Raw genomic sequence first — 118,698 nt, 5'->3', positions numbered from 1 at the left:
CCCTCTCCTCGCCTCGTTGCCCCCTTCCCCGGGGGCACCTGGCTCTCCTTGCCCAGCCCCTACACCCCCTGGGCATGCAATGCCACGACCCCCCCACCCCACCAGCCTCCCTCAGCCACCAGTGGAGGCTGTGACCTCCTCCCCGCAGCCCCTGCTGTGGGGTTGGAATTGGTGCGGGGGTCCCAGGCGATGGGGGAGCTTGGCCCACCCCCTTGTGCCATCCTGCGCCGAGCCCCACAGCACTGGGACATCAGGAGGGGGACATGGGGGGGTGTAGGGGGGCTGCAACACCGCACTGCCGGGCTGGCTGCTGGGTGCAGAGGGTGCAGGAGCTGCTGCAGGGCCGGGAGCTGGGTGCACGGGGTGCACGGGGTGCACGGCGCGTCCGCAGGGTGCAGGGTGGGTGCACGGCGCAGGGGCTGGTGCAGAGCAGCTGCGGGTGCAGGGTGGGTGCAGCGTGCACGGCGGGGTGGGTGCTGGGACGGCGGGGAAGGGGAAAGGGGTGGGGGGGGGGATGTAGCAAAAAAGGGGGGGGGAAGCAGCAACCCTGGGCGCGGGGCGCTGGCGTGTGGGCGCTTGGCGTGACTGCGCCCGGGAGGTGAGCGCAGGGGGAAACCGCAGGGAGGCCCCGGCATGGTTCAGCGCCGCGCTTCTCAGAAGCCTTCCTGGCTCCCACCGCGCTTCCCGGCGGGTGCAGGATGGTGCAGGGATGCACGCGGGGTGGGGGCACGCAGGGCAGCCCCCTCCCCAAAATCCCCCAACCACCAGCAGCCCCCTGGGGCTGGCAGCAGCCTCAGCACCGGGCACCGGGCACCAGGTCCTGGCCCGTGCCACGCACGTGGCCCCCCCCGGGTCCGGATGGTTCCTGGCACTCTGGGGACAGGATGGAGGGGGAAATGTGCTTTTTTTTTTTTTTTTTTTTTTTTTTTTCATGATTTCCCCCCCCCTCTGTCACACACACACACACACACACACATCTCGCTCAAGTTAATGACAAAGCGGCCGTGGGGACAACGGCCCCCCCGTGGTTATGGCAACGGCGCAGCACCTGCGGGACGTGCAGGGGTGACATCAAAGCCGGCGACAGAGACGCAGCCTCCCCCTGCTGCGGTTTCTGCAGATTTGACTAACTTTCTCCGCTCCGGGGGGCAGGGACGGGGGGGGCTGCATTTGGCCCCAGGGAGCAGCGAGGGGGGGCCCCCGGGTGCAGCTCAGCAGCACAGAGCCGCAGGGAATGGGGCAGAGGGAGGTCAGGACCCAAGGGATGCCCCTGGCCCCGAGGAAGCAGCAATGGGGCAGATCCCAAGGAGGGGGGTGCAGGATCGGCCCCAAAGCCCCTCGTAGCAGAGCTGGGGGTGTCCACAAGCCTTGCACCCCCCCCAAGGTCATACCCAGTCTCACTTCCAGCTGATGTGGGAAGGGGGGGACAGAGCAGCAGGAGGGCAAATCTGGAGCTGGTGTGAGCTGGCTCCGGGGCACCAACAGGAGCCAAGGAGCCAGGGCCCGGCCACGGAGCATCGTCCCCATCCCACCCCAGCCACCACGGGCGCAGGGTGGGGGCTCAGCCCCGGGGAGGGAAGCAGGCTCTGCTATAAACAATCGTCTGCCGGGACTTTCCTTTCCCCGCGTGTGACGACTGCCAGCTGCCCCCTGCACTCTCGCTCCCCCGAGGATTTCGCCGGCCGCCCAGGTGCGCCGGCTCGCTGCGATGCAAATGCGGCGCCAGATATAACCCCGGCAAGGGGACGGCGCGGCACGAGGCTCCCGGGGGGCACCGCTTCCCTCCCGGGGTACCGAGGGGGGGGCATCAGGCGTGACGTGAACCCGCTGCCCCCGCCGCACCGGTCGCAGCCACTGCCTCAGGCCCCTCGGTGGTGCCGGTGCCGGGCACGTGGCCGGGTGCGGGGAGCACCCAGAGGTGTCCCCTCTCCATCCGCCCCAGGGGAGAGGCACGGAGGTGGCCCTCCCCGTGCACCCTGCAGCTTTTGGGGGACACCTCGAACCCTGGGGAGGTGCCGGATGGGATGGTGTGGAGCAGCCTGACCTGGAATTGGGACAAAAAGGAGGTGGGGGTGGCAGGGACACCACTTGCCCTCGCCTCCTGGAGCTCCCCAGGGGAGCCGGAGCGTGGCTGGGATGCTGGGGATGCAGCTCAGCACCAGGCAGGGCTTGCCAGGATTTCTCATGCGTTACGCAGCGTGTTTCGACACGACGGGGCAAACAAGTTCCTCTCTGCCCTATCATAATTACGGCATATCAGACGATAAGGATCTCGCTGTCATAACACCAACTGAACTCTTGTATAAGCCTGGTGCTTCAGAGGGGGTTTGGGTCTGGGCACTGAGTATTTTTTAGGGTCAAAACAGCCCTCATTCAGGGAAAAGCCAAGCCAGGGATGCTCCAGGCTGTAGGATTCAAGGCCACAGGTTGCTGCTTCTGAGCCCGGTGGCTGGCACGGGGCTGTTGGTGCTGGAAAGATTTCACCCCATCCTTCACAACAGCGAGGGGCAAACACCTCCAGCTGCTTGCGTCTCACCAAGGCTAGGGAGGAAGTGAAGGTCGAAGACAGGATGGATCCTCCGGCTGCCTTTTTTTCCTTTCCCTTTGTTTCAAATGTGCCCAACTTGTGGTAGGTGTCAGGAGAGCACAAGCTAAGTGTGACCACCACCAACCTGCTAGGGAAGGGGTAAGGAAGGGCTGCAGGAGGCTGGTGGGAGCCCCCGGAGTGTTTCTGTCTGTCTGGTGCCCCCTGGAAAGCCCGAGCCCACCGGCAGCTGGAGCAGCCACACGTCCCAGGGCAGATCCAGCCACCCCGGGCTTGAGTGTTGCCTTCCCTCCATTATTCACAGGGGCATCCCCCTGCATTTTACAGGGCAAACCATCAATTCCCAGAGGAATCACCCAAGCAGGATGGACCCGAGGGGCGCGTGCCCCTTCTCCACACCGCCGGGAGGATCCATGTGCCTGCAGCACCCCTGGGCACACCGGGCATCACCTGCAGACGCTCAGGATCCCAGGCACAAACCCAGCCCCGAGTATTTTCCACGGCTGCAGCTCAGCCCCCAGCTGCTGCAGGGCTCCTCGCACCGTGCCGGAGCCCGGTTTCGCTATTGCTGCGCTCAGCAGCGGGGTGAGGAGGGTGCCGCTTCCTCCACGCGGTGCGGAGCGAGTCCCGAGGTCTGAGCCTGCTGCCACGGGCACGCTCACGCAGCTCCTGGGGAATCCTGCAGGAACGGACCCCCCTCTAGCTGGGCAAGCTGGAATTGTCCCCCCCACACCCCCCGGATACTTGTCCTGCGCTGGCTGGGGACCTGAGGAGTGCACGCCGTGTTGGGGAAGAGCAGCTTTCCTTGGCCCGTGTCAGTCCCCACTAACCAGCAGAGCCACGCTGCCCACTCTCAGCAGCTGGAGGAGCAGACCGCGTTATCTCTGCACCTCGGAGCGTTTCAGCTCCGCTGCAAAGCCAGCTGGCGCTCTGCTAACCACAGCCGCCGCGGTCAGCCTGGCAGCTCCACACAGAGGCACCACAGCTATGCGCCGGGCGCAGGTTTCATTCAGCTCTTTGATCTGCAGATCCACAGGGTGACAGACTCCCCATGGCACGCCGGGACTGCTCCTCTGGACCATTCCCATTAATTTAGCAGAATTTGCCATTTATGATCTAGATCTGAGCACTGCTATTACCTCTGCTTTCGCGGCTGTAAGGAACGAGCTTTGGCCAGGGGAGAGCACTGAAGCGTGGTGCAGCAGCTCAGGTCCCTTTAACTATTAGGTGCACGAGAGAATTTATCTAAGTTCAAAATATTTCCCTAAGTTTTGAAGCACCAAAGACTCAGTTCTTCTGACTAAAAGCCAGTTTCCTGAGCCTCCTCCCTGCTGCCTGGTGGTTAGGAATAAGCTGTCAGCAAATTAAGAAACGAAGAGCGACGGAAGAAACAGCTGCTGGAGCATGCTGCGAGAGACTGGTCCAAACAGAACTTGGTTTCACACCAAAATAACCAAACGAGGGGGGGAATTAATCAAGCTCACAACACGACAAAAAGTGTTGTTTTTTGTTTTTGTTTTTGTTTTTTGTTTTTCCTGTTCTTGTGTGTCAGGTGATTTGCAAAGCCCTTCCTCTGTGCTCAGGGACCGAGTCGGGGCCGGGCTGTGGAAGGGGGCTCCTTGCTGCCGGTGCCTGGCACAGGGTGGGCTTCGGCCCCGCTGCGGGGAGCCGCAGGGACACGCTTGGGAAGCACTTAGCGAGCAACACACAGCAGATAAATGCATAGAAATACTTATTTTTTAATAGGTGACTGGGTTGAAATTCCACAATATGCCATTGTTCAACAGCAAAGCTGTACCGAGGTTACCGCTCGTTAACTCCAGAGCGCACAGGCTGATCCCAAACAAGTTCCCTCTCCTTAACACGATGCTGCCCGAGTAGTGGTGGGAGAGTGGCGCCTGCTGGGCCTGCTGCTGCCACAAGCTCCCTCCATCCCTTCAGACAACCCAGCATCACTAATGCCGAGCTTCTCGGAGGCTCCGTGGTCGATTGCTCACCTTGTCGGGGAGCAGGGGGAGGTGGCAGAAGCCCTGCCCAGCGGTAACTGAAGAGCAGGAGTAATCTGAAGAGTGTTTTCAAGGATTCGGCAGCGACGTGAGACAGAAACCGGCGGTGCTGCATGACATACATTCAGCAATCAGGGGAGCTTCCTGTGCAAACGACGAATTACATTCTGCTATGTGTGACATTATTCATTTCTGCTGAACCGTGAGGAGCATTTTCACCAGCCACGGCGTATGTGCAGCAGTCGCCTCCCCCGTGAAATGGCAGCACGAGGGATGGAGTTATGGAACGATTCACGCTGAAGTTGGACGTTGGCCTAAGCCTTCCCAAGCCCCGGCTGCTGCCCAAACGCCGTCCTCGGGTGATCGGGGTTAAGCCCTTTGAGAAACTGCAGCCTCGCTCGGTCTCCAGGATTGTCGTGCTGTGACAAGGGGTGCTTGCTGGGGGAAGAACCAAAGTCCAGCGCTCACTGGTCCGGGCTTTCCAATGGTTATTGGAAATGATCCTAAACCTATTTTATGGCCACGCACATAGCGTCAAACAGGGTAGCAAAATCACTCTCCTTCCTTACCCCCAAAGATGAGCAGGGTCTAGCACTCCTACAGTAATTTAGGTACCCACGCACTCCGCAGGCAAACTAGTTTATACTTCTTCAGACACAGCCTTACTGGGAAAAATGAACGTAATTTCCATTTTTGTACCTTAAGAATTAGGGAAAGTCCTTGAGCTAAGGTGAAAGAGCGAGCCTAGGTCAGAGGCAGGAAGGAAATTCAGCATTTCTTGACCCTTCGCACCCACCCAGGTCTCTGTGCCCCAGCCTTCCCACATGGAAAGGGATGGATTGCCACAGATATTGGCTGGCACAGCAACATCAGAAAAAGTACAAAAGCAACGTTAGTATCAAAACGTATGATGGCTGCAAAGAGTCCATCAGAACACACCTAACCCTACATTATACAAAAATACTTTGCAAGGAATAAACACGCACTCAGCAAAACGGTTATCAAACTCATATCTCCAGCACAGTGACTAATAATACAGCTGCAGAGCAATGATTAGATTAAAAGAACTATTTTAAAAACCAGCTTCAAAGTAATTGTAAATACTCATTTTGCAAAACAGCACATTTCGCGCCGAGGGATATCCCCACGTAAAACCAGACACTGCAATTGAGCTGTCAGCTCCCACACGTTCGTGTATGCAGATTCTCACGGTAGCTGCTGTCGGGGCCGGGTGACTCCGGCCCCGAGCCCGGTGCCTTCCAGCAGCCAGGGCTGGCCGGGGCCGGCAGCACGGCCACGACTTTGGGCACCGGAGCCAGGCAGGAGCAAGGCGGGGGCAGAAGCCACAGTGTGGTTTCGTCCTCGTTCTTGGCACCCATCAGACGGGAGGACTTTCCACCAGTGAAAATCGGGATTTCCCCCAGACCGTGCGGAGGAGCCAGCCGATGATCTCACTGGGTATCCCAAAAAATGCGTATTAAAAAAAAAAAAAAAAAAAAAAAACAGCCCCAAATAGGTCTTGTTTCTTATTTTGCTATCGGTGAGTAAGATGCGTGTGGGGAGTGACTTCAAAGAAAGTGAACAGAAGGGTAAGAAAAATGCAAGTGTGATGGGACCATGTGCTCTTAAGATTTGGGGGGAAAAACCTTCAAAAATGAATTAACAACCCCTCCCAGATGCATGTTTTCCAGGTTACAGGGATGAGTTATTTGAAGACCGTTGGGATTGTAACAGCAAGAAAAAGCTGCTCCTATATGCTTCTACCTATACATCTGACCAAGCAGAGAAACTGGCAGTAGGGAATAAAAACCTTTCGCACTGTTAAAAGCATACAATATAAAAACAAATGCACATTACAAAATAAAAACACCTTAAAACTGCTCTTAATTTTCACAAAAATAAAGTTCATATAAAAATCGGTCTCTGCTCCTGGTATTTATACAGTACCACTCACCACAGCAGCTAGACATAGATGCTACAGAACACTGAGTAATTTGTAAAAAATAAAAAAAAAATAAGAAAAATAAAGGTGTCTCCTCACTCTGACACTCATTTAAAAACTGGCATAGAAAAATATTCAAGACGCTTCTTTATACTAATTAAAAACCAACCAAATGAGCCTCCCCTGAGATCTAGAAGAAAACCTGTGACCCTGGAAAATCAGTCCTTTTATTTGAGTACTACCCTGTGCTCTCCTCGTGCTATATGCGAGGAGAATTCGTATCGGTCGTGGCTCCTGTACCCGCAGACGTTGCACTCGAAGGGGTCGCGGAAGCCGTGGCAGCCCATGTGGATGGTGAACATCACATAGTCCAGAAAGAGGACGCGGCAGTGGTCGCAGCGGTAGACCCCGATGGCTTCCCCTTCCTTGTTGATGACCTTAAAAGCGTCGCGCGGGCATATGGCAGGGGGCTTGATTATGTCGTAGGGCCTGGGGAAATCCTTCAGGGACTGCAGGCCGTTGCGGGCCTGGGCAGGGAGCTGGCTTTGATGGAAGGTGGGGTTCTGCCGCTCCTCGTGGTTGCTGTCAGTGTCTGTGGAGTCTTGGCCGCTGTTGTTCGGGGAAAGGCCTCTGTCGGAAGACAGGCTTTTGTCCCTGAGGTGGCCATGGCTCTTCTCGGCGTCCTGCGGGGTGCCGTTGGGCACGTCGGCGCGGGTCAGCGGTATGGGATACAGGCTGCTGATGACGGGGACCATCTCAGAAGTGGGGGCCGGCGGCGTCTGCACGAGCGGGCGCAGGGCTTCGGCCCCGAGGTAGGTGATGGCGTTGTTTATAGCCTGGTCCATCATGCGTCCCTGCATTATGTCGCTTTCCTTGTCATACATGAAACTTGAGTTGTAATTGACATCAAAGCTGTGTCGCTTCTCACCTGCAAGAGAGGAGATGCGTTACCAGGGAGGTCAAAGCAGCGCTTGAGCTCTGGGAAGCTCTTCCAAATGGCAGGAGTCTCTGGACAGCAAAGAGGAATGAAATATTGTCTGCAGAAAAGAGATATTCATATACAAAAGCAGGTTTTTGTTGCCTTTTTTTTTTTTTTTTTTTTTTAAAGACCAGGCTTGGAAGCAAAAATCTAATAAAGGAGGTGGAGAAGATGGTTACTGAACGAATCATCAACAAATTTTTAAAATTATTCTGGGATTTAAGGGAAAGAAGAGCATAAAGAAAAGTTTCCAGAGATTAATTACTCCCATCTTTTTCTAGAAAAAACGGTAAGTAATCATTAATGAAAATACTCGCGAAAGAGCTAACTGATAATGAACCGAAGTACTCCATTTTTGGTACCAAGACTGCAACCTCTCCTTCCTGGCTTTGTCCTGAGAAGCACACTCTTCTCCGATAGAAACGGTGAAGACAAACACTGGCTGAGATTTGGTGAGGTTTTCATTACTTTATCCCCACCTGATAGAGTCTTTTACGTATCCTTGTACCCTGCAATCAATTCCCCCCGCTATCTCATGGCAATTACAGCTTCCTTTGCACCAGTTTTCTTTGAACTCTGTACAGGTCTTCAGACAGTCTAACAAGGGCAGCTCTACGTGTGTGTACAGAACTGCACATTTAGGGTCATTTATATGGGGCCAGCAAAGGAGGAGCAAAACAAAACCCTGTCTGGGTGTGCTGGTGCTTTGCAAGCTCTCAATTAGACGGTGTGGGAGGAGAGCTACGAGCACATGTCTGAATTTCTGCCCATGTCTTCCCAAAATAGGGGTAAGGCACGGGAGGGTGGTGTGGGCAGCACACTGGCACTAGTTTTCTCCATGCCAGGTGCAAGGAGGAAATAAAACTGCACCCCAAAAGAGCCAGAGTCACTTTTTCATGAATAGCTAGAAGTAACTGAATTCTGTGGTTACATAAAACAAAATCGTTCATAGCTTTTAAGAAAAAGGACCAGACCAAATGTTTCATGTGCAAGTGACTTGCAACCATCAGATCCACTAAATCTTTTAGTTACGGTAACTGGAGTAGTGCAGATGTTTATCAGTCACCTGTCAACACCATGACTCAATGTATATGAAACTCTTCAGGTTTCACTGCAGAGGCAGAAAACCAGGAGCTCACGTTTCTCGTATAAAACACTCAAAAAGGTTAGCGAACCACAAGAGTGTAACTGCTTCCAACCCTCAACAAAACTTGTGATCCATCTTTACACAGAAGGAAACAAAATGATATAGCACATCGGTGTGACTCATACAACCAGCTCCAAGCAAGTGAGAACTGTGAACAAATTTGAAATTAAAAAAGTAACAAAAGCAAAAATATACAGGACTCCCTGTAAATCTGGGGCTAGGAGTCACTGACTTAAGATAAAAAAAAAAAAAAAAAAAAAGGCAAGGTATGATCCCTGAGGCTCTCACTCTTTTGTTATTCCACTGTTCTCGTAGCATTTTAAAATCCCCCACATAGCCTATTTGGGCTGTATAAATTCCCAGTTATATCAAACGGAGCACAAATACCCAGATGCTCTTTTGGCAGACAGTCACATCACGTTGCTGTACACTTTCTGAAGGCCTCTACATGGCACGTGAGAAGGGGGCTCCCTGTCTCAGCAGGCACCCCATGGCAAGCACACTGCTGCCTTCAGTGCCTCAAGAAGATGCCAATATTTAGGTAGGACAAATCTGCATGAAAGTGCCACAGAAAACACCAAACATTTGTTCAGAATAATCCAAAGCACGGCAGGGATTTGCAAGCCCACAGATGGGGGGGACCACTCTCGATTCGCCACCACCACCTCCCCTCCGTCGAATACAGCAAACCTGCCAGGGAATGGGACAAAAAGCAGGAGCAGTGCTGCCGTCAGACACAACAGCTTTCAGGCCAGAGAAAGCTGGGGTCAAAGATTCAGAAAAAGGGAAAGGAGCATGTGGCAACTGGGGGATGAGCAAGACAGACTCTGCCTACAGCCGTTGATGTTTTATTTTTGTAGCTGGCAGGACAATTTAATAATTATTCTGAGCGAAGTTGCTATCTGTACCACAAAATTACTGCAAAATACTAAATTAAAAATTAAATTTATGGGGTTCTCTATTGTTCACTTACAAAGCAGCCACCAGTTAACTGAATGTCTTTCCTCTTTTTTTTTTTCTTGTCTCAGTGCAATGCAAAAAGCTTTCCCCTTCAAAATTCACACATGAGCCATAGCGTATGACACGTTCTCATGTGCTGCTCAGTGATGCTTCACTTGCTCTAAAATGTGCATCAATTTTTATTTTTGCAGCCTGATGAGGTGTGGACACTGGAAACAGGGAGTGAACCTGTTTCCTGTCGCTGTGCTAACCAAAGCAGACAATTTCTCATTAGACTTTGCACACCGGGGGATACTGGTGTTTGCTAATGTGTCAGAACAGCACTTTTAGCACTATGAGAAATTTATTTTTACTACTGGTCTCAGGGAAAACTTGTTTCTAAAAAGGGCAGAATAGAAGTCCACAGGCCGGATGCTCAGCTGGTGAAAACCAGCAGAAATGCACTGACTGCACCAGTTACTTTGACTTGGATGAACTTCAGATACACCCCCACGAGTGTTTGATACAGCACAGATATCTGTTCTGCTGGACTTTTTTTTTTTTTTTTTAATTTTTTTTTAGTATCTGTTCATTAATCAAACCAGGAAGTACAAAAAGCCAGGCTTTGTACATTTAGTCCACACACATGCAAAACAGAAAACCACAGCAAAATAAGAAATGCAAAATGATAAACTTCCTTTCCCATCCTTGTTCCCTAATAATTCATGGAAAGGCTGAGGACAAAATCTTTGCAGAAGCCTTTGAAGAAGGGCCTGGTGCAGAAGTTAAGAATCAAGTGCATGGTCTGCTGATCTGTGTCCTTCTTTGAGACTTATACTTGTGCACAAGGTAGCTACCAGAGATGAAAAAATAAAACTAAATGAATAAATAGAGCGGACAAGACTCCTCCTGCTTGTATGAATCTCTACAGAGACCTCAAATAATAACAAAGTTGGTTTTTACCCACTCAATAGCCTTCATTCACAGAAATGAGCCAAACAAAGATGCCTTGTTAGTATACATCTCTATCCCTTCTTCCTGACAAAATGAAAAATCAGCACCCGTTCCGAGAACGCCGTTTCCCAAGAAATCACAAAGCTGTCCTGGCAGATTCGCACTCCTACACATGCAGTTCAGAAAGTCACAGAAGTCAAATCAAGGTCGGACAGGCTGCTCTTGCAAACACCCTTCCCAGGGATAAAAGGGACCGGGTGAGTCATTTTTTCACACATTACCTAACAAGAACATGCCAATCATAGAGGTTGTAGAAAAACAGTAAGTTCCCGAAATCGGTTATCTGCAGACTGCACTGCTGAGGACAATCCCAAATCAGAAAAGAATCCGTTCCATATGAGTATGGTGAAACAAATCAGACACCGTGCTTGTGCTCGACTCTGAGCACAGGCTGAGTGGTTGTGTCCTGCACAAGACGTGTTCAATAAAACACACAAAGATCAAACTGATAGCCATTGTAAAACATGACAGCGTGAAGCTCAACTCAGTACAAAAAAAAAAAAAAAAGGAAGCTGAAGATTTTCAAAAACACTTGCATTAGTATTACTTTTTGAATCACAACATACATGCAAGGTCCAAGTTACAGAGTCGACAGTTTCAGTATTAGGTACCCAAAGGTACTCAGCTGGAGTGGCAGCATCACTCACTCCTCTATTAGAAGGTGACCTTTTAAAACCTTCTTTTTTTTTTTAAAAAAAAAAAAAGATGTCTAAATAAACGTTACCAGTTTTAGCAGATGGAGAAAGCCCAGCGCTACCCACCAAATCCAGCAAGGATTACCGCTAAAGTTACCTGCAGGAATTGCTTGCACGTACACACGAGTTTAGCAGCACAGCTTTCCCTAGGCTGGGACCTCAGCCCCGGACACCCGAGACATCCTCAGACCCTCTGATCGTGGGTCCCCCCAGGCAAGGGTTGATCCCTTCCTGCACGCTCAAGCCCTGCGCCCCCCCTCTCTGCTCACGTGCGCCAGCATCAGCCACGGGGCCCTGCTCGCAGGGGGAATTTTAGGGTGCGAGAAAAACATTGAGCACTGGGTGCACCCGTACAGGCTGCTACAAACCAGACCTTATTAGCAGCTGTATAGCATGAGCACCAAGTCAGGTCTCCACTCGGGACACGAGAATTGCATTTTACTTTGTTAAAAGGCGAGCTGATGGAACGAGACCAGCCAAGAGGATCAGGCGCTCACGGCGACACAGAACCTGCCAAACTCGTACTCCACATCCCCAGTATGCAAAATTCTGATCATATACAATTAAATGCAAAGAAAATGCTCTGGAAACATCTTGCAGCTTAAGTTACCACAAGAAAGGATCTGATATTTTTTTTAAATAATATTCAAATTCAGCAGATGACTAACAGCAATCCAATACTTTTCTGTCTTTAGGCCTTATTCCACACATGCATCCTGCAAGTAGCTTCAGTTCCTGCTTACTAGAACAGGAATTCAGCTCTCAACAGCATTACATGCTCCTGTTCTCCTGTAAAGAACCCAGCAAATGCATAGGTACAGAAAACAACACACGGAATCTCATAAGAAATATTTATAAATTGACTACAAAATAGATACAAAGCACAGTAGCAGATTAAATCCCGTTCTCAAGCATCTCTTAGAACACAATCCTTTAATCAAAACTCTACAAGTAACTAAAACACATCAGAAAATCGAAGTTACTGTATTCATATTCTCTTGAATTAGATTGCAAGCTTGAAAAGGACATTTAAAATAAGCAGAGGCATTGTACTATAAACTACCAACTTTTGCAGATTTAACTGTTGCACATGAAAAGGTTTTTTGTTCTTACCAATAAATTTCTGAGGCATTGAGCTTTTTCGCTTTGCCACGTTGCTTGCTAGCCTGTCCAGCACAAGGGCTCTTTCACTCCCCATCTCTGCCTTGATGTGCCTTGCCTCCACGTTTGCTAGTTTGGAAATGTGAAAAGAAAAAAAGAAAAAAAAAGTAGGTGAAAAGGAAAAAAAAATCAGAAAAAAAAGAAAAAGGAAGAAATGAATGGTCTAATCTCCGGAGTTTGCCACACTAACTGGAAGGAAACAGTTTGGAGATCTGATGTAAACTTGTTTTGTTGCTTTTTCTGTCGTTCTTGCTCTCTGCGTCTTGGGCATCAGCTGCGGTCAGTGGAAGCAAGCACAGAAACAGACACCGATCTTGCAGTCCTGAGCGCACGCAGGGAGATCACAAACCATACAAAACCAATACCTTCATTAGCAAAAGGAAGTGCAAAACAAACAGGCTGGACGGGTTGGTTACAAAATGTAGAAGGAGACAGAACCTTTGTTAGCCTTTCTTTTTGATTCTGAGTAATAAGAACCGTGACACCTGCAGAGCGTCCTGTCCTAGTGCTCCAAAACGTCAGTACAGGACCTCCCGGCCCCTGGCTGCACTGCTTTAGATATCAGTCACACCGAGATGTCTTCTCAACTAAAAACTTGTATAAAATACTTCAGTGCTCCAATAAAATAACATAACTTTTTAATATTCACTTATAACTTTTTTTTTTTTTCTTCAAATATCAGCATCACTTAATCTTTTTTCTAACAGCTAGAGCTAATTGAGAACCTTTGCTCTTTGGCACCCTTATAAGCATTAGTTATTTTAAAGTCCATTCAAACCTGCAGAGTCACCATCCCTGGAAGTCTTCAAAAGACGCTTAGATGTAGAGCTTAGGGATATGGTTTAGTGGAGGGCTGTTAGCGTTAGGTTGGAGGTTGGACTCGATGACCTTGAGGTCTCTTCCAACCTAGAAAATTCTGTGATTCTGTGTGAATTTCTAATTTTAGGAAAAGTGCACGTGCCCTAGGATCACTCCCTCGAGACTGGACCACTGTTTTAAGGATTTTACTGTTTCCCAGAGCCTTCCTCTAGCTGTGGTAGCCAGTGCCCAGCATTTCACGGAAATAACTGCTTGCTCTCGACCTCATGGAGGCTGCACGGGTTTTGAGCTGGATCAGCCACGCCGAGGAGGACTGCCACCTCATATCACTACTGCCAGACTAATAATGAATATAGCTGCCGTGGCTTCCCCCCACAAGCCCTGCACTCGCCTCAAGAACAAGTATCGGTAGTGGTACTTCATATTAAAGCTGCACTAAGAGGTGCAACGATGGGGACGGCTGGGGTGACAACCAGACACCTTTTAAGGGACTGCCCATGCCTTTGAGAGTTTGATATCTAAATAGAGGCAAGTGAGGATGAGGAAGGGTCACTGATTTTGTCAAGGTAATATGAAAGGTCAGGTCTCACGGTGGAAGAATCCTGGCTGTTGTTATGGTACTAGTGCACCTAGATGCCTTAAATAAATAAATAAATAGATAGATAAATAGATAAATATGTAGCATAATCTACATAAGAGACAAGCAATGCCAGAGGAAAATGATCCAAATGCTTTGGTGTCACTTCAGTCCTGCTAAGTGCAGTTATATTGAGTATTGGACTTAAAATACAGTTTTCTAAGTACAAGTGATAAAACTGCAATATCATCCTTCCACAGCTCAGTGTGCAGCGTTTCCCTATAAATTTTAAAGTCACTCCTTACTTGTTTATTGTGACTGTTATTGATATCAGATGAGTTTCAGTCAGCACAAACCATGACTCACCAAACCTCAGCAGAACTATTTGTTAATGTTTGTACAGCACTTTGCAAATGTAAAGTGCTTCATAAATACTCCATGCCACACGAACTAACTACAAATATGACTCAGGATGGTTGGGATAATAGGGCTCAACGCAGCACTATGTTAAGCCTGTTTCACCAGGCTGTAACCCTATTATATACATGATGGCCAGACTCAGACAGCACGCATACAAAATGCCTTAAAGATAGTAACATGTTGTTTTTCTCGTCTGATTTTTATTCCAAATTACTCTAATGTGTTTAGAAACTTACATAAATACATAAAGGAGGCAGTCTCAAAGTTCATTTTAGGCTAAAATGCAACTGCTCCCAGCCTGAAGCACCGAGCCACTACCTACCCGTGTACACAGAACTACACAAAACATCAAATTAAGTTGAAACTGTAAGGGAAAGTTAGGCAGACCATAGTCATCCGCTTTGGATTTTGGCCAGAAACCCGAGTAAACTTTTAAGAATAATGTCACGGTATTTTTAATTTCAGGACTCATGTTCCAAAAACTGGAATATCCCTTCTGAACACTTCAGATTATCTTCAGATAACTGCACTTCAAGGGTTGAACTATCCCCAACCCACTAAGATTACAAGTAGTTAATAGGTTGTGATTTTTTTTTAAAAAGAAATTCCACAACTACTTTGAGCAAGATAATGATAACGCCATATATTTAAAACCTTATATTGTAAACAAAAAAGAAAAATATGAAAAATGCACTATTCATCATGCCTTAACAGCAGCTCCCTAGTCCTTGCCATTTCTTCATTTGTTTTGCTTATTTTCTTCTAGTTCTTCTCTTTCCTCAATCTTTAGCTTTGTGAGTTTTTGCACTGTCAAAGCTCAAATTTCACATTTTCAGACATTTTCAGAATCTGTTTTTCTGTCTCTTCTGACAGAACTCAAAGAGCAAAGTTTCTGGGAGCCCCCCCAGCCAGGGAACACACTGGAAGCTACACGTTATCAGTGCCTGCTTGTCTTTTCAATGTTATTTATGCGCCATCAAGGGAACTTCATTAAATTAGTGTCAAAAGGGCAGACAAGCAGCTTCCTGCAGAGGTAACAATAGTCTTTACTCAGACGAGATTGCTGAAGAGACACTAACTATTGACCTACATAATATGTTCTGGGACATCTGTAAGCATCAATCTTCCAGCCTGACGCCTGTCTGCCATTTCATTTTAAAGCTGAGAGTTTTCCTTTCACCGTAAGATTTTCTACTCCTCGCCAATGGCCATTTTTTTTCCTAAAGAACTAAATAACCTCTTTTTATGGGCCATAAAAGGCCTTGACAATGTGTCCATAATACAGCCCTGGGGGAAACAGACTCTGCTCCCATTGAGGCATAGGTAGCTCCATAGGTTCTCTCCCTTCTTAAAGGCTGATTTAATGATCTCACCCCTCTCTTTCTCCTGGGTCACTTACTAAACAATCCAAGAATAATATTTAGCATTTAGGAAACATTTTATCTCTCTCAAAATTCTCCAAAGTCTGCTCGAAGAAAGAGAGAAATAATCACGCCCTGTTTCCCTCCTCAATTACCTTACCCACTGGATGATTCCACTGTGCACTGTGACATTAATTTAACGAACTAATTATCCAACTATAACATGTATCTAAAAATAAATTTCAGGCTGGACTGACAGAAACGATCAAGCACTTTGCTCAAAGACTAAGAGCTGGATAGTCATGAAGCAAATCCACACTTCCAAAGCACTTGGCCCGTTTCAGCCTGTGATCCTGAGATGCCCTGCAAGCTAAATAATTCTGATGGTTCACCAGAACAGCCAGAAAACAACAAAAAGGCTAAGTGTGCTGAAAGAAATCCTGCAGACTGATGAAATCCCCACTCCAGATGCAGTGCAGCATCTCCTGCTTCCCAACAGCTTCCCAACCTCTGCTCAACCCCCTGAGCTCTCAGCACTGTTCGAGAGCTGCTGCCCGCCACTTTCGTAAGATTTTTTTGGGGGTGAAAAATGTAACTTATTCACTACAGAGGAGTGCTTGTGTTTTGCTGTAATCGCCAGCAGACAAGCCAGCTCCCCAGCCAGCAGCACTGCTTGCCCTAACGCCCCGCTGTGTATGTGCAGGGTGCAGGCACTTCTCTTCCAGCCCAGAACACGAATGCACCATCACTCAGCCTGAGCTGAATTGTTTCCATAGTGTGGTTTCTCTCACACCGTAAATGTGAGCATAATTTTTAGAACATGCGGGCATTGTTAACAAAACCCTAAAGTACAAAGCGGAGCTCAAATTAGAGGCATTGCTTCCTGTAGCATCTCTATGTGGTCACTAAATAATGGAGAGTGGAACAGAGGTGGGTTATTGTGCAATGAGAACAACGCGACCAGAGATCGCTATCAGGGACTGAGCAACACTCGAACAATATTGTTACATAAAACTTTTCTTTCTCAAATATTTCCACACTGCTAGGTTTGGAACGTGCAAACCTCACTTTAAAAAGCAACTAGCAGGGTAACTACAGTCCTGATGCTGTTTAATGCTTTAATTAATGGCGTGGATGATGGCACACTGAGCACGCTTGCACTTAACGATGGCTCCATGTGAGAAGGTTGCAAGGACTTCAGAACAGAGGGCCAAAATGCAAAATGATGCAGGGAAGTAGGAAAATAAATAGGCAGAAATCCTAAAACAATGTTCACTAAAAACAAAAGCAAAGTAATACACTTCAGAAAAAAAAAAAAAAAAAAAAGGCACTAAATGACCTCCCAAGGTCCTTTCCAGCCTTCCCTCCCTCTGATTCTGTGATCTAATATACTGCTGATACCAGAAAATTGAATGGAAATGCCTCAGCAAGATTGGAGTTCCTGTTTTTCATAAAACTTACTACACTACTAAAAACACCACAATATTTTTTAAGGCGTGAAGGTCTTAAAGGCATCGAGTACAGCCATATCATGTCATACTGGAAATTTACATTTCCTCTGTGGCCAATTTAAAGCGCACTGTACTGCTTTAGAGTACTACACTGCAGATTCTGGATAACTGAAACGTTGCTATTCTGAAACGAATATAAACAAAGAATTATTTAAGATCAGGAATCCACAGTAGGTATCATGTTTTCCATTTTCACATGGTGGACATAAAGTGATTGCCATCATGAGAGCATGTACTGTAACATAAAACCACAGTTACAATATGTATGGGTTCTCATGAAAATCAAAACTTGCTGACACTCACACAACCATTTACTTTTACTAATGCTCTAAAAAAACATGTCACTTGCTGAAAAGAAGATACTCCATGAAACACTACGAAATCATTGTTTCTTTTTGACTTTTTTTTTTTTTTTTCAGGGGGGCGGCATGTGTCACTGCCTGACTGCCAGCCTACTCTGCCCAGGGTGAAGATTCTCATGCACACAAAGTTATCACCACATATCAATGGGTATTCACACCCGGTTTGGGGCCTAGCTTGTGATGATGCCAGCACAGTTTTTGCTTGATAATCACATCACCAAACACAATTTTTTAATTCTTATTAAATGGTCTTTGTTAATGTTGTCATCTCTCTAAATCCAATTTTACACTTTATTTTTCTTCTCTGAAAACTCAGCTTCATGTTTTCCCTGAAAATAAAATGCTATTTGAAAGTCACAACCCAAACTAGGGAGCCTGATGCTTTAAAGGTTGGTTGTTTTTTTGGGGGGTGGTTGGTTTGGGTGGTTTTTTTTGTTTGTTTTGTTTTGTTTTAAGGCTGGATATCAAAAAAAAATGGGAACCTGAATTCTGAAACTGTAGCCTTAACTCTGCTGTGAATTGGCTGTACAATCTTTTGGGAGATCACAACCATTCCTCGCCTCTCTGACTGAGGAAAGTAATTCTTTCCTGACATACTGGTGTATTGTGAAACTTAAAATCGCACAAGTTCATTTTCGGATTGGAAATATTCAGGTGAATAAGGCTCAAAGATTACGGCAGTTATTTTTCATCAAAATATTTTCAGAACTGCAGCACTGAAACTGTGAAAAGGGAAATTTAAAAAAAAAAAAAAGAAAAAGAAAAAAAGTGTTTGATACATTTCACCTTCATCCTTTTTCAAAGACAGCCCTATACTTAAGGAAGTCCTTTACCCCTCGCTACTTTGCAGGCCGATCTGTCAGCGACCTGCAGGACGTCACCCCATTTCCATGCCCTGGGATCTTGCCACTAATGCTTCTGCAAATTCTAACTAATTCTGACCAACAGCCCTTCATTTTCTTTAGAACAAGGATCAAAGAGAGCCACGTGAACAACTGCTGTCAACAACTACAGGCGTCAACTCATCCAGCACAATAAGCAACTTAATGGCATTAATGTAGGAATAATTTAACATACTGTGAGTGTCACCTACAGAAATGCTGCGTAGAAGGTACTTCAGATGTTTTATTCAAAGTAACTGTGAAATAAAAAAGTGATTAAAATAAAAGCATTCTTTAACTAGCTGCCTGAGGGATGCATTAAACCAGACCCTTTTATAAGATGTTACAGCCCCTCAGGTTACTGAAAATGATTGTAGTAAAAACTATTCTCAGGCTGTGAATTAACAGCTTACCAGATGCCCTTTTTAAGCACTGTAATGTACAAAAAAAAAAAAAAAAAAGAAAGAAAGGGGAGGCACTGTAATGTGATAAACTCACCAGCCTCACACATGCCAGCGTTCTGCAGGTAGGTACGGCACCGCTCCTTGTGCTCCTCCAGCGAGCTCCTCTGCTTGTAGCTCCTGCCGCAGAACTCACACTTGTACGGCTTCTCCACTAGAAAAATCAGAGAGCAGCATGAAATAACCACAGGGGACCACTGAAACACGCTCCCCCTGACATTCCAGCGTATGGTTACTGGTAACATAAATGGAGAATGCTTTAAATTTCTGCTAAGTTGATGGGCGTTGTAATTATTACAAAATCAGGGTTATATGAGGGTGAAGCCCACCAGACTCGCACAGCCCTCCTTGCCCCCCTAGCTCAGTGCCAGAAAAGAGGCCTCGCAGTCAGACACAGCCCTTGGGAGCCCAGAGCCCTATGCCCTTGGCACAGCTTCCCTCGGGAAGCCCAAAAGTGCCACGACTGGGACCACAACTGTTCTAACTGCCCCATTTTGGTCCCAGCTGCACTGATGTTTTTAAGGATCTCACGAATTTCAAGTTAAGCCAAACCCATTTGTGAGGCTTACTTCATTTCCAGAGGCATTTATTGTACAGCAAATTATGCTCCTAATTCATTTAAGCAAAAACAAGCCTGTTTGAAACTCAAGATAACCACGCAGCCTTTCCCAGTGCGTCATATAAGACTGGAGGCACGCCCTGAATTATTTCATTACTGCTTCACCAACAGACATTCCCTAACACACTTGGGCACAACGTCATCGCGAATGCAAGCAGCCTTGCATCATGTACTGTGCAAAAAGACCATACTCCCTAATGGTAATGCTACTGTTCGCTCATTCGTGTGATTCACTTAAGGAGATTTCCCTTATGCTGCTTAATAAGCCAGCTCTTAAAAGCTTCAGTCACAATAAGCCCCCGATGTGTCTGAAGCGTGATGTGTTGGGGGGGGACGGTCATGACCACTGTGCTGGGTCCTTGATCAAATCAGAATCTCATTTCCTCGTGTAAGGTAATCCCATTTTTAACTTTGATTCTTTGTGAGGTTTATTTTATTCCTGTTAAATGCAGTGCAGAGATAACATACATAATTTAGAGCACCCCGATATGACACAGGATATACACAAATCAAAGAGCAACCATGACCTGGCTCCTAAAGAACGGCAGGAATTAAGGTTAATCAGTTTATACCTGACTTGTTATTCAAGTCACCTCAGCCCTGTGCCTCCATTTCTCCCATCTGTGAAGTGGATGCAATACCCTACCAGTGTTGAGAAATACCGCTGGCATTTGTTCAGCATGTTAAGACATTCAGATGAAAGGCACTACACAACAGCGAGGTGTTAACTGGCAGTAACCTTCTCTTTGATTACGCTCCAAGTTATTCCAATGGCTCAGGATGGGAATGGAAGAAAACCCCAGCAAAACATTTTCTCACTGCTCCTCAGGTTCCGAGCTTGTGAAAACAGCAGGGAGGCACTTTGCTCGGAGGCTGCTCTCTCCTCACTGCAAGCAGCTGTGACGGTGGGATTTCCCTGCTCTGTCCCCACCTGATGATGCTGAGCCCGTTCCCCAGAGGGCTCCACCAGCACAGCCGAGGGGTCTCTGCCCTTTGGCGATGCTTCAGAGCTAAGCAGGCTGAGCAGACCTCGCTGCCTGCTCTGCTTTCCACGCCTCGTGTCCCACTGACACACATCTGAAACACGTGAAGTGCCTTTGAAGTCACTTACCAGAATGTGTCCTTAAGTGACCTGTTAGCGCATCCCTCCTTTGGCAGGCATAACTGCAAAGATGACATTTAAAAGGTTTTTCCCCTGTATGTAGTTTAATGTGGCGGAGGAGGTTTCCCTTCTGAGTAAAGGAAGCTCCGCACTGATTACACTGGAATGGCCGTTCACCTTAAAATGACATACAAAAAAGGACATTTAATGGTTATGTGGGTATCACGCTATCCTCATACCCTTTCCTTTTTGGAAGAGGAAAGAATGAGATACTCGATCACTTTTTGCCTACAGAAACACACACAGCCCTTCCATTGACTTCAGTGGGAGTTACATGCAGCTCTGGGGTCAGAGCTTTGTGCAATATATGCATGACTATGGAAAACAACGTACAGACTTTCCCATGGAAATAAGTGTTCTGGAGAAGGCTGATTCCAACAAGCTAGCAGTTTTTAGAAAAAGAAGTCTTATCTCACTGCAGGTCAAAATCTACGATGCTCGTTGGTTTGTTGCCAAAGTAAAGCACAAAGAGAAATACAGCACACAGACTGGAAATGGCAGCACAAAACCAATCTACCTTGTGTTTTGTGGCTGACACAATTAAACAACATAGTGCCTTTCATCCAAAATTCTTAAAATGCCTCACAAATTTGCGTTTACTAATACCGAATCCCAATAGGAAGAAAGGTGGGTGAAGTGAGGCACAGAAAAGTGAGTAACTTGCCAGAGATCACACGCGGAGTCAGGGACAGAACAAGGAAATCCCAATTTTGGTAACCTTTTCTAAAAATAGTCTACATTACAAATTGTTATCCTGTCAGTATTGAGCTCTTGCAAGAATAATATAGGGATATTTACCAGTGTGGCTACGCTTATGAACCATCAAGACATTGAGGCTAATGCAGGCTAATCCACAGATATCACAATTCATTTTTCCACTAGCTGGCCTGATGTTGTCATATGAACCAGAATGTCTTTCCAGTTTAATGCTTTCATATTCGTTATATTCTCTGGGATAGGTGTAAGGTATTTCAGATTCTTCTGGGTTTTCCATAGGCTCTGAATTTAAAGCACTCTCCTCTCTGTCACTGTATTCACCTTTCACTTTAACATCATCTGCAGGTAAAACAAAGCACACAAATCAAGAAAATGATCATTTCAGATACCATGAAGTCTCTTTAAAAAATTACCAAAAATTACATAAAATTACATCAATAATTTCCTTACAGTTTTACGGAAACTCACAGAGATAAAAAAAAATGCAGTTAAGACGTGAATCTTCATAGGTCATATACGCATAGTGATACTCACAATGAGATAACCTTTAAAAATATTGACCTATTTATTATTACCTTTGATGGATAACTTCCTTCTGCAGATTACAAAAGCATAGTACAGGACAAACTTCTGTTCTTGCAATTACAGGGTACTATTCAGAATATAAAATAAAGTACTTGTTTCTACATCTGGCCATTAGCCTACAGAAATGAGTGCCACAAGATTTTCCTATGAATTGGAAATACAGAAAGACATGTTAAAAGGGATACTTGTAACTTCCTGTGGAACTTTCAAGCATGCCTAAAAAAAGTCTGATCCAGTAAGACCCTGAGTTTCCCATGGTAAAGATTCTCATCAATTAATCCCAATCAGTAATCTGAATCTTCACTTGCAATTGCAATTTTTATCGAAAGATCTCAAATGTTTCGAGAAGCATTCGATAATCCTGATACCCGTATTGAAGACTGCTGTATGAGTAAAACCAGTAAAGGTAGTAAAGATTGCCTGATAAATAAATATAATGCAGAAATGTTACAAGATTCGTCCAAAGTCACATTGCAAGCACACAGCAAAGACCACGAAGACTCCTGAAGACCAACATCCACGGCCCTGAGTAGGTTCCTGAACCTGCTGCTGTGTCCAGAGAAAACTCTGGAATCAAAGGCATCGCCTCATATTAATGCAACTTCACGACAAGAGAAGAATGGAACAAGTAGCTAATAATTTACTAACAATAATGTTCCCATGAAAAAATATCAGCAAATGGCTCGCACTACATAAACTGCTAATGATTCCTAACTATTGCTGAATTTCTTTTCTGCTATTAACTCCAGCATTACCAGCACGCTCATTAAAATCCTTACTAATTGATGGGGCAGCCTTTTTTTCTGCTTGAAGTGGACTTCTCTATCTAGATAGGAGCTGGGTTATGGCTGAAACTTGAGTTATGCCTCAAGCTACTAAGTGAAGAAAAGCATTAAGAGATAAAATACATTGTTTCCTGTTTGAAAGTATTGTTCTCATGGGCACCTGCTCCTCTCTCAGACTGAGGGTTAGACAGTTAAATATGGCATTTAATCACTTGTCCTTTCTCCAAAGTACAGAACATGGACTGCTGAATATGTATTAGCTCCGGTTCTGAGTAATAAACCACATCAAATGCTGAGAACAAACAATGGGTGACAGCAAAAATGAGGTGGCAACATAAAAGCAAGCACTGAAAAATAAAAATCTGGCAGCCAATACTTTCACGCAATCAAAATTTTCAACAATATTTTGGTGATAACATCGCTCCTCTAGCCTTGATGCTTGCACTGAGCCCAGCCGATCTATCTTACTCTGGGCTAAAGTGAATGGAAGGGGGGGGGGAAACAGGTGGGTGATCATTGCTTCATCCCATGCAAGAACCCACACAAGGGTAGAAAACTCCAGGAGATTCCTTTTAGTGCCCTCCCCAGACGGTGACACCCACAGGAGGATTTTTTCCCCCATATCATGTGTTTTTATCCCCTTGTCCTAGACGTTTTTTGAAGTTCTGCGTTGGGACTGACTGCCCCAGCCCCAGGAGGGCTCACACAGGTTTGGGGGTTTGTTCTGAGGCTCCCATGGAGGCTTCACCTCCCAATGTGCCATGTCCAACCGCATCTGCTGCCCTGTTTCACGTCCCAAGTCCCCCTTCCACTGGAATGGGGCTTCCTCTGCTGCCAGATTCACACCTGAGGTTGGAAGATCCCACTCTCTCAGAATTAGTTTAAGCATCAACTTCCATCACTCCAAGGAAAATCTATTGCTGGTTGCTGAAAGCAGCTTTCAACAGAGACGCTTTTCCAAAAAAAATGAGTTGTTCACCCCCATCTCCGCCCCCCAGCAGGAGACAGCTCCAAAATAATTTGCTACATCCTGCGCAGAATGGTAAAAGGAAGCGCACGCTGCAGCTGCACCTTGGTGGTGCTTTCAGACACAATTTCAATTCCCACTTTCTATTTAACGTCTCACCTTTCGTCTGCATTAAATGTGATGGCTTAGCAGTGGAGGACTAGCCGTAACCTCCTATTGAGCAGACTTCTCTACCGTTTTCTACCGTTTCTCACCACAAGTTCACAGCTCACAACTTTTCACTCTTGTACCGAGTTACGTTCCTGCTCACGACGCACGAGCGCTGCGATCCCCATGGCAAGCACTTGCTGACTGCCACACGCTGGGCATCCTATGGTTCCGCTGCGGAAAATAATTGCCTCTGCATTTTCCATGCTGCATGTTGGCTGCTTGCAATGCATTTGTTTTCTTACAGTAACAGGGAAGGGTGCACCTGAGCCCTTACCAAGGCTTTTCCACCACTGCCTCCCCCTGCAAGCAGCGGTGTCTCTCCAGCTGTCAGCGATATCCCACCAAAGCTCGAGCGCGTTTCAGTTTGCATGTAGGCGTTTAAAGAACCTCAACGGAAAAATTCACCTTCTGGTGACTGAGAGCAGACAGCAGAAGCCACTAAGGAAGAGGGTTTTTTTAAAAAAAAAATCAAGCAAGGGTTAAGAAGTGTTGGAATTTTTCTATCCTAAGACACTCGTTAGCGGTCAGAGGCTTCCCTGCCAGGCTGGGAGCAGCCAGCCATGCAGAAGAAAACTGGTGCAAAGCAGCCCAGGGAAAAGATGGGTGAGTTTGGGTCTGCCCAAAATTAACCAAGTGGTTGCCGTGGTCTGAAGCAAGCAAATTCTTTTTTCAGCCCTGGCTGTTGCTCTGCGTGCTGGCAGGCAGAGGCAATTGTGTGAGATAGGAGACTGGCAGAAGTGTGAAAAGGTTTGGGTCTGTCACTTAAAGATCGTATCAACAGATTTGAATGAAATGAGGGAGTTTCCAGGCTGGTCCTCCTTAAGCAAGAGGAATGCAACTGTAACATCAAGCAGAAAAGGGATAATGAAGTGTGGAAAAACAGGAGTATCCTTAACAATCCTTAACAAACTTCCCCAGGTTGAAAAAAGCACTGATATTATCTCTTCTATGCTTGGGAAAGTAAAGAAGTTGTAAGAGGAAAAACTATTCATGGTGTCCAACACAGGTAACTATTTTTCTTGAGGCAGTTCATGAAGGTAATACATACTGCAGGAAAAAAAAAAAAAAAAGAAAAAAAAAAGAAGTTGTAGATTTTACACAACAAAGTACCAGGGTGATGTGTTAAGGCTGATGCACATGGTTTCATTTCCTGGGGAGATGATTACAAGATGAAAGACATACTCCAGAGTAATATTTTTGTTTCACCTGAAACACTGTAAAAACAATGGGTTCTGGAAAAAATCCAAAATAAAGCTGTGGTGGCAACTTCAGACTGAGTCACCGCATGAGCAGTGCTTGTATACGTTCTATAAAACGCAAGAATAAAAAAAAAGTCAATAACTGCAAACAATTAAGACAAGCTAGAGCGCTATCTTAGCTGTTCTGTCTAAGAGGGAGTCTCTGAAGGACATCCCCCTCCTCACCAATGCCCCCCCCCATATTTAATCCAAGACTTTGGCATCAAATATTGGGAAAAAAAAAAATAAAAAATGTGAGTTTTGTACTGTTGTTAAGCAAAGTTTGCCAGAAGTGTTATGAAAACCACAAAGAATAAAAACCAGAAGCTATTAAAGACAACAGCACAAAAGGGTGATGTTGCTCAAGTGTTTTACAAGGAGTGGGGTCATAATCATGAAATCCTCAGCACATGCAAAAAGTCAACTGGATAACAAAGAAACTTAATCATCTTAATGTGGCATTTTAATGATGCTGCTGATTTGCTATGCCAATTCAGAGATAATGAGCCCCTAATGCTACAGATGTTCAGCCAGACTAAAGAAAAAAATGAAAAAAAGAAAAGCTTTTCTTGTATGCCATTTCCTAACTATCCAATTAAACAAATTGTGAAAGCATATAAATAGTTTACCAGGTTTTGACAGCTGTTAATAGGATTCAGATGCTGAAGAACAAGAAGGGCGTCTATATGTGCATGTACTGAAGGATTCTTGTGACTACCTGGATTTGACAGGTATTAACCAATGATTCATCACTGTTATCTCCACAAATCGTCCCCAGAAATAGCAGTACGAAACCCAAACGTACACATACTAGAGTCTGTCCCCTCCCAGAACGTGAGATTCCTTTACCTAAAGCAGCTTGAAGCACAACAGCCATACACTGTGAAACTGAAAAGGTCAGTGGAGTTTCCAAAGTCAAGTCAGAATCCTGCAAATTTACGAAAAACACCTCTACAATGGAATTAATGCAACGTGGGGGAAGATGTGTTATCAAGAAAAAGAAAAAAACATATTCCTGAATGAATATAAAGAGAGGTTTGCAGTACTTCCAACGAATTATAAACTGAACATCAATGTTATACCTAAGTACCTAAGTGTTTTTTTTGTCCTTAAATTATACATTACATACACATTGAAAATGTGGGGACTGTGAGCAATGGAGAGTTATAAAACATAACAGGAACATCAGACCATTAGTTTTTTTTTTTTTTTTTTACTAGAGGCAACACAGTCAGAGGCTAAGCAACTTTCCTACATGTTTTTCTGATACCATTGCAGACATCAGTTCTAGGGACCAGAAAGGAGCTCAAGGCGTTGGGGCCTGACCTGGCTCTGCTGCCAGGGCACCCTTCTGCCACTACTGGCCAAGGCTCTAAAATCCCAGGTACTGCGCCCACTGCTTCTACAGCACACTGGAAATCCATAGGATTCACTTCCTCGACTCACCAAAAATTATTCCTTGGACACAGTGGCTTTGATTTGATCTCTGTCTCCTCCAGCATTTTCTTGGTGCTGCTGTTCTGCGTCCGTTTTGAATAAAAAGCAAGCACCTATTTTGTTGAGATATACAGCATACTTGAGGGGGTAATTCCTAAATGAACCCGTGCAGAATGCACCTGGTGGAAATCTCACTTCTAAAAATAGGAGAGAAACTTTCATAATTCCCCTTTGTGGAGAGCACGCGCTATGGTAATGAGTTTCCTTGTTTTTATTGTGACTTGCAACAAAAATAGAAACAAATCAAATTGAAATGCAGCACTGAGAATTGGGAAAAAAAATAAATAAATCAGGCATTGTTTCCCAAGCATTTGGATATGTATTTTCTACTTCATTAATACCAATGTCTTTCTATTGTCAAAACACAATATAATTTATGTAGTTACATAATTAATTACGATTATTTTTTTTAAATGCACATCTCCAAACTCATGTGAGCCAGGACACTTGAATTAAATAATTGCTTCTTCAAGCACCTTATTCAAACATATACTAGTATTTTTCCTATGAATCTATCTTCCTATACAAGTCTATAATATCTATAACCTCATAATTGATATTTCCCATCTATTACCAACTTTTTGCCCAATAATAATCTAGTGTTTCTTTAGGGGTTTTGTTGAAAAGACCACTGAAATATGTTAAAATTAGACTAACAAAAATACTGATAAAGGAAAAATCCAAAACCGAGTTCTTCCAAACCTGGAGATAAACAGGACAACAGCCCAGCAGCACCACACAGCACTAGGCCAGGGTTTAAGGAAGGAAGTGAAAAATAATGCATTTAACTGACACTACAAAGAGAATTTGGGGAAGCAGAATGTTATTACCTGAGGCAACATGGCTGGGGGATAGGAAACTATGCTAAAACTAGCATGAATTTTATTCATTTATTTTTTAAATTAACGTAAGTGTCAGTAGCTTGCTGTTTTCCTCAATTGCCTGTACCCACAGTGCTGCCCAGGAGCACAGAGCACTGAATCAGAGGGAACAGCATCCCACATTCCAGGGTCTACCAGTGCCCAGATTTTCCAGTCTCTCTCAGATGAATTTTGTTTCGCTTATGACACCTGTTAAACATTATCCTTCCAAACCTTAGGGTATTTAAAGCCTCCCTCTGAAAAAGAAAAAAAAAAAAAAACCACAGAAGATGAAACTGAGTTCTTCTCTTACAGTTAGATAAGATCACTCATAGAAAACATTTCTAAAATTACAATTCCTAAAGTCCAGAAACCCAGATACAATCACAACCGTTAAATCAGACTTCAATTAGACAGTTAATCAGAGAACATCTGGACCTAACAGTCAGACTGAAAAAGGCCACATGTTAAATTCAGATAATCGCCTTCATTAGTTATATCAAGGGACCTATTACTAATATGACCACTCAGGCATGATCACCTCTGGTCAACTGCTTTTTCAAATGAACTTCAAATCTGAACTTCAAATCTTTAAACCATATTTTTATTTAGCTTTTTGAATTCATCTCCCAGAAGTCTTCGTTACAATGTGGCGCTGTCTTACATTTGATACTAGAAAAAAATGATATCATACAACAATTTGAAAACCAGGGAAATCTGTGATAAATATCAGCAGAGCTTTTACACCTACAAACTGAAGACAGGAGCTTGTTTCAGATGTTGCTCAAAAACCTCAAACAACACAACTGTCACAAAACCAATTGTAATGGTTTGATTCAACTACAAAAAAAAAAAAAAAATCTAGCAGTAAAGAGCCTGGATTCTAAGACTTGAGCTTTAGACCATAAATACTCTCTCTCCAAATCAATATTTCTATAGGTAAATGCTAAGATTTCACTTTTAGCCTCATCTTCTGCAGAACCTTGTGCACCCCTGTGCTCCCTCAGGAAGATTCAAAATCAATCCTGTTTGGCAGAGGGGAAAGTTTCACAGAATTATGGAGTTTTGGCAGTTGGCCCTGTTGGTCGCAGGGGCCAGGAGCAGGAGCAGGCGCAGCTCAGAGCCCTGCAGAAGCGAGCGGTGTGGACACACTCAGCAGGAACGCCTGGAACCAAGCTTGGAATGAAAAAAAGTTCGTAACAGCTCCTGCAGGTCAGCAGCAGAAACCAAAACAGGAACAAGAGCTGAAGCCCATAAACACGGTGTGAGGGGAGATGGTGTTGACAACACGGAAAAGCTAGCTTGAGGTACCAGAAGTAAAATATGGTGTTGAGCACACGGTGCAGACTCTGCAAAAATCGGCTGAAAGCCAGCCAGCAGCAAGACACAAACCCAGTGGAAACAGAGCTTCATCAATTCCGACGCTCATGGAACTGCTCGCTGCATTTTAGCCAAGTTTTGATTCTTGTGGATTTATTTTTGTCCGATACTTTTCCAGCAGCACAAATAGTAGTAAACCTGCCCATTAAACTCCCACTTTTTGTGCCAAATGAGCAGCCTAGTCTGGGGGCAAAACATGAGTCATCTTAATTAATTAATTTCCTTTCCACCAGACCATATTTCTAAAAATAGATGATTTTCTGCAATGACATTTGAGTTCCTAGGGCCGTTTGCCTTGCCCTCGCTTATTTACTGATACACATGGAGGCGGCGGGGGGAGCCACAACTCACCTACCCTGGACTAGATTTTGGTTTAATGCTGAAAGAGTTAAGTATTTCTCTCTCCTTTAATTTCAAATAATTATTTGGTGTGAAATGGAGATGCACATTGTACAAGAAATGAAGAAAGATACACTTTAAAGAGCTAGGGAAAGGAGTCCATAACCTACTGAATAACGCTGTGTGTCCATTCTCCTTCCGGACTGCCTCATCTGAGAGCTCACACTGCTCACCAAGATATCTCAAAATCGAATTCTACTTTCTGCTAACTGTAACGGGTTAATAACAATAAGAAATAGCTGCACTTTTCCAACGACTTGGCAGCCATCGGAATACCGGAGTTCGCCTCCCTCTGTCCCAGCTCTCCAGGTGCAGGGCGGCGTGAGCCGACGTCAGTCACCTGCAGGCTGCGGTGACACCGAGCTGATGTCACCAAACGTGCCCAGCAGCATCCCCGCTGCTGCTCGTACAGTACCACGGGGCTGCGACAAAAGTCGAGAGGATCTTTTGTCGATAACGCCGAGCCGCGGCTTTCAGTTCAGGCAGAGCCACGGCAGCAGAGCCCTGACACAGTTAAGCGGCACAGCCTCCTTGCCGGGTTTTAACACTTACAGAAATCCCCTGTTAAGTGAACTTCTGCAGCAGAGCACCGCTGATGTTGTGAGATAACCCTTGAGTCCCATGAGCGGCAGGGCTCGATCTAGGCTTGGGAGATGTAATATTCTGATAAAAAACGGCACTTCCTTTTCAGGCAGATAAGTGCGTGTGCTCGCAGCACCGCTGGAACCTCAGTGCGCGCCGAGGCGAGGGTTTGTCATCCTCTCCTGTCTCACTCCAGCCTTTTAACCGCCCCCCTTCGCACACCTAAATGCAGCAGCAATTAGCATCCATAAACCACAAGTGTGGCTTCTATTTCTTTTCATTTCACAACCATGAAAGCTAGCTAACATTTGTAATGCCGAAAAGTTGCCTGCCTCAGAGGAGGGAATCAAGACATAATTAAACACTTGTGCCTGACTGTGCCTCCCAGAGGCAGGAATGCACCTTTTAAAGTGAATTTTTCAACTGAGGACTCTTCAACTTTGGCCACTGAAGGTAGTGGTGACGGGGCGCATAAAGGAACAAGGGAAATTAATGCTTCCCCCATGTATCTGCCTCGCTGCTTGTCTCTTTTCTGACTAGATACAGGAAGCACCATGGGAACGGGGTATTTTTATGGTTGCGGGCAAGCATGCACCATGTGCACCACAGCATGCAGCTTCAATTCCCTTGAGGCAAAAAAAAAAAAAAAAAAAAAAAAAGGTTTTTTCTTTCCTTTTTTTTTTCTTTCTTTTTGTTCTCCATCAAGCTTTTAATTAACATACTACTGTAGCCTTCTGCCTGCTTGCCCTGTATTTAGCAGGCATGGCAGCTGAAGGCCTTTTAGAAAGGGTGTATCGCAGGACAAGTCGCGTTGTGTTCAGTGAATGGCCCTCACTGTGGCAGCATTGACACACGACCATGTCAGCCAGCCTGTTTGCATGTGCTCAGAGAAGTACGAACATGGAACTACTTGCTGCAAAAGCGGATTTTCTTACACCAAAAAGAGCACCAGTCGTGCTGACATTTCAGCCCTACACACAAGTTTACTTACTGCATTCAGGAAATTTCTGTAGCCTTTTTAAAGGATCACAGTATCACTTTCTGTGGACCTAACATAAAAGGCACCACCAAATTAGAGACAGACAACATCTAGATTTGACCAGTCTCCATCTCCTGTTTGAAGTCTCAGAGTAAGTCCCCACAATGTATTTAAAGACTGTCATCCATTAATAACACAGGCTTCACAGAAAAACTGTGCAGTCTAAGAAACTGGATGATTACCACTTACTACGAATGCTTACCGAAAGAAAAAAATGCTTAATGAACAAAAAAACAAGCATTATAGCCAAATATTAAGGTGGTGAGAAGCAGACTTCTGAAAAAAAATTTAAAAAAAAAATGAAAAAAAGAGTTTTCTGTGTTGTGGGCCATCATCAATGGTGAACTGTGAAAGACTGAAGTGGAACTGCTCACTCACAAAAGGAAGGGATCATGGACACCGTGATTAACATTTATGAGAACCACACATTGTGTGTTATTTCTCTTCAAATCTGATATGTAATGAGAGCGTTAGTGTTTGCACCAGGCAACGTGCCAAACGGCAGAGGTGTTTTTTAGGCAGGGCATAATCTATTTCCCAAAAGCCACCACGGATACTGACAATATTTCTGTTCTGTGATTCTGGAGAATACTATATATTCACTTTTAGCAGGGTTAGTGATCCCCGAAAGATAATACTCCCACCAGGGCAGTACTGTCAGAGTGCGGTTTCACTTATCTGGAACTCAGACAGATACTTACTGACCCACAAGGACTGCTCAGTGACTAACATAGCTGTTACTGTCAAACTGCAACAGCAAGACATGGAAGCCAAGATTATTCGTGAACTTCAGCATCCAGCAGCAACCGGACTGGCACTGGGCTTTAGGAGAAATTTAACTGCACCTACTGATGTTTGCACTGCCCACAGCACTAGTGCAGCACGCTTAAATATTTAAGATTTATTGTGCTTTCAGTATCAGAATGATTGTAGAGAAACGCATGTGAATCAATGAAGTAAACATTAGAAGTGTTTAGTTTTGTGCCATTTTACACTGATATACTGTAGCTTTTTTTTGTTTGTTTGTTTTTGACATTTAAAGGAGTTTTCTCCCAGCAATTATCTCCTCATTCCTGTACTGAGAATTGCAGAATGGAGCACAGAGGTACCAAGTGGATTCATACTTACTGTATAATGTGAATAAACACTAAAGGTGAAGGAGTATCAAAGAATGAACTGATGCTCTATTGACATTTATAACCTTGTCTTTGAGAGGATGGACAGGCACTGGAACAGGCTCCCCAGGGCAGAGGTCATGGCATCAAGCTGCTGGATTTTGGATTGTCCAAAGAACATTTGGACAATGATCTTGGACATAGGGGCTGGGTTTTGGGTGGTCCTGTGCAGATCCAGGAGCTGGACCCGATATTCCTTGTGGGTCCTTTCCCACTTGGGATATTCTGTGATCTATGAAATCACGTAAAGGATAGACAAATATGTGGACTATGGCTGTGATCATTTCATCAGCTAGGGGATCTGAAAGAGATGTCAGATGCCCTGGATGTAGAAAAGGCTCAAGCCTTCCACGTTCTGTGGCTAAAAACATTAAACTTCTCTTTTTAGGGTAAGCAGAGCAGAACTCACCTGCCCAAGCTAGATTCTACAATGCAGGCATCTATATACTAAGCTTTTGCTGGCTCTAAGTGGAGTCCTGACAAGCAGCAGCTGCTCTGGGGACACCAGGCACTTCATCCTAAGGCAGGCAGACAGATTTGGTCAGAAACCTGCATGCTCCTTCCATTGACTGTCAAGAAAAGCCAGATACTGGTCCACTTCAACACCAGTGCTGTCTGTACACACCTAAGTGAGATTAATTTCACCCTCTGCACAGCCACTTCTGCTAGTGCAGTACTCCCTTGAGTGCTTTATGTTGTTTGGTACTTGCTATTTTGTAAATAAATGTTTAATCTTTAATAACGTGGAAGCCTGAAACCTGAACATTTCACTGCAGTCCAAAACAAAGTCATCACATTTATGTTACAGGGAACAACCAGGTTACTTGGGCAACCAAAACAGAGGCAATCCTTTAGTGATTTACTTGATTTATGTGATACGTGAACCCTACCTCAAAACTACTAACCAAAGCCACAAACATAATTCGTCTTGACACTGCTGTGGTGCCATGGACATGCTGTACTTGAAAGGCAGCATGAAACTGGCAAAACAATGCATGTCTTTTCCTCAGTGTATGTACACCACATCCTCTACCAGGCAACATTTTTCACTGTTTGTGGTTGAGACCTGGCATAAATGAACATGCTCAGCTCACTGGCAGGAATGTTTATTAATGCTGTGATTTTATGAGCTGCTTGATCAAGGAGGAAATTCAAGGTCTCTCACTCTATCTGTACGTAATATACAAAAACACACAAATTCCAAGAGCCTGTAAGATTGCCTTAAGTCCAGGAGCTGTTTATCTTATATCTAGTAAGAGAAGAGGCCCTACTAGTTTTTAAAGATACACAGAAGTATGCCTTTATGCAGGACCTCTTAGATTAGAAATAGCACGCATTGTTTTAGTATTTTACTCATACCTGTGTCTTGGTTCAGAGTTGTATAGGAAGTATTTACTGCTTGACCTAAATGATTAACTTGGTAAACTGACCAACCTTCTCTTCACCCCTGGTTTTAAGCAGGAGATTACTTCTAGTTTTAAATTCTACAGGGCTGAGTTTTCCTATGAACTTGAAATAACATGTCCTTTCTTTCAAAAAAAAGAAAAAAAGCTGTCATGTAGCTTAACAATATTTATTAAAAGCACTAGCCTAATGCACACATTTGTCATATGCAAACTACTTTTAAGAGTTCACGTGCTAAAACACACACTAAACGAGGTCACCATATGCACAAGCTTTTTTTTTTTTCCTTGCTATCCATATTTCATAGATGCTGTATAAGTGGCCTTTCTAAAATGCATGTAAGGTTCCCTGATGGTTGTTCCTCCTTTAGAGCACGTTAAAATGCTCTGAACTAATTGTACCATTATTTCATTTACAGACATGCAGGCAAAACAGAGCTATCATACAGAATAAACTTTGTAATTACTCTCACAGCATAATCAGATGAATAAAAAGAAACCATAACTATTATTATTCATAATTCAGTCCCCACTTTACCTCCTGCTTCTTCATTAGACTGATTGAGTTCCTTCATATCTTCTACGTTTTCCATACTTTCCATTTCCTGGGATTTGTTCAGATTACAGTCTGTCAAAACTTCCTGTCCTTCTGAAACAAGCAAATTGTTAAAAACAGTAACTATCAACGCTCCATTATTTCCAAGTTATTGCCTCTCAGTATCTGCAAACTCCCAATATTGGTTCCAGTACTCACAATGCTCTTCTTACAGATGCGCTTGCTGCAATTTCACTGAGCGGATTTGTTGCTGGAAATCATACACAAACTCTCACACAGAGTATGCACCTTTAAGTCCTGAACTTTTTCTCCAATTTAACTATTCCAGACATTGTCCCAAATAAGAACAAAACAGCAATGACTTTGCAGATAACTCAATATATTCTATTCTACTAACTGCTGCTAACAGGTAAGCAAGCAAGTTCTTCAGAGCATGCAAGAGGAATTACAGCTCTACTTTGTTCATCAAGGGCAAAATATTATTCACTCTGGCCCCAGTCCAGGAAACTGCCACTTCAAATCCAACTGCACTTCTCAGCTTATTGCACATATCTTTTGAAATATCAACATTATCAGAAAGTTTTCTGATGATTGCTGTGGCAGCAGTACGTGCCAGTACTGCAAGCCTCTTTTCTCTGGAAGAAAGTCAGATTTTTAACTATAGCAAAATTTATTTGGGTGATTTTTTTTTTTTTTTCAAATAAAGCCTCTTTCATAAAATACATGATACAGACCAGTTTAATGGTAGGTATATTTATTTAAATTTCAGATATATAACTTTAAAAAAAAAAAAACCTGACATTTTCTGTGAACAATCCTGTGAATTTTTAATAAATCAAGCAATTTAAACGGTTACTATCCAACTGTTTAAGTTCATAGCAAAATAAACAATGCTTCTCAAGCTAAATATTACATTGGATCAGATAGAGTTTTATATTTTGATTAGCAAGAAAGTAAAACACTTGTCTAACTCGCACAAAAGGTTTGTTTTCATATTTTCAGAAATGCAGTCAACCAAAAGAATCAAATCATTCTTGCTTCCCTAATCAAAACTTACAACTATACAGTGTTTGTTTTTTTCTTTAGTATCATTTTCCAATATTATACTGAACTTGAAGTTTTATTCCGATGCTAGAATTTACTTTTCCCCTTTAATACCTGTTATGTAGTGTCCTGGGAATATAAACAAGCTGCAAATCTTACAGTTTTCTCCATTTAAAATGAAAGTTTTCAAGAGAGAGTAAAACAATTGAACTTGAACAGTGTAGTACCTGCAGCCATGGGCTGTTCCTGAGTATTACTTAGGTCCATACCAGCCTGTGAATCTGCAAGAGACACAGAAAAGCAATCTGAGTTGCTTAATATTTGTAGAGCCATTCACGACATAGCTAGTAATCTTACAAGTTCCTGGTTTCTTGACTAGAAGCAAAATTGAAAAAGCAAAATTCTCAAAGAAATTACTACTAAATAATTACGTTCCATTGTACACCTTCTTTACATCTTGAGCACTGACTATCACGTGTCCAAAAGTTGGGTTATCTTCTAACTTCAAATACGTATATATATAATGAAAATTATTTACATGTTCAGTTTAGCTTCTCATTTTGCACCCTGTGAGCACAGCATAGTGGTGGTAACTCTACACGAGGTTCTATAAAGCATGAACTACCAGATATTTCCAAATTCCTTTTTCAATAAAAAAGGAAAGACCCTATAATCTTCATAGAATCTAGTTGGTCTAATTCCCACTTGGAAATTCTGGTAGGGATCATGCAACAGGAATGTAAAAAACCTTAAGAGGACTCCAGATGTGGCCTGGTTTCCAGAAGTGCTGAGCACTCAGCAGACCTCTCAGAAGACAACGCAAGCTGCAGATCCGCCCCCCTCCAGTGCCCCCCTCCAGGGTGGCGACTCCAGCTGGGGGCACAGCTCTGACCTGGCCGGATAAGTCTTTACTCAATGCCTTGCTCTCTTGAGATTTCACTGATACCAGAGCTCATTTTCTTAACAGTGGCAAAGCTACCTGCTTCCTTCCCCCTTTCTTTCCTCTCTCTCTTTTTCCTCTTTTTTGCAGATCTGAAAATCGTTTACCATCTTTGTACATAAAAAAGTAATAGCTGCAGGACTCGTAAAATTCATTCCTGACAGTTACATAAGAGAAATGCATATACAGTGGCCGTGAGGTGTTAACCACTAGTGACATTTACCCCATAATTATCTATCTTTACCACCACTACATATGGAACATTTTTGTGGTCTCCACAACGTCAAAGTATAAAGCCCTGTTAACTATGCAGGAAAGAAATCTAGCATCAAATGGGGTTATCCAAAACCTGCATGAACTGAGCATGGACTGAATTGTCCAACAAAATAAAGGCAAGCTCAGAGAAAAAAACAAACAGATCTATCCAACAAAGTTTTTGTTTTATTTTTAACGTTTGGTTTTGTCATCTCCTAAACACAAACATTCAGCTCCCATTTTTTAAGAATGAGTCTAAGAGTTATTGCTCTTATCAAAGAACAGAAACAAAAGGAAAAAAAATTTGAAAAAAAAAAAAAGCCTGTAAGGATGGACCTAGCAATGACCCAAACCATCCAGCAGTAGCCTGAGATCTTCAGGGCACAACTCCTGCCTGAAAACAAGCTGTTAAGCTATTAGCACTTAGGAAATGTGTCCTAAAATTAAATCAGGGCTCCTGCCCTTTCATGCAGATGTAGCATGAATGGAAGCTTTTCATTAAGTTTCTTTCATTAGTGAGAACGTTGTCTTAACTTGTGTCATAAGCAAGGTCATGGAATTAAATAACAAGAAGTTCAAATATTTACTAAGTCTGAATTTAAAAGCTTTAACTATGGGGTTATGAGGTATTTTTATTTGTCTTTGTTTCATTTTATCATACCAGGAAGAGTGAAGTACAAAGAAGCAAATGGACCGATTTATATTGTGAATACTGATGGGGAAACATCAGTAAATACACGGTACACAAACAAAATTCTCCCTGAATTGGTTTTAACCTTACATCAAAATAATACAGATACTTTAATTAAACAAATCCTTGCAACTGTGCAAATAATAGATCTTTAGGCAAGACAATCAAATCCTCAATATTCGGTAACACTTGAACTTGATTTTAATTTCATTCAGAAATCATCTGCAGGAGCCCCGTTTGGCTGGTTAAGCACCGAACTGGCCCAAGCCCTGGGAGTAAGCAAAAAGAGCGCACCCTGCACGGGTGGGGTGGGGGCGTGCTTCAAGATTTGGCAGCAATTCTGCCTTCCAGGGGCTGGCAGAGGGTCTTGAAACCAAAACCTAGAGCCCCGCTGAGGCCGTTTTACTTCAGAGAAACCCGCATCTGTTCCTGTATCAGCAAATTGTTCCAAAAACCACCGCATTCACCAGGATGCCTCCCCAACACGCAGCCTCTCCACTAGGGATGCATCCATGTCTGCAGCCTGCCGGGTGAATTGCACCAGCAGAAGCCTGTGCACGTGGGGCTCGGTGCTACACCCCTAGCAGCCAGCCCCCAGCTGCCCCCAGAGGGTAACGGGCCAGCAAATGGCACTGCCTGAGCCCCACGAGGAGCCCCTGGAAGGGCTCAATGCAGCCAGGACTCAGACACCCACCAGCTTTGTGCAGACATTGTGTATTTATTTACATTTTAAACTGTATAAATTCCTGTCCGTGATGGGCTGCTGGGCAGTACGATCCTTCCAAAGAGAGCAGCCACATACCATACAACATTTCTTGTCCACGGAGAAACATCCCAGTCTTTGTATCACTTTTAAGCCTCAAGAGCCACTCATCTGACCCTGGCTGCTTTATACCAGTCCTAAGACACTTCTCACAGTCTTAGTGGACTCTCAATGGTTAACCTCAGGTCTCTTTCCTGAGTAAAATATTTTCAGCCAGATCCTTCACTGTGTCCCATACGTGTGCTAGAAGGAAAAGGTCTAGGTTACTTCCATCCCTGGTTCTGTACAAAGACCACATTTCTACCGAATGCTCAGAAAAGCACAACATGGGAAATCACTTACACAACACGTTAGTCTTCCCAAGCTTCAAAGAGATCCACTGACTAGGGTGCATGGAAAGGAGATGCTTGTCCCGTGTGTGTTGCAGCTGACGCACAATGTTCATGTACAAAGCAGAAGTAAAATTCATGTGCTTTTGAAACCAATCCTTAGTCATCCTGTGTTCTGCGCCAATAGCCAGAGTGAGCACAAATATTCAAATAGCTTGGTAGAGAAGCATTATGGCATTTCAATAAATAACTGTATTAATGATTTATCCTGGTACTTGACCAATTTATAGAAGTAACGGAACGATCTACCTGTGTTTTAGCCAAACAAAAAGAACTGTAGGCAGCAGAACTGGAGGTATTTCTTGATTTATTATAGCCCTACCTGCGTGCCTGCAAAGTGAAAACTGGGCCATTGCCTTTTTACTGCCAGCTGCATTTTTCAACCCAATAGCAGTGCAAAGGGGACATCTTTTTAAATCCCGTATACTATTAGCCCTTCTACCACAGCATATAGAGCAAACACAGCTATGTTTCCTCCCCTTTTCAGTTTTAAGAGGCAGAAGCAAGCCAAAACAAAACTGTACCAGTCTTGGCCACTGCCTCAAGATCCTCACAGCCCAATCCCTCACAGCTGGCAGCAGAGCCAATGCCTTTGCTGGGGACAGCAGCAAGCCTCTGCCACCCCAGTGCGTTCTTCACCTTCAGCCTACGTTATACTACTAAAGAGAGGAAACCCATCTACTCCTGCCACTGAATGGCCTTCTTCAGCATTTACAGTCTCAACAGCTTTCTGTAAAAAGTATCTGAGCCAAATAAACACTTTACACCTTCAATACTAGGGCCTCTCATACTTCTCTGCACTCAAGCACTATGCACTGTTTGAAATGACAGAGGTAGGTTACATGCACGCATTATTTTGGGAAGAAAACATGATCAGCAGTGTGCAAGTGAGGGTAATATTTTGCCTGAACTGTAGCAATAACCTTCCAAAACCAGCACAGCATCTTCTAGTAATTCAACACACTTATCCCAGCACAACAAATGGAAACGACAGCGAGGGGTCAGTTCTTGTTATCTTTGAGAAAATGAACCAATCATGAAGAGATGTACCCAAGGAAAGAGAGCAGATCTTGGTTTACAGGACCCAGGTCTCAAACACTGACTCTTGCAAGCACCTGTTAGCCAGTCAGCGACCCTACTGAGCATCCTCGCATTGAACGCAGACAGCCAAGGAAAGAAACGTTGCCCCTTTTTCTCAGCGACAAATTTCCCACTGACTTCAGTGCAGCCAAGATTTTACCCAAGACCCACAAAACCAGGGATACGTAGCAGTTATTGTGTCCAGAGGTAGTACAGTATAACGCCATCTTTTACATTAACTACGTCCCTGAATGTAACAACCGTAGACATTAACTGCTCCTCGATCCCCACACGCAGCACCAAAAAACAAAGGATTACTTACACATTCACTCATAAGCGTACCAAAATCAGGGAGATGGAAAGCGACTTCTTAAATTATCACAGTTGCAGTGGCAGAAACAAGCCCGTTTTCTAATCAGACTAAAATTACTGGCACACCTGAAGAGCTTTCCTCTTCCACAGCCATACACAGAGGTCCCAACTCGACCAAGAAAGACACTGAAGCTGCGTTGAGAAGTGCCGAACAGCCAGCAGCCCCTTTCTTTCAGAGTATTAGCTGCTGCTCTCCAGCAGCGTTAACCTCAATGAAGTCAGATTCTACAGAAAGCACTTAAATACAGACAAGCATTTTAAAATCCTTCAGCAAAGAAGAATATGTTTGTAAATAGACAACTGCAACTAATTTCAAATAACCCCAATCCTCAAGTTACTGAGAGCCAGCGGACTCTAAACTCAAGCCTTTAAAACGAGGAGTTGGATTAGTACAGTAAGAACATCCACTTGTGGGGTAGGAAATCGAGCGATATTTTGCAAAGCTTTTTTTTTGCCCGTTAAAAATAACAATAATAATTTTGCTTTTCTTCAAAAGCGAGCCACACTGCAGCCCAAGATTAACTCACAAATCGCTTTTTGCCGGTCCTGAAAGTTACGCGCGTGCTTTACGAGGGAAAAGAAACCAACGCGCCGTTTGATGCGCTAGAAGCTCCAACACCACGAGCCGATAAAGCTCGAAAAGCCAGCTTTAGCATCACGCTCGCTGCTGAAATTTGCTGAAATTAAGGGAAGAGGGGGGAAAGGAAGAAGCCAAAAAAATATAAAAAATAAAACAAAAAGCCTCGTTCGCTTCCTGCGCGATCGCACGGCGCGGGGAGACCTCAGCCCCGGGAGGCACCGCGGGGCCGCTCCTCACCTTCCATGCTCCGGTCGCCGCCGCTCCCGGCTCCCGGTGTGATGGGGCGGGGGGGGGGAGAGGCAGCCCCGGCGGCCTCGCCCCCTGCCGCCGCCCGCGGGCACCGCCACATCCGCCCCGGGGCTCGGCGGACCGAGAGCGGCGCCGGGCGGCGGGGAGCGGAGCCGCCGCGCATCCCCCCCCCCCCCCAGCCCCGGTCCCATGGGGTTGGGTCCTCGGGTGCGGGGATCCCCCTGGTTTTGGGGGATCTGGGGGTGGTTGGGGGCACCGCGATGCTCTGCTGTGCAGGGATGCGTCCCTCTGCCCTTCGGGAAGGGATGTGCTTTGCTTCACCGTTGGAGGTGGTTCCACTGGTGATGGAGCCGTGGCAGGAGCATAGTGCCAGGATGGGGGCCAAGGAGAAAGATGCCAACCTAAAAAGGGTGACATTTCTCAGGCGTGTGCCTGTGATCGCAGCCAGAGGCTCCCACAGCTCCCCAGCCACCCATCCCATCTCAAGCTACCCAACATCTGCCTCCAACTCGCATCCCCATCTGCAAATCACTCAAACAAGGCCACGCTGCTTCCTCCTGCTACAGGGGAAGCCATTTGACATCCCCTCCTGCTGAAACGCCACCAGAGAGATCAGCAGAGCTGTCACCTGCTGTGGAAAGCCCTCAAAAGCACTGCCTAGGAGCTTAGCATTATACGGAGCTTTGTCTTCACGGTCTGCAGCAAGCACCAACACCCAAAACACTGCAGGAAAACTGCTTGTGATTACTTGGTCTAGGTCATCCAAAGGACAATAGTTATTCATATGTAGAGTTTAATAGGGTGACATGGAGCTACTTCACGTTGGCAGACTTCTGACTCATTTCACAGAGCAGGGCAAAGCAGTCTGAGACTTTATTAGAACTGGTGTGGCAACTGCATGCTACGTGATGCCCACACACATGAAAGAGTAACTTCTCCATGTAATTTCCTTTGTGTGTAACTTGGCCTGTTTCTGTTTACACACTGTGTAAGCATGGCAATGAGCTCTCAAAACTGTTAAACAAATGCTGCTTTCTTTACATTACTTGTTAATGGATTGAACTCTTCGGACTATATATTAAAGCTAGCTCACAAGAGAAGATTAATGATTTTGCAACTTGATTGGCTTTTAAACAGCAGTGCTATTGCATCAAGAAAAAACAGGTAACAAAAAATTTGTTTTAGTAAACTAAAGCAAAGATGGATTCCCCTCAAAGTACCCAGGGGATTGTTAAGTTATCATTCTTGCACACCTAATACCGAAGTCTGAAAGGAGGTTCACTCCGCACAAGGAAGTTTGAGGTGTGCCAGGCCAATGCAGCGTTCACTTCATGTGCAAGCTAAGCAGTAGTCATGGCATTTTGATTCAGCAAAAGCCCGGGGTTATTACCAAGAAAAGGCCTCGAGATAATAGCTGGCCTAGATAGCAACTCAGAACAGAACATCAGTGCAAGGTAGTTAGTACCTGGCATGCTTTGGCATCAACACAGTTTGTGTTTGCAGCTTCAAACTCTGAGCCAAAGAGACAGCAGAGAGTGAAAAAGGAAAATAAAAAACTCAAAATACTGCAGATAGCAGGCTCGCTGATGGCTTTCAGTATGACTAAGGCAGGTGTACTTCTGGATCCTTGGAGTTATTGCTGCATCTGTTTACTACAGTTTTCTACTTACTTTGTCACCATTGTGCTTTTTGTAAAAAGAAAAAGAAAAAAACACCATCTCAGCTGTATTTTGAAACTGAGAAATGAGTGTTTGGGGATAAGAAAACTGATGAAGGCTTAGTGTATTTTATTCCCTTACTACATATGTTTTCCACAAAGGGGTCCAGAAATCAGAAATAATACTAATGCAACTGGAGGATTTAGATGTTAATGAAGTGGCAAGTGAGATGGTGAACCAGCCTGATTGCTTGGAAGATACAGAAACCAAGTGTGAATGCAAATTACCATAGCTCTGGTGTGTGATAATTAGGCAGAGACAAGATTCTCTCACTTTGCATTGCAGCAAGGACTGCTTCTTAAATTGGTGCTCCTCCAACACTTCTAAAAAACGTCTGGAAAAGCAACGATAAAAAAGTCATCTGGAATAACCAAGCCCTGTTCTCTACTATTGCAGACAACCCTGTATTCCCCTTCCAGAAGTAGCCATGCCTGTTTAAGGTTTCTTGCTCCCTTAAGTTGCATGCAGGCCCTGGAATCTACTGCTTTGATGATCAGGAGCCTGGTCTTCCACCTTAAAGATTAGAGACAAAATTTGTGATCTGTTTCTCAGAAAAACATCTCTTCAGAGCTCCACACAGGTCTTCCAGATGACCCTGTACTCCTAGAAATCTCTCTACATGCTTCCTGGGATAAAGTATTTGCCTTTTTAATGAGCAAATACCTATCCTCACCATGAATAAGTTTACAATAAATATTTTCCCCCTTTTCTAACATTATCTTCCCCCTAGGCAGGGGGGAAGCAACTATTAGCACAAATACCAGGTAACAAATACATGGACTTCACATTCAGTCCTATCGAATCTGTCTCTACCGTTACCATGTCCTTCAAGCTAACTTTGTTTTGTTTTTCCTGAGGTTTACAAACCTGTAATGGCAATTTATCAGTCTGACTTAGAAATATCAGACCCCGAAAGGAATGACTCATTTGACTAAAGATTCAGACCAGGAGCCTGAGTTTATAAAGATTGAAGAATGCAGAAAATTCTTCATAGTAAAGATAATCCTTTATAGTTAACAATAGTTAACAAGCCAGGTAGTGAAGGGCTGTGTAGGACAGTTACATGTCAGTAGGGTAAAAACATCCTTAGGAAGAGAGGATGTTCAGACGAAAATAGGACTAGCTCATAGCAGACACGTTAAAAACTGAATCATTATGCTTATACAGCACAAGCATGAAATGTTAACTTTGAGTAAAACTGAAAACATTCAACACACGGGAACGTTGGATCTTTTGAGGTGGTCCTAGCTATAAACTGTTCAGCAGCTCAAGGAAATTAAGAATGAAAACCCTGACATAGTTATTATACCTTAAAGAACCAGCTGAGAGTTCATGTGTCGGTCTAATGAAGAGCAAAGCACAGTCACTCCCCTTCAAAGAGAGAAATGAAATGGTGAAGCAGGGCATGCATTTGGTAGGGCAAGAAGCCTTGCTAGACATGAAGTGAAGGGGACGCTATTTTCAAGTAACACCAGGCTTGAGAAAAAGTATTTTCCATTAATAATTTGAGATTTTTTTTTCCCACATTTTCATGTTTTAATAAATGAAATTTGTAACTTAAATGCTTTTCTACACAAAAGCATTAAATCAAACTTTTACAGCTATCTATAAAAATAGCTATAATTCCTGTGTTGGCTGGTTCCTTATTTGTTAGGCAAATACTGTTACATCATTTTCAGACACTGGCATGATCAGGGGCTGCACCACAAGTGTAATTTAGCTAATTACCAAAGGCTTGGCCACAGTTCCTGATCTTAAGCATCTCACGCTGTGCAGTGAGGTCTAATGCAGGCACCCTCCTCACCCTAGCAGCAGGGCTATTCCCCAAATATTTTTACATGCATTCAAGAAACTCAGCATTTCTACTTCTAGTTCAGAAGTCATAAGCAAGCCTTACAAAACACGTAACTGACTCTGAAAACCACCACGTACTTCAATAATATGCCATCCGGCTGTTTTCGAGCCAACAGGATATGCCCAGCTCTTATTTTCAGTCTTTCTCACAGCGACTGGCAGGAATATTTTTTGCTTTTAAGCTGAAAGCAGACGTCCCACAATGACTCGCTCCAGAAACCAGCAGGTGAAGGCGGCCCTGGCATGCAAGCCGTGCCGTTAGCTCCTCGGAGCTGGCAGCGCTGGAACCGCACGTGGAGCAGGAGATGGCAGCCAGGGCGCCCCTGCGGTTACGGGGCCGACCACAGCCAGGCCTGAACCTGTTCCCCCCACATAGTTTCCTATCGTAGCCCACACAGCTGGAAACACCACCTTGAGTCAAAAATAAATTTTGCTGCATGCAGTGGAAGGGCGACGCGGTGGCTTCTCCCAGGAGGGGGGCGGCTGGCACCCAGGGAGCAGCGCTATCCTTTGCCTCCGAGCACCCCACAGGCTTTAGGGGCGCCTGTGAAGCGAACAGAAAAAAAGGCAACAAAACAACCCAAAAAGCGCAGGGTGTGGGTGGGGAAGGAAAGAGGCAGCTGCGTGTGGGGCTGGGGACCCCACCTTCCTGTCAGGAGGCTCTGCAGAAGCGAGCGGCGGCCCCGAGGAGAGGAAAGGGCGGGGGGCAGGCGGGAAGGGGCCGTTGGCACCCCCCGGCCGTTGGCCTCACGGGGCGGCCGTTGGTGCGGGGGCGGCATGGCGGGGGACGGCGGGAGGCCGTGCTCCCCCCCACGAGGCCTCCTGGGGATGGCGGTGGTGGTGGTGGTGGCGGCGGCAGCAGCAGGCTGGGGTGCCCTGGTTGGAGGTACCAAAAGGCCCGCAGTGGCGGGCCCACGCCAGGCATGGTTCTCCTCAGGGGGCTGCTGCGGGGTCCGGTGGTACCGAGGGATGGGGGCAGCGCTGTTGGGTGAGCGGGCTGTGCTGGCCTGCAGGACCGACCTTCGGCACTTGATAAAAGCCATGAGGTGGTGGTGGGGGTAGCAACGCCATTTCAACCCCTCAGCCTGACTCCAGGCAGGCGGTGGTCAAGCAGGGCTGTCCTGGTCTGCCACCGCAGCCCGAAAGAGCCTCAGCAGCCAGGATGAGTGCTAGGAATACTGCCATAGCGGGCTGGGGGCGTCTCACACACAACCCCTCATGCTCAGGCATCCAGCTGCTGTTTCCCAAAAGGCAGAAGCTCACAGATGCTTGAAAACCCAAACACCCACCCACAGTCACCATGTTGCACCCCTCCTGCTTCCCAAGGCTCTCACGGGGCTGTTGCAAAGAGCCTTAGCTTTCTGGTTGGATTTTTATAGCTTGTTGTTGTTGTTGAAGTGAAAGGCTCAGCTAGCCCAGAACACTGTATTAAAACAGATTCACAGCCTGGGCACTAAAGCAACAGAAAGTGGCAAGCCAGCAACAAGTGGGAGTCATGTTTTGGAAGGGGAAAGAATGGAAGCAGCAGGAACTTGCTAGGACAAAATGAATGGCTAAGAATCATGCATTTAGATTTCTCCGTATAATATTCTAAGTTCTTTTCCCCACAGCAAGTGCTGTACCTGAAGAAGAGCTACGTTCTGTTGGCTTAATTCAAAATAATTACATTTATGCTGACATCAAACGTGAAGGTAAATTTGTCAGATTATAAAATACATTTAAGTCTTACTAGACCTTTGAAATGCCATTTAAGTACAGTGATCATTATGTAAACAATGCTATGCATGGAAGTGGTGCAACCAGGCTTAGCTAAGCATACTGCTGGAGGCTCCGGAATATGGTTCTGACAGCATACATCAGCAAGATGGTGCAGGCTGAGAAATACACCTGGCCTGTGGTGCACTCGTGGAAGATGTCGTGTCTAAACAAGAGTTGCCTGCTCAGCTCCTCAAACCCAAGCTCAAAACCTGGTGCTGGGACCCTGCAGCTCGGTCTGGTGGTTTCTGCTACCTGCAGTCAGCACCCACTGCCCCGTGGACAGTTCCAGCTGTTAATAGCAGCAAGCAGAGACACGACCAGCCTCCTTCTCATTAGTCCCAACGGGAAAAATTAGCTTAACATTACATTAAGTATAGCTTTGAAGTACTTTGTCATTTCATTCCATGTCTTTTACCTTATTCTCTTGTGTTGCAGTTAATGTGTATGTTAAAGTATTTACAAATAGCCCACTTCTGGTATGCATGGATTTGGCTCTTTCTCGAGAAGAAATAATAGATCCCAAGTATTTGTGGATTGGTCCAGATGGAAAAAATTTAGAAGGTTAGTTACTTTTTTTTCTGACTACAAAGAATTTCCACTCTTCCTGCCTTCACCATTTTTTCCAAGTCACTGATAGAATAGGCTTTTTACAGCACTTCTACTCAAACTTACAAACAGCCCCTGCCTCTTGGGGGTGGGGTCAGAAATCAGGAAAATATGCTGAGATAGAAAACTAATTTTTCTATTTACAAGGGGAAAAGTTGACCTCAAATAGCTAAATAAGTTACCGCACATGAAATCACGTATTTTCCTCGTTTCTGTTGATGCTACCGTGCAGTAGTGTGGTGGGTCCAAACAGTCACATGGCCCTTTATCAGATTTTTCCACAAACTCCGACAGACTGCATTTCCTTTCTCCCTCTAAAACTATAAAATGCTCGAGATAAAAGCAAACTTGCAGCAAGTCTAAGAGGTCAAATTTTAGACTGTTTCAGACTAACACAAATCAGTGTGTCATTAAGCACTAAAAGCCTCATCTTTCAGTGTTTTAAATGAGCAGAGCATCAGAAACCAAGTATTTCCAGTGATCAACTATTTCCTGTTTCTATTCTAGGGCAAATATATGCGAATCTTACAGAAACTGGAAAGTTGATGCTGATGGGTTTTAAGGAGTCCATGTCTGGAGCTTACACTTGCACTCTTTCTCACAGAATCATAGAAACTATGACACAAGAAGAAGTAGACGTGTTTGAGACATATAAGTTTATGTTATACGGTAAGATTACTTGCTTACTAGTAAGCTAATGCACGTAGCCTTTGCAGTTTGGTGTGTTTGTAACAGGCATGTTTATTTCAAGGCTTGATAGAGATTGTTAATCTATGCCAGAAGAGAAATGTGTATATAGATAGTCAAATATCCTTCCAGTTTGGGAAAAAGTTTAAATGACTGCTATCAAGAACATATGACAACTCAAAGAATAAAATAACCCCTACCTTCAACAAGAAACAAGTGGACTATGGTAATTCCAGTGTTACCCAAGATCTGAAAAGAAAGCTCAGGTCTGAGTGCAGTCTCCTACAAGAGAGATTACCATACTGAGCCTAATGCCAATGCAGAATGAGCTTGAGCAGTACACTCAAGCCTTCCTCCACCCTTTGTAACCACTGTTCACCAACATCACCTCTCCACCCACAAAATAACGTCTCCGAAATGCTCAAAACACTAACCTTTTTCAATCATTTTTAAAACATTCCCTCCCACACCTTAGCTGCATAGTGTTTTTGCATCAACCCAATCCGTTTCAGTAACACGGCTTCATAGTAAAATAAATACAGAACTAGCGTATCTATTTGCTCCTTTTTTGTTTCAATGTGTAGGAGCAGAGCCTCATAACACAAGCACGGATTCCTGTATATTTCAGACTAAAATGTCTCTTACTCTTTGAGTCAGCTACAACAAGGATAAGTTTGTTCTGATTTGGTTAATGAGTGAACTATTTACTTGTTTACTTTTGAATAAGTGCCTGCATTTCTGATACAAAGTACACTGATATAGAAGATAAGGCACTGTACAAGATTGAGTGATTACACTGCTGAACTCATACACAAACTATTTTCTTAAAAGCATACAGGGAAGCTGACCATGCATACCAGATATCTGTTCGCTTTACTACAAAGGGATGTGAGCTAGCAGCCAATGCCCAGTTCTTTGAGGAACTGAAGAAAATCTTAGACAACTTAATTTCTGATCTGACATGCCACATCATAGAGTCATCGTACAAATGCCATTCCATCAAGATACCAAACCAAGGCCTCCTGCATGAGCTCTTTGTTACTTTTCAAGGTAACATATTTCAGTGTTTGTTTGGGAGTGATCATTTCTATTCATAAATAACCTGGATGTCCTATAAACATCTGAAAAATATTAAAATCAAGCATACCTGCAGAAGTCACTGCCCTTTATTTGTGATCCCTGTATTTTTTCCTACCAACCCACAGATGGAGCTAAAATGCAGTTCATATGCTGAATGCATAGTACTGTACTTACAGCCTTAGCAAGAAACAATCCTTTTCAAGGAGTTTGGTTTGAAACAGTTATCAAAAGGAGACAATTGAAGAGATACAATTTTTCACTAATATAATTGTAAAAGGAAAATGGCCTATTGTTTTTCATTATTTGATTTTTAATAAGCCTGTGACTTATGTGGTTTTGCTTGATTCTAGGAAACTGCACAGAAGTAAAAAAGCCAGAGCTTCACAGTTCCCTTATGGTAATACTGATGTGGCTGTATTGCCTTGCAAAAGAGGTTAAATCAGCCCTGATGGCTGCCCTAACTTAGATGTTTTTGTCACCAAGTAAAGGAAATTATTCAGTAATGCTTTGACCATATTTTCTCCCATATCTGTTCTCATCATGTGCCAGGCAGAACCACCCAACAAGTTATGGAACAGTTTGGTGGCCGTTTTCCCCTTGGCGAAGTCCAGGGGTGCTCAGAACGAAGCAGGGACCCAAAGCTTTGAAGTTTTCCTGCGATTTCAGTCCTCTCTATACTGAGTGAGGGTGCTATGTGAGAGTTTAGTTCCTTTCTCCTCACATCTCAGCACGTTCCCCCCCCTGTTATTTTATTGGTTGACTTCTGACTCTTACTGGAAGAGCACAATTTAAGTAACTGGTAGAAACCACCAGGACCATCCCCCTCTGTTTTGTCAGTGACTCATTTTTCAGAATTCAAGTACACCAAGTAAAAAACTTTTTTGAAACACTATCTTGACTGGTGATTATTTTTGTCACCATCTCTATTCTCCACAAATTAGAGAGGATGAAACATAAAATGCTGAAGCATTCAGTGAAGAAATTTGTTGTGTTGTTTTTGTTTTTTTTTTCCTCCCCAAAATGAACCTGAAGATAGCTGCTGTAAATTCACTAATACATCCTTAAATACAGATGTGAACGTGTATCTCTTTTCCCCACCAATAGTTAATCCTTTTGCACCCGGATGGGAAGAAGTTTGCCAACAGGTTCCTTATGACTGTGAAGATGCAACAAACATGAAAGTCCAAGAGGTTCTGTGTCAGCCACCCTTGTCTTCTTCGCATGTTTAACACAAATTCCTGCCTTAGCATCTACAGATTTGACTGGTAGTAATCCAGCTTCCCCCAGATTTTATGGGATTAATATCACTGTAAGAGATGATTCATAGAGCTCAGATAATTAAATTCAGAATGGAAAATTGTTTTAAAGGTCAAATTTATAAAAAAAAAAAAAAAGCCAGACCTACTGTTCCCATTATACTACCTCAAAAATAAGGAATCAAATATAAACATTTATGTTAGTACACTAAAATTCCAGAGCTTTAAATTAAATCTTTGAGTTATGACTCAGTAAAGGGAATATAATTTAAAATAAACCTACTGTAGCCAGTTTCTGAAATATGTTATCTCTGGCTTCTTAATGCTAGTATATACTATTGTATCCTGCACTGCTCTGATCCCAGGCCCTCTGAAGCCAAAGGAAAATTCCCAGTCAAGGTGACAGCCTGGGGGGAGAGGGGAAACGACGATACCATGAGGTATTTACTGACACTTAATCAAAATCATGACTATTTTCTTTATTCTTCCAATGTTTCTGAATTCCAGGCAAGAAATCGGATCGGAGAGTTTTTCAGTAGGCAGACATACGCTTTGAAGCACGAGTTTCGGACTGCCCCTACAATCCACTACGTGGACAACAGCTTCTCAGTTACCCACGTTGACAGCTGTCGACCAGGTTTTGGGAAAAATGATATCACCCACCAGAACTGTGCTGGCTGCTGTGGTAAATAAAAACACTTTATTTATACATTGCGTGGTAGTCCTGATCACAGCCCTCTGTAAAGTATTTGGTAAACATCAGTGTCAGAAGTCAGGATATTTCCATTCGCCTTTTGGGAAGGCATCCCTTCCCATCAGATTTTTTAGAAGTACCACGTGGAAGAGCGAGCTGGCAGTGTTTGCAATGGTTGTTAGCACGTCGGTAGATAAAACTATTTCCAAACAGAGTAAATGGAAGCAGTGAAGTGTTCCTTCTTCCAGGCCAGTGGTCAGTGACAACACTCAGGATATTGGGCAAATAAAAAACAATTACCTTAACGGTAGCAGGGCTATAAAACCCCCAGCTGCACCACTGCTGGTCCTGGGGGCACAGGGAGCTGGGAAAGGGTTGGCTCTGCCTGCAGCACCAGCAGGCTGCTCCTGACGGGCTGGTCCTAGCTGAGGCAGAGGGGAGCTGACAAACTCTGTTCTCTTTGCAGTGGTTTGTGAGCCTGGAACATACAGTCCTAACAACGAAGTCATCTGCCACATATGTACCAGGCCTCACATCAAGAAGTATGGAGCAAAGTTTTGCTAATAAATATACAGCATGAACTGGAAAACTGAAGAGAAGCTATGAAAGCACTTTTTTTTTTTTGTGATGTACTTTTCATTTTTAGCTACCAGTTCTGGAATCCTACATTATTTTTTGAATGATAGCCAAACTTCCTCATCCACGCACCCCAACATTTTGTATATTCAGGGAACACTTATAAAAGTGATGCATAAAATGAAGCACTCATGCAACATAAAGTAACTTTGTTTTAAAAAGGCGGTGGTTTGTCACATGGCTGTGGGTGCAAGGGGTCCATTTCTTGGTGGTGACACCAAACAAGCCTCAGCTTTTCACTGCAGTTTACCCAGAGATCATTAAGGAGCTACAACCAACTCAGGGAGAGGTGGCAGAGCTGCAGTGGAGTTACGAGCCATAGTGACACGTGCCAGAATCTGTGTTAATAATACCTGGGAGAAATTACTCGGAAGTACTAAGTATTTGATCCGTGATTTAAAAACATAAATGCTCTTTTATTCTATATTTTGTTGTTTCTTTCTTTGTGTCCAAAATGCTGTAGCTTGCCCAGCACAGAACCAGTTGATGTGCTGGGAGCAGCCACGGCTCCACTCAGGGCTTTCCGTGCTGCAGCCGCCAGTGGGAGCTCTGCTAACGAGCAGACACCAGGAGCACAGAGTGAAATCGTGTCCCTCAAACCATGGGGTTACCACCAAGTCCTGCAACATCCTTGCATCTGGCCAGGCTGCTTTTGAGGCTCGCCTTGCCCACATCCCAGGGAGGGAAGTGGGGAGGCTGCTGAGCCTTCTCTGCCTGTTTGCTGCTGCATCCTCTCTTCCATTGAGCAAACACGAGTGGAACAGCTCTGCTGGCCCCAGGAGCGTGTTGGACAGGATTATCCACCCCCTTACTGCAGCTGTAAGCTCCCAAGTTCACTAGGTCAGTAACAAGTCGAGATACAAATTGCCAAACACTGACATAACAGGAAAGCTCTCTTCCCAGAACAGACTTACTCTGATCTGCTCCTGAAGGTTAGCTGCCGTAGCTGCAGCAGTCAATCACTTTGCTCACAAAGCAGCATCACCAAAAATTCAGTTTCGCTGCTTTCAAGAGCATCATGAGTAACGCTGCCACCTTACTCATCCCTTCTGAGCCACGGCGGAGTTACAAGAACAGGTTTTTACAACTCGTCTTTAAGCTTTGTAAGATGCTCCCTGCCGGAGCTGATGCCTTCCAGACTCCTTGGTCACTCTGTCAAGGGGCACAAGAGAACTCCCCCTCCTTCACCTCTCACTCCAGGGGCAGCCAAACAACCAGCACAGTCCCATTTGAGGCCGCCTGTGCACAGGGTTTGCAGCCCCCCAGGACCAGACTGAAGGGGACCCTGCACCCCACTGCCTGTGCATGCACACACCCAGCCCTGGAAAGCCCTGTCCGGCTTCCCACGGAGCAATTCCTCTCCTTTTTGCACTGCGTAGTAGCAAGTCAAGCAAAAGAACACCTCCCGCTATGTAACAGCAACTTCTTATGGCATCTAGAAATTCCTTGGTGGGTACTCATCCAAAAATCGACCAGATTCAACCCAGTTAAAATTATCCGTTTTGACAGCAACACAGCAGGAGACGGCATGGGCACAGACCACGCTCCGAGCTTTTCAGAATCATTACTTATTAAATACTGACGAATAAAATGTACTGTAACGAGCATTTAAACTGCCTGTAGGCTGATTATCTCAGCCGCCAACTGGACACTGTGTGCACCGCTCAGGCTTATACAGATTAAGCAGAAGGGCTCTGCGACTGTTCCCTGTGTTCCTTGGCCTATTTCACAACAGAGCATCTCACAGAGGAATGCCACATACATAAATTATTACGGGGAAAAAAAAAAGCAGTAAGTAGGCAGGCACTGAGCGTAATGGCTAGTGAGTCACAAATGAACACTTGCTGCCTCCTCCCTCTCTTAAAAAATGCAGTTACAGAAAGCTCTTGTAGTGCTTCGGGTTTTCAGTGGGCTTTTAAAATGTGGAAAAATAGGTCAAACATTTCCATATTACATCGCAGAGGGGTTTGTCATTAATCCCATGCAGACTTTCAAGAAAGAGGAGGATGCAAAGCAGCTTCTCTCCGGCCTGTCGTGGACACGAGCTCCCCCCATCCAGTGAAACTCCCCCCATTGCTGCCTGAGACAACCCAAAAGGCAGCTGCTGCTTTTATTTTTGGCACAGCATTGCTTGGAGCTCCAGCCCTTTCCCTTTCCCAAGCTGAAGGATCACCATCCCACTTCAAACTTTACAAATCACTGTAACCAGCTCTCACTCAGCCTCCCCTTTACTTTTTACAGTCCCCAGCCACAACAGCCCATGAGGAGCATTACAGCCACGGTCACCACTAAGTCTTCCTTTCACCTTGCTCCTTTTTTTGTACACCTTCCTCTCCTCCTCCTCAGACACCCCCAAGCAAGCGGCTGTCCCAGGCACTTCAATGTGACCCTCAGCCTCCCCGAAGCACGAGGCTTTCCGTAAAGGATGAGGCTTTCCGTGAAGGACGACAGAACACGTCAAGTGTGGCGATGAATTCTCGCAAATAAATAGAATTGAAAACTTCCTGCCCCCTTTCTCAGCACAGCCCTCCAACAACTCAGCCTCGCACCCAGGCGGCCGCCAGCAGCGCGGGAGCGCTTTGAAGCCTCTGAATGACAAAACCCAACCCGCTGCCTGCAAGCCGCAGCCCCTCGTTCCGCTGTCAGAGCTGCATTTTCCCAGCCTGGAACAAACCACTTGAGAAGCACTTCGCAAGCACACGTTCGAGCACTCACTGCAGAGCCGCTGCGCCAGCTAGTGGGTTGTAGCACGGAGCTGGGACCGCGTCTGCCGGGGTGACAACGGCATCGCCACATCAGTGCAAAGGTCTCCTGCCTCCCATGGCACGTCTGTTAACCCATACGTGAGCTGGAAGAGGGGCAGGAGAGGCTGCAGCTGCCCAAGGCTCCCAGCACACCCCCATGCAGCAAGAAAGCAGCAGCCCCTGCTCACCTGGTTATAAGGAGAGAACAAAAAAGCTCCTCCTGGGGCAGGAGGGCACGGGGATGGGGCTGATCCGGGGCACCCGGTGCTGATCCAGGGCACCCGGTGCTGATCCAGGGCACCCGGTGCTGCAACCCATCCCATCTGGGAGGGAGTTTTTTGGGGGGCAAACAGTGGGGACAGTGTCTGGAGGGGGCAAAAGGGCTCCTGCCACGAGCTGCTTCACTGTGAAGTGGCTTGGAAAAGCACCAGGGTGTCCCTTCTGTCCCCAGTAACCCCAGCTGGTCCTGTGGGTGCGCCGGGCTCAGCGCACAGGGACAGCCCCGGCTGCAGCTTCAGGGCTCCGAGAGGACACACACTGGGGGTGTGAAGCCCCCCTGCAGCCGTGGTCCCCGGGGGGAGCAGGGGGGGCAGCGCACAAGTGGGGCTGTTTGATTTGCTGAGTCAAAGCCAGCGGCCGGGAGCTGGTGCGAAATGCAAAGTGTGTTTAGGTACGGCAGCCCCGTTAAGTTCCTCGGTGGGACCAATCATTTATAGAAAATTAAGCATATTTTCAAGTGCTCTGCTGAACTGGAACCGGAGAAAGGAAAAAAAGAAAAAAAAAGAAAAAAAAAAAAAAGGAGCCAGTGCTGCTTTCTGGCACCTAAACCCTGGCCTGGAGCGAGGCTGGGGGAAGGATGGCAGGAGCCCCGTGGGTGGGACAGACAAACGGACACGAGCAGCAGCCCCAGCCCATGGGCACAGGCATCCACGTGTCCCACCGGGGAGAAGCGAGCCTGGGAAGGTGACGGGGATGGCTCTGCAGAGCTCCAGGCTGCCCATCGCTGCCATCCGCAGGCACAACTTCCCCCAAAGCTCCCCCAAACCTCCCCCAAACCCCCCAAAACCTCCCCAAAACCACAGTGATCAGAGCCTGGTGCCGGCCCCTGCCTGGCAGCATGTGAGGGATGGGGAAAATTCATCAGCAAGTCCAGGGGGGCAAAACGCTGAGGCTGCAACGACCTGCACGGACGGGCAGAGCTGTCCTGATCCTTAGCTCTGCTTCGCTTTCCCATCCCCTGAAATTAAATTTCCTCTCGCAGAAGTCCAGTGACCACATTTTCTGCACAGCACCAGTCCTGTAACAAGCAGCATCACAGGATTAATGAGTCCTTTGCAGGCAGTGAATAAGTATGATTCATTATTGGCAGCAGTGCCACTGTAAATGGATTTTTTGTGGTGAAAATAAATAAATAAGCCTATGTAACTGAAGGGCCGTTGATGAAGTGTAGGCCAGTTTTAATCACAGTGTAATTGCTGCCATCAGTTCTAATTATTTATAAATATTTTTATAATTGTGGAAATTAAACAATTAGACATCCTTCCTTCCCTCTTCAAAATCTAATCATTTAAAAGTTCAGGATGCGGTCTGGGGCCGGGAGCACCGAACGTACCTCGTGCACAGACCAAAACGGAATTGTTTTACTGTTCTCCAAAAACATCTGTCCTGCAAAACCAAACGGGCACGGATCCTCCTCCACCCGTGGGAGCAGAAAAGCCCCCGGCAGCCCCGAGAGAGGCCGAGGTGCCCCGGGAGTTCGTAACAAAGATTTAAGTGCGCGATGGAACGGCGCAGAAGGAGGTCGTGCTGCTAATTCGCTCGTTACTGATCCCAGCAGATAAATCTCCGGCGTGTCAGGGAAGAAATTACCCAGAAATGCGGCATGAAAATGGATGGGTTTAGTGCCTCGATAAAAAACACACATTTCCTAGAGCGCTGGGGAGGAAGGGCCCAGACCTCGTCCTTGCCCTTCCCGACCCGTCCCAGCCCCGCTCGGCCACGGGCACCTCCTGGCTCCCCCCCTGATCCCAGTTTCTCTTCTCTCCCCTTTCCTTGCAACACCCGAGCGAATGCCCAGCACTACCAGGGGCATAAATTCCGTGCCGTTCAGTCCGTCCTAGGAGAAGTTCTCTTCTTGAAGCTTATTGCAGATTTTTATGAGGTTTCTTATGTGTTTTTCTCCCTGTCCACCCGCGCAGCCCAGCAGCTGCTCCATTGATTTCCTGCTCCCGCACCCCAGCCTCCTTCCCCGCATGCTGGGGGCTGAGCAGGTTACAAACAGCAAAACGAAATCCTTTCATTCACTCCCTGGCAGCTTCACACCTCCTCGCCCCCTGCCCCTCCTGGAAATTTCCTCCCTGGTGGTGCAGCGCTGGCCTCCGTGCAGCAGAGCTCCTGGGCTGCCCGTGCTGGAGACGCTCCTCGTGCGCTCACAGCTCCTCGCACCATGAGCAGGGAGGAATCAGCCTCGCAGCCCCCCAGATTCCCCCCGTACCCCAATGCCCAGCAGCTGGGGAGAGAAGCAGGAGCCCCTATTCCTGGTGGCCCCCCAGGACCGAAGGGCGAGCTCCATGCTGAGCCCCAAACACCCCAAAGGCAGCGCTTGGACCTGGTCCCCATCCTTGGAGCTGGCTGCAGGTGACATTTCCAGGCTCTCTGCTGCAGGGATGAGGGATGCTGCCTTCCCTCCCCTGGTTGTGCAGGGGACGCTGCTCCTGCAGCCTCCCAAAAGCGCATTTAATGAAGCTTTAAAATCGATAGCACGGGTGCGGGAGGCATTTCCCACCGGTGGAGGATTGCCGGTGCTGTGCTGCCACCGGGATCCACCTCCTTCCCCCTCTGCTCGTTAGTGTCAGCTGTAACGAGCCTGGCATTTCCCATCCTAACAGCACCTCGGGCAGGAACGAGCCTGGGAGATGCGACGGGGCTGGGGTGCACACGCTGCAGTGCCGTGGTCCCCTCCTGGCTGACACAAGGCACGGTGTGGCTCAGGGACACCACCGGGGACTCGGTGCTACCCAGACCCAGCAGGACCGCGGGGAGCCGCAGCCCCCTGCCCAGCTGCTCGTGGGGCACAGGAGGGGGCTCCCCGGAGAGCGGGGGCTGCCATCTGCTCGGGATTGCAGGCTCTGCGGGCTGTCACGGCTGTGCCACGTCTGGAGGCAGCCAAGTGACAGCCAAGGTCACCGTCCCACGAGTGGGAGCTGTCGCTCCGCATTAGGGCCCGGATTTCACCCTCCGTGGCACCAATTCTTGGCGTGAGCCGTGCAGGGAGAGCTGCCGGTGAGCAGGCACGGGGACCTGGTGGCTGCGGGCATGGGGAAGGGCTCGGGTGTCCCCTAACCACCGCGGTCTCTGTCCCTTGTGCCGCACGATGGCCCCGGTGTGGTAGGGACAGGAGGGCAGGGAGCAGAGCAGGGCCTGGTGGCTGCAGCCTGGGGACGGGCACAGCTCGGGGCACGTGGTGGTGACCTGAGCCGCAGAAACCAAGCAACTCCTTCATTAATTCAAGGCGTAGGTTGGGTTACCGGGGGCCCCGCGGTGTCCGGTTTCTGCAAGCACCAGCCCCGAGCACTGGCAGAGCCCAGACACCGGGTGCCGTGGGTGTCCGTGGCCCTTCCTTGTGGCAGGGGTGTCACCGGGGGGACCCCGGCACGAGGCGCTGCGGAAGCACCCACGCGATGCACAACCACCACGCGGCAGCCACGGGCTCCCAAAGTAAAAGCCAATTTATTGTATAAAGTAAGAACAGGAAAGGTCCCTTACACAAAACACACATTGGGTCAGACGGTCCCGGGGGTGCCCCCACCCAGGCGTGCAAGCAGCCACCCGGGGGTGCCCCCCGGGGGCTCGGTCCGGTTCCCCCCAGCCCCTTTCCTCCGCCGTGGGGAGGGGGCAGTGGCCGCACGGGCTGGGGTTGGGCCGGGGGCGTTTGTGCGTCACGGGGCTGCGCTGGGGATGTAGGCACTTGTGGGAGGGTGCGGGCACCGCTCCCTCCGCCAGCCCCGGCTGCGGGAGGGATGGGAACGGAGCGGGGACCCCGAACCCTGCCTGCCCCCAGCCAGGGCCAGGATCCAGCAATAAAAAGCCCCCGCTGCTCCGGGGCGGGTGCTGCCAGAGGATGTTGAAGCAGCTTTGGTTGGTGCTCTTGGTGAGTTAAGGCAGTTTAGCTTCAGTTGGTTTAAAAAAGGGCAAAACCAGCAAAAAAAAACAGCTCTCAGGGGCCAGAAGGGTCCGGGTCTGGTCTGGCTTTGCTCCGAGGCTCCGCTTGGACCCTGCACGCCCCGAGGTGGGAGCGGAGCCGATCGCAGCCGGGCGCACGCGGGGGGCAGCCCCGGCGGCGCGGTGCTTCTGGCCCATCTCTACCTACCGAAACCAGGAACCTGCAGCCCAATCCGGGAAGTGTCAAAAAAGGGACGTTGGGGCTTTTTAGGGCGAGGGGAGGTTCAGGCTCCTGCCAGCGGCACGGGAAGCGGGGAGCAGGCGGACGAGCGGCCGCCTCGTCCCCGTCCCAGCGCCGTCACAGTGACCGGTCGCAGCCGTGTGAGTCCTTGAGTAAGAGGTGGGAGCCGCGGTGGTGGCGGTGCCACTGGGCTGGCAGCCCCGACCCGCGTGGTCCCCGGGGAGCACCGAGGGGGAACCCGCTCCCCCCCATGCCCTCAGCCCCCTCCATCAGCACCCACCTCCCTCGGCACGGGGCTCAGCCCAGGGCGAGCTCGTTTCCCATTTGCATCTCGCAGAAACGCAGGCTCAGAGCGGGAGGTCCTGGTTTGACCCCCCCAGCACCCATCTCCGAGCGGGGGGCCCCCTGTGTGGGACCCCGCGCCCCTCACTCCACCCAGAAAGGGCCGGGGAGCAGCGAGGGCGGAGAGGGGAGATGGGGCCGCAGCGCCCAGCGCGAGGGACGGGAGCTGGGGCAAACCCACGCCCGCCCCTCGCCTTTCCCCACCGCTGCATCCCCCTGTCCCCTGTCCGTCGGTCCTGCCGGGCTGCAGCTCTGAGCCCAGCCCGCGTCCCCCCGGGCGGGCAGCCAGGAGCCCTGTGCCGCCGGGAACATCCCTCGGGCGGCGGAGGGTAAGCCGGAGGGATTAAAACACTGATTTCGTTAATGCCCCAGGGGATCTCTGCAAAGGAAATAAAAAAAGTTTGGAATGAAGTCCCAATGTCCAGGGCAGTCGGAGCGATGACCGCGCGGTGGGGGCGCGCTGGGGGTCTCCCCGCTCGCCCCGTGCTTGTTGCCCGTAGCTGCAGCCACTCGCTGTGTACCCGACCCCGGTGCTCGCATTGCTGCGGGTGGCCACAGCTGCCCCAGAACAAACCAAAACACGGCGATTTCTGCGCGGTGACAGCAGCCGGGAACAGCCCCGGCCGGCCCCGGGGGTCCCTCACACCACGGTGCTGATGGTGGACGACTCCTCCGAGCGCCGCTGCTTGCTGGGCAAGGACTTGAGATACTCGAGGTGCCGCCGGGCGTCCTCCTGGTTCTGCCGCACGTAGTAGACCAGGTAGGAGATCACCATGGCGAACCAGCCGAACATGGTGACCAGCATGGCGATGTCCGTGGTCTTTTTGTACATGTTGCAGAAGTCCGTGTCGGCGATCACCTGCAGGAAGGCTTTGCCCACGTGCTCCTCCTGCACGGAGGAGTCGCAGACGATGCCGCCCGAGGAGCCGGCCACCAGCTCCACCGTGCGGATCAGCTCCTGCAGCCGGCAGTCACACAGCCAAGGGTTGTTGGAGAGGTTGACCTTGGCCTTCAGGTTGCTGAAGGCGTCCTTGCTGACCGACACCAGCCTGTTGGAAGACAAGTCCAGGGAGTGCAGGTGGTCGCCCAGACCCCGGAAAGCCCCGCTCTCGACGCCGGCGATGGCGTTGTGGGACAGGTCCAGCTCCAGCAGCAGCGGCAGGTCCCGAAAGGCGTCGCGGGGCAGGAAGGGGATGCGGTTGGAGTCCAGGTAGAGCTTGTTGGTGTCGTTGGGGATGTCTTTGGGGACCTCGGTCAGCCGAGCGTTGCTGCAGCGGAAGGTCTTCAGCCCCTCCTCCTCCGAGGGGTAGCAGCCCTTGGGGAAAGCGGCGGCCGAGCGGAGGCAGGAGGCCAGGAGGAGGACGCTCTGCAGGAGCAGCCACATGGTCGTGGAGCGCAGGAGGAACGGCTCCACCGGAGGCATGGCACCGCGCCGGCTTGCTCACACGGCCACCGGCCCCTCGGCTCTTGCCCGCGGTGATTCGGGCTGGAGTCGGTGCATCTGGGACGGAGACAGCAAGGGCACAGCATCAGGCAGAGGCACCAAGGGGCAGAAGAGCCGCTGTGCCGGCGGGGAGCATCGCGCCCGCCCCGGCTCACCCAGCTGTGGGATGGGGACGGGGACGGGGACAGCTGGCACGGCTCACTCGTCCCCCTGCCATCAGCGGCTGCGCTCGGTGTTCCAGCGCAGCAGGATTAGGCCCCGTGGGGCCGAGCGACCACACGTCTCCTGCGTGCAGCAGCTGGGCTGTAACAAACGGACACGGCGCGGGCTGAGCCAGAGGCGGGGGTGAGATCCCCGCCAAGGTCACCGGCAGTGCGATCGCTGCCTGAAGGCCAACGCATCCTGCAGAGGCGGCCGGCAAGCCCTGGCTCCAGCCGAGCAGCCTCTGCAGGCAGGGCCCCTGGGGAGCGTGATGGAAGCAAGGCGCGGGCAGGAGCAGCGCAGGTTCCCCGAGCGCTGCGGGGCTGGCAGGCAGGCAGGGATCTTGCTCACCAGCTCTGCTTCCAGCGCTGCCCGCCCCGGGGACGCAGGCACGCACCACGCTTTCTGTGGGGTGTTTGCTTTGGAGGGGACTGGAGCGGGCGGGTGGCCGGGCTGAGCTGTCCCCTGCCCGGTGCCACGCCAACCCCAGAGCCGGGCTGCCCACACCACCCTGTAACCATGGTCCCCATCCAGCCCTTTATTCCGGAGGGGAAAAACGTCAGCAGGAAAGAAACAAAAACAGAAAAAGGAAATTCACAGGAGCTGAGCGTTCAGCAAGTTCCCAGGGTGGTGGCAGCAGATAAGGCCACGTCCGAGAGCGGCGAGCGCGCTGCCCCGCATTCCCAGCCACAGGTCCCGTCTCAGCGAGGGGCTGCAGCGGCGGCACGACCAGAGCAGGATGCAGGAGCTCTCCTCTCCCAGCATCCCGTGACTGAAGACACCAGCATGAAAGGGCTCCCCGTGGCACAGGTTGAGCAGAGCTGTGCTGTGGAGACCCCCACGCTGTGCTGCCCCGGGCATGTCCTGGTTATCCTGCCCGCAGCCTTGGGGCTGTCCCCTGCAGCCCCCACAGCACCCTGGGGTGCAGGGGTCCCACGTTCTCCTCCCCACCTGCGGATGAGGGGCTGCAGCTCCTTGGGGCTGGGTTTCCCCAGGGGGCAGTGATGCTGCTCCCCACTGTTGGGGGGCTCAAGCTGCCCCCAGAGCCAATTTGGGGCTGCTGGGGCTATAGGGGGAGGCTGCCAGGCCTGGGATGGGGCAAGGACGGGGCTTTCTGCGCTCGCTGCTCAGCACCGTAACTCAGCTCGACTGCACCGAAACACCCCAAGGTCGCGCCAGTGCAGAGCTGGCCCCGAGAACCCCACTCCTGGCACCCTCCAAGCAGGGAGCGGGGCTCCGAGCAGCTGAAGGGCACCGGGAACCCCAGCCCCACACCGGCACCTCCGCCTGGCCGGGGCACCAGCCCCCCAAATCTGCCAGAAGTAACCCGGAGGGGAGAGCCCAGGGCTGGGCACCGCTGCAAACGGACCCGAACGAGCCAGGACCGGGGACCCAGGAAAGGGGGAGCCTCGTCCGCGGCACCCGGGGGCTGGGGGACCCCCCCTCGGGTAGGATGCGGCTCTCCAGGGCCCCACGGGGGGCTCGGATGGCTGCGGCCACGGGGCTCCGGACCGGGCACGGCACCGAGCGCGGGCGCAACCGGCCCGGTGCAGCACCCTGCCAGGGCGAGGGGTCCCCACCCGACCCTCGGGGGTCGCCGCCAGCCGTGGGGACGCCCCCGAGGTGCCGGTGGGCGACCGAGGCTGGCGACGGTGGATCCGTGCGGGCACCAGGACCCTCGGTGCGCCCGGAGAAGCCGGGGATGCCCGGGGTTCCCCCCAGCCCCGCTCCAGCGCCGGCTCCGCTCGGCACCGGGGGGGCGCGTTGCGGGCGAGGGAAGCCCCGGTAATTCCCCGGGGGACCACCCCCGCCCCCCGCACCCCCGCCCCTCCGCCCGCCGCCTCTCGCCTTGCCCCTCCCGGAGCCGGGGAACACCGGGGAGCACCGGGGAGCACCGGGGAGCACCGGAGAGGGGGGGTCCCGGGCCGGACTCACCTGCCGTGCGCCCCCCGCGGCGGCGGAGCGGCCCCGCGCCCCGGGCCGGAGCGGCCGCGCCCCGCGCAGCGCGGCGGGCCCGGAGCCGGCGGCGGCGGCGGCGGGGCCGGTGGGCGGGATCCACCGCCCGGGCCTCCCCGGGGCTCCCCGCCCCCGGCCCGCCCCGCCGGGGGGGCTGCACGGAGCCGGGCACCCCCGCCTAGCTCCCGGCTTCTCTCCCCGGCCGGTCCCGGGAGAGGCTGCGCCTCGGGACCCCTGCCCCGGGGGTGGGATGGGGAGGCGGGGGACGCACCGGGGGCACCCCCGAGCCCCCAGCCCGGGGCATCCGCAGCGAACGGAGCCGCCGGGGAGCGCCGAGCCCCCCCGGGTCCCTGCGTGGGAACGGCGCTGCCCCCCCGGAGGGTGATGCCCGGAGCTGGGCTGTGCCCCCCGCCGCTGCCCCCGCCCCGGGGCTGCCCCCGGCCCAGCCCCGGGGACACCGGGAATCCCCCCAAGCCCCCCCCCCATCCGGTGCCGTTCCTCCTCCCCCGCCACGGAGCGCGACCCCTCCCGGCCGCCGCCTCCCGCGGGCACCGGCATCGCTTACCCGGGGAAACCCGAGCCGAGGCGGGCAGCGAGGCGACCGCAGCCCGGGGGGGGGGACCCGGAGCAGGCCCCCAGCCCAGCCCCGAGCTGCCCGGACCGGGGCTCTCCGGGCTGCGCTCAGGACCATGGAGAGCGGCCGCCGTTACCGGGCCCGGCCCGTTCCCGGTGCCCCCCGTTCCCGGCTGGGGCCGCTCCACGCGGCCGGCAGCACCGGGGCTCTCCCTGCCTGCCCCCACGGGACACCGGGCACCGGGGACGAGGAGAGGAGACCTTGAGAGCAAGGATTCCGGTGACCCCCCCCCGGTTCTCCTTGGAGAGGCCGCTGCTCCGGTGGATAACCGGTTTACGAGGCGCGTGGCCTGCGTCTGGCTGCATTAGGACAACCGAAGCTGACGGGAGGGCTGGAGCCAGGCGCTCCCCGGGGACCCCCACGTTCCCCCCCGAGAGCTGCCCCGGGGCTGCCAGGCCCTGGCGGGGCCCAGGCTCCCGCCGCCGTCTCCATCTCTGGGGTTGGGATCGCAGCCAAGCCTGCGCTGGGGCATCCTCAAAGGCTGCAGGGCAGCAGGCAGGGAGAGCCTCCACCTGCCCTCAGGCTCCTCGGCTCGCTTCTCCCCACGGTTGGCCATGGAGCGGAGCAGCCCCGAGCTCCCCAGTACCGATCCCGGTGCTGCTGGGTGCTGTGCCCGGAGCTGGAGCTGCGGCAGCACCCAGCGAGGCAGCCACCAGCTGCAGGAGCGGGGCTGGAGGGAACCACGGACGCATCCAGACCGATGCTGGGGCTGCCGGAGCTTTTGGCGAGCCCCAGCTGATGGTGGCCACGGGCTCAGCCCGAGCTTAGCCCAGGGGTTGGGGGGCTCCGGCCCTTTCCCACCCCATGGAGCCTGAAAACGCAGAGCCTGCAGTGCAGCGCGACCCCGCGCGGACCCTTCCCTGCCGCAGCCAGCACCGGTGGCTAAAAATAGGCAGCACCAGCTCCCCGCTGCCAATGTGCTGCTAAATATAGCTGGTACCGAGCCGGCAGCGGGACCGTGGCTGGCCAAACGGGAGGGGAGTGTGGCCCCCAACACGGGGGTGGATGGGGAAACCACGCGGGAGCAGCCCCCCTGCACGCAGGGAGCTGCCAGCCCGGGCTGTGGGTTTGGGGATGGATCCTCCTCCCCTGGGACCCTTTGCCCCCAAATTCTGGGGTTCCCTGGGTGGGTGAATCCAGGTTGGGGAGCCCGAGGAGCGGGTGCCCTCACTGCGCTCCCACCGGCAGCGAGAGAGAGGCTGCTGCTGCTGCTGCATCACCGAGAGGGATTAATATTTATGGGCGTTTAAAAATAGCCGTCGCATTGTGCTTCCCCCTCACGTGCGGAGTCAGCGGGGTGCGGGGAAGCTGCTAAATTAGATGTCACCGCGCAGAGGGAGCTGCTCAGTCAGGCAGGAGCGGGGATAAAAATAGAGCCTGCCGTGCGTGCGTGGCTCCCCTGCAAAGCAGGGCCGGCTCCCGCGGGATCCCCCGCCTCCGCTCACGGCATCCCCGCACCTCGCCGCGCTGCCGCGGGCACCCCCGGGCGCCTGGGCAGGGACTGGGTTTTCCTGGCCCTGCGGGTGCCCACAGCCCTCCGGCAGCAGCTGCCAGGGGAAGCTCCGGCTGCAGGAAGCCACCCGGTGCCTGCCAGCGGCACGATGCCAGCGTGTGGTGCTCCGGTCCCCACGGCCCTGCTGTGCCCAGCTGGCGCACGACTGCGGGGCTGGAGATGGATCCTGAGCTGGCACCCACTGGCTGCACCGTGACTAGGTGGGTGCACAGGGGGCCAGGTGGGTCTGCGGGACCCCTGCCCGCATCCATTCCCTGCAGACGGGCGCGCGGCCACCTTCAAGCCCACAAGGACGCTGGCACCGGGTGCCCAGCCGTGGGCAGAGCAGGAGAAGCCTCGATGCCTTCAGCACAAAGCAACACCGCAAACACCTCCGTGCCGGAAATGAGACCCCAAAAATTGGCTTCTCCATGTGGCCAGGGAGGGCTGGCAGCGACCATGCCGAGCTGGGGGGGCTCCGAGCGATCCTGGTGGAGCCGCCTGTGCCGGGCATGGGGACGGAGAGGGCACCCCGGGGGTGCCACGCTGATGGGCTCCGGGGCTGGCTGCGCCCCGGCGGGGTCCCAGGAGAGCGAGGAGCAGAGCAGCTCGGGGCAGGGGCTGGCAGCACAAAGCAGCCTCACTGCTCGGCGCCACGCTGCACCCTCTGCCTCTCCCCGGCAGGAGAGCTCGGCGCGGCGGCGCGCACAAAGGCTGCACAGATGGCCGCGCGCACCGAGGGGCCGCGGCAGCGCCGCGCTGCTGGCTTTGATGGCTGTGCAAACAAAGGCATGGCCAGATGGTCGCCCCGCACTCCAGCGCAGGAATCCTGCCTCCGCTCCCAGGCCCTGACCTTGGCCACGCGCCCCGGCGGTGCCCGCTGGCACCGATAACGTGCCCGATGCCTCGGCTGAGGGTTCGCAGCGGGGACACCCCCACATCACCCTGGGTTTGGTGCTGCTGAGCACGGCATGGGGTGCTCTGTGCCTTTAGGGCCACAGCTCGGGGGTGCTGTGGGCAGAGCAGATGTGATGTGAAGCAGGGGGCGAGCGCTGCTCTCATCCCCTTCCCAGCACCGCGGCCCCCAAAGGAGCCGCCTCGGGAGGTGGCGGAGACCCCGTCCCCTGCCCGGGGAGGCGGTGGACTCACCGTCCCTGGGGGTGGTTAAGGGAAGTTGGACGTGGTGCCTGGGGATGTGGTCTAGGGGGAGATGGTGGTGGTAGGGGGGCAGTTGGGCCGGATGGTTTTGGGGGCGTTCCAACCCTAATGTATTCGGTGATGGTGGTGGTAGGGGGACGGTTGAACTGCACGATCTTGGGGTCTTCCCCAGCCCTAACGCTTCTGTGATTTGGGGCACAGACCCTGACCCAGGAGGGCTGCCTTGGGGCTCCCGCATCAGAAGGTGGCACAGTAGGAGTCAGAGGTTGGTCCAGATGATCTTATAGGTTGTTTCCAACCCAAACGATTCTACGATTCCCTGGAATCTTGTCGCTCATTAGAAACTCCTGGGTGAATTTTTGGGTAGACCTGTGTGGGGCCAGGAGTTGGACTCGATGGTCCTTGTGGGTCCCTTCCAGCTCAGGATATTCCGTGATTCTGGGATTCCAGGATTCTGGGATTCCGAGATTCTGGGATTTTGTGATTCTGGGATTCTGGGATTTCGTGATTCTGGGATTCCACGATTCAGTGAGTCTGTGATTCTGTGATTCCCGGATTCTGGGATTCTGAGATTCCATGATTCTGGGATTCTGGGATTTCATGATTCTGTGACTCTGTGATTCTGTGAGTTGGTGATTCTGGGATTCCATAATTCTGGGATTACAGGATTCCATGATTCCATGATTCTGGGACTATATGATCCTGGGATTCCATGATTCTAGGATTCTGGGATTCCATGATTTTGTGATTCTGGGATTATAGGATTCCGTGATTCCACGATTCTGTAATTCTGGGATTATATGATCCTGGGATTCTGGGATTCTGGGATTCTGGGATTCTGAGATTCTGTGATTTTGTGATTGATTCTGTGATTCCGTGGTTCTAGGATTCTGTGATGTTGTGACTCCATGATTCTAGGATTCTGCTTTTTTTGCGTGTGATTCTGTGATCCTGGGATCCTGTGACTCCGTGATTCTGGGATTCTGGGATTTTGTGATTCTGTGACTCCGCGGTTCTGTGACCCTGTGGTGTTGTGCCTCCGTGCCCCCTGGATTCTGCTGTTTTGTGCCTCCACAGCCCCTTTCCCCGCTGCCTCCCGGCCCCGTTGCCCGCCCCCGGCCTACAACTCCCGGCGTGCCGCGGGGCCGGGGCGGGCCGCGCCGTGGGGCCGGCCGGGAGCGCGGCGGAGAGCCCGGGCCGGGCCGGGCCGAGCCGAGCCGGGGCCGAGCCGAACCGGGCCGGGACCGGGACCGGGACCGGGACCGGGACCGGGGCCGCAGCGGTGAGTGAGGGCCGGGCCTGGAGGTGGGGGGGGGTCCCGCGGTGAGGCCGAGCCCCCCCCGGTGTGCAGCGGGGGTTGGGGGGCGGTGGCCGGTGCCGGGGCGCTGCCGGCTCCGGGAAACCGGGAGAAAGCGGGGGGCTGGGGGTGGGGGCTGGGGGGGTGGGGGAGGCCCCCGGGGTCCCGCTGCTGGGCAGCGAACGGGGCTTGGTTGGGAGCTGGGCGGGGGGAGGCACCCCCGGGGGGCGGCCCCGAGTTGTAGCTGGCCCGTGGCCCCCGGAACGGGGGGGGGGTGGGCAGGGGTTGGGGAGGGGGCAGAGATCCCAAGGGGGGAGTAGATCCCAAGGGGGGGCACAGATCCCATAAGGGGGGGGCACAGATCCCACTGGGGGGCTCAGATCCCACGGGGGGGGCACAGATCCCACTGGATAGGGCACAGATCCCACGGGGGGAGCAGGGATCCAGAGGGGGGGAGGCACAGATCCCACAGCAAGGAACAGATCCCACGGGGGGGGGGGGCACAGATCCCACAGGATAGGGCACAGATCCCACAAGGGGGGGGGCAGAGATCCAGAGGGGGGCACAGATCCCACAAGGGAGCACAGATCCCGGAGCAGGAGGGGCACAGATCCCAAAAGGGGGCACAGATCCCACGGGGGGGGGCACAGATCCCATGGGGGGGGGGGCACAGATCCAGCTGCAGCCGTGCCCACCCGCTCGCTCACGCTTCTGCTGCCAGCATCAGCCGGGGCCTCCTCCTGATCCTTGTCCCGCTGCTGCTGCCCCGGGTCCTGGGTTCAGGGCCTGGCAGAGCCCCCAGCGGCCCAGCTCGGGGCCACGGAGCAGTGCTGGGCAGCCCGAAGTGCCAGCACCTTCCCCTATCAGCCACCTTTACACGCAGCCAACATCGTCGAGGCACTCGATCCTCCGGTTCGGGCAAAGAAGGGTTTCAAATATTTATTTGCTGGGGAGACGGGGAGCTGCTGTTGCTGCCAGAGATAGGGATCGCGGCCCTGCCGCGGCTCCCCCGGCTCACAATGGCTTGCGTGCTGGGAGCGCTCAGGAAGATCGCCCGAGATAAGCACCCGCTGCCTTCCTCACCTCTGCGGTCCCCAGATAAAGCTCCCACCCACACGGAGCAGGGGAACGGCTGCGGGAAGAGCCGTGCCCTGCCCGGTGTCCTGGGTCCGGGGCAGGAGGTGTTTGGGCTCCCCCGGCAGCAAAAGAAGAGGTGGGGAAGGAGCTGAGCCTCGGGGTGCTGGTGGCACGGCTTTAGGGGTGATCCTCCAGCAGCTGCTGCTGTGGGGTTGTTCCCACTTCTTGTCGAAGCAGGGAAGTGCTGGCAGCCCCAAAGCGCCCTGCTGGGAGCCCCAGGACAGGTCTGGTTCTCCCAACAAAACCCTGGGCAGCCGGGAGCTCACAGGAGTGACGGGTGAGCAGGCACAGAAAGGCCTGGGCAGGGAGGAAGGGCTCAGCTCCTCCATCGTGAGTGCTGGTCGTGTCCCACCGTGACTTTTTCCCTCCTTGGATGGCCACCGGCCAACGTCAGCTCGGCCCTGACCTTCACACCCGGTCTGTCGAAACATCCCAACTTTGCTGTCCTGAACCGGGGCTGCACGGCTGGGAAAGGCAGCTCGGCTGCCAGCTGCTGCAGGGGCGGAGCTGGAGTTCCTCCCGCTTTTGTGTCTCGCCTCCGTTTGGTTTTTTTTTGTTTGTTTTGTTTTGTTTCGTTTTCTGCAGGTGAGCAAATCCCTGGTGTAAAATCAGACAGCAAACAACACGAGACCGGGGATGGGGGTAGGGATGGGAGCTTCGGCGGCGCGCTCCGCCAGCCAGGCTTGTGCAATAACGTGCGACGCTCCGTGTGCAATCTGAAGTCAGCAAAGGGCTTGGGCAAGGGCTGCGAACACGAGGCCAGAAATGGGAAAGGTTCACAAGTGAAATCTCTTGAAGCTGGGGAAGGCAGAGTTAGAGAAGTATGCAAAATTGTCCTAATAATAGGACCTCACGCTTGCCATCGCCACAGCTGTCTCGCAAGGCTGAGTTAACCTCCCGGGCTGTTTGCGCTCGCGTTTCACCACTCCAATCGTTTTTACAAGCGAGGAAACTGAGGCAAAGGGAGGAGGACTGCTCCACGTACAGCTTCTGAGCTTGGCCCTTTGCCACCCAGCCTCAGCTCTGCAACTGCCCTCGTTTGCAGCTGGCGCCGGGTAGAAGTTGCTCCTTGGTTTTTGACCGTCAGACTCACAGATGTCCCCACATGGAAACTGCACTCGATTCCTGAACATCCAGGCTGCTCCTCCGGCTGTCGGGGAGGTGGGAAGGCCCTCGGATAACAGCATCACCTCGAGAACAGAGCCGGAGGGCCTGGAAGAGGTCCCCACCCCGGTTCCAAAGAGGAAACAATCTTCTCTTTCTCGGTGCTAATTAAACTGGATTTTAAAGCATCCAATGAGGCCGGTCAGCATCAGGCTTCCTGCACTGCCGCGTTGCTCTGAACCTCGGCCGTGCAGCTCACACCCCTGCACGGTTTGTCTCCATTCTCTTTGCTGCCATCTTCTAAGTACTCGAGGGCCATTCATCACATCTTTCTTGAGTGTTCTCTAGACTAAACAAACCCATTTCCTTCAAGCTGTCCTTGCAGGTCATGTTTTTCCTACACCTCTGCTCATTCTCACAGCTCTCCCCTGGCCTCCCTCCAGCACTGGACAGTTTTCTAGCTGAGGCCTTACCAATATCTAGGAGAATTATTTCCTTTGTCTGGCAAGCAGCACTCCTGTTTATGCATTCCACAGCGGTGGTTGCTTTTTCTTTCTCTTTTTCCCAGTAGTATGACATTTTGGACTCGTGTTGTGCCTCGCCGCAGCCCCCAGATTTCCTTTAGGAGCTGCAGCAGATTAGGGACGGAGCTGCTCTCCCAGCCAGGCCTGGAGCGCTGAACTCCAGCTCCGAGTCCTGCTTCCAGACCAAGTTTCCTCATCTGGAGTGCCCAGGAGCTGCCAGGAGACGTGCCAAGAGGCTGAGCGACCCGCAGATCTGCAGGTTTTTATTCTGCAAGGGGAACAAAAGCCTTCTCCAGATGTGAACCACCTGGGCAGCAGAAGCAGGTGAGCATCCGTCAGCTCACCTGGCAGCCTCTGGTGCTGAGCCAGCGCCGGCTGAAAGTGGCAGCGAGCGTCCCAGGAGCTGCAGAGCCGAGCACGAGGCGTGTGTGAGAGCCCTGGGCAGGAGCAGGAGAGCACAGCAGCTTCTGAAACAAGCCAGGCCCAGCACTCCGTCAGGGAACTCGCAACAGCTGGTAGCGACATCCAGCGCGTAATGTTAGATCTGGCTCGGGCTCGCCTCCTGAGACTGCGAGAGCTGGAGAGAACAGCGACTTGTTCTTCAGCAGCAACAACACGAGGCCAGACAGCAGGAAAAAGCCCTTGCTTTGGGGTCCTCTGCAAGGAGGGACGGGCTGTAGGACCTAACAAAACCACATTTCCTTGGGACACGGACAGTGAGGATTTCATGCAAGACATGTCAAGACAGTCTACTTTACAGTGGTTCTAATTTGTCTCTCTGCTGTAATCCCTGAAAACCAGTATAGCAGCCCTTGTCTGCCCAGTAAGCCTGAAACATAACCAGTACCTGCTGCTGGTAGCTACCGGCGCAGCCGTCCAAAAAGCCACAGCGTTGTCCATAAGGCAGCGGTGCAAAGACTGCTGGTGTTACCCACTGGCAATCTGAAAGGATAACCCTGTTCTGCTTCCTCATCTCCCTGGGATTGCTTAGAAAAGCCTGAGCTCCGAGTCTCCTTCCCTACAGGGGAATTCTGTTACCACTGCCCCCATCCCGCAAAGCCTTAAATTGGAAGGGAAAACTTACAAACCAGACCAGGAGACCAGCGAGCCTGCAGAGCATGCAGAACCCTCCTGAATTACGCAAACTAACTGGGTGATCTGTCAATAAAGAGCTGCTTTGCCTTCACTCGTCAAATACTAGTGTTTGCTTTCTTAGTTTAAAGTATGTTGAACCCAGAAACATGTAAGAAACTTCACGAGCCAAGTGCTTCCATTATTAATACCGTGATGATGGCTTAAAAAGCACTTAAAGTATTCATCTGAGTGTTGTGAGTCTTGTCAGGGAAGGTTCGCATTGAACACTGACATCTTGGTTCCAGGAAAACGCTTCAGCAGATCACACGTAGCTTCTGTCACAGGCAGGCTCCCCACACGCTGTTCCCAAACGTGAGCTGCTCCCAGATTCAGCCTCTCCCCTCAGAAACATCAGCGACGAGGTGCAGAGAAGTGACCCAACGCGGGATTTTTATAGCTGACAAAAATCTCAGCTTGCTTAACAGCAAGTCCCTCCACCCCCGCCGTGCTTAGCTGAGAAATTCGGACGGAGGGGTAGAGCAGCCCGAGTCCTAACCTGATCTGCTTTAGTTTCAGGGGTGCCCAGCTGACAGGAGAGCCAACATGAACGTGGGAACGGCACACAGCGAGGTGAACCCCAACACCCGCGTCATGAACAGCCGCGGCATCTGGCTGTCCTACGTCCTTGGAATCGGCCTGCTGCACGTTGTGCTCCTCAGCATCCCCTTCTTCAGCGTCCCCGTGGTTTGGACTCTGACGAACATCATCCACAACATGGTAAGGGAGCAGCGTGGTTGGTTTGGCTCCTGGGGCACGGGGAGGTAATCTCTCTGCACCAGCTGTTCTTCTGAGAGAGATCTAATCCGGCTCTTGTTGACACAGTTCCTTTCTCTCTTTCCAAAGACATGGGGTAAGTTACTCAACCTGCAGCCCTCAGACTGCACCTTCTCCTCTAGGTCATGTATTTAAATCCAGCCTAGGTACTGATAAGACTCCCAGCATCTGGTAAGGTTGCCCAGAGGGGACACAACTGATTTGCCTGCAGAGCAAGTCCCTTTGCTGTGTCCACCTTAGCAGAGGAATAGCTGTACCAGGCCACAGAAGCTGGCATGGCAGCTTTCACTTGGGTTGATATAATCAGACTGGATTGGCCTCGTTAGGGTTAGGAAGCAAGATTAACCTTCAGCTCCTTCTGCTTAAAGTAAAAGATTTCATGCAGTGCAGTCCTGTGCTGTGCTGCAGCCACGCAGTGACAACTTCCCCAGTGAGCAGAAGAAAACTGTGCTCTGTTTAACTGCTCACTTCCCTGCCTCTGCCATCCCATTGTTCAAATCCTAGCACGTTTGGGTCCTAGGGCTTGAGCAGACCTCTCCACAGCCATGTGCCCTCAGGCGAAAGAGGCAAAATACTTCAGAGGCGCAGCAATTAATTTTGTGTCATTTATTTTAAGTAGCATCTCGGCCCAAGAATATCCCAGAGACAAAATACACCCTTATCGGGGACCCTCATGCTCATATTATTCACATCTCTAGTGAAAGGAAAACACCACACCAGCTAGAGGTGCTAGGGGCTGAGTTCAGCGCGTGCTACCTGCATTTCATCCAGCTCCTTCCCCTGCTCTCCTCTGCCAGCTTAAACGCTTGGGTCCTGGGAGCAGAAAGGAGTTAAAGCCAGCAATGGCTGTGCTTGAAAGACGTGTCTGACTGAGCCGGACGCTTGCTGCTTATCTCTAAGTTGTGTTCCACTTCGAGGTTAACTTGTAATCGGAATAGTAGCAGACCCTTACTGCCTGCAGGCCTAGCAGCACTTTTTTTAGACAGCATTTAGCATTGCTGCTGCACGGCAGAGCGACTCCATGCTAATCTCCCGATCCAAGCGCTGCAATCCTGCAACTCCCTTCTTGCCTCATGTGCAAGAGCCGAGTGAGAGGCCCCAGATGCAGCAGCCAAGCCTGGGAGAGCCCCAGCTAGTGGCCTTCGCCCTAACTCACTGCTTCAGTAGCCGCTGTTGGAGTTTCCCAGCAATGGCAATGCGTCCCTCTAGCGGGACGGCGTGCTGCTGCAAGCTGCCTGCCCAAAACCTCTCAGCGCCGTGCTGTTGGTGCTGAAGCTGTGCCGTCCACTGTGTTGATTCCCGCTGCACGTGTGTTTGCTGCAGAGCATGTACATCTTCCTACACACCGTGAAAGGAACTCCTTTCGAGACGCCGGATCAGGGGAAGGCTCGGCTGCTGACGCACTGGGAGCAGATGGACTACGGCGTGCAGTTCACAGCGTCCCGCAAGTTCCTGACCATCATGCCCATCGTACTGTGAGTACCGCAGGGCAGCTGAGCTGCCTCGGGTCCTGTGCTGGCCGGCGCTCCTGCTGCCCGTGCTGTCTGGGGAAACAGAAAGCACGAAGCGGCGTTAATTCCTCGTTTTGTTCCCTGCCTTTCCAGGTATTTTCTAACCAGCTTTTACACAAAGTATGACCGGATACACTTCGTAATCAACACCATCTCCCTAATGAGCGTCCTGATCCCCAAGCTGCCTCAGTTTCACGGAGTCCGGATCTTTGGGATCAACAAGTACTGAACTGCGTAGACGGAGCGCGTGGAAGAGGAGCAGAGGCGAGGGGAAGTTCCTTCTCTCTTGCTCTGTTTCTTCACCCCCGTGCCCACTGGGATCTGATTTCACAGCGGCTGTTTAAATGCAGTACCCAATAGACATATACCGCATGCTGGATCCTCATGCCCAATAAATCTAAACAAGCTCCAGAGTAGAGTTTAGCGCGGAGCAGGATACGTGACGCTGGATTTCTTTTATTCCAGCGTCATAAATAGATGGAGATACACTGAGACTTCGAGGTACAAAGAGGATGAGTTATGGGAAGATCATCGTCTGTCCCAGACATTGAACGGCGAGAACAGGGATGAGGGGAAAAGCTTTTAGTGCTGGTACTATTGCTGTGGTAAATGCACTTTAACATACATTTCCCTTTCTGAAGCTAGGTGCTTTAAGCGATATGTGGGGAAGTTCAAAGGGAGACAGCCAGACTTCCCCAATAGTTGATTGTTTGGGGGTTTGAGTCCCATTTTGGGGCGGGGGGGGAACAGAACGACAGATTTGTATTTTGAAATCTTTTACGCCACTGAGAAAGGAAGTTCTTTTACTAAAAACAGTACAGGAAAGAATCACCTGCAGTTTGACAAAGCTTTCAGTTTTCTGTGGTACCATTCGCGTGGTTCAGGGAAAAGATTTACCAGCTCCTAAGCTACAGCTGAAAGTAACAACTTGTACCAGAATTTCTCTGGGTAACTTTGCTCCCAAGCCCAAACCACTAAAATTTTAAAGCACGCTGAGCACTCGGGCAGTGCAGCGCTTGGATTAAAGACCAGGTTGCAGCTCATTTTAATGATTAAATACAAATGCCACTGAGGCACTTGGTACATGGAGATCGCATGAGCATGGGAGAAGCTGCCCATAGGTACAGGCCAAGTGAGAGATGGACGGCTGCCTGGCATAAAAAGTGGCAATAATTGGGATTTTTCACTTCCATCAGTCTCCTTGGTCTCTTAAGTCTGCGTGCACGTTACTGAGATCTGCCAGTCCTAACCGTGGACTTCACATGCGAGCCTCCATGTGGCCAACAAGCGATGCCCAACTGCCTGGCACTCAGCGCCACGCACAAATCCTGCAGCAGCAGCCCCTGGGCCCAGGGTGACTCTGCCAAGGGTGAGGGAGCTGCAGGAGGGCGATGCTAACGAGCGGCACACTGAAGTGACCAAGAGAATGGTGTTACGGGGCACTGAGGACAACAGATGATTTAGTATAGGAACAAAAATAAGCCTTTTCCCCCATGAAACTACCACCTGAATGAAAAAAAGGTCTGCAGGTTTAGACTTCCTGGCTGAGATGCCTTTCTGCTGTTCAAGGCAATCGGTTTTTCTTTTGGGTTGCGTGCCCGATGAAATGTTTTTCCTCATGCTTCCCCTGTAAACTTAGGAAAGCCTGTATTTTTTGTTGTCTTAGTGCTTATATTGTCTCACACTGACAATGGTAGAAACTTTTAAAATGTGCTGGTTTTGTTCCTGCATTAGCTAAGCCTAGCTTGAGAAGTCACAGTGGATATTGAGTTGTTTGATGGTCTGAGCACAGGACAGAGGAACTCCAAGTTCACACTTAGGATCCAGTACTACGCCATGTGTAATTTTAGGCAAGCTGCTTTACCTCTCTGTCTCAGATTAACTACCAGACTGCTGCAGAGAAGGGAGAAAACATTTAGCATACCTCAGAGGGATGCTGGAATGCATAGAGAATCATTACCTAATATGTTTGAAAAACAGAAATATTTTAAGTGAAAACGAAGCTTTCAAGAAAGTAGAAAGAAGATTTCAAGAAGGTGGAAAGAGAAGAGCCTGGCTTGATACTTGAGTGCTGTTCTCCAGAGAGAGTTTGGCAGATGTGTAGTGTACATGACTGGGGAGGGGGTTTAAACCTTTTAACCACCACGACATAGGGACTGCTGCTTTAGTTAAGGTACTATATTCCCTAAAGCTAATGTACTCTTTAAGCTACTAGACAATGACTTTTTTTGGGGAAAAAAAAAGTGGTTTTGGAATAGAACCGTTTTGTCAATCAGCTGAGAACTTTTGAAATTAGTAAGAAATCAACAGCACCAATGCCTGGAATGCTTACGGGAAGACTGCTGCCCTCAGAGGTGCAGCACCTGTTCTTAACAGGGTGGCTAAGGCTGCATCTGCAAGGCAGACCGTGCTGCTCGGCAGATCTGAATTCCTGATAGCACACCCAACAGCCATGCCAAGGGTAAATCTCCAGAAGGAAGAACACTATTCATTTAGGTAGAATACGAGGGGGGGAACATCAACTTTTTTGCAACAAAAACAGTGGCTATACCACAGGTGCTTTTGCTTGAAGTATTAATTCCCTAGATACAGACATACACTGATTATTTCTAAGTATATGTGCTTCACACAAAGCCAGAGCAGTTTGGATATTTTTAGCACAAGCACAAATTGAAGGTAGAGGATCAGCTTTCTTCAAAGTACAGCGCTGTAGTTGCATCAAGCACCTTGGCATTGTAACAGCTGAGGATCTGGGTATATATTATTTCTGCTGTTAACTGACACTATGGACATTTGATTGCATTTTGTTAAATTAAAGGTCATCGGTAAAACAACATAGGATGGAATTCCAAACTTCTGAAAAAGGCTGTTTTTAAAGCCCGGAGTCTAAAATGTTGGGCAAAGCCTTAATTATAATAGTAAGCTTTTCTGATATACTTTATTGACACTGAAATTATTAAAATAGCCATTACACAAGTGTCCATATTTGGGATTACATGGCAAATGACGTTCTTTCCAAGGCAGGTACAGCATTTTTTGCCACAAAATATCTGAACTTAACTTGGACTCATACAGTTAATCCAATCAAGTGAAATATAAATGAAAACTGGAGAAATATGGGCAAAACTGAGAGCAAGAGTTGAAGAAAGAGTTCATGTTAATAATACTTTGTATTGAGTAGCTTCATTAGATTTATAGTTACTTGAACAATTATTGATCTGGTATCCTCCTTAAGATCCCATCTTAAGGGTAGGTAGAAGAATTAATCAAAAATAGAAAAGGAACCATTAAAAAAAAAAAAAAAAAAGCTTTGGGTACTGCTGGTCAAGCCACCTTCATGTGAGTTCTGTGGCTGGTTCCTTCCTGCCAGCGTGATGGGAGCGAGTCATACCTGACCAAATTTCTAGTTAAGTTTCTTTGTTGCAGTGGTGTGAAAGGAATGAATACAGTTCTGGGTGTCCTGGAACTCCGTATGGAAACCACTTCTGGGATATTTATTTGCTAAATTCATCTGGAAGTGAGTTCAGTGCTTGAAGGCTAATCTTGCGCACACGAAGTTAATGAACTTCGTCAAAACACTAAAAATCTCATGGGGTGAGTCATTTCTGAGAAAAGGGACATCGGAACAGCACGGACAGGAGGAGGGGTTTTTAGACATGTATTTGCAGCTGGCATAGCGATAATCCAAGGACAAAGCCTACCTTGTGTGCTGAGAGTCAGAATGGGAGCCCAAAGCCTGTCTGCTCCTTCTTTTAGGCTGTAGAATTTTCTCCAGTACCTCTGTGAAGGAGATAATTGAGCGTTATTGATTTTAAACAGGATTTTGATTGCATTGCACTTGACAGATTTCCCCCTTGACCTTACACTGTACATAGTAACTAGGACAAACTTCAGCTGGAGAACCAAGGTGGACTCCTTGTGTGACTGAGAAACAAAGGCTGGACAAGTAGGTACTTAAAATGCTTTTCTTTTTTTTTTGTTCTGCGATGAATGCAGGAGAAAAGCTTCAGAAACCCACCACTCCAGCAGTTTACAGGCACTGGCAAGCAGCCATCCCTCCACCTGATCTTGTGGGCAAGGCCTCCTCTAAGCCATCATTAAGACAATGCACCAATTAACGCCATGTGGAAGCCGCTGCAGCAGGGAAACAATCAAGTGCTACCAGTTGGTGAATTAGGGAATCCTGTCTTGTAATTCCTTTAACAGAGCTAACGGATGTTACAAAGTCCAACCCTTTGCAGGAAAAAAAGCCTTTAAAATAAAAACAAAAGCCTGAGGTCTAGGGCTACTTAATTCTTGAGTACTTTTTTTTTTTTTTTTAATTCATTGTTTATTTTTTTTTTGTTTGTTTTAATAGAAGGTTGGTACTGGCCCTTGAAAAGGGAACAGCAGTTGGGTTACCATTGTTAACGCATTAATATTTCTTATTGTGACTTACATTGCTTTATCATTGCGCATAATGTATTTTAAGCATGCAGGAGTTTGCGTTTATGTATCCTCCTTGGATGAATTTAAGTGAGCTAAATTAGTTTTGTTTTTTTTTTAATGGAACATTCTGACATTGTACATAGTTTTAGGGTTGTTTTGTTTTTTCTCCCCGTAGCCCTTCTTTTTGCTGTGGATACCGAAGTCTCATGTAGAGAACTTTCTAAAATAAAAGTGTGAATATTTTTATTACTCCTTTGTACAGCATTCTAAAAGAAACTAATAAAGTACGTATTCATGTAAAAGCTTGTACTACATTCCTTGAATTCCACGTGGGCCAGTTTTGCTTTTAAACATACCGTTGGAAGCCCACCAAGCCAGGGGCTGCAGTGAAGTGAAGAGTTGGCCAAGGAGACCGGTCAATAAAAGCTGCTGAAGGCACCCCACGCCTCGCAGCCTGGCGTTGTCACGGGTCTACTGAGATAGCTCCCAGGCCAGAACATGTTGTTCCCCATCCCAACGGATCTCAATCTGAAAATCACAACCACGCCAGAAGCCTGGGAAAAAACGGTTAGCCTCCAGACAAATTATCTGCAGCTGTGGTAACGGCAGCACCGCAGAATGACTGGTCAGCGAAGTTTTTTGGGTGAGGACTTTGCTATCTGCAGCTATTGCAGACTTTGTCCTTAAAATAAGCCTCTTCCTTCCGGAACCAGCCAGAAAGCAAGTAGGGAGTGGCTGCTTACCCAGCTGCTGCCAGACTCCCATCACTCCAGCGGCACGGACGCAAGCTCCTGGCCGTTCCCACCACCTGCAAGGTAAGAGAAGACTTTTCGCTCCCCAAGCAGGCAGGTATGTTTTTAAAAGCTTTGCGAACAGCAGAGGGGGAGAGCAAATTGGTAGTTCTTGCTGGGTTTTATCTGGCTTTGAACTTTTCCGCTGGAATGTGTCCCGCGGGCACTGCTGAATCCATCCCACGTTAGGCAGGCAGGACTGCTGCTTCCCCCGGCGGCGTACCCCCTTCCTGACATGATAGTAACTCCCCAAAGATTGAGACTCTCCAAGTCTGTTTTTTCCAAGCCCCTGGGGTGCATTCAAGCAAGACGGAGGGAAAGAAAAGCTCCGCATGCACCCCAAATGAATGGGAGCTCTTCATCTGAGCCACGGGCAGGGATCTGTTACTATTTAACGGGACTCGATAAAGCAGAACGCAGAAGGGAGAGAACACACCAGCACCTAGAGAAGTTTCATTTGTAAATTAAAGTTGTCTTTCCCTGTGCCACGCATACCTATACCGAAGGGCATAAGCAAAAGCGAAACTTTGGAGTCGAAACCACTGCAACAGGAGCCAGAGGCCGGTTTCTTTTCTCTCCCTCCAACACCCAGCTTTCCTCCGTAGAGGAACCTGCAGCTCTGCGGGCATGCCATGGGTTGGGGGAGAAGGGGCACAGACAAAACGAACCCGAAATGCTGGGGATTGCTTGTTCCGTACCAAAGAGCTCCTATTTCCCTCGCCAGCATGCTGTTCTCGATACTTTCACTTCCTTCACCTTAGAAAAGCAGTTCTCTTGGGCTCTGTTTCGAAACAGGGCTAAGCCTTACTCATCCGGCAGGCATCGAGACCTAAGGGGAAAAACGCAGAAGCAGTACTTATGAAGAAACTCCAAAAACAGCAAAAAAAAAAAAAAAAAAAAAAAGATTAAAAAAAAATAAACCTTGTGTAAGGGCAATGTATTAGAGATTCAAGTATTTAGGACCACAATAGGTGGCATAAGACGGATAAGTAGCCGTGTCTAGTTTTAGTAATGAGAATTGTTGTGCTCTGTGCTGGGTACATGCAACAGATGAGATGTCTCCGGTGTGCCCAGCAGCACTGAGGCTCCATCCCATCCCGCAGCAGCAGCAGCTAGCTGTGCTCTCGTTTCTGCAACGGCTGAAGTTACAACTGAAGTTACACCGCAGGCAGGGATAAGCCCCACTAAGCCTAACGAGCAAGCCACAGCTGCTAATCCTCCCTCACCACGTGCTTCCCTCCAACAACCTCATGCACACTGTGTCCTTGTACTGATGTAGGCTTTGGGGGGTCATTATCCTTAAAAATTAAGGAGTAATGCATTTTGTTACAGCCTTCTGCTTGTATTACAAGTCACTTTGCTTGTCTTGCCTATTTCCTAAGGCACAGGCACGCTTCTCCTCGGTTCCAGAATTTATCAAGCCGCAGCAGAATGTTTAAAAAAGTCACCCAAAATGTGGCAAAGCAAATGGATCCAAGCGGAAACCTGGTTCCAGTTGAAAGCATCATCGACCAAGACCATTTCAGAACCTTCTGTCTAGTTACAGGAAAAGGAAAAACCTCATTCCGCCAGTTTCTTCCCTACAAACGGACAGAATATAAACTCCACGATGTGCTGCTGCCTGGAACAGACGATGAAAGTGACGGTAAAGTCCACATTTATCATTCTTGCTTATAATTTCCACAGACAAGGCACTTGAGTCATCCCGCTTCCTCTCAGTGCCTAATTAAGGATTAATTTGTGCCTGAACCCTACCACACTGCATCTTTACTGTGGGGACGACAGCCGTAACACTGTCTGTGTAACCACGCTAACCAAAGCCTCAAATCATTTCAGAGTCCTTCCCCTGCGGAGACCAGCAAGACTCGAGGCACTTTACAACCGCAGGAAGAGCCCATGACCAAATCGATGGGGTCGTGAGGGTGGACACCAAACCCGCGCAGGTAGAACTAGGAGGGTCTGCCTCCTTCTCCAAAGAGTGGTCCATCAAGATGGAAAAAAAGGCAGTAGATGTAAAGCAACTCGAGGCGCTGAGTGGAAAAAGGTAAGGCAGACACAACCAGAGAACGCGCCCTCCAGCCCCACAGTCACACTGTGATGTTTGTGTCCTTGTGTAGCAGGAGAAAGGGGACAAGCTGTGGCTCTAAGTAGGCTCCGCTACTTCTGGCACAACTCGCGTACAGAGGCACGTTTAGCAGAGATATTGCATCCTTTCTCCCCTCTAGAAAACTCAACGTGAATCACCCCTTCATTCAGCAACTACGGAGGATGCAACAGAATTTATACGTGGTTCACGAAACGGTAGAAGCCTCAGATGATGTCAGCTATGAAGAATCCAAAGAGAAAACAGGGCAATTCGTGGCCCAGCTTTATGCCAAGCTTATTGCAAAGGTTTGGTTTCTCTCCAGCTCCAGAGTGCGTCCTTCCCGGCCTCCTGCATGCCATTCAGGCCAGTAACAGATTTTTTATTCTATTTTTTAACCAACCAGGGTACCTGCATGAGGAAGCAAAGCATAACCATACCCAAGGGCTGCATCCTAGCCTTCAAGGCGATCCAGGTGATCATTAAAGATGCGGCATGGCGTGAGTAACTTTGAGAACCTACCAACTCCTCCATTCGGGAAACAACGCAGCAAAAACATTTTAGAAAAATGTCATTCAGCCCTTCAGCCACCTGCAGCTCATCTGCAAGCACAAACACAATAGAAATAGCAGAAATCACGTGGGAAAGGCTCAGTACACAAGTTAAAAGGGCAACTTGGGAAAGCAAGGCTGTTTGCAGGGAGGGGTGGTAAGAAAATGAAAGCAAGGTAAAGGAAGCCTCAGCTCTACATCTCATGAACTGCAGGGACAGCTCCTCTTGAAAAACTGGCACAGAGGACAAAGGTGGTTCTGGCTTGTTTTCTTTCCTCCTGAGAAGAAAAGTGCCAGGGAGAAAACTGGGTGGCCAAGGCTTCGGTGGGAGCACTGGGCAGGGGTGCTCGTACAGGCTAGGCAGAGGAAGGAGGGACATCCCTGACGCCTGCCACGGGATTTGAGATTTGGCTTGCTTCCCCCCGTGCTTCATGCCTGCGTGGATCCCATCGAGTGCAAGAGGCCATTTAAATTCAATGTATTTTAGCACAGGCCCTAATAGGAGGCAAGTGACGGCAGAGGAGGGGTCTAGAAATGAGAGAGTTTAAACGAACCTTGAAATGAGCAGGCAGAAGACTGTTGGTAAGCGTGCGAATACCAGTCTGACCCACAGCCACCACGTGAGATTTGAGAACTGTGACACTACTACCTTCAGACTCAAAAAAAAAAAAAAAGACCAAATCAACCAACACTACCTCTCCAGCTCTAAATATTTTCTAAACTAGCAACTTTTTTTTTTTTTTTTTTATATTGCAGAAATTCATTATTTCCCAGAGAGTAAGACACCAACATTCGTATCTGATGGTAAGCAACATACTTCAATACTTCCACTTACACTGCTTTTACTGCATTTGGGTAAGGTGGACTCTCTCAGGTGAGTACCAACCCCATGCAGCAGTGGTTGCTGCCACTACTGCCTCCTACCTGTGCTGTGACAATTGTCCAACTCAAAACTGGGCATTACTTTCAAAAATACTCCTAGAAACATTTCAAATTTTAAACTTAGGGATGCCGGTGAGCTTTCTGTAGGACTGCCTAATTTAAAAGAGAAATGTTTGGACACTCTTTCTGGTTTCCAGGTGTCATAGGTAGACAACTTGACGTGCTGAAGAAAGAAGTAAGGAACAACTGCCAAATTCTCTCCCAGTTGCCTGTTGATTTGAGGAGCATGTTTTTAGGAGCCATCAAAGCTGCATTGAGAGACACTGACCTCTTTGAGGAATTGATGCAGAAAGTAAGCAAAGTTCTTCATGCTGCCAGGATTTGTAAGTAAAGATGTCTGTTATCAGACTTCCTGTCCCAAGTGACACGAGTATCACAGCTACCAACCCCAAATCCTCCACTCAGCATGTGGCTGGTCTTCATCACTGCACAGAGAAAGGAGGTCCTCAGGACAGAGCGAGCTTCTGAAATATGTTCTGAATATAGACTAGATTTATCTGATGGTATCAAAGTATTTAAATTCCATATTCTGCATTTAACTGTGAATGCTAAATGTTCAACGTTAACCTCATAAATAACTTAAGGAGGAGAAAAAAATATTGCAGGACTTCATACACTTGCTTCTCCAGGTATATTGCAAAGAACTATCAACATAATTGTCTCTTAAATCCTGAAATTTCTCTCTCTTATTCCCCTAGATGGGAGCGTTTTTTAATGAACCTGATAATTGTGAGCTGACAACACAGAGCCCAAAGCTAAAAGACATGCTGAGCAGCTTACAGTCGCTTTCAGAAAACGAACGCCATAACCTGGCAGGAGCAATTTACTACACTCTTCAGGCTCTCAGCGGTAAGGAAGGCTTTCTGGCTACTTTAATAGGGAAATTCAGTAGTACTAGAATATATTAAGTGCATTCCTAGCTGCAAAACTAACAAACTATAGAAAACTTACAGAGAGACTTGCAGAGAACTTACATAAAGGAATGTAAAGACGGCAAGACTACATGACAGAAACTGCAGTGCAAATTCCAAAGTTCTTTTCCCGACGCTGCCACAAAACACGGTTTGAGCCTTTCCTCAGCCCTCAGCCTGCACTGCTGCTTGTACACAGCATTTGCTAACATCACCTGTGCACAGAGCAATGGCTTTATTCGTCTCACAGGGAGGCCACACAGTTAATTTAGTTCAAAAAGTCTAAAGAACTTCTGACCAAGCAATCATTCTGTGCAAGACTGTCACCCTTCTTACCTTACTAGCTGTCTCTGAAACAAATTGGTGGATGTTTTGTTACATACCTCTTTTAATTCTCCAGAGCAAACAGAGGTACAACGGCTATTCTTGCTAGAATCCCTGGAAATGGAGACTGTGCGACGTCAGCGTACCCTGGTGAGAGAACAGAACATACATTACTGATATCTGGCTGAAAATAAAGCGCAGGAGGGCAGGGGGCAGTGTTATGTCAGGCAAAGAAACGTTTCGATTATGGCACTAGTAGCAGTACCACAACTCAAAGTAATCCTGAAAAGAAAGGAATGAATAACTGCTTGATACTTGGCAGGAATCAAAATACTTAACTCTGGGAGGAATCTCCCCCAAACACAAAAGTTAAGATTTCTACAACTGTTTCACTGATAATAAGCAGTAAATTAGATCCAGCTGACTACCATTTTTCTTGAAAGCATAGTCAGAATTTGCTGGTTTCTTTAGCTCGAGATTAAAAACGACCTTTAGGGTTTTTTTGGACATAACTAGTTTACAGGAAATTGAACTCAATACACGAGCATGAAAATTTCCCAGGGTAAAAGGTCCCATACAGAAAAGTGCATTGTTCAGAGGGCCTGTAAGATGAGAAAGCACTTCACAAGTCAGGGATCACTACTTAAGAGCTTCCCAAAATTTTAACAATCCCATGTTAAGCTTTTACTTTTTCTGCTGTCGCTGCACAGGTTGAGCGCTTCTTCAGCTGTATAGAAGGAGACACGGAGGGCCGTTCTGGCGGGGATGACATCTTGCTCCCCTTCTCGGCAAACGAAGAAGAAGAAACAACCAACGCAGTGCTCGAGATGAGTGGAGTGAGGATCCAGGAGGATGGATTTGCTCTCTGCAATCAAAAAGGCTTCTCGGCCCTCGAAGCCCTGTACCCATGTCTGTATGCACTAGATCTCCTGAGTAACTCCCAATAGGCTACACATGTCCTCAGTTAGGGCTGATTTAAAGGGAGCGATTTAACAATGTAATTGAAATGCTATTAAGTCTCTTTTGAAATTTTATCCCTGTGTAGGCAAGGCACCCTTTTAAGTGTTCAGAGCTGCTTTTCCCACCCATTTCTGAGCAGACTTAAACCAACAAAGCTGCTAACAGAAGCCTGAGGCTGGATATCAAGATTAATTTTTTCCCCCATATGAATGCAGAGTGCTAACTGAATAACCCACCACCCCAGAGAGTCCCAATCCTGTCAGCTGTACTGCACGTGATCACTTTTAATGGAAAAAAAATAGTAATAATAATCAAAAAGGTACAGAGATACACCTGCAATCATTCACAAATACTTGAAGGTGAAGGCCTGGGCGCATTTCCATCCCTGTGCGACCGTGGGGAGCCCGGGGACCTCAGGGCATTTTGGTGACCCCACAACAACACCCCCCAAGTGGTAGTGAGGCGTAAGGGCTGCAAGGATGGTTAGAGAAATGGAGTACATCTCAAGTGAGGACAGGCTGAAAGAACCAGGCCTGTTTAGCCTGGGAAAGAGAAGGCTGAGGGGAGAGCTCGTTAATGTGTTAATGGTGTCGAGAGGATGCAGCTGGTCTCTTGGCAGCAACAGGACGAGAGGCGATGGGCACCAACTGAAGCACAAGAGGTTCTGGCGGAATGTGTGCGGGCACTTCTTTACTGGGAGGCAACAGAGCGTCAAAATGGGTTGTCCTGAGAGGTTTTGGAGTCTCCTTCTCCAGAGATATCCAAAAACCTACCCGGGTGCCATCCTGTGCATCTCTGTGTGACCCTGCTCGGCACGGGCTTGGACTGCGTGGTCTCCTGGGGTCCCTTCCAACCCCAGGCACTCTGTGATTCTGTGATTTTGTGCTTCTGTGAAACGATTAGCGCTTTAAGATAATGACACGAATGTCCTGAGTGCTGCTTAATAAAGAACAACTCATTATGGAACACCGGGATGCTTGTAAACATGATTTGTGAACACCGGGGTGCTTGTAAACACAATTTGTGAACACCGGGGTGCTTGTAAATGCAACTTGTGAACCCACAGGTGCCTTCAGCCACCGGGAGCTGCCCACGGGCGGCCTGGCCCCACGCAGCAACCGGGGTAGCGGAGCCCTGAGGCGGCTCGAGGGGGCCTCGCACCTTCCTCAGCCCCCGGGCGGGAAACGGCGTGCGCATGCGCCAAGAGACGAGCGGGAGGACCCGAGCAGCGTCCGGAAACACCCGAGCGGCGTCGAGCGAGAGCCGGAAACACCCGAGCGGCGTCCGGCTGCACCCGAGCGGCGCCCGGAAACACCCGAACGGCTTCGAGGGCAGGAGCCGAGCGCGCTCGGCGCTCGACTGCTCGTGCCTGGCGTGGGGGCTCGGCTGGTCGCGCCTGGCGCCGTTCCCGGCGTGCCCCGCGCCGTGTTGCAGTGTCACGGCCGGCGCGGCCCGGCCATGAAGCAGGAGGGCGCCGCTCGCCGCCGCGGCGACAAGGCCAAGGCCCCCCCCGACGGGGGGCCTCCGCCGCCGCCCCCCCCCGACGTGGAGATGCAGGAGGAGGCGGCGGGGACGGGGACGGGGGCTGGGGGGGAGGCGGGGGGGGAGAGGCAGCCCCAGAGGGAGCTGGATGCTGTGACGCTGGAGGGTGAGGGGGGTGCATGGGGGGGGGAGGGGAGGGGAGGGGGGTCTATAGGGGGGGCTGGGGAGGATGGGGGAGGGATGGGGGGAGGGGAGGGGATGGAGAGGAAGGGGGGGGTCCATAAGGGGGAGGGAGGGGGCGGGGGGGGGTTGGTGAGGAGGGGGGGGGTGTCAGGAGGAAGGGGGGGTCCCTAAGGGGGAGGGGGGGAGGAGTGGGGGGACCATAAGGGGTCGTTGGGGGGGGTTAGGAGGGGTTTGGGGGTGTCTTCAGGGGGGAGGGGGAGGACATAGGGGAGAGGGAGGAAGGGGGGAGTGGGGGGGTTGGTGGGAGAGGGGGGATGAGGAGGGAGGAGGGGGGGGCATAGGAGAGAGGAGGGCGATAGGGAGGAAGGGATCGGGGGGTGGAAAGGGGGCCTGGGGGGATTCGGTAAGAGGGGGGGGAGTTGGTAAGAGGAGGAGGGTCAAAAAGAGAAAAGGGGGAGAGGAGAAGGGACCTGGGGGGAGGGGGTCAGGAAGGAGGAAAGAAAGGGGTTGGGGGGATCCTTCCCTCCCCCAGAGCTGCTGGGAGGGGATGGAGCAGAGTTGGGGGTGCAGAGGGGAGCGAGGGGGGGAAGGTGAAGGGAAAGAATCGGGGGCTGTGCCATCAAAAGGGCTTGGGGGGGGGCAATGAGGGAGAGCGGTGCGTTTTGGGGACACCCCCAGGGGATGGGTAGCGAGGGCAGGGGGAGCCGGGGGGGGGTCCCAGCACCTCCCTGAGGGCAGCCGGGGGGGTCCTGGGGATGTGGGGGCCGCACAGCCCCAGGAGCTGGGGGGGGGGGGGGGCGGATCCTGGAAGCTGGCGGCGTCCCGAGGCTGGGGAGAGGCCCTGACTTGTGCCACCCCCTGCAGACATCAAGGAGCACGTGAAGCAGCTGGAGAAGGCCGTGTCGGGGAAGGAGCCGCGCTACGTCCTGCGTGCCCTGCGGGCCCTGCCCTCCACCTCGCGCCGCCTCAACCCCAACGTGCTGCACAAAGCCATCCACGGCTTCTTCACCTCCAACAGCACCGTGAGGGATTTCCTCCTCGGCTTCCTGGAGGAGGTGCGGGGACGGGGACCTCGGTCCCAACGCGACGGGGCTCGCTGCGGCCCCGTGGGGACCTTAGGTGGAGGTTTTGGAGCTGGGGGTGGGCGGCAGCAGGGGGCAGGGGGTGGGACAGGGGCCGGAGCCCAGCCCGTGCCTTCCCTCCGCAGCCCATGGACACGGAAGCAGAGCTGCAGTTTCGCCCGCGGACGGGGAAAGCAGCCTCAGCCCCTCTCCTGCCAGAAGTGGAGACCTACCTGCAGCTGCTGCTCGTTATTTTCCTGATGAACAGCAAGCGGTATCCGGAGGTGAGGTTCCCTGAGCTCTGTCTAAACCTGAGTCCTTTGCTGGGCGCTGCTGGGCCTGCCTCACGGTCCCCTGCTTTCCTGCTGGCTCCAGCTCTGCTCGGAGGCAGCCTTTAGGGTCTGCAGCCCTGACCTGTGTCAGTCCTACAGCCCTGCCAGTCCTTCCTCTTCTCCCGGGCAGCATTTCACCTGCTCCGTTTCCCTCCTGCAGGCTCAGAAGGTGTCTGACGACCTGATGCAGAAGATCAGCTCCCAAAACCGCCGGGCCCTGGACCTGGTGGTGGCCAAGTGTTACTACTACCACTCGCGTATCTACGAGTTCCTGAATAAACTCGACGTGGTCAGGAGGTAGGGCTGGCCCCGCGGGCTCTCCTTGGGTTTCTTCCCCCCCTCTCTCCCTAAAATCCTCTCCCTCCCCTGCGCTGCAGCTTCCTGCACGCCCGGCTGCGGACGGCCACGCTGCGCCACGACGCCGACGGGCAGGCCACGCTCCTCAACCTGCTGCTGAGGAATTATCTCCACTACAACCTCTACGACCAAGCGGAGAAGCTCGTTTCCAAGTCCGTGTTCCCCGAGCAGGCCAACAACAACGAGTGGGCCCGGTACCTCTATTACACAGGTGGGACACGCGGGGTCCCGGGCTGGTGCTGGCAGCTCCGACCCCACAGAAAACCTCGCTGAGGCTCGGGGAGGGGGTTCCCAGGTGTGCTGTGAAGTTCTGTCTGCTTGGATTCTCTCAGTGGCTTTTCCAAACCGCCCTCAGCCCCTCGTCAATGCTCTTCCCCCCTCGCAGGGCGCATCAAGGCCATTCAGCTGGAGTACTCGGAGGCACGAAGGACCATGACGAACGCCCTGCGCAAGGCGCCGCAGCACACGGCCGTCGGCTTCAAGCAGACGGTGAGCGGGCACGGGGAGCACTCAGAGCATTCTGTGCCCCCCCAGCACGGGGTCTCTGCTCCCCTGGGGCCTGCGCCGGGCCCCTCAGGGACTCAGGGCTCTCTCTCGTTGTGCTCCAGGTGCACAAGCTGCTGATCGTGGTGGAGCTGCTGCTCGGGGAGATCCCGGACAGGCTGCAGTTCAGGCAGCCCTCCCTCAAGCGCTCGCTGATGCCCTATTTCCTCCTGACTCAGGGTACAATGCTCCTGCTCTGCTGTTTCAGCACCGTTTGCCCCGATTTGGGGGAGCGGGAGGCCTCGGGGGCTCCTCACCCCTCGGTGGGAGCCATCTGTGGGCTGCCCCGTGCTGATCTGATGCCCCAGTCAGGTTTTGGGGGGCTTCTCCTTCCCCTCATGAGAGGAGAGGATGGCATCAGCCCTGCCTCGTGCTCCCCGTGGTGCCCCAGCCCTCGCTGCTGCTCTCCCTTACCCCTTCTCTGCTTTCTCCCCTCTGCTCCAGCTGTCAGGACTGGAAACCTGGCCAAGTTCAACCAGGTCCTTGATCAATTTGGGGACAAGTTCCAGGCCGACGGCACCTACACCCTGATCATTCGTTTAAGGCACAACGTCATCAAGACAGGTAAGGGTGTCCCTGGGCCAGCCGGGGGCTGCCACCGCCGTGTGGGGTGGTGCTCCACTGCCTGCCCCCCCCTCAGGTGTGCGCATGATCAGCCTCTCCTACTCCCGCATCTCCCTGGCCGATATCGCCCAGAAGCTGCAGCTGGACAGCCCCGAGGACGCCGAATTCATCGTGGCCAAGGTACCCGCATCCCAAATCTCACCCCAAACTTCATCCCAAACCTCGTTCGTCCCTGCGGGTCTCCCAGCCAGGCTGCTCCCACCCCGTCCCCGCAGCGCTGCCTCCCTGGGGGGCAGCCGCCGCTCGTAGGTTGAGGGGGATCCCTCCCGGGGGGGGTTTTGGGGACACCGAGGGCACCGAGTCCCCTCTCCGCACGCCGTCCTGAGCCCCCTGCTCCTGTCACAGCACCAGCTCCTTCACTCTAAGCTGCTGCCCCAGCCCTCAGAGACGGCGGGCGCCCTGACCGCGTGCCCTCCGGCTTGCAGGCCATCCGGGACGGCGTGATCGAGGCCAGCATTAACCACGAGAAGGGCTACGTCCAGTCCAAAGAGATGATCGACATCTACTCCACCCGGGAGCCCCAGCTGGCCTTCCACCAGCGCATCTCCTTCTGCCTCGACATCCACAACATGTCGGTCAAGGTGAGCCTACTGGGCTCGTACTGGGAGGCTGTGGGAGCACTGGGAGCCCCACTGGGTGGCGCAGAGGGAGGAGACGGCTCCAGCTCAGGCTGCGATGGAGCTGGTTTGAGCGAAGGGGACAGCGGGGACGCAGCCGAGGCACTTCTGGGCTCACGGCTTCTCCCTTGTTCCTCCAGGCCATGAGGTTTCCCCCCAAATCCTACAACAAGGACTTGGAATCTGCAGAGGTGAGCTCGGCACCGGGGTGGGTGCTGGGAGCTCTGCTGGGCTCGTGCTGGACCCAGCTCCTGTCCCCTGCCTGCCCCCACCTTCGGCTTTTGCTTTCCAGGAGCGCCGGGAGCGCGAGCAGCAGGACCTGGAGTTCGCAAAGGAAATGGCAGAGGACGATGACGATGGCTTCCCCTGACCCCTCTGGCCTGGCTCTATTTTTTTTTATTTGTCCCTGGGGAAGATGCTGGCTGAGGGGAGCTGCCCCCCGTGGCCCCCCCCGGGTCCCCGCTCTGCCTTTCTTTTATAAAAACCTGCATGTCTGCCCCCAGGGGTGGGGGACACGCGGCTTCCCTGGGTCCGCAGCCACTGGTCCTGCTCTCCTGTCCCCTGCCCCCCTCCGAGGGAAGCCCCTTCCCCAATAAAACGTTCTTCTAAGGTTGCTTGTGATCAGTTGTTGCGAGCCCCGGGCTCGGGAGCTCCTGGGGAAGCGGGGCCGGGGCAGGCAGGGGCAGCGACAGCGCTCCCCGGGCACCGCGGCGGCCGCCAGCTCTTGCACCAATAACGGGGTCAGACTTTGTTAAGCTCCAATTATGACTTTTAAAATAAAAGTTGGAAAAAAAAAACCACCAACCTGCCCTGCTGCCGCCGTGGTTTGTGTCTGAAACGGCTTCGGGAAGGGGCTGAGCTCCCCTACAATCCCCTGACCCCGCTGCAAAAGGGATTGGCACCAGGCAGGGCCCTGCGGACCCCAACCCGGGGAGGGGGATGATGGGGTGGGGGCCACGCAGCCACCACGGGTGTGTCCCGCCAGCATCTGGGCCCAGCTGTGCTTCTTGGGGGAAAATCGGGGAATCTCCCGGCGCACCCATGCCGGGCGGGCGGCCAGGGGCTGCGGGTCAAGCACGGGGCAGCCCCGAGGGATGGAGCCAGCCCCTATGGGGCCAACCCCGGGGTCTCTGGACCAGACCCCAACAGCCAGGATGGGGCAGGGAGGGCGAGAGGGTGGCCCTGGTCCCTCGCAGCCCCTGGGGACACCCCAGCAGCGCTCATGTCCCGGTGGGTGCCAGGAGAGGACCGAGGGTCCGGGGTCAGGCCCCGCAGAGGAACGGTGGCCACGAGGCAGAACCGTGGCGATTTGTGCTGACCCCGCACCACCGCCCACAGGGTTTCGGGTCCGGTCACCACTTCCTTCCTAAGAAAAGCCCACGAAGGGGCTTCGGGCCGTGCTGGGTGCTGATTCAACCCCACCCCAAGCCAGCCCCGAATCCTAAAAGCACTGACCTGCTGAGGCAGCAGCCCCGGTTTCGCGGAACAGGGCGATTCCGCTGCGACGCTGCACCCCATGGGTGGCTCTGGAAGGGCCCCGCTTCTCTCCAGAGCTGGGGAGAGCAGAGATGGGGGGGAGGAAGGAAGGATTCTTCCAGGAAATCCCACAAACGGGCTCAAGCTGCTGAGGTCCTTTCACGTGGCCTGAGGGCAGAGCCCGCGCTGCTGCCGCTTCCTGGGAGGGGAAAGTCATCATTAGGCTTCAGAGTTAACACCTGCTTGCGGTGCTCCCAGCTGGGCAGCATCCACCCCCTGGCTCCTTCCCTCAGCTGGAGGCCGGAGCAGCTCCGGGGGGCTCGGGGGTGTCCCCGTGGGCTGCCCCCACCCCGGCCGTACCCCCCCCAGGCCTGGTTCAGCCCTGCCCTGGGGTCACCCTGCCCAAATCCTCCCAGGCCGAGCAGGGGCCTCCCTCACCGGGCTGGGGCCCAGCTGGCACCGGCCCAAATCCTCCTGGAAGCTCTTGCGGGAACCGGCACGAGCCCAAAGCCCACGTCAGCACCGGGGGGGGCGCCGGGAGCAGCCACCCACCCCCCCTCTCCCCGGGGCTGCCCTGGCAGCCGCTTCCCCGAAGAGGGGCTGGGGGGGGGCCGGCTCCCTGTGGGGGGGTGCTGGGTGTCAGGCACGGGGCCGGGGGCTGGGCGCTGGGTGCTGCGCGCGGGGACACCGAGCACGGCACAGCCCGGGGCACCCAAGGGTGCAGGATGCAGCCCCAGGGCTGTGGCACCTGGGCAGGGTCTCACCTCGGTCCCACACCGCCCCAAAACCAGGGTGAGGGGCTCGGGCAGCATCCACAGGGGCTGGGGTTGAGCCCCACGGGACGCCGGCTACAAAAAGCCCCCGGCCACTTGCCCGCAGCGCTGGGCACGTCCAGCCCGGCCGGGTGGGTTAATGAGTGACCGTGTGGCCGCCCAGCACCGAGCCAGCACCCTGCCACCTGCCCGTTGCCGGGGCTCAGCCGGGTGCCCACCAGCAGCACCACGGCCCCCGGGAAAGCCCCGGTGCGGCGAGGCGCGGGGAGCAGCCGGGAGCACCGAGCGCGAGCTTGGGATTTGCATGTTGGTGATTAAGGCAATGAGGCAATCGGCACTGTTGCCACATCGGTGTGAATCCCCGGAGCCGTCTATAAAATGCCCTAATCGATGAGGCCGCGCAGAGCCGGGGCAGGAGCGAGCTGTGCTGGGCCGGGCTGTGCTGGCAGACAGGAGGAGACACCGAGCCGCGCACCATGTGCTGCCTCACCCGTGAGTACCTGCAGCCGAGGGCCCCGGCACCCGCTGCCCCCACGGCACCCACAGCACCCACAGCACCCACAGCACCCACAGCACCCGCTGCCTTTGAGCACCCGCACACCCAGAGCCCCCCGCGCACCCAGGGATGGGTGGGAAGCCGCGCTCCCTTTCCCCCTCCCCAATTTAGGCGTCTCCATCCCTGGGGTTCCTTTGGTGCCACCATCCATCCTCGTGGGGGTCCCCAATACCCAAAACGCCCCTGCAGGCAGCAGCAGGTCCGGGGATGCTGCCTGTGGGTGTCGGGGTGTCCCCGGGCGGTGGCTGAGCCGCTGTCCCCGCAGGGATGCTGGTGCTGGTGCTGAGCGCGCTGCTGGGCGCGCCGTGGCGGGCGCTGCACGGGGCGCCGCTGGCTGAGCTGTCGGGGGACCAGGACTTCCAGCTCTTCCTGCACAAGAACCTCGAGTTCACCCGCAAGATCAAGGGGGATGTGGCCGCGCTGCAGCGCGTGGTGGTGAGTTGCCAGCACCGCGGGGTCGCCGATAAGGTGACCTTCCCCTCCCTGGCCTTATCGGCACCGCGGGGCCGGGAGCCAGCGGCCTCCCCACGCCCCAACCTCCCCACGCCCTGTTCTCCCCCTCCCCTGCGCCGCTTGGCCCCGCGGCACCCAAGGGGGCTCCCTGGGGGGGGGATGTGGGGACCTCCCTGTGCGCCGAGCGAGCGGCGGTTCCGCCTCGTCCCCTGGATGCTCAGAAAAGGGTGGGGAGGGGGGTCCCGCGTCCCTTGGGGGTGTCACGGGGGTGGTGGGCTCCTCCGGCCGCCCTGACCCTGTGCCCCCCATCATCCGCAGTGCGACACCTTCCAGCTGTGCAAGGAGGAAGAGCTGCTGCTGGTGCAGCAGGACCTGCGCATCACGCAGGTGGCCCTGGAGCAGTGCCACCGCCCCGGCTTCCAGGCGGTGAGTGCCAGCGGCCACCCCTGCCACGAGCTGCCCGGCCTCAGCCTCGGGCATCCCTCTGCGAGGGGGGTCAGGGCAGGGAATGGGGAGGGGGGGGGTCCAGGCTTCACCGAGCACCGCTGACCCCCCCTCTCTGTGCCGTGCTGCCCGCAGGAGGCTTGCTTCAGCCAGATCCGCGACGGGCTCCACGCCTACCACAGCTCCCTCGCCGCTGTCCTGGAGCTGCTGCCCTCGCACGCCGGCCTGGTGGAGACGCTGCAGCTGGACGCGGCCAACCTCTCCTCCAACATCCAGCAGCAGGTGAGGGGGCACAACAAGGGGGGCTGCACCCCCAGGGGGTGGGCACGGGGACACGGGGCTCCGGTGGGCACCGCCGCCGTGCTCCGGGGCTGTTCCTGACACCTGCGCCCCGTCCCACCCGCAGATGGAGGACCTGGGCTTGGCCACGGTGACGTTCCCCGCTGAGGACCGCGGTCCCCTCCCCGCCTTCTCCTCCCGTTTCCAGCACCAGGTCGGCGGCTTCCTCATCCTGGCCAACTTCCAGCGGTTCCTGGAGACGGCGTACCGGGCGCTGCGGCACCTCGCCCGCCTCTGACGCCCGGCCCCGCGTCGCCCCGTGCTATTTATTCCCCAGCCCCAAGTGACCTACCCCGCTTATTTAATATTTATCGCTATTTAATATTTATCCAGCCGGGGAGGCTCCCCCCTTCGCCCTTCAGTCCCCGAGCAGGGCAGCCAGCCCTGCGGTGGCAGCCGCGCACGGGCGTCCGTGCGCAGCATCGCCCTTGTTTAATATTTAAACTCAAGAGTATCTCTGCTAGGAGTTTTGGGAGCCGGGCCGAGCCTTGGCTCCTGCACCGGGAGCTGCGGTGACCCCGCGGTGTCCCGCCGAGCCCAGGGAAATCCGCCCTCGTCCGCAGCCCTGCTCCGGAGCAGCACCTCCCTGCCCAGGCTGCGGGGACAGAGCTGGCGGGCGTTATTCCTATCAGGCTTCTTCACCTTTAATTAATATTTATTAGCTGTTAGGATAGGAGGGAGGGGAGCACGGCGGTGCCGCGGGGGGCTCCCCGCCCGCTCTCACAGCCTCCCGTTCCGAGGTTTTTCCCACTTTTTTTTAATTTTTTTTTTTTTACATTTTTTTTTTTTGGGGGGGGGGCTCCGCCTGCGCCCCCTCCACGCCGCATTTGTATTTATTGATTTCTCGCCCTTTAACTTATTCACACGCAGCAGCCCCCCGGGGGCCGGTGGTGGCCACGTGCAGCTCTCCCCGTCCCACGCGCCCGGATTTGCGTACTGGAAATTTCACAGCCCGCCCTGGGGGGGTTTCGTGAGCGGTGTATTTTGTACTGTATTTATTGCCACAGCTGGGCGAGCCCCAGAGACACACAGGCTATTTTTTTTTTTATATATATATGTGATAAGATTGGAAATAAACTATTTTTACGCCGACATCTGGGTTGTGGTTCCCCGTCTCCTGCCCGCGTGGGATGAGTCTGCCCGGGGTGGGGGGGGTTGTGACAGCTCCAAACCCGCTTATGGGGACCTTTGGGTGCCACAGGACCCCCCCCAGCATCAGGGGGGGACACGGAAAGACGGGCGGTGGGGCACAGGGAGACAAAAAGGGACCGCGTGGGGCTGGCTCAGCCCTTGCCGTGGGGAAGCCAGGCCCGGGGCTGGGGACAAAGCCCGGCCACCACCGCAGCCCCCGCAGCGCGGCGTGACCCCCCCGGGGCTGGGAAGCACCCACAGAGTGCGGGGGAGGCCGGATGCGAGCCGGAGGTGGCAGCTTCCTTCCTGCATCCCACCGAGCTGCTTGGGCAAGAGCCGATTCCTAGAAAGCGCCGCAGCCACCCGTGCCGGCAGCGCCGAGCTGAGGCCGGCGGCCGTGGTCCCGGTGGTGCCGACGGTGCCGGGGGGGGGGGGGGAGAGGGCTCGGGGCTCTGCTGCGGTGGTGGTATTGGGACCACCGTAAACCCTGGAGGTGGTGCGGGGCCTCAGCCAAGTCTGAGTTCTCCTCAGAGGTGCCGGGGATGCTCCTGGAGCCCGCCCGGAGCCCCCAAGGCCGGGATGGGGCTGGCAGCAGTGGGAAAAGGGAGGTGGGGGACGAGGGGATGCGGATGAGGGAAGGCGGTGGTCCAGGAGAGCTGGTCCAGCACCACGGCACAGCCCCAGGCATCTCCCCCCAGCCCTGGCAACCCCCCGCAGCCGTCCCCGGCCCCTCTCCACGCAATATTTGGCCACCCCGGGCTGTCCCTGCGCTCCCCGGTGTCACCACTTCCTCCCACCGGCCCCGTGCTCGCGTCCCGTGACCGCCCTCATCCCCGCACCACGCTCAGCCCGGCCGTGGTGGGGACGGAGCCGAGCTCCAGCTCCTGCCGGGGTCCCTTTGGCTGCCTCCCCCGTCCCCTCCCCAGCTTCTCCCAGTCCCAGGAAGGGGCAGGAGCGAGGCCGGGGTGCTTGGCACTGCAGCACCCTGCCGGCTGCGATCCGGGGAGGGCAAACAGCGCCCGGCGTTGCTCCTTCCTCGCCCGGGTTATCAGGGCTTACAGGAAGCCCCCTCTCCCGGCTCCAGCCCTTTCCTGGAAGGTGAAGCGCCGGGGAAGCGCCAACGCCGCCCGCGGGGCTGCCACGGGCAAATATTGACAGAGGGGGGGGGAGGCCAAGAGCGCCGGGCCCTGCTCTTTGCTCCGAGCTAACGGTAAAGAGCTGCCCTGGGCACACGGGTTTGGGCCAGAGGTGCCCGGGGGGGGTCGGTGCCAGCTCACGCCCGAGTCAGGCCCCGTTGGGAGCGGCACCGAGGGCTGGGGAAGCCGCTCCACCCGGCCCCGCGTCCCGCTGTCGTGTCCTTGCTTGTATCAGGCTTAATTCCAGCTCCGGGCCAGGGAGCAGGGCAGGATGCTCAGGGCGTGATGGATTAGGAGAAGGAGAAGGATAAGGACCGCTTGTTCCCGCAGCCCCCGGCCGCCCTGCATGGCACAGCTCCACCACGGAGCGCATGGGGGGCTCCAGCTGCCTCCTCCCTACCCAGCACTGACCCAAACCTCGCTCCAGAGCCCCCCTGAGCTCTCTCCCAGCACCAGCAAAGAGCCCAGAGCCCCCAGGGCAGCTCCGGGGGCTGTGAACCCCACTAATATCTGGGTTGGAGGGGAGGCAGCAGGGAAGGAGCCCTGAGGGGAAGGCAGGTGCCCGGCTCCCCCGCTCCTGCCCAGGCACCGCTTCCCCCTTTTCCCGTGAGTCAAGCAGAAAACATAAATGAAAGGAACGGAGGCAAATGTGCCACCCCCTCAGGCTGAGGTTCCGTGACAGAAGCAGATTCAGCGCCCAAGCAGCTGACCGGGGGCTGGGACAGCCCCAGCATGGAGCCGCTCCCGGCCCCCGTTACTCACTGGCCGCCTGGTGCCACGCTCCTGGTGGGAGACGCGGGGTGAACTCATGCTCACGTGGAGGAATTTCCAACAGGAATTTGCTTGCAGCTTACAGCGAGGCAGGAAAGCATCCCCGCTCCACCCAGCTGCACGACTGCAGGCAGCCCTCCACCACGAGGAAAAGGCGGTTGCGGCACCAGGGGAGACCCTCAGGGGCAGATCCGCAGCCAGGGCAGCCCCCGGTCTCCCTTTTTTCTCTGAGAGCTCTGATTTAAACTCCCCCAGCACCAAGGGCTATGGGTCAGCAAGGGGGGCACGGGGAGCCCCAGCAGCAAAGGCTGGGGGAGCACGGGGGACGGATCCTGCCCCTTCCACCCTCACCAGCAGCACCACGGGGACCTCCAGAGCCAGAGGCTGCACCTGAATCATCACTCAGCAGCGCCAGACCTCTGCTCATGAATCACCTGCACCCTGCGAGGAGCCTGAGGGCTGCTGTGTGCTGCTAAAGCTGCGCTCAGTTCAGAGCTGACCTCAGCTCTCGGCCGGGGTGAGGGAAAAGAGCGAGCGCGCATCGGCCACTTGCTCTGCCCTCCCTCCAGCGAGGTCCTGCCTCAGCCTCTGCCCCCCTTCAGGCTGAGAAAACCCTCAGAAAACCAGCGAGAAACGAGGCAAAGCCTGATTCTACAAAAGGAATGAATGAAATTAGAAAACGAAAACAAAAGCAGCGGGGGCGTCTCCGTCTCTGAAAGCCCAGCACGAGGATGCCGAACACGGAGGGAAGTCCCTGGTGCCACGGCAGTCCCCGCTGCCTCCAGCTCTGCCCCCAAGCTGGGCAGTGCCCAGCCCAGCCTGCGGTGACAGAGGGACTGTTCTGGGTGTCCCAGCCCCGTGGGGTTCCTAGCAGCTGCCCTGCTGCCTCCCCTCCCGTGCGGGCACAAGGGACGGCCTCCGCTCACAGCGCCGCGATGGCCTTGGCGGCGACGCGGCGCCCCAGGGGCAGGCTGAGATCCGTGATGGCCAGGACGATCTTGGGGCTGGACATGGTGGACACTTTGACCAGTTCTGAAACCTGCAGGGGGAAGAGGAGGAACACAAATTGGCTCAGGGCAGCACGGCAGAGACGAGAGGCCGGTGGCCGGGCTCACGCCAGAGCCCCGGGGCTGGCCGAGCAGGCCGGGGAGCGCACGCTTGTGAGAACCCAAAGCTTAAATCACCATCGCCCTCCTGCTTCCCCCGGAGCCAAGGCTGGGTTGTCCCCGAGTGCAGGCAGAGCCCAGGGCTGCAGGGAGCTGGGGACAGAGCTGGAGCTCATCCCTGGTCTGTCAGCACCGAGCGTGGAGCCACGGGAGCAGGGAAATAGGGGGAGAACGAACAGCAGAGCCTCGTTTGCTCAAACCAGCACCTCGAGCTACCCCCGGTGCTCTCCCCATGCCCTGAACGTGCCCTCCCGTCCCGTGGGGCAGCACCCGAGCACCCTGCGAGCGGGGAGAAGCGCCCCCGGGGTGGGACTCACCATGGTGAAAGGCATGAACTGCAGGATGCTGCCGCGGCTGCCCTGCTCCAGGCAGTCCACGCACTCCTCCATGAACCACTGCACAAACTGGGTGTGGGTGCCGGCCGTCTTGGCCCCCAGGATGGAGGAGATGAGCAGGAAGAGGTTTGCTGGGGAGACAGGGCACTGAATATCAGAGGCTGTGCAGGCTCAAGGAGGCCAGGGACATGGCTGGGGTGACCCGAGGCCCCTGTGTGTCCCCACTGGTGTCTCGGCACGGCAGGAGCCACCCCATAACCAGGCCCCGCGGGCAGGATCCGGCCCCACATTACCTAGCACCCTGTTCAGGGGGTCCCTCATGCTGACGGTGTGGAGCTGGGAGGCGGACAGCGAGGTGCTCATCGAGCGGTCTGTTGGGGAAGAGAACGTGCGTCAGGCTGGGGGGAGGCTGGAACAGCCCTCAGCTGTGCCAAGGTGCCCTCCACAACCAGCGCTGAGCCCTCGAGAGCTCCCAGCCTCCGGGCTCTGCTTCGAGCCGCCCCCCAAGAGAAGGGGAGGTTGGGGGCACGGTGCTTGGTGCCCTCCACATTTAACAAGCAGCCCCTGCTGCTCGGGCACCCCGGGGATGCGCAGGAGGCTGAGGGGCTCTGTCACCATCCCGCTTTGCCCGGGCACTTGCCCGCACACGCCAGCCCCAGGCGTGACGGAGCAGCCCGGGATGTGTCACCGGGCCTCGCTCTTGCACAAGTCGCATTCATTCCGAGTCTGACCGAGTGCAACGACAGCCCCGAGGGGCGAGCGTGAGCGATGCTCCGCGCGTGTGACTGCGCGAGCGTGAGTGTGCCTCCCCGCCGGGGGTGTCAGCGCCGCAGTGACTCGAGCCTGACGCTTCGCCGGGGCACGAGCGGAGTTACCACAAGGTCACGCTCGGGAGAAGCGAGCGGCGCGCTGCCCCCGGCCACGCAACGCCAGCACGATCCGTCCCGTGCGTGCTGCCAGCTGGGTGGAGCGAGCCAGATGTTCAACAGCTGCACGGCAGCACTGGAAGCTCGCTTTCGGGGCAGAATTTTAGCTAGCAGAGAGCCAAGGCGTGACCGATGGATGAGCAGCACAACCCGGGCATGCCAAGGGGATCTGCGTGACCCGCGCTGAGAGGCACCGCTGGGTGTCCCCCCCCTGCTTGGTGGCACCTCCTGCAGCGGGCTGGGAGGGTCAGGATCCTGAAATGCAGCTGCTGACAATGCCAGCAGGACCCAAAGTGGGATGCTCTGAGGATGCTCACCCAAAAAAGCAAGCCCTCCCCCACTTTTCTCATGGAATCACGAGTTGTGCGGCTGCTGCAGGAAGCAGGATTTCCACATCGCTACAGCAAACAGCCCGAAAAAAAGTCCTGAATGTCACTGGAAAGAGGTGGAACCGCACCAAAAAGTTAAAAAAAGATAGTGATATAAAGGGAAAAGCCCACATTTCAACAGCGGCGAAACCAGCGAAAAACCACAGGTTATCACTGTGTTGAAAACTGGCAAACAAAGAGCGGGGCTGGGACCAGGGCGTTGGGGTGGAACAATGACCAGGGAGCATCCTGACTCACTGCCTGGACACGAAAACGGCCTCGCTGCGTGCAGCCCTCGGGCAGGAGGACACGGGTTCCCCCCGCCGGGGCTGTCGCAACCCGCAGCGCCGCACCGGGGGCCGCGGAGACGTCCCCGAAAGGACTCATCAGCTCCACTTGCCTTGTTAATAACAGTGGAATTTCAGGATTTAGTCACAAAGAGAAACGTCACCTCTCAATCTTGCTGGGACGGTGACATCGGGGTCTCCGGTCCCACACAGGCTGGCCAAGGGTGATGGGGTTTGAACAAAAACCTCCCCGAGCCCCTCGTGTGTCCGGCACGGGGTTAGGTGGCACCGTCGCGGAGGGAAGGTGTAATCTCATCACCTTTCCTAAGCTGTTGTCATCAGAGAAGTCAGAAGCTTGACCTTTTGGAGCAAAAGCTCCTCGGAAACCCAACAGAACACACCAAAGTGCTCTGCATCTTCTCAAAACACCCTGTGTTATGTCAAATGCTGCTGCGGGCCCGTCCTGGCAGCAAAGGGACTGGCAGGCACCCTGCCCGCCTGCTGGCAGCGGCACAAGGCTCTGGAAAGGTGGAGAGGGGAGCAGGGAGCCTCCCTGCTCCCTTCGAGAGCACTTGGCCCTCTTGAGAAGTGTTTCTGTGCCCAAGCACGTCTCACACCCAGAAATGAGTGGCGGGGAAGCACGGAGCCTTCCCCGGGAGCAGCCCTCCCCGCCTGCACTTACTGGGGCTGGAGAGGATGTTGGAGTCCTCCTCGTTGGAGCTCAGCAGGCGCATGAGCTTGGAGGGCTGCGTGTCGTCCAGCGGGAACAGGCTGATGTAGTCCTGGGGGACAAAAGGGGATCAGCCCCAGCAGCCCCTCTGCAGGGCCCATAACCCCCCCCCCCCAGGCCCTGCAGGACTGCGCTCTCGGTTCACCCCGAGTGACTCAGCCTGGGCCAGCCCCGTACGGAGCACCCCCTTACAATCCCCTACTTTCCCAGAAAAGGGAAGGGAAATCCCTGCATCCCGAGGTCAAGGGACCAAACCTCAGCCAGCCCCGCGGACCTGCGCGGGGAGCCCGGTCCCAGCAGCTCCCCTCCTCCTCCCAGTCACCCCCCATCCAGCTCCCATCCTCGGGCGCACAGCGCCTCCGAGCAAACCCCGCTCGGTGTCGGACGCACCTCGATATCCTCCCGGTGCCTCTTCTTCTGCCTGCTGGACGCCTGGCCCTTGTTGTGGGAGGAGTAGGAGCTCAGGGCGCACCACACGGAGAGCCTGGGGACAGAGCAGGGGTGCTGCGGAGCTGCCACCATCCCACACGGCTGGTGGTGGGAGCCAGCAGCTCCTGCCAGCCCCGTATAGGGGCCGGGGGGGGGGAATTGGGGTGCTGGGCCCCTCTCGGGACAACCCAAGCCCCCGGAGTATCTCCCCGTCCCCACAAACAGGCCCACGTGCCCCAAGGGGGACAGCGAGCACAGCACCAGGGCTTACTTGGCCAGCGCTTTCCCCGGCGGGTCCATGAGGGTGTGCCACTTGGAGGAGTCCGTGAGCAAGTTGGGCAGGATGTGACCCAGCAGGGTCAGCGTCAGCTGCTGCATGTCCAGGCAGAAGATGGCATAGAGCAGCTCCACGGCCCGCAGCGTGTGCTCCTTCCTCGTCTCCTTCAGCAGCTCCTGCGAGGCACAGGGCAGGGCTGAGAGGGGCAGGGGTACAGCCAGACCCTTCCCCGCTCATCTCCTGCGCTCAGGACCGCCACCAGAGCACGGGCAAGACCCGGCAGCCCTGAGCTGGACACCCAAACTCAGCCCTGGAGGTCACGGCCACCTCCCTGCTGCACCCCATACCTTGACCAGGTTGTTGCAGAACCAGTAGACGCCCCCCATGTGCAGCAGGGTGTCGAAGATGTGGATGGAGCGGCTGTCGACCCAGCCCTTCTCCAGCACCTTGGTGAACATGCTGGTCAGCACCTCCTTGATGGGCTTTTTGGGGGGCAGCAGGTTCCAGTAGGGGATGGTGTCCATGCCCGTGGAGGGGAACTTGATCTGCGTGGCCGTCTGCTGCAGGACGTCGGCGCACATGTGCTCCAGGATGGAGCTCATGATCACCACGCTGTGGCCGAGAGAGAGAAAGAGAGAGAGAAAAAAAAAAAACAAAACAGGATCAGGCGGGCTCTGGGAAGCAAAGGGAGGGGAAGAGGGGCCAGCACGGGGCGTGCTGCGAGCCAGGCTCACCGCTCGTTGTAGAACTGCAGCGTGTTCTCGCCGTACAGCGGGGTGGCCAGCTGCCGGATCATCTGCAGAGATTTCTCCCGCTCGTCCAAGCCCAGCATGCGGACGTGGGCCACCAGCCAGGCCACAGCGCACACGGCCATGCTGCACACCTTCCCCTTGATGTTGTCCGTGATTTTCTGCAGGAGAAGGGAGCGGAGGGGGATGGCACAGAGGTGGGGACGCTGGGGTGAAGCCTGCGCATCGCCTCCCAGGGCAGAGTCCGAGCCTTTTCCCCTCCGTGGGGTGAATTTGCCCCTGCCAACCCCACAGCCCCCAACAGGGTGATGCCAAAAGGGCCGCAGCAGTTCCCCACGCAAGCCACTAAGTGGCCACTGAGCTCTGCAGTGACTGCAGCAGCATTGAGGGCAGGAGGACAGGGGAACCCAAAACTGCCCAAAACCAAGCCCTCCTCCTCCAAGCCCTGCACCCCCCTCCCACCGGACCCACCTGGATGGACTCGAAGGTGAGCACGCCGTTCTCCCAGGCGTTGAGGATCTCCAGGATGGCGGCCGAGATGCTCAGACAGGCCTCGTGCCACTTCATCTGCCTGCCGGGGAGAGAGGCAGCGGGGTCAGGCACCTGCCCAAAGCGGCTGCTCCCCTCTCGGCGCCTCCCCGCGGGCCGAGCCCTTACACCAGCTTCATCTCGGAGGAGTTGTTGAGGAGGGCGACCAGGGATTCCACCTTGGTGGAGTCGGGGCAGAAGCAGGGGTGGTCGGGGTTGAGGATCTTGCCCTCCTCGGGCATGCAGGTCAGCATCCAGGTCTCGAAGAAGGGCACCTCGCCCGCCGGGCTCGACTCCGACAGGATCACCTACAAGGGAAGCGGCCCCGGGTCTGCCCCGCGCCCTGCAGGGACCCCGCCTGGAGACCCCCAACCCCTGGGGAGGATCCCCCCACCCCGGGGAGCTCGTGGCTGGGGAAGCAGCACAGCCCCACGGCTACAGAGAGGCAGGCACCGGGCAGCACCAGTGCAGCACTGGTTTCCAGTCCACAGGCTGTGTTTTGCCCCCTCTCCACGGCACTGTGCCGGCACCACGGCCCGTCTCCAGTCCTGCAGCATCCCTCGGGGAGATGCCAGCACAGGGCCGGTCCCGAGGGGCTGTGAGCATGACAGGAGGGTCACCGTGCCCTGCAGAGCACAAACCATTCATCTCCCACCCCTCTGAGCCCTGCTCGGGCTCCCCAGCACCGGGGTCGGCTGCCCCACGGCTCCGGGATGCGCGGCCCAGCTGGCAGCCAGCTGCGAGCGCTCCCGGGGGGGGGGACACGAGCTGGGAATCCCGTCCGCTGCTTCCTCCCTCCAGCCCTCCGACACCCAAGGGAGGCTATTTTTGACAAAAGCTTTGCACATTTGCACATCTGTTCGGCAGCAGCTGGTCAGGAAAAGTCGCTCCGGCCTGGGCCGGGGGCTGAGACCTCAGCAGAGAGCCCCGGGCACATCCGCTGCGGGCTGCCTCCAGGCTGGACTCCCCCTTTTTTCCCCCCCCGGGGCCGGCCAGGCAGCTCCCCCCCCTTTGGATTTTTCCCTCCTTTCTCCACGTTCCTGGTGTTTCGGTATCGTTTCACCTCTCAGCAGATGTCGAAATGGGGAAAATTTTCATGCAACCCAAGGACTGTTTCCTGAGGGAGGCTGCGAGTTCCTCCTCTGCCAGGGGAGGGCTGACGCTCAGCTCGGCCCCCCCCCCACAGCAGCCAGAGCCAAATTGTGCAGGGCTTGGGGGGGTGGCAAGGCTGGAAAAAGGCCGGGGAGATCGGAGCCAGCCCCTGGTATCAAAAAGGGGGGGCACAAATGAAAGTCCTGGGGAATGCTGTGACACCCCCACTCCATCACTTTACATATTTCTGGCTGCTCCGGGGGGGGGAATCGTGCCAGGCACTTCACCCACACACAGCAGGGAGCTGCCAGAGGGGCAACTGCTGGATTTGGGGACGGTGACAGGGCCCTGGGGACAGTGGCATGGCCACTAGAGGAGGCTGGAGGCTGCAGGACCGAGGCTGCCCCTCTCGCAAGGTCGGTTCCCCAGCGCTGCCCCCCCAGCCCCACTCCCCGGGGGTGTGGGGTGCTCACCTCCGAGCCGTAGGTCTGGGCCACGTGGCACAGCATGAGGAATGAGATGTCGAACAGCAGGGCCCGGACGGAGGCTCCTTTGGCTGGGGGATGAAAAACAAAGACCTCAGGGAGCTCCCGCAGCACGGGGAGGCAGACAGGCGGCCCTGAGAGCTCGGGGACCAGGGCCCTGCCTCCTCCCGGGGTGCTTTTTTAACCCCCAGGTGTTTGCGTGGCAATGAGGGCTCCAGGGGACACACCAGGCGCTCCCCTCACCCCCGCCTGCCCCAGTTCAGGCTCCCAGAACAGCTTTGACCTCCATTTGACAGCCCCAACCCAACCCCGGGCTCCCTCCTCGGTGCTGTGGAAGGTCAGAGCACTCAACGTGTTTTAATCACCACGCAAACGCAGTCAGAGTCCTTATCTCGGGCGCCGTGCTGACACATCATCCCTTCCAGGGAAAGAGCCGGGGCAGGGCCGGCCCCGAGGGGCCCCAGGGGCTGGGGATGAGGGAGCTGCTTCCCCCCCCCCAACGGGGAGCACCCTGCTTTTGGGACAGACACGCTTTTTGGGCAGCAGGAGCCCAAATCCCCGCTGGCACCCAGCCACGTGGCCGTGCCGTGCTCCTGCCAGCAGCCCCTCGCTGCCCCGGCACCGCAGCCAGCCCCAGCTTCACCCATCGGGGACCCCGTGGGCCCCCAAAGTGTCCCAGAACGTGGCAGGGGGGGGAAGCAGAGCCTGCACCACCCCGCAGATGGATGCATGCACACTTACAGCCTTCTCCGCTGATGTGCTTGGTGAACTCGTTCAGCCTGGAGGGGGCAGAGAGAGCCACAGTGAGATGTTAGCAGCATTACCATCGTTAGCATCACCATCATTAGCATCACCATCGTTAGCATTAACTCAATCAGCCCCCTCCCCATCCCCCGGACAGGCAGGGACCCCAGATGTAGTGACCACGGCCGTGCCGGGCTGCACCCTGCAGTGGTGCTGTGCACCCAGCCGGGCTGGTGCTGCTCCAGCTGCCCCCCAGGTGGGTGAGGGGGCGTCACGCAGCCCCCAGGCGTGCTGGGGGGGGATGCTCTAACCAGGATACGGGTGCCAGGGGACTGCGGGCACACACAGAGTAGCACCTTGGAGCTGGGGCTGTGCTGCAGCTTCCAAATCTCACCTGAGCCTCAAAGCAGCTTTGCTTTGATACCATGCCCCGTTTACAAAGGAGGGGGAGTGCTGTGGGGACGGCTTCCCCAAAACCCAAGGGCTCCCCTGGATCAGAATCCAGGCCAGAGGCAAATCCAGCCTCAAGCGTGGAAGGAACAGAGGAGGAAGGGCGGCATGGCCGAGGCACACGGCTCTGGGGCAGAGGCTGGGGGCTGCCCACTCACCCCAGCCCTCGGGGATGGAGTCAGCCAGGTGGACACTCACTTGATGAACTTCCGAGCAAAGGATTTCAGCTTTCCTGTTGCTGCTGCCGCCGCCAGCAGCAGGTCCAGGCTCTTCCCAGATAGCATGTGACCCAAGACCCCCAGCAAGCCCTCGGGGGATTTGGAGTGGTCCGCATCCATGGTCTACAGGAAAAAAAAGAAAAAAAAGAAGAAAAAAAGTAAAAAGGGAGGAAAGAAGTCATGAGGAAGGCAAGTTACAGAGCAGCAACAAAGCTCCAGCCACAGGGGCAGAGCTGACCGGCTGCCAGAGCCATCCCGTGAGGCTTCCCTGCAGGGCTGGGGGGCACCCCCGGCACCCCCAGGCTCTGTGGGGCACGGCAGCTCCCGCACAGAGCAGAGCTGCAGCAGGCAGGGGCAGCAAAACCGGCAGCAAAACGTCTTCAGGAGGGAATGCAGCAGCAGGAGTGACGCAGGGACGAGGGGAGTCCCTCAGGAGGGGGGGAAATGCACGCGGGGGAGCGGCTGGGCTCGGGCTGCTGGCACCACCGACTGCATCGCGCTGCCTGGCAGCTCCTCCAGCTTCCAGGGAAGGAGGAGGGGAGCTCCAGAGCTCCAGAGCTCCGAGCTGGCGTGGAAGGGACTGCGACAAGGCTGGGAGCTAGAAGCTAGAAGCAGGCTCTGGGTGGCGGGCAGCACCCAGGCAGGAGGGGGACGCACCTTCAGGATGTTGGTGACGGTGGGCTCGGCCCTCAGGATGAGCCTGGGGTTGGGCTGGATGTTGGCGTTCTCGGCCGATTTCAGGTGCGGGGCGTGCTCCCTGTCCGCCATCCTGGGGACCCACAAAAAAAGGGGTGCTGAGCAGGAAGGGGGGTGCTGCCCTTCTCCCCCCACCGCCTCAGGGCAGCACTCGGAGGGGCCAGGCTCTGCCCTGAGCTGGCTGGCACCGAAAGCAAAGCCTCAGCCCCCTCCAGGTCAGCCAGCAGCACCACAGCCGGACCTTCCTGCACCCCACAAGGAGGGTGGTGAGACCCCAAAACCCTGCTTGGTCACCCAAGCTCTGGCAGGGGCCATACCGTTTGTCAATCAGGTTGGTCATGTTGGCCTCCGAGAGCAGCCCCTGCTTGCTGCACTCCTGCAGGAGCAGACTCATGCAGTTGCAGCTGGAAGAGAGAGAGAGGAAAAAAAAAAAAAGGAGAGCGTGAGCCCAAGGGACGGCGTTCCCACTGCCCTGGCAGGGACACGGGGCAGGGGGGGGGCAAAGCAGTGGTGCCAGACCTCCCCACCACCCAAAAAGGGCAGGACAGAGCCAGGCAATCCTTTGAAAGCCAGGCCTGGAGCCTCCTGGACACAGCGAGCAGCGAGGACTCCCGAGCTGTCCTCCTGCCTCTGCTCCAAGCCCTCGGAGGGGGGCTGCAGGGCTGGAAGCAGCTCCAGAGATCACAAAGCATCATTGCCGTGTGAATCAGCTGTCAGACACTCGCTGCCTTGCTCATTTGGCAGCACCACAGCCTCGGGAAGAAGGCAGCAGAGCAGCAATGGAGCCTTTTGTCTTCTACGAGGAAAAGCCTCGCACGGAGCTGCCCCAGCAGCCCAGAGCGCAGCTCCCCGCGGCGATGCTGGGGGCAAAAAGGGGTTGGGGGACAGGCCGGCCACAGGCTCGCAGTGCTGCCAGCGAGCCCAGGGCACGCAGGCACTCACTTGCATCGCTGATCGGCCGTGTCGAGCAGCGGGGTCAGCTTCAGAAGGAACTCGAAGGCGCAGTTCACGTCCTCGGTGAAATCCTGCCATGCAAAGAGGCGAGCGCTCAGCTCCCGGCGCTGCTGGCACCAGCCTGCCCTTCCCTCCCAGCCCCTTTTTCCCACCCCAGCCACCCTCGCCCAGCTTTGGCCGGGCACCAGCAGGGTCAGGACAAGCACCAGCCGCTCGCACGCGACGCTGCCGACAGCTCCAAGGGCCCCCGAGCCTCACCTTGTCCCCCTGGGGGTACTTCTTGAGTTTCACCAGGACCTGGGGGATCTGAAAGACACGGGGGGATGATGTGACCGACAGACAGGCTGCAGAGGAGCACGGCACAGGCCGAGCGTGTGTCAAGGCCTGGAATCACACGCAGATCCCTTTTGTCTGCCCGCCGCTGAGCCCGGAGCCGGCTGTGGCATCCTTCAGAGGCCCCCCGTTTCCCCCACCATGTCCCAGGAAAAATAAAGTGGGGCTGGGCTGAAAAGGAGGCTGCAGGAGGGCTGCCTGCAGTCTCAGCCATCTCACATTGTCCCGACGGGGCAAGCAGGGGCCCCCAAGGGGCACACCGGGGGTCAGGACTGGTCGCTGTGCCGAGTTTTGGTGCTGAGCAGGGCCAGGAGAGCAGGGAAAGGCAGGAGCTGGGGGCACCAGGCATCCCCCTGGGGCTAGGTCCTACCTTCAGGAAGGTGAAGGCCGTCCACTTGAGCTCCTCCGTGCCCTCTGGGGACTCGATGAGGCCCACGAAGCAGGCCTTCCAGATCTCCAGCACGAAGAGCGGGGAGGGGATGCGCTGCGGGGCACACGGACAGGACCCCCCCCGAGTGCTGGGAGAACAATAACGCGACTCCCCCGACCGCAGCCAAGCCCTGCACCCCCTGCAAAGCTGCTGACGGGCTCACGCGTTCCCCCCTCAGCTTTCCCCACGTCCTCGGACCGGGATCAGCCCCTTCCTCGCCCCGCAAGGCCCTGCTCCACATCCCCCCAGGCCACCCCGAGCGGGAGCAGGGGGTGCCACGTGTGTACCTGCATCCTCTTCACCATCATCAGCTGCTCCACCAGCGGCTGGGTCTCTCCCGTGAGGTTCATGGTGCCCTCCAGCAGCACCACGGCGTGCACGGTGGGGAAGCCGGTCTTGTTCAGCTGCTCCGAGTGAACCGAGAGCATGGTGGGGATGCTGAGGGGGGGGAAGATGATAATGCAGGGTTACCGGAGCCTTGTGGGGACGGATCCTTGCTCCTCCTGTCCCATTTTCCCTTCCCAGCCAAGCCCCAGACCTCTGTGGTCGCCACAGGGGATTGTCCCCTGCCCTGCATGAGAGCCTTTGGGCACGTCCAAGTCCCCTCACCACACCTCAGGGCCTGGAAGCACCTCCTGGGGCACACAGGACAGGGACAGCTCTACCCACGCTGGAGCAGCTGAGGGATGGCTCCAGGAACCTTGTAGGATCCCTTGGTGGCAGGTCACCAGTCCCTGTCCCCTTTCCTACTACTTCCAGCCCCAGCCCACTGCCGGCACAAGAGCCAGAGCCGGAAAGGGACAGGAAGGCAGGGAGCCAGCGTGGGGAGAGGCAGGAGGAGGGCTCAGCCCCCTTTTACCCTCCAAACCCACGAGGACAGCGGCGCGGAGCTACCTCTTGATGAGGGAGATGCAGTCATCAGCCTGGCTTCGCAGGGGGGAGTTTGTGAGGCTGCTCAGGCTCTCCCCCAGCTTGACGAGGGATTGCTCCACGCTGCTCCACGAGGCTGCAGAGAGAGGGCAGGCGTTGGCTGCAGGGGGACGGGGACAGGACGAGGAGCCAGCAGCTTGGCTCTGACACACAGAGGGCTGCAGTCTGCACACCTCTGCACGCCCGGGCTGCGGGGGGGGGGGGCTGCGTGCAGGCCAGCAGCTCCCTGGCACGGCCTCTTGGCCAGGCACGGGGACCGAGAGGAGGCGCGGGGCTGTGCCAGGAGGGCTGGCAGAGCTCAGGACCCGCCGCGCGCCCGGGAACGGCTCCCGCAGCCTTGGCATTAATTCTGCTCCTCCGCCAAGGGCAGCGAGGAGGGGAGGGGGCAGGGGGTGGCACGGAGCCAAGGAGGAGACGGTGACAGCAACGGGGCTGCGAGCCGCGGGGACAATGCGGCAGGAGCTGGGCAGGGGGAAGGGGAGGTGGCAGCTCCCCGGGGCAGGGACGTACAGGTCTCCTCCAGCTTGGCGATGTGGATCAGGGCACGGTTCTTGGTGCTGCCCAGCATTTTCTCCAGCCGCTCCAAACACATCTTCAGCTGGTTCTCGGCTGCCGCCTGCTCCAGCGCCTCCTTCACCTTCTCGGCGTAGAAGGCGGCGCAGTGCAGGAGCCAGATGAGGGCACTCATCAGCGCCCGGCACAGCCCGATGCACTCCTCGGCCTTGCCGTGGCAGCTGGCAAGGGGAGAAAATGGAATTGTGCTCACCCTGAGCCAAGCTACGGCCCCATTGAGCCCAAGGCACGGAAACGGGGCACCCTGGGGATCCAAACCACGTCCCACGCGCCCAGCCTGGTGTGCCCGCTGCCTCCCGGCTCCCCCACTGCAGACCTCAACCCGCTCAGCCCACGAGCTTCTCCCCCACGCCAGGGGAAATAAAAATAAAAGGCTGCCCAGTGCAGGCTCCTCTCTGGCTACTCAACTGCAGGGAAACTTTCCAAGCCCGTAATCAAATTATCTTGCTAAGAGAGGCTGAGCGCTGATCAATGCGTTTCGAGAGGTGAGCGCTTTCCCCTCCTGATGCACAAATCATCGGGGCCAGAAGTTTTGATCAAATTAAGCGGAGGATCAGATTAGGCAGGAACTGGATTAAGCGGCCAGCCCCGCAGTTGGCCAGCAACAGCTCCTTGTTAACATCTGCGACTGATGCACATTCATCGCTGCTGCTTCCATCTCGTGTAATTGAAGAGCTGCTACCTTCAGCCTCCCTCCTCCCGCCCACACCGCCAGAAGAGGCTGGCAGGGGTTAACAGGAAGATTTCTCAGCTTTCTATAAAAGTTTTTTTTTTGTTTTTTTGTGGCCTGAATTGTCTGGTCTCCCCTGGGCCCTGCGACACCAGCGGAAGAGCACGAAGCAAAACAAGGCAGCTGCACGCAGCGCCTGGGGCAGCGCAGGCAGGACGGAGAGCGCTGGCAGCCGGGGCCCTGGGAAGCCGCCGAGGCCACACAAGAGAAACAAAACAGAGAAGGGGACAGAAACCCACGGGCTGCAGGGCTCACACCCACCCCTACCCACCCGAGCCGGGCAGGAGTGTCGTGGCAGAAGCCTCAGCCCCACAGTTGGTGGGGTTTCAGACCCCCTCCTGCTCTGCCCACGCTGGCACTCACACGGCATCCCAGCAGCTTGGGAACGGAGCCGGAGGGGGAATAGGGCCAAGGTGGGCACCCCAAGATCAGTTTGGGGCTCGTGGGGGTCACAGCAGGGCCGTGCTGTACCTGAGGCGGTCGCAGAACATGTCCATGATCTCCAGCAGCGACTGCACGCACAGGTCCCGGGAGAAGTCATCGAACTGCAGCAGGGAACAAGGAGGGATTTCAGAAGGGGGGGAAGAGGAAAAAGGGGGTGCCGAGCTACAGCACTTCCAAAAAACAGGCGTGGGACACCCAAACAAACAGAAACAGGGGCAGGGCTGTCCCTTGGCTGGGTCGTGGCCATCCGGGGTGGCCAAAAGCACCGGGAGCGCGGGGCGGCGGGGACCGGGCTGCGTTTTGTGAGATGCCCTCCCCGAGGCGCCACGGGGGCCCGGAGCTCCGTTTGCAGCCCCCCGCTGAGGCGGCAGAGGCTCGGTGCCAGCCCCCCGCGCCCACCCCCGGCTCGGCGGGGCTTGGCAAGGAGCTCCAACAGCCCGGCTGGCCGCGGGGACGGCAGAGGCGCCGCTGACATCTCGGCGGAGCAGATGGGGCCACCCTGCCGGGCCGGAGCTGGCCCGCGGGTCTGCGCCGAGCCCACGCTGCTCTGAAGGAGGAAGCTGCTGCCGTCAAGGTCAGCGCTTCTCCGACGGGCACAGCCCGGCCGTACGCTGCCTCTGCAACCCCGACAACCCTGGAGGGGAGCGGGCCCTGCCCAGGGGGCTCCCCGAAATCGCTGTCGGGTGCGGAGCCCCAAAATGACGCCACGCGGCCGCCGGCGCTTTGCTCGTCTTTGTGAGCGCAAAGAGGGGGGAGGAAAATTGTTCCCCCGTCTCTGTAACTCTCCCTAAAAACCTGGGGGTGATGTGATGAGGCCTGGGGAGGGTAGAGGGCTTGATGCAGCCCACGGAGCAGCCCCAAACACCGAGCAGGTGCGTTTCTGGGGTGTCCTCGTCCCCCTCGCAGTGGCACGGGGACGCCCAGCACCTCGGGAAGCCGCTCCCAGCACCCAGGTGGGATTTACACAAAGGTGCCGTGGGGCAGGAGCCCACCAGGAGCCCCACACGAGGTTTTAGCACCCAGGAAGCGTGTGTTTGTGCCTGGAAGCACCGGCAGGGCTGTCCCCAGCGGGCCACGACGGGGCTGGCGCGCTGCTGACTCAGCGCAGGCTGTCACTTTCCACTTGACCTATATTCAGGGAGAGCGGCGGGGCAGGAAAGGGATCGGCGGCTCTCAGGTAAAGAGAAAAACCCTCGGGGAGCAGCTGGCGGAGCCGTACCTTGCTGATGGCCATCAGCACCGTGGAATAGGACACCATCTAGGAAGGAAGCAGAGAGAGAGAGAGAGAGCCCGGGCGGGCGCCGCCGCGCTCGTTGCTGAGGAACAGAGAGCTCAGGGCACGGCCCCAAGGTGCTGACCCGACACAAATCCCCTCAGACAGCTCGAGGTGAGCGCTGCCTGGTCTCACACAAACGTTAAAACGCTGCACGGAGGCAGCGTGGAGGCTCTCAGGGCAACGATCCCCACCCCGTGTGCAGCAGGCAGCAATATTTACGGAAATCTCCCTGCCTGGGGCACCCACCGAGCCCCCCTCCGCCCCGTCCCAGGCAGGGGTGATGCCTGCGGGGTGCAGACGGGACGTTTGGGGTGTGTGCCCGCCACCCCCGGGCTCTCTGCCTGCTAATTGGGGCCGTGAGGTGACAGCCAGCAGCGTCTGCGGTGCGGGGAGGGCGATTACCTGCGAGCTGATGGCGTACTTCAGGTAGGACAGGATGAGGGGGTTCGGCGACGGCCCGATCATCGCCTGCTCCAGCAGTGCCTCTGCGAGAAAAGAACGGGGCCAGGGGGTCCCGGGTCAGGCAGAGCACGGTGGGGACACGCTCACAGCACGGGGACACCCGCACCGTGCCCTCGTTTCTGCTCTCACCCTCCCCAAAGTGGCAGAAACCTCGTTACCCACGACAGCTCTGCCCTAAAATCAAAAGAATCCTCAACCTTTCTGCTTTTTCCTGCATAACTCAGCTCTCCCGAGCACCTCAGACCCAAACCAGCCCCTGCTGCTGTCCAAAAAACGTTCCCCTTCCTCCCACGTCGTGCCCGGGGGGAGCTCAGGCAGCCGCCAGCACGCGGCTCCTGCCCTGCTACCGGGGGCTGGACTCCGGGCACCCCACAAACACCACAAACGGCCCCATTTGGCCAGGATGAGCCCCACATGGCTGGCGGCCGGCCAGGGAGGCTGGAGGGGCTCTGCCCACCCCATCTGCTCAGCCGAGCCTTGAGTCGACCGCTTGAGAGCGGGATGCACCTCCCAAAAATCCAGCCCGGGGCTGCAGGCACGGGCTCGAAGTAGGTCAAAGCAGGCAACCCCCCCAAAAAAAGGTGGCACCGAGCTGGGTCCCGGCTGTAGGAGACATCCGGGGGGCTGGTGGAAGGCTGCAAACGGGGCCAGAAGGGCTGCTGGTGGCCGTCCCCTCCCCGCTGGCTCAGGGGGTGCCAGGAGGAGTTGGCCGCGCGCTGGTGCCCACCGCAGGCGTTGTCAGCGCACATTTGCCGAGCCCGGCCGTGATTCGGGCCGCCCGTGCCAGGTTTTTCTGCTTTTGTAGTCGAAATTTGAAAGGCGTGAGGCTTTGGGGAGGGGGCAGCCTGCCAGCCGGGCAGGATCCGGATCCGGCCCCGTCCTCGCCGCGGGGGAGTCGTGGGCTAACGAGCCCAGCAGAGGGGCTGAGAGGTGGTGAGGAGAAACCCCATTTTTCTGGAAATTGCGGGGATTGATCGCTGCTGAGCGGTCGGTGGGAAGCTGAGGGGCTGGCACCCGGCAAACCCGAGCCCCCCTGGGCCACCCCACAACCACGGCTGCTAAAAAAAATACAGGTAGGGAAAAAAAGGAGGAAAAATAGGACCCAGTGGGGCTCGATTCCCCACCCCAGCGGGGTGAGGAGCAGCTTCCCTTCAAGGCAACAAGAATTCGGGCAGCACTCCGGGTTTTGTTTGTCCCAGGCTCCCAACCCCGTGCCCCTGCGCAGGAAAACAAAGCTCCCACGTTCCTAAAACGGGCAGAAAAAGGTGGAAAATCTCTAAACCGCGCCAAACGCCCTTGAGTAGGGACAAGGAAAAGAAATCCCGATAAGCGGGGGCGGGAAGGGGCCTTTATGGGGGTGGGGGCAGCACCAAGCACCTCGGTGGGGGAAACTGAGGCACAGAGCTCAGACCCTGTCCCCATCCCCTGGTCCCCCCAGCCTTTCCCCATCCCCCCCAGACCCCCCAGCCTACCCCCAGCCCCCTTTCTCCATCCCCCCCAGTCTTCCCCCACCCCCCAGCCCACCCCTAGCCCCTTCCCCATCCCCGTCCCTGTCCCCCCAGCCCCTTCCCTGTCTCTGTCCCTGTCCCCAAAGCCCCTTCCCAGCCCCCCCAACCCCTTCCCCATCTCCCCAGCCTTCCTCTGCCCCCCAAGCCCACCCCCAGCCCCCTTCCCTGTCCCTCCAGCCTTCCCCCAGCCCCCCAGGCCCCCCCAGCCCCTTCCCCAGCCCTGTCCCTGTCCCCAAAGCCCCTTCCCCGCTCCCCCACCCCCCCTTACCCCAGCCCCCCATCCTTCCCCAGGCCCCCCCACTCCCCCAGGCCCCCCCAGCCCCTTCCCCAGCCCTGTCCCTGTCCCCAAAGCCCCTTCCCCACCCCCCCCACCCCCCTTTCCCCATCCCCTCAGCCTTCCCCCACCCCCTCCTCACCCCCCCACCCCCCTCCTCACCCCCCACCCCCCCCCCACCTGCCAGGTTGAGGATGTCCCAGGTCGCCCCCCGGGGGAAGAAGCGCCTCATGTTGACGGCCCACTGGTAGTCGCTCCAGCGCTCCTTCCAGGCCTGCAGCAGGGCCTGCTTCAGATTCACCACCTTCATGGCGCCGTTTGGGGGGGGGGTCCCGGGGGGGGGAATCCCGCAGCCGGTACCGGGGGGGGGCGAGGCCCTGAGGCTGCCGCCCGCCGCCCTCAGCGGCTGGGCACCGCCATCTTGGCGCCCGCCAGCAAGCCGCGCGCTGATTGGGCGGCGGGGGGCGGCGGGGCGCGGGGGCTGCTGGGAGATGTAGTTCGGTTGGGAGGGGGGGGTAAAGCAGTGTGCATCTGGTGGGCGTGCAAACACGGGGGGTGCAAGCACGGGGGTTGCAAGCACGGGGGGTGCAAGCACGGGGGGTGCAAGCAGGGTTGCAAACGTGCAAGCCCTGAAGGTGTGCAAGCACCATGTGCAAAGGCGTGGGGTGTGCACACAGGGGGTGCAAACACAGGGTGGGCGTGCAACAGCAGCAGTGCAGCAGGGACGTGCGTGTGAGCGTGCAAGGGTGTGCACGGGTGTGCACGGGTGTGCAAGGGTGTGCACGGCTGCCTGGGGGTGTGCACGCCTTGCTGTGCACAGGGCTCCGTGCACACACGTGTGAGCTCGGGTGCAGACAAGCAGGCGGCTGCCTGCGTGTGCAGGGACACGCGTGTGCGTGTGCAAGTGTGCACAGCCCCCCCGTGCACACTCGGCCCCCCCCGCACCCCCCCAGCCATGCCCGCACCCACCCGCCTTGGCAGCACCCCGCGGCAGCCGCCCCCTCCCCGGCTGCGCCAAAACCAGCCCAAAAACACCCGATTCCCGCCGCCCATCGCCATGGCAACGGGCAGATGGGGAGTGGGTGCCGGGGGGGGGGGGCTGCACACCACGGGGGGGGGCCCTGAGCCCCTCAACCCCCCCATTCAATCCCCATTAGTGGGGCAAAGCCCCCCAGGGGCCTACAAGGGGGTCCCCCAGGGCAGCAGCCGCCCTTGGGTGGGCTCACAGACCCCCCCCTTCATTTTGTGCCCCCCCCCCGCCTCATTTTGTGCCCCCCAGGCCCGGGGGGGGGTCTCGGCGGCCCCTTAATGCCCCCGTTAATCATTCATGGGGCCGGGGAGGCCGCAAATCCCCCGAGAGCCGCAGCCGGGATTAGGCGGGCGAGCTGAGGCCCAGCCGGCGGCGTGAGGCCCCGGACCCCCGCCTTGGGGAGGGAGGGGGGATAAAAAATAAAAAATAAAAGAGGGGGGGGGTCACACACACCCGGCCCCTATTCATGAGGACGGATTTCCTGTGCCGAGGACGGGGATGAAGCCAAGGGGGGGTCCCCACAGCTGCTTGGTGGGGGGGGGGGGGGGAGGTAACCGGACCCTCGGAGCCCCCCGGGTGTGAGCCCCACGCCCTGTGGGAGCCCCCCCAGCACCCGAGGTTGTGCCCCCCCACCCCATAAAGCACCCCCACGGATCCATGAGGGGCTCTGTGTGTGTTTGGGGGGGGGGTCCATTTTAGCCCCCCCCTCAGTGTGGGGAAGGCGCCGCCGAGGCCTTGGCAGGGCGCCCCCGGCACAGCTGCCTCCAGCCGGGGGGGGGCCGGATGGGGCCGGGGCCATTCCCAGCACCCCAAACTGGGGAGGGGGGGGGGGGAATGTGAAAGGGTGGGGGGCACCCAGCCCCCCCTGCTGCTTCCCACCCCCCCCCATGGCGGCGTTTTATAGGGTGGGAAGGATGGGATGCAGCGGGGAGGGGGGCGCAGGCCGGGTTGGGGACCCCCCCCCCCCATGGGGATGCTGGGCTCGGTGTCACCCCCAGCATGGGAGAAAAATTAAGGGGGGGGGTCCAAATGGGGGGGGGGCTGCTGTGTGCTGCCAGCTCGGGCTAAATATAGTAAATACAGCGGGGGGAATGTTAATGAGTTGGTTCCGGCCGGCTGCACCGCGGCCCCTCCACATCCCGGGGGGGTCCTCACCCCAAATGGGGCCGGGGGGGGGTCCGGGAGGGGGCTGTGGGGGCAGCCGGGTGCACCAGGGGGCTGAGATCAGGCATCAAACCCCATGGATGGGGAGGGGGCAGGATGCAGGGACCCCCCCCCCCCACACACACACACACACACCACGGCCCTGCCTCAGTTTCCCCTTTGGGGTGGGGGCCCCTGGGGGGGGGGGCACGGGCTGGGGGCAGCCGAGCTCAGCCCAGCCCCGGCCTTATCGCGGGCAGACGGTGCTGGTGGAGGGGGGGGGGCCGCGGGTGTGCTGTGTTTGCCGAGGATAAAGTGTACAGCAGGGGCACCCGCGCCCCCACCCTGCCACGCTGGCGGCCCCGCTGGCCGGGGGTGTGAGGGGGGGGGGCGCTAAGGGAGGGGGGCATGGGAATGGGGGGGGGTTACAGGGCTGTGGGGAGAAGGGGTAATGGGGACTGGGGGGGGTCACAGGGCCATGGGGACTGCGGGGTGGGGGGTTGCAGGGTCATGGGGACCGGGGGGGGGTCACAGGGCCATGGGGACTGGGACCAGGGGTAATGGGGACTGGGGGGGGGGTCACAGGGCCATGGGGACTTGGGGGGGTTACAGGGCCATGGGGACCAAGGGTAATGGGGACTGGGGATGGGGGGGGCACAGGGCCTTGGGAACCAGGGGGTCACAGGGACCTGGGGGGGCGGGTGACAGGGCTATGGGGACTGTGGGGGGGTCACAGGGTAATGGGGACCAGGGGGAATGGGGACTGGGGACTGGGGGGGGGCACAGGGCAATGGGGACCAGGGTGAATGGGGACTGGGGACTGAGGGGGGGGGACACAGGGCCATGGGGAGCAGGGGGGCTATGGGGACCTTGGGGACCAAGGGTGGGGGGCAGTGGGGGGCACCCACCCTCAGCCCAGCAGCGGGGGGGGGGGCCGGGGGCTGCTCTGGGTGCCGCTGGGCCACGGAGACCCCACCCTGGGGACCCCCCTCCCCTGGGTGCCCCCGTCCCTTGGGGGGGTGCTGGGGGGGGCCACACGCCATGGCAGCAGCCCTTTAGACCTGGGCATTATGGGATGTGTAGTCCTGGGGGGGGGGGGGGGGGGGGCTGAGCGCGGGGGCTGCTGGGAAGGAGCCGGGGTGGGACAGGAGGGGGGGTTCTGGGGGGGGGGGCGACCCCAGCGTCACCCCTGGTGACCCCGGTGGGCCCCAAGTGCCCGTGGCCACCCCTGGCCCCCAAATTCCTGCTTCACAGCGGGGCCCTGGCCCCACAGCCCCCCCCCCACCCCACAGCCCCCCCGCCCCACACAGCCCCCACAGCCCCCTGTCATGGGGGCCAGATCCTGCCCGTTGGGGGGGGGGGGCGCAGCAGGGGGGGCCCTGGGGTGCCACGCAGCCCCCTGCCCACACCCAGGGCCTGCCGGCTGCTGCTCCCCCCAGCACCCCTTGGGCAGGACCCCCCCGCGGGCACAGTCCCCAGGACCCCCCCGTGGACACCATCCCCAGGACCCCCCCATCCCCAGCTGTGTCCCCATGTCCCCATCCCCCCGTGGACGCTGTCCCCAACCCCCCCAGTCCACGTCCCCAGCCCCCTGTGGTCCCCGACACCGTCCCCACGTCCCCAGGGGACCCCCCCAGCCCCTCCCCGGGCGCTGTGCCCCCCTCTCAGCCCCGAGCCCCCCCACTCTGTGCGGGCCCCTCCCCAGCTCCCCGCAGGCACCGTCCCCGTCCCCTCGCCCCTGCCCCAGCCCCACGGCCGCTGTCCCCGTCCCCCCCCTCACCCCCCCTCATTCGGTCCCTGTCCCCCGTGGGCACCCACGCGGGACCGACCCCATCCCTGGGGGCTGCGGGGGGGGGGGCACAGGGCGCGCGCAAAGAAGCGCGCAAGGGGGGCGCGCAAGGAGCGCACGGAGGCGCACGGGGAGCGCGCACGGAGCACGAGGAGCGCACGGGGAGCGCGCACGGAGGGCGCAGGGGGCGCGCAGGGAGCGCACGGAGGCGCACGGGGCGCGCGCGGGGCGCGCGCAAAGAGCACGGGGAGCGCGCAAGGAGCACGGGGAGCGCGCACGGAGCGCGCGGGGCGCGCGCATAGAGCGCGGAGAGCGCGCGCGGGGAGCGCACGGAGGCGCACGGAGGCGCACGGCGCCGCGCGAGGAGGGCGCAGGGAGCGCGCAGGGAGCGCGCAAGCGGGCGCGGCGGCGGCGGCGGCGGCTGCAGGGAGCGGCTGCGGCCGGCGGAGGGGGCTGCGGCCGCGGCGGAGCGGGCGGGCGGGCGGCGCGGCGGGGCCGGGGGAGGAGCCAGGCGCCGTCGGTCGCCGCCGCCGCCGCTGCCGCCGCCGCCGCCGCTGCCGCTGCGCCCCGCTCGGCTCCGCTCCGCGCCCCCCGCTCCGCGCCCCCGGCCCCTCCGCCGCCGCCGCCGCCGCCCAGGTACGGCCCCGAGGGGGCCCCGCCGCCGCCGCCCCCCCCCCCCCACCCCGGGCCCCGCCGCGGCCCCGGTTGTTTACCGAGGGCCCGCGGCCCCCGGGCGCCCCCGGCTGAGCCCGGGCGCAGGTCGGGCCGTGCAATGGGGAGGGGGTGGGGGTGGGAGGGTAGGGGGGGTTGCGCGGGGGCTCCCCCCCCGGCCCAGCGCGCACCGGGAGGCGAACTGCGGGTAAATATAAAAATAGCAATTTTTTTTTATTATTTTTTTTATTATTTTTTTTTGGTGAAAAAATCCGGCTGTTCTGCACGGGAGGGGGGGCCTCCAACCTCCCTCTGCCCTGCCTTGCGCCCCCCCACCCCCTCCCCTCTTTTTATCCCCCCCCATTCCTGCACCGCTCGGTGCTGCAGCGCGGGGCTGCCCCGGGGGGGGGGGCCACAGCCGCTGCCCACCCCCGCTGGGTGTGTGTGGTGGGGGGGACACACACAACGGCGCCGCCAACCGAGGGGGGCGGCCACGCACGGCGCAGCCACGGCAGCTCCCCCCCAGCCCCTCGGCGGCTGCGTGGCTGCGGCGTGGCGTGGCCGTGGGCCTGCACCGTGGCTGCACGGTCACCGGCGGCCACGGTGCTGCAGGGAGCCCGTGGCCGTGCCGTGGCCGTGCCGTGGCCACGGTGCTGCAGGGAGGCCGTGGCCTGGCCGTGGCGGTGCCGTGGCCCACCGTGGCGGCAGTGGGGCCGTGGCCGTGCCCCGTGGCCGTCCCCGCCCCGCTCTTGGCAGGCGGCGTCAGGAATGCATTTAATATTTTTGATTTTTTTTTTTTTTAAATTTTTGATTTTTTTTTTTCCTCTCTGCTGGAGGGAGAGCGCCCTTTTTTTTTTTTTTTTTTTTTTTTTTTTTTTGGTGGTGGTGGTGGTGTTTGTTTGGTTGCGCTGCTTTACGCCGGG

General features: G+C 54.0%; 8 protein-coding genes and 1 long non-coding RNA gene across 20 annotated transcripts; 5 read left to right on the top strand and 4 right to left on the bottom strand.

Annotated features, from left to right (window-relative positions):
- Nucleotides 1-4,260: 4,260 nt before the first annotated feature.
- IKZF3 (IKAROS family zinc finger 3) lies at nt 4,261-40,423 on the bottom strand. Of its 10 annotated transcripts, none has more exons than XM_084496046.1 (8): nt 40,346-40,423; nt 35,266-35,319; nt 33,977-34,087; nt 21,400-21,657; nt 20,551-20,718; nt 18,858-18,974; nt 12,381-12,497; nt 4,261-7,421 (listed from the first exon to the last, which is right to left on the bottom strand). In XM_084496046.1, the coding sequence occupies exons 1-8, from the start codon at nt 40,350-40,352 to the stop codon at nt 6,721-6,723; spliced, it is 1,533 nt and encodes a 510-aa protein (XP_084352172.1). In that variant the 5' UTR covers nt 40,353-40,423; the 3' UTR covers nt 4,261-6,720. The 10 variants fall into 10 exon arrangements, with proteins under 10 accessions (XP_084352172.1, XP_084352174.1, XP_084352176.1 ...); XM_084496048.1 differs by having other exon boundaries at nt 33,977-34,084; nt 40,346-40,399; XM_084496050.1 differs by lacking the exon at nt 40,346-40,423 and adding an exon at nt 40,056-40,284.
- A 4,283-nt stretch (nt 40,424-44,706) lies between these two features.
- On the top strand, nt 44,707-50,574 carry ZPBP2 (zona pellucida binding protein 2; the record flags this gene model as incomplete). Its single annotated transcript, XM_084496110.1, has 8 exons — nt 44,707-44,815; nt 45,540-45,620; nt 46,123-46,248; nt 46,801-46,962; nt 47,812-48,030; nt 49,165-49,250; nt 49,824-50,001; nt 50,477-50,574. 8 exons carry the CDS (start codon nt 44,707-44,709, stop codon nt 50,572-50,574), a joined length of 1,059 nt encoding a protein of 352 aa, XP_084352236.1.
- Nucleotides 50,575-57,100: 6,526 nt separating this feature from the next.
- Nucleotides 57,101-61,793, bottom strand: LRRC3C (leucine rich repeat containing 3C). The gene is made up of 2 exons (XM_084496124.1): nt 61,715-61,793; nt 57,101-59,635 (listed from the first exon to the last, which is right to left on the bottom strand). Exon 2 carries the CDS (start codon nt 59,555-59,557, stop codon nt 58,775-58,777), a length of 783 nt encoding a protein of 260 aa, XP_084352250.1. The 5' UTR covers nt 59,558-59,635; nt 61,715-61,793; the 3' UTR covers nt 57,101-58,774.
- Nucleotides 61,794-66,200: 4,407 nt separating this feature from the next.
- On the top strand, nt 66,201-77,230 carry ORMDL3 (ORMDL sphingolipid biosynthesis regulator 3). Of its 3 annotated transcripts, XR_014685523.1 has the most exons (5): nt 66,201-66,301; nt 70,726-70,932; nt 72,313-72,464; nt 72,594-73,105; nt 76,497-77,230. XR_014685523.1 is itself a non-coding variant. In XM_084496412.1 (4 exons), exons 2-4 carry the CDS (start codon nt 70,759-70,761, stop codon nt 72,727-72,729), a joined length of 462 nt encoding a protein of 153 aa, XP_084352538.1. In that variant the 5' UTR covers nt 66,201-66,301; nt 70,726-70,758; the 3' UTR covers nt 72,730-77,230. The 3 variants fall into 3 exon arrangements, 2 of the variants coding, with proteins under 2 accessions (XP_084352538.1, XP_084352539.1); XM_084496412.1 differs by having other exon boundaries at nt 72,594-77,230; XM_084496413.1 differs by lacking the exon at nt 66,201-66,301 and adding an exon at nt 68,127-69,405 and having other exon boundaries at nt 72,594-77,230.
- LOC311422900 lies at nt 76,495-83,182 on the bottom strand. The gene is made up of 4 exons (XR_014685524.1): nt 82,590-83,182; nt 78,418-78,548; nt 77,672-77,736; nt 76,495-77,456 (listed from the first exon to the last, which is right to left on the bottom strand). It is a non-coding gene; the product is annotated as an uncharacterized lncRNA (long non-coding RNA).
- On the top strand, nt 77,493-84,456 carry GSDMA (gasdermin A). The gene is made up of 10 exons (XM_084496410.1): nt 77,493-77,743; nt 79,102-79,364; nt 79,556-79,763; nt 79,945-80,110; nt 80,209-80,302; nt 81,110-81,157; nt 81,433-81,587; nt 81,994-82,144; nt 82,607-82,680; nt 83,241-84,456. Exons 2-10 carry the CDS (start codon nt 79,151-79,153, stop codon nt 83,475-83,477), a joined length of 1,347 nt encoding a protein of 448 aa, XP_084352536.1. The 5' UTR covers nt 77,493-77,743; nt 79,102-79,150; the 3' UTR covers nt 83,478-84,456.
- Nucleotides 84,457-84,933: 477 nt separating this feature from the next.
- PSMD3 (proteasome 26S subunit, non-ATPase 3) lies at nt 84,934-89,302 on the top strand. The gene is made up of 12 exons (XM_084496409.1): nt 84,934-85,138; nt 86,020-86,210; nt 86,363-86,500; nt 86,709-86,845; nt 86,926-87,116; nt 87,291-87,394; nt 87,514-87,628; nt 87,893-88,012; nt 88,089-88,192; nt 88,498-88,653; nt 88,830-88,880; nt 88,982-89,302. Exons 1-12 carry the CDS (start codon nt 84,949-84,951, stop codon nt 89,057-89,059), a joined length of 1,575 nt encoding a protein of 524 aa, XP_084352535.1. The 5' UTR covers nt 84,934-84,948; the 3' UTR covers nt 89,060-89,302.
- A 2,000-nt stretch (nt 89,303-91,302) lies between these two features.
- Nucleotides 91,303-93,858, top strand: CSF3 (colony stimulating factor 3). Its single transcript, XM_084496411.1, has 5 exons — nt 91,303-91,430; nt 91,760-91,929; nt 92,266-92,373; nt 92,527-92,673; nt 92,798-93,858. The coding sequence occupies exons 1-5, from the start codon at nt 91,415-91,417 to the stop codon at nt 92,966-92,968; spliced, it is 612 nt and encodes a 203-aa protein (XP_084352537.1). The 5' UTR covers nt 91,303-91,414; the 3' UTR covers nt 92,969-93,858.
- A 2,559-nt stretch (nt 93,859-96,417) lies between these two features.
- MED24 (mediator complex subunit 24) lies at nt 96,418-113,498 on the bottom strand. Its single transcript, XM_084496042.1, has 25 exons — nt 113,343-113,498; nt 111,321-111,403; nt 110,862-110,900; nt 109,670-109,743; nt 108,406-108,629; nt 107,860-107,971; nt 107,253-107,403; nt 106,906-107,019; nt 106,461-106,508; nt 106,191-106,273; nt 105,566-105,652; nt 105,210-105,321; nt 104,533-104,675; nt 103,882-103,919; nt 103,129-103,211; nt 101,693-101,871; nt 101,507-101,606; nt 101,021-101,196; nt 100,634-100,898; nt 100,281-100,462; nt 99,971-100,064; nt 99,533-99,632; nt 97,563-97,640; nt 97,252-97,400; nt 96,418-96,807 (listed from the first exon to the last, which is right to left on the bottom strand). The coding sequence occupies exons 1-25, from the start codon at nt 113,470-113,472 to the stop codon at nt 96,691-96,693; spliced, it is 2,961 nt and encodes a 986-aa protein (XP_084352168.1). The 5' UTR covers nt 113,473-113,498; the 3' UTR covers nt 96,418-96,690.
- Between the last annotated feature and the right edge of the window lie 5,200 nt (nt 113,499-118,698).

Source organism: Aythya ferina (assembly GCF_964211825.1).
Source record: "Aythya ferina genome assembly, chromosome: 23".
Classification (NCBI taxonomy): domain Eukaryota; kingdom Metazoa; phylum Chordata; class Aves; order Anseriformes; family Anatidae; genus Aythya; species Aythya ferina.
The sequence above is the reverse complement of the archived record's forward strand: the minus strand, read 5'-3'. Positions and strand labels throughout refer to the sequence as shown.

Bases quoted from the DNA above. Each gene is read 5' to 3' on its own strand.
- IKZF3 (XM_084496043.1), bottom strand. From the start codon at position 38,183: ATGACTAAGGATTGGTTTCAAAAGCACATGAATTTTACTTCTGCTTTG. The intron at 20,719-21,399 runs GTAAATATCCCT...TGTCATTTTAAG, and splicing joins TCATAAGCGTAGCCACACTG to GTGAACGGCCATTCCAGTGT. The intron at 7,422-12,380 runs GTAAGAACAAAA...CCTCTCTTGCAG, and splicing joins AATGCCTCAGAAATTTATTG to GTGAGAAGCGACACAGCTTT.
- LRRC3C (XM_084496124.1), bottom strand. From the start codon at position 59,557: ATGCCTCCGGTGGAGCCGTTCCTCCTGCGCTCCACGACCATGTGGCTG.
- ORMDL3 (XM_084496412.1), top strand. From the start codon at position 70,759: ATGAACGTGGGAACGGCACACAGCGAGGTGAACCCCAACACCCGCGTC. The intron at 70,933-72,312 runs GTAAGGGAGCAG...TGTTTGCTGCAG, and splicing joins CGAACATCATCCACAACATG to AGCATGTACATCTTCCTACA. The intron at 72,465-72,593 runs GTGAGTACCGCA...CTGCCTTTCCAG, and splicing joins ACCATCATGCCCATCGTACT to GTATTTTCTAACCAGCTTTT.
- GSDMA (XM_084496410.1), top strand. From the start codon at position 79,151: ATGTTTAAAAAAGTCACCCAAAATGTGGCAAAGCAAATGGATCCAAGC. The intron at 80,111-80,208 runs GTTTGGTTTCTC...TTAACCAACCAG, and splicing joins ATGCCAAGCTTATTGCAAAG to GGTACCTGCATGAGGAAGCA. The intron at 80,303-81,109 runs GTGAGTAACTTT...TTTATATTGCAG, and splicing joins CATTAAAGATGCGGCATGGC to AAATTCATTATTTCCCAGAG.
- PSMD3 (XM_084496409.1), top strand. From the start codon at position 84,949: ATGAAGCAGGAGGGCGCCGCTCGCCGCCGCGGCGACAAGGCCAAGGCC. The intron at 86,501-86,708 runs GTGAGGTTCCCT...TCCCTCCTGCAG, and splicing joins ACAGCAAGCGGTATCCGGAG to GCTCAGAAGGTGTCTGACGA. The intron at 87,117-87,290 runs GTGGGACACGCG...CCCCCCTCGCAG, and splicing joins CCGGTACCTCTATTACACAG to GGCGCATCAAGGCCATTCAG.
- CSF3 (XM_084496411.1), top strand. The intron at 91,930-92,265 runs GTGAGTTGCCAG...CATCATCCGCAG, and splicing joins CCGCGCTGCAGCGCGTGGTG to TGCGACACCTTCCAGCTGTG. The intron at 92,374-92,526 runs GTGAGTGCCAGC...TGCTGCCCGCAG, and splicing joins ACCGCCCCGGCTTCCAGGCG to GAGGCTTGCTTCAGCCAGAT.
- MED24 (XM_084496042.1), bottom strand. From the start codon at position 113,472: ATGAAGGTGGTGAATCTGAAGCAGGCCCTGCTGCAGGCCTGGAAGGAG. The intron at 111,404-113,342 runs GTGGGGGGGGGG...CTTTTCTCGCAG, and splicing joins GGACATCCTCAACCTGGCAG to AGGCACTGCTGGAGCAGGCG. The intron at 101,607-101,692 runs GTAAGGGCTCGG...TCTCCCCGGCAG, and splicing joins TCCTCCGAGATGAAGCTGGT to GCAGATGAAGTGGCACGAGG.